At 38.1% G+C, this 144179-nt stretch overlaps 4 protein-coding genes across 40 annotated transcripts in view; all 4 read left to right on the forward strand.

The window, feature by feature from the left end:
- Positions 1-8329: 8329 nt before the first annotated feature.
- On the forward strand, positions 8330-93892 carry LOC127414196 (calcium/calmodulin-dependent protein kinase type II subunit gamma-like). 28 transcript variants are annotated; one of them, XM_051652055.1, is made up of 23 exons: positions 8330-8604; positions 10882-10976; positions 42459-42518; positions 56068-56122; positions 58435-58500; positions 60513-60585; positions 63407-63509; positions 66628-66711; positions 66889-66983; positions 69314-69436; positions 71919-72002; positions 72126-72168; positions 73006-73068; positions 76812-76852; positions 80827-80904; positions 82729-82773; positions 83160-83214; positions 85246-85350; positions 88100-88231; positions 88857-88932; positions 89741-89835; positions 90021-90269; positions 91020-93892. In XM_051652055.1, the coding sequence occupies exons 1-22, from the start codon at positions 8540-8542 to the stop codon at positions 90251-90253; spliced, it is 1869 nt and encodes a 622-aa protein (XP_051508015.1). In that variant the 5' UTR covers positions 8330-8539; the 3' UTR covers positions 90254-90269; positions 91020-93892. The 28 variants fall into 28 exon arrangements, with proteins under 28 accessions (XP_051508015.1, XP_051507986.1, XP_051507987.1 ...); XM_051652026.1 differs by lacking the exon at positions 88100-88231 and having other exon boundaries at positions 8333-8604; XM_051652027.1 differs by lacking the exon at positions 88100-88231 and having other exon boundaries at positions 8333-8604; positions 83160-83205.
- Positions 93893-95633: 1741 nt separating this feature from the next.
- Positions 95634-113881, forward strand: LOC127414303 (synaptopodin 2-like protein). The gene is made up of 4 exons (XM_051652249.1): positions 95634-95905; positions 97792-97943; positions 100975-101684; positions 107187-113881. Exons 1-4 carry the CDS (start codon positions 95804-95806, stop codon positions 109784-109786), a joined length of 3564 nt encoding a protein of 1187 aa, XP_051508209.1. The 5' UTR covers positions 95634-95803; the 3' UTR covers positions 109787-113881.
- A 2319-nt stretch (positions 113882-116200) lies between these two features.
- Positions 116201-128111, forward strand: LOC127414047 (myozenin-1-like). 3 transcript variants are annotated; one of them, XM_051651723.1, is made up of 6 exons: positions 116201-116361; positions 121570-121666; positions 124841-125028; positions 125934-126189; positions 126359-126539; positions 127732-128111. In XM_051651723.1, the coding sequence occupies exons 2-6, from the start codon at positions 121579-121581 to the stop codon at positions 127964-127966; spliced, it is 948 nt and encodes a 315-aa protein (XP_051507683.1). In that variant the 5' UTR covers positions 116201-116361; positions 121570-121578; the 3' UTR covers positions 127967-128111. The 3 variants fall into 3 exon arrangements, with proteins under 3 accessions (XP_051507683.1, XP_051507682.1, XP_051507684.1); XM_051651722.1 differs by lacking the exon at positions 116201-116361 and adding an exon at positions 119530-119864; XM_051651724.1 differs by lacking the exon at positions 116201-116361 and adding an exon at positions 119530-119752.
- A 917-nt stretch (positions 128112-129028) lies between these two features.
- LOC127414046 (inactive ubiquitin carboxyl-terminal hydrolase 54-like) overlaps positions 129029-144179 on the forward strand; it is a 64535-nt gene continuing 49384 nt past the window's right edge. For 4 of the 8 annotated variants that reach the window (XM_051651713.1, XM_051651716.1, XM_051651717.1 and 1 more), the window contains exon 1: positions 129034-129184. The gene's annotated coding sequence lies outside the window, so the exon portion shown is untranslated. Of the gene's footprint in view, positions 129185-143051; positions 143238-144179 lie in introns of all 8 variants that reach the window. The other 4 variants (XM_051651720.1, XM_051651721.1, XM_051651714.1 and 1 more) reach the window with 3 other exon arrangements.

Consider the following 144179-nt stretch of genomic DNA (forward strand, 5'->3'; position numbering starts at 1 on the left):
GCTCTTCTGTAATACTACGGTGATTAACAATGCATTATAAAGTGAAAAGCAGATTTACAGTATACAGTTTCAGAAGGTTAATATATTAAGTTTATCATGTAATAATATAAATGACAGTACTGCACCGTAAAATATTCCTTAAAAACAACAGTTTTAAACTGTAAAATTGACAGGTTGTTCTGTAAAGTTGTTTACATTTTTACTGTCTTTTTTACATAATTATCCTGGCAACCGTAGCTGCCAGTTTTTTTTTAACAGTGTAGACAATCATTTTGAGGACAGGCTTTATGTCCGGCATTTAAGAATAACCAGAGCAACATTTCAGAAGCGATGATTGTGATATGAGTGATTTATACTATATATTCACATGGCTTGTTCAGGCAAAGTCACATGACTTTTTTGATTCCTGTATAAATTCTATAGGAATATATTCGATAAATGTGTTTCCATCGTAGTTTATGCAAATGTCGTCTTATCGAATAAAAAAATGTGTCCACCTCAAGCAAGTGTATACGGTTTTTACGTGCATTTTCAATATTTTATTCACATATTGGTGTTTCCATCCAGCATTTAATGCAATATCAAAAACATTTGCATAAAAAATATGTGTATGGAAACCCAGTGTTCCTATAGAATCCAAAAGAAACTTATGTAATGGTCAAAAAGGTTTAGGAATCCAGAATAAGTTTGGCTAATAGTGAACACCGTAAAGATAATGTAAAACAGATGTTTAGTTTAAAAGTTACACAGCAAGAATTATTGGGATCTTTTGTTTCTTGGCTGTTCTTGTTTTACATTGATTAAACCATGTTTCAAACTGACAGATCTGCCCCTCCTTGTCTTTGTATTGTCAATTTTTTAATAATACTGTATTAATTGGGTGTTATTTTAGGTGTTCAAACTCAGATGTAAATCTTTTGTATACTCATCACAGGTCATAGTCCAGAAGCCATTTTTGTTTCCTGTTTTTATGTGCCCATTCAAAAGAAGGAAAGAAAATTCAGGAATTATCAGGAATTAGCATGGATGTATTGATACAATATAACAATCGTTGGAAGGACTTCAGCTTTGGGTAGGATTCACAATGGGTTAGCCCAGAGAGAAAGAGAGAAATCCACCATCCTCCCTCACTAAGGACTGTATGAGTCATCCTGAATACATACTGAGTTTGGCATCTCTTTTATAGAGTGTACCACATATAATTTGTCCCTACTACCTGACAGATATCAATGAAATAGGTGTCCTGAGAAATCACTTAGGTCTATGTGACAGCCCTAGGCTCTGTAAACAACCAAAGAAGTCGAGATGTTTTATATCAGAATAATCTTCTGCCTGTGAATCATTATGCATGTTCAGGTTTTTGAAGGGTGGGGTTTTGGAAAGAGGCTGGAAGAGGTTAGCAAAATGGCTGAAATTACTCACAGCAGCACCTTTAAAGCATTTCAGTAAAATGGCCGTGCTAAAAGCGTTAGTGTGTCTGTTTCACAAACAAATAATGCTGTGGTACCAATCATCACTGCAAGGGGCAGCAGGCAACTTATTACAGACAAATTGTTATTATTAAGATGATAACTGTACCAATTTAAAAACAGTTGTGTAATAGTGTATTACACTGTAGTGTAATACAAAACATTTGCATCAAGCCTGATGAACTGCTCTTGATATTTAGCTTACTTTGTGATGCTTTGGTTGATCTTCAATTACACAGATGATGTGATAATGTGGGCAGACCATGTGACATGACCTGACAGTGCTGATAAGTCTTTAATTTTAGTGTAGCTCAACTGTAAATGCAAAATGAACCATGGTCACCCATGTACAGTGTTTAAATAACAAATGTTTCTGTAGATGCTTCTGTATCACACCAGTGATTAAAATCTATACTGTTAAATGTACAATCCCAGATCACTTTATATCAATACATGTTGATAAAAATATGGTACATAATAGCTAAAGCAGCACATTTTAATGTGGAACTGATGCTGTTTGGCAAGTGGCCATCCACCCTTGGCAAGCCCCCTATGCTGCTGAGCTCATGCAGTGAAAGTGAGTATACCAAAATGTGGCTTTTCCCAGCATAAGGACACATTCTCACACACAGCCCACGGTTCCTTCCCATCATAGCACTGTACACAGCATCATTCCAAAACACTACGCAGCAACAGCACTACAGGAGCACTGCAATTAATAACAACCCACACCTGCTCTGCTCTAATTAAGCTTTCATATCAACCTGCCTCTGTGTAATTACAGTCCCTGCACTTCTCATGCTTTCATTTCTATTCGGAGTGTTTTGCTCCACAAGGCTGACCATGGAAAAAGAGAGAGCATTTAAAACCATGAGACAGTTTACTCCGGTGAATTGTTACTAAATTTTTACATTCTTGTTCTAAAGAGTGATAAGTGTCTGCATAGTTTGCCTAATGGGCCATACCTGAGGCAGAATTGCATAATAGTAAGCATTAAGAAATCAAAAGAAGTATAACCCTGAAGAGTTTTTTTTTATTTATTTTTTTATCCTATTTGAGAGGCTGGGGAGAAGGAGCAATGAGTGAGTGGGTTAAATATCTGTAAAAAAAAAAAACAAAACAAAAAAAAATATATATATATATATATATATATAATGGCCATCCACTATATATATATATATATATATATATAGATATAGATATAGATATAGAAAAGGGGGTCCCTGCAGTGCAAATACTCATGTGACTTTGTATAAAAACTCTGGCATAAACTCATTATATTTATCTAAATGTAACACGGCAGCATTTTTTTAGAGAAGGCTGCTGACCTTCCAGTCTTTTCAATTTTATTATCATGATGTATACAAGCTGTAAAATTAAAAATAAAACTAATATTTTGAATTAAAAAACGTTATTATTTGGGCCCTAATCTTATGTTTTGGAAAATAACAATGAATTAATTTGAGGCATCTTTATGTTCTTGTTCAAGGCAATTAGTGTCAATGACATGGCACTCATGTTTTGTCCAGATCTATTAAATTATTTAAAAAAAATTTTTTGTTAAAAATGCAATTCACAAAACAATCACTTAAACACACCTCTTCTATGATGAACATGTTTTCAACTTCTGAGTTCAAAGTCAAGTGACATTTTCCTCTGGCGCATAAAGTCAGAAATGTCACGTGGTGTAACTATCTTATTAAAAGCTGAAATTATTGAAAAAATAAATGTTTGTCCACCAAATTGAGTCATATGGTGTAACCAACAGGTAGGCAGCCACTAGCCAGGTTGTCATGTGACAAAATAATAATAATAAAAATAAAGTTTTAAAAAATATAACATATTTAGAATTGTTTTTGAAAAGGCACATTTTATTCAGGTCATATTAAGTAACCATGAGAAAACATCTCGAGAAAAAAATAATATATATATATTAGTGGCCAAAAATATTGGCACCCTTGGTAAATATGAGCAAAGAAGGCTGTGAAAAAAAAATCTGCATTGTTTATCCTTTTGATCTTTCATTCAAAAAATTCACAAAAATCGAACCTTTAATTGAAGTAAAAAAATTGAAAGAGGGGAAATATCTCATTAATAAATATATATTTTTCTCCAAAACACATTGGCCATAATTATTGGCACCCCTAGAAATTCTTATGAGTAAAATATATCTGAAGTATGTTCCCATTCATATTTCACACTTTTTAGTGCACCTGGGTGACTAGGAACATGAAATTGTTCAGCCATGACTTCCTGTTTTACAGGGGTATACACTACCAGTCAAAAGTTTTGAAACACTCATTCTTTATTATAATTTTTTTTTTCTTCACATTTTAGAACAATAGTAAAGTCATCAAAACTATGGAATAACATAAAAGGAACTATAGGAATTATGTTGTGACTAAACAAAATCCAAAATAAATCAAAACTGTGTTATATTTTAGCATCTTCAAAGTAGTCACCCTTTGCCTAGAATTTGCAGACATGTACTCTTGACATTTTCTCAACCAACTTCTTGAGGTATCACCCTGGGATGCTTTTTAAACAGTATTGAAGGAGGTCCCATCTATGTTGGGCACTTATTGGCTGCTTTTCTTTATTATTTGGTCCAAGTCATCAATTTCAAAAACTTTTTTTCTTTTTTTTTTATTACATTTAGTTTTATAATCAAATAAATTAATATGGTGGCACAAATGTATTTTTGTCTACAAAACTAATTTCAAACATTTAAGAATACACCTTCAGATCAAAAGATTTTAAAGATCATGAAAAACATTTCAGTCAAGTGTTTTCAGTCAAATTTTGACAGGTAGTGTAAATACGAGGTAACCCACAGGCCAAATTCCCTTAAACATAAATCACAGTGGGTTAGACTAAAGAATATAGTTCTGATGTGTGGCAAAAGGTTGTTGAGTTTCACAAAATGGTAAGTGGCTGAAAGAAAATAGCCAAAGCATTGAAAATACCCATTTCCACCATCAGGGCAATCATTTAGAAGTTCCAATCAACTGGAGATGTTAAGAATCAGCCTGGAAAAAGACGTGTGTCTATATTGTCTCCACACACAGTGAGGAGGATAGTTCAAGTGACCAAAGAATCTCCAAGGAACACAGCTGGAGAATTGCAGAAATGAATTGGGTCTTGGGGTCAGAAAGTCAAAAACAAAAACAAACAAAAAAAAAACAAACAAAAAAAAAAAAATCAGACATCTACATCATCACAAGTTGTTTGGTTAGGGTTTCAAGAAAAAAAGCCTCTGCTCTCATCCAACAACAAACTCAAGCATCTTCAGTTTGCCAGACACTACTGGAACTTCAAATGCGACCGGGTTCTATGGTCAGATGAAACAAAAATATAGCTTTTTGGATGCAAACACCAGAGATGGGTTTGGCGTACACAGAGATGAAGTACCCAATGCCCACGGTTAAATGTGGTGCAGCATCTTGAATGTTGTGGGGTTGTTTTTCTGCCAGAGGTCCTGCACATCTTGTTCGGATACATGGCATTATGGACTCTATCAAAAACCAACTGATAAAAAAATCAAAACCTGATTGCCTCTGCCAGAAAGCTTACAATGGGCCATGGTTGGATCTTCCAGCAGGACAATGATCCAAAACAAACATCAAAATCAACACAAAAATGGTACACTGAACACAAAAATCAAGGCTCTGCCATGGCCATCCCTGTCCCCTGACCTGAAACCCATAGAAAATGTGTGGGGTGAACTGAAGAGGAGAGTCCACGAACATGGACCTCTGAATTTGAAGCATCTGTAGAGATTCTGTATGGAGGAATGGTCTCAGATCCCTTGCCAGATGTTCTCCAACCTCATTAAGCATTATAAGAGAAGATTCAGAACTGTTATCTTGACAAAGGGAGGTTGCAAAAAGTACTGAATGAAATGGTGCCAATAATTATGGCCAATGTGTTTTGGAGAAAAATATTTATTTAATAATGAGATATTTCCCCTGTTTCAATTGTTTTACATCAATTAAAGGTTAGATTTTTGTGATTTTTTTTTAATGAAAGATTAAAAGTCTAAACAATGCAGATTTTTTTTTCACAGCCTTCGATGCACATATTTGGATGCCAATATTTTTGGCCACTACTGTATACACTAGCGGCCAGAAGTTTGGAATAATGTACAGACTTTGCTCTTATGCAAAAGAAATTGGTACTTTTATTCACCAAAATAGCATTCAACTGATCACAATGTATAGTCAGGACATTAATAATGTGAAAAATTACTATTACGATTTGAAAATTTTTTTCAGAACTTCTGATCGCTGACAATCACTGATCACTGACAATGATGAAACTGCCTACAGAGAGGTGGTGCACACTCTGACACGCTGGTGTCAGGAGCACAACCTCTCCCTCAATGTCAGTAAGACCAAGGAGCATGTGGTGGACTTCAGGAGAAAAGACAGAACACAGCCCCATCAATGGAGCACCGGTGGAGAGAGTCAGCAGCTTCAAGTTCCTCAGTATCCACATCACTGAGGAACTTACATGGTCCATCCACACTGAAGTCATTGTGAAGAAGGCTCATCAGCGCCTCTTTTTCCTGAGACGGCTGAGGAAGTCTGGAATGAACCACCACACCCTCACATGGTTCTACATCAGCACTGTCGAGCGCATCCTGACTGGCTGCATCACTGCTTGGTACGGCAACATCACTACCCTCAACCGCAAAGCCCTGAAAAGGGTGGTGCAAACTGCCAGACACATCACTGGAGGTGAGCTTCCCTCCCTCCAGGACATACAGGTGCATCTCAATAAATTAGAATGTCGTGGAAAAGTTCATTTATTTCAGTAATTCAACTCAAATTGTGAAACTCGTGTATTAAATAAATTCAATGCACACAGACTGAAGTAGTTTAAGTTTTTGGTTCTTTTAATTGTGATGATTTTGGCTCACATTTAACAAAAACCCACCAATTCACTCTCTCAACAAATTAGAATATGGTGACATGCCAATCAGCTAATCAACTCAAAACACCTGCAAAGGTTTCCTGAGCCTTCAAAATGGTCTCTCAGTTTGGTTCACGAGGCTACACAATCATGGGGAAGACTGCTGATCTGACAGTTATCCAGAAGACAATCATTGACACCCTTCACAAGGAGGGTAAGCCACAAACATTCATTGCCAAAGAAGCTGGCTGTTCACAGAGTGCTGTATCCAAGCATGTTAACAGAAAGTTGAGTGGAAGGAAAAAGTGTGGAAGAAAAAGATGCACAACCAACCAAGAGAACCGCAGCCTTATGATTGTCAAGCAAAATTGATTCAAGAATTTGGGTGAACTTCACAAGGAATGGACTGAGGCTGGGGTCAAGGCATCAAGAGCCACCACACACAGACGTGTCAAGGAATTTGGCTACAGTTGTTGTATTCCTCTTGTTAAGCCACTCCTGAACCACAGACAACGTCAGAGGCGTCTTACCTGGGCTAAGGAGAAGAAGAACTGGACTGTTGCCCAGTGTTCCAAAGTCCTCTTTTCAGATGAGGGCAAGTTCTGTATTTCATTTGGAAACCAAGGTCCTAGAGTCTGGAGGAAGGGTGGAGAAGCTCATAGCCCAAGTTGCTTGAAGTCCAGTGTTAAGTTTCCACAGTCTGTGATGATTTGAGATGCAATGTCATCTGCTGGTGTTGGTCCATTGTGTTTTTTGAAAACCAAAGTCACTGCACCCGTTTACCAAGAAATTTGAGCACTTCATGCTTCCTTCTGATGACCAGCTTTTTAAAGATGCTGATTTCATTTTCCAGCAGGATTTGGCACCTGCCCACACTGACAAAAGCACCAAAAGTTGGTTAAATGACCATGGTGTTGGTGTGCTTGACTGGCCAGCAAACTCACCAGACCTGAACCCCATAGAGAATCTATGGGGTATTGTCAAGAGGAAAATGAGAAACAAGAGACCAAAAAATTCAGATGAGCTGAAGGCCACTGTCAAAGAAACCTGGGCTTCCATACCACCTCAGCAGTGCCACACCATGCCACGCCGAATTGATGCAGTAATTAAAGCAAAAGGAGCCCCTACCAAGTATTGAGTACATATACAGTAAATGAACATACTTTCCAGAAGGCCAACAATTCACTAAAAATGTTTTTTTTTTTATTGGTCTTATGATGTATTCTAATTTTTTGAGATAGTGAATTGGTGGGTTTTTGTTAAATGTGAGCCAAAATCATCACAATTAAAAGAACCAAAAACTTAAACTACTTCAGTCTGTGTGCATTGAATTTATTTAATACACGAGTTTCACAATTTGAGTTGAATTACTGAAATAAATGAACTTTTCCACGACATTCTAATTTATTGAGATGCACCTGTATCTCTCTCTCTCTCTCTCTCTCTATATATATATATATATACACACACACATATAATGAGTCCTAAGAAGTTGTCAATATTAAGATTTTACTTTCAGTTTCTTCCAGGCAGTAAATCGTTCTCGATTTGCCACACTGCAATTAAAATTTCTTAAATGTCTTGATCCTCCAGATTGTGATAATGATTGTGATACTCTCCTGCAAGAACAGAACGAGCACCGATAATTAAAAACTAAATAACGCAGAATGCCAATGAAGTGCCCTTTATCCAGCTGAAGGTTAGATATTGAAATAATTTTATGAATTTGAGTTAGACCTCTATGATTCAGCTTTTGGTCAAGCATGTGCCAAATAAAGACAACTGACCAATGCAGCACCCCGTATGAAATGCTGGCGACACGACAGACAAGGCTAGTAGAACCCATTAGAACAAATGCGGCTCGTGCGATACCGTTCTGATTTTGTCGCGTCGCGTGCTTGAACTCAAAATGAGCTGTCACTTCCACCTCTTTTCTCGTCGTAGACGGAGAAAATCTCGCGTGGCTGGCTGTTTTCTCTGTCCACCTCCACCGACACACACCACTTACCAGCTGCACCTCTCTCTTCCTTCTCCCCCACCTCCTCCTCCTTTCTCTCTCTCTCGCTCTTTCCCTTTGAGTGAGCGCGAGATCTATCGAAACCTGAGTGAGGCGGTCCCGAAGACAGCAGAGAGGCGATATCCTCCTCGAGCGCAACATGGCTACAATTGTAACCTCCACCAGGTTTACAGACGAATATCAACTGTACGAAGATCTCGGAAAGTAAGCGACCGCACCGCTGCATTTGTGCTACGCGTTGCACACATATACCCTGTCTGTCTCTCTCTCCACCCGCTTCATTGTGTCTAATTGTGTTGCCTGTCTAGTTAAGTGTGTTGACAGCAGACTACACTCAGAGAGACATGTAGCTTTTCCATGTTAAAAAGGCAGTGCAACCCGCCCGATTTAGTCTGTGAAACATTTGTTGGCGTTATTAAGTCTCTGTGTTCACGACGCTCGTTTCTGTTTATCATTAGATGCGTTTCCTAACATCTCACTCGCGCGCTACAGGGTGCTTTCAAAGCCTTCGTGTCGTCAGTTTGCAACATGTAATTCGACATAATTTTCGACAAATCTAGCCGTAAAAGGACATACGTTTGAAAGGGAAAACCTTTGAGTTGGAGGCGTTTAGCTTTGTGATCATCGCCCGTGTGTTTGTTTTAATGCACAACCAAACTTTTACAGCATTCAGCAACATTATTCAAATGATATGATGACTTCTGTCACGCGGGACGATGGGCTTTGCTGCAGACTTGTGTAACGAGAAAATTGGCTGCGTTTTTGAGCATCATATGCCACACCGTCATTGGGTGGTTGATTACATTTGTTGCCAGTTGTTGTCCAGCCGCCAAAAGCAGTAACACGAAATAAAGGAAGTGAATATGCTGCAGTAGTTGTCGCCTTCATGCCGTTTTGGTTATGAAATGTCACGTAGTATGTGTGACGTTAGATAACCAGCTCCATTTGGTATTTAAGCTGTTGTTATTGTTCAACTCAAATTTTAAGGAGTAGCGTGCGTAAAATGCCCCTATTACCTGACAGAGATCACATCTTCCTTTGTAAACAGCCATATAGAGTCTGACCGCGGCCCGTTCATGTTAGCCAATCAGAAATCTCGGTGGCGGCTCTCTGCCAATGGCGTAAGTTTGGGTTGGGGCAACATGTTTGACCAAAACAGTGGAAGATGTGGAAACCTGTTTGAATTTTTTTTATTTGCAATTGCGTTTGGTGCTGACATTTTTTGCAGTATTAGCCTAAAGGCCAGTTTATACTTTTGCGTCAAACCTACGCTGTAGGGTTCGCATTTATAGATCTGCATTGGTGTGTCTGCGTCGTTATGTTACGCCTTAATTTCTGAAATAAATGTACATTTCATAAATAAACAAAGGCAATGCAATGGTATTCGTTGATTCTAAAGTATTTATTACATTTTTGAAAAACTGAAAACAAAACAGGTACATCAAAGTATATAGTATTTAGGTAGGCCTACATATTATTTATTATACATGTTGTCTGCCATGCAGAGAAAAAATAAATCGGGCATAAACTGTATGATTGCTTTTGACTCACTTAAATAATGTGGCATACTTTGGCTCTCCGTGCTGAAAAAAATAATAAAATTAATCAATAATTGCTTGCTTGACCAACACAAAATGGGTGTCGTTTAAAAGCTTAACATTTTTACTATGCATTTAGGCAAAATAACCAACTCTTAACAGGTGCTTTTTTAATCTGCTGACAAATTAGAAGTGTTCTGTTTTCATAATTTATGAATTATGATTATTTACACCATAGCCTACTGGCAAACATACGGTCATAACATCATACAGATTGGAAAGTTCTGGATTAGAATATGACAAGTATTGTTTCACTCATACCTGATATATAGAGTTAAAGACCAGAGAAAAAAGATTAGATGTAAACATATATGTCTTTTGTCGTGTTTTCGCTTGTTCATATAAAACAGAATATAAAAACAGCAGATGCTCGCAAAAAACGAAACGGGTCCAAACACAATGTGACATGATCACTGATCAGTGGATATAGATGCATAGATAAAATAATCTTGGAGAAAATGCACCGCTACCTCTGAAAATTTCTTGTCATGCCTGGGGGGCGGTCTCTGGTAACACAGCGGACCAATCACACCTGTTGTTGTCGATGCGACACACATTTACATTTTTGAAGAGGTGCACGTCAGGCTACGGCGTAGGTTCGACGCAGAAGTATAGATCGGCCTTAATGGTTGCTGATCGCACAGTGGTTGTCACTTGCATTGGCCTCTAATTCACAATTTTTAAGAGTGTTGGTGTGCAATGCAAAATAATTATCATGCCCTTTTTTGAGTAGCACATTTAATGCTGAATTTTTATCAAGTGTAATGTCCTTACATTCTCCCTTCTGGTTTTCTGATTTATTGGTGTATTTGAATTCTGTTTTTTTTTTTTTTTTTTCCTTTATTAATATTTACTTATGTTGACATGTATTTCTTTTAAACAGGGGTGCCTTCTCTGTTGTTCGGCGATGTGTAAAGAAATCAACCGCCCAGGAATATGCTGCTAAGATCATCAACACGAAAAAATTGTCAGCGAGAGGTAAGGTGCTTCTTTCCGCTGTTCCATTGGTCAGGTCGCTGCATTTGATCAGCTCTAATGTCCTCCTAAAATATAAAATTTTCTGTTAGTGTCAACACTTACTTGAAATAATTAAAGCTATGTCTTGTGTTACAATTAAAATGTATTTAAAAAGATTTTAATGCACTTTCTCTTACTGTAACCACAGACATTTTTAAAGATCTGTATGTTGGCACTTTTTAGTGTGTGGGATAGAGGTGAGCTGTATGACCAAAATCTTGAGATTTAAAAATGTTATTGTATGAGCCATATTAAAAGCTGTTATAAAATGGCTGATAGATGGTCTGCTTTAATTTTGCAATACTCCATGCTTCTTTCCACATGTAAATTATGTAAAGCAGTCCAACCCCCTGATAGCTGCAAAATTGTAAATGGTATAGCAAAATATTTACCGGCGTCTCTTTAAAACACTACCTGGCCAAAAAAGGTGGCATAATCTAATGTTTCATTGGACCGCTTTTAGCTTTGATTACGGTGTGCATTCATCGTTGCATTGTTTCAACAACCTTATGAAATGTCACAACATTTATTTCCAACCAGAGTTGCATACATTTTTGGCTGAGATCTTGTAGTGATGACGGGAGAGTCGAACCACTCCGTAAAGTCTTGTCCAGCACATCCTAAAGACTTTCAGTGGGGTTAAGGTCAGGACTCTGTGGTGGCCAATACATGTGTGAAAATGATTCCTCATGCTCCCTGAACAACTCTTTCACAATTTGAGCCTGATGAATCTTGGCATTGTCATCATGGAATATGCCGTGCCGTCAGGGAAGAAAAAATCCATTGATGGGATAACCTGGTCATTCAGTACATTCAGGTAGTCAGCTGACTTCATTTTATTGGCGCATAACATTCCTGAGCTTAGACCTGACCAATTGAAGCAACCCCAGATCATAACACTGCCTCCAGAGGCAAACAGCAATTTTTTTTTTTTTTTTTTTTTTTGACCAGGCAGTGTATATTCTTTCTTTATCTTGGTTGAGTCACAACTCAGTCAGTGATTATCATTGCTAATTATCCTGTTAGTGAAGATGTGCAGTATATTTGAGCCCCAGCCACTGCTGCATTTCTGCTGCATCAAAAACAAAAGCAGCAGATCTGTTTCAGTGGGCCAGACACTCTGTGTACCTGTCCTGTACTTGATGGTATCACGTTGGGCTATCTTGGGTTGAACTGATTGAAGTATTTTAATTAAATCACTCTTTTGGATAATCAGCTATGGATGAGTACATGAGTACTTGGAGGTGACAGCAATGTTTGATCATGAAATACATTAATTGTGCAACTTTAAACTTTGCATGTGTTTTTATTTTTTTATTTTAAAACATTTTACTTTGAACAAAATATAAATGGGGCTTCATTTTGTGATTTGTTACAGTGGCATTTTGGGTGGTTGTTGTTACAGGGGGTGGCAATTTGTGTCAGCAGTGTATATGGTGACTTCAAGTCTGGGGAAGCAACATTGGTTACAGTTTGGAGAGGATTAGAGGGTGTAAGCAGAGGATGCATTCTTGTGTTCAAAAACAAGTAGAAGGAAGTTAAAAAGTTGAACTATGTTTAGCTTGACACTACATTTTAAAAATGCAATATTCATGCTGCTGAAATAAATGACAAGACTCAATGCAACAAACCAGTTTCTTAACAGTCCAAGTCAAAAGAGCCCACTTCCAAGTGTATTTGGTCCCTAGATTTGGCTTGAGTCATTCCTTCCATGTAAGTCAAGGGGATTTTTTTTTCACCCAATTTATCATCCACTGGCAAAAGTTGTTCTTCCAATTGCTAAGAAAAGTAATAACACTCCTCCTCAACAAGCTGCATGATTTGAGGTAACATTCGTGCCCATAGCACAAACAGTGCAGGATGAGCTACGTGGCAATGTGTAATACTTGGGGTAAGAAATTTGTTCATAAGTTTGAGCCCTAACCCCAAGTATGAGCAGTTACAATAGTGAGGCTTGCCTTAGCTAGCACCACTAATTACATGCCACATACAGTGTTTCAAGCAGCTTGTTATCTCTCATTAAGCATTCACTTTTTTCCAGTCAAACTGTCTATCAAACAGCCATATTTTTCCTGAAAGGCATCTGGTGTCTTAATCTTTTTAATGAAGATTTTACTGCCTTTGGGAATTTGTTTCAGCATCTTAACTATAAGGTCTAATATAAAATATCTTTCCTCTATATTTGCAAAGCTCTTTTGTACTTTGTTGCCATTTTTTAGGTGAGGCTGTGTGAATACGTGTGGACGTATTGAAAAGGCCACAGATGGAGACCTAATTGTTCTGTCAATAGACCTTCAAGCTGAATAAAACAGACCCTGTTCTCCTTATGTGTGTGTTTGTGTGTACACTACGTTCCCATGGATGGCTAGTAAACAACATATTTATTAAAAAGATCAGTGGTAAAATACGCTGGCTACCACCCCTGGAGTTCGCTAGTTCGAATCCCAGGGCGTGCTGAGTAACTCCAGCCAGGTCTCCTAAGCAACCAAATTGGCCCGGTTGCTAGGGAGGGTAGAGTCACATGGGGTAACCTCATCGTGGTCGCTATAATGTGGTTTGTTCTCGGTGGGGCGCATGGTGAATTGAGCGTGGTTGCCGCGGTGGATGGCGTGAAGCCTCCACACGCGCTATGTCTCCGTGGCAACGCGCTCAACAAGCCACGTGATAAGATGCGCGGGTTGACTGTCTCAGACGCGGAGGCAACTGAGATTTGTCCTCTGCCACTCTGTCACTATGCGACCACGAGGACTTAGAGCGCATTGGGAATTGGGCATTCCAAATTGGGAGAAAAAACCCCCGCCAAAAAAAAAAGATCCTTGGATAAAAAACAACAGGTAATTAGATCAGCAGATATTGGTGACTCTCATAGGCTTCCTTTCAAGTAACCTGGCAACTGTTTTTCTTCAAACTCTTCATCATGCTGGCTGGCACTGCATTAAAAAGCAACAGTGCTATTCATCTGGTGGGGCCTACACAAGTGCCAAAGCCCTCTCCCGCTAAATCTTCCCATTCCCTTGGCCTTTATCAAAGCCCAGAGACATCTCTTGACATGCCAACCTGTTAACAGACACATATAAGCTATTATCATCTCTATGCCATCATTTGCTCTGTCATCTTTCAAAGGCCAGGACAGCCTGCAGTTATTCATTCTTACTATCTTTATACCTCAGTATTTTGAGCAGTGTTTATCAACTGCTTTTGCTTTCAGACTCAAATTTTATATTTGGCATCAGTTGGCGACCCAATACACTACCAAAATTGTTAACAAAATAGTAAACAAAAATGTGCATCAAACAGTCTTCAATGCAATGTCTTTAAAATCATACATTGAAACTAGACAATATTAACATGAATTGCAGAAACCCTGATCTGTTGCATTTGCTGTAGTAGCATAGCTTTGTTATGTAACATATTCCTACATAGTTCCATGACCGTGTGCGGTTTGGCTGTCCTACACATTATTAGGGTAGCATGCTTGTCTTTCTGTCTGTGTGATGGTGGTGAGTGGTGCAGTCCAGAGCAGTATGGAGCCTGTGGCTGAGATGCAGGCATTGCGAGCACGCAGACTGCGTGCTGTGTTGATGTCAGAAAACGCATGAAACACTGCTGAATAATTGAAGTGCACAGCCTGCCATAGTTTTAAATGGAAAAAGGGGCTATGACCTTCTCCGTATATCACCACTTTCTGCCTCTCCACCTCTCTTTCCTTATCTGACCTCACTCAGATCAGCTGCGGCATCGCAGCCATCTGTATTATCAGGGCTCTGGAATGCTTCCTCACTGCTCACTGGAGGCCGACTGGCAGAGGCCTGATAAACGTAACAGCACTGGTGTGGTGAATCTTTAATGGAACAAACTGTGAATTTTTAATGAACCTAAGCCAAATGGTGTATGTGTGTGCACAAACAGGGGAAATAGAGAAAGATTGGATGCCTGAGTGTGCACTGGGACACATTTAAAAGAAAGACAGAATTGTGAGCATGTTTATTATTATTGTGCATGTCTCCGTGTATGTATCAGTGGAGGGAGAGATGGTGGTGCACTTATAATTTTCAACAACGTATGTTCCCATTCTCCCTTCTCTTGGTAAAGCATCAGCACCTCTGGACAATAGTGAGCAGGGCTCCAGACAAAAAAAAAAAAAAAAAAAAAAAGACTGCAGAGACTTTGACTCCTAAACTACAACATTTAGGAGCCAAATGACTGTTTTTGATAGACAAATTACAGAATTGCTCAATTTAGATGGTTGTTGAGAAGTAAGAGAAAGCCGAAGAGAAGACAGCTGATTTTGGCTCAACACTGTCTCCAGCTAATGTCGAGAAGCAGCACCATTTTGGAAAAGGAGTACATGTGTAATAAGTGTGAGAGGAGAGGCTCTAAAATGCTTTCTGGTGAAGAACAATGACAGCTTTGTCGATGCCTTCCTTACTGCGCTTACTGTGGTAATCTGATTACTATGGAATGACCATGGAGTCACTTCTCTCTACATTTAAAGCATTAGAACAGTATATGTACCAACCTCCTGCACACCCTTCTCAATTGCTTTGAGTTCCACTTTAATAGTGTCACCACTAGTGGTTGACCAATAGATCGCAGAGGCCGATTAATCGACCGATATTCTGAATTTTCCTGTTTGGCCAATTTGTTTCTTGAGGGCTCTGAGTATCGTCTGCTTGCATGTTAAGCGTCTGAGACATGTAAACAACCAGTCATGGTTCGTTTACTTGTTACAAGCCATCTTGTTACTACAATAATAGACCGGTGTGCAACACAATGTCATTTAAACGGTCTGCATATCAGAGCCGCGGCAGAAGCGTTTGAGCTCATAATGTTAAAGTGCTCGCCTGTTTCCTCTCTCAACAGTTCCCTGTAACTTTTAACTGTCTTGTCTAATGATAAAAAGGAAGTCTGCAAATATGCTCATATCTTGTTTAAACAGATGTAATAAACCAACCTCACACAACTTCAGCAGATCCAGCATCCTGTGGAGCGCTCATTTATTTGCCTCTAAAGCACGTATTCTATCAGTCTCTCCTCAGCAGTTCCCTGTCACTTTTAACTTTCTTTTCTAATGATAAAAGCCAAATATCAATAAAACTTCCATTATATACCGTCTGCAAATATGCAGCTATCTTGTTTAATCGGATGTAATTCACGAACCTCATGAAAATCCAGCGGTTTCTTACCGTCGAGTGCTCGTCTAATATCTTCCTCTGAAGTGCGTATTCTATCAGCCAGAATCAAAACTTCAGGATCAAAAGTTCCTTTGATTCTCAAATCATGACGATCAGTCCATGACAATCCAAGCAGGCGATCCAGACCGTTTAAACTGACCGAGATTGTTGCTTGCTGAGTGCAACTTCAAAGTAAAAGCACTTCACGTGTGCTGTAGGTAAATGTCTTATTCACTATGCACTATATGTAAAAAAAATAATTGTTCTTTACTCCCCAATTTTGCATGCCCAATTCCCAATGCACGCTGAGTCCTCATGGTGGCATAGTGACTCGCCTCAGTCCGGGTGGCGGAGGACGAATCTCAGTTGCCTCCACGTCTGAGACCGCCAATCCGCGCATCTTATCACGTGGCTTGTTGAGCGCGTTAACGTGGAGACATAGCGCATGTGGAGGCTTCACGCTATTTTCCGCAGCATCCACGCACAACTCATCACGCCCCCCACCAAGAGCGAGAACCACTTTATAGCGACCACGAGGAGGTTAAACCAACATGACCCTACCCACCCTAGCAACAGGGCCAATTGGTTGCTTAGGAAGCCTGACTGGAGTCACTCAGCACGCCCTGCGACTCCAGGTGTGGTAGTCAACATCTTTATTTGCTGAGCTGCCCAGGACCCTATATGTATAATTAGTTTGATTCGGTATTTTTTGAGAAAATGCGATTGCTAACGTGGACATGCCATCCATGGTTGCTGGACTACTGTGTTTACTGTTATTTCCTTCTTCCTAATATATTAACAATTTCTTCATGTGCAAATAAATTACAAAAATATGATGACTAAACAGAAATCAGAAGAAACTGCTATCTACTAGTGCCCGACCGACATATCGGTCCGCCGATATTATCAGCCGATATTAGCCTTTCACTGATATATCGGTATCGGCGTAGATGTTTACTGATATGCGCAGATATGAAAACTTTTTTTCAGAAAATATAATGCAGAAAACAATGCTTTATAATTGGTGTCATTACGTAGTTTGTCCAGCAGCGCGCGCTCCAACTCAATTGTTTACAGAGCTGACTCTGAGCTGACGGTGGCTCTGCAGACAGGGAGGATTTATGCGGTGTCTTCACAGTAAGTTGCAAACTAGTTTGTGAAATACATATTGGAAAGTTAATAAACAATGACCCCATAATTTTCCCTTTTCAATATAACTAATATAACATTAACCCTGTCCCTGACAACCATGTCACTCATGTCTGTTTGCTGTTAGCCAGCTGTAGTTTGTCAGTGCAGTCAGTAAAGTAGCAGATTGAAAGGTAAACATCAGAGCATCTTTTTGCAGCTCAGCAGACAACGGTACGGTGGTGGATTGTGTCTGTTGAGTGTTAATTTTACGCTACGTTGTTAGCTAGTTGGTGAGATGCAATGCTAGTCCATCTTTTGCTCTCTGTGACAATGAGCTTATAGCTAACTAGCTAACCACGTAGCTACTTTCATTGCTTGTGAGCTGAGTGGAAGCTAATGTGTAAACATGTATTCACAAAACTGTTTTGTTCAGGATTCACAGTTTGGTACCCCCTTCAACCGAACAATTCCAGTCGTTGCATTTATAAAATGTAATATTTAAAAGTCTGGTTTTCCACCATTGAAAGTTTCCCCTGAACTTGTATAGCAGAATACGGTGTAACACCGCTGCTGTATTGTATTAATATAGTCAGCATTTGAATAATACTAAACATACAGTACTGATGATTTTTAAGCTATTTATTGTATTTCTATTTATTCTTTATTTTCTCAGTGTTCATTTCTAGAATTTGTTGACAATGTATAATAATAGTCAAATATTCTTTGATAAAAAGTTTTTTTTTAAGAAAGCAGCCTTCTGAGTACCTTTGCATAGTCATATCGTTGCAAAATTGGTGAACAATCCACACAGAAAAGGTTTTCATTCCAGCTCTAAAATTAACTATATCGGCCACCATATCGGTAATCAGTGAATTTCCCCCCTCTAAAATCTGTATCGGTTTCAAAAATCCCATATCAGTCGGGCTCTACTATCTACCATTTAAAATACAATATAATGTTTTTAAATTATTTTTTACAAAGTTACAATTTTGTGTGAAATTAAGTAAATAAGAATTTATTGATTATTTTTTTATTATTTTTTTTTGTAAAATTTTTTAGCAATTTTACGTTATGTTAAATGGCTATGTTATTTACTATATTAAATTAAATTGTGATATATCGGCATTGTATCAGCCTACTGGCCACCTTGCACTTCTGGATATTGGCATCGGCCATTAAAAAAACCATATCAGTCGATCAGTAGTCACCACGTTTCTAGTAAGCTTGGATAAACTTGTTGCTAATATTTTATTAAAACAATTTGAGAGTAAAACCGCCTTAATTCATCTCGGACTTTAGGATTGTTAATGACGTTTCTCAATCATTTTCTCAGTCCTATTTTGACAAGTCACAGTAAAACAGGATTTCTTAGCAGTGCTGTTGAAAGTCGATTTCCTCTGTGTCCAACTTTTTACAATATTTGCTTACCTTGACAACACTTTATAGATTAAAAGGAATGTTCTTGGATCAGTGAATATCAACGTATCCCAAATTTACATAGTTTATGGCAGAAACTCAGCATTAAATTAGCTTAATTTGCTCATGACATGACATACTGAGGGGTGAACTCACTAAACCACTGAGCCATGGAAAGCAGATTTTAGTTTATTTAAAGGGGATGCTTGTACTACATTTTTTAGTGATTATGGCAGCAGTAGTTGTCACCAGATCGATTGTGTGTGTACTTGTGTGTGTGTTATGGGACAGGTAGCAACAAAGTACTAACACTGTAGGCCTAATTTGCATTTCATTGAACTGGCAGGTGCTTGAAAGATGTTTTAAAAATCGACTATAAGATGTCAACACCATCAACACAAGTCTTATTAATTTGTTACAATTTTAATGGTCCCAAAAGAGGCTAAATTTTATTTATGTTCTTGACAGGGTCTGTGAGATTCACCCATGTCACCCACATCTCTTAAGCAGTCTGTTACAAATGCAATCCTAACAATTTGCATATTAAAGTTTGTTTGTAATTTTACAGCAGACACCCTAAAAATTCCAACACCCCTGTATACTCTGTATTATGACTCTTCTCACATGTTTTGTTGATTTTCATGAAATTGTGAGGAATTTAGTGGCCACTTACACTTACAGATCAATAGAGTTCTGAGTTCAACCAGTAATGAACCACATTTAATATAATCACAAAGCCCACCTTCCTCCTCCACACAACCAAAACACAGGCCTGTAGTGCTATTTAAACATCAGACTCTGTAAAAAAAAAAAAAAAAAATAATAATAATAATAATAATTTTAACCATCGAGTGTTGCGCAACTTGCGCTGTATTTTAAAAGGACCATAATGTATTCTGTGATATGCATATGACTGTACCATGTGGCTCTCTGTGCAAACATGGACTCAGATAAACACCATTACTCAGATGGTTGACTCATTGTTTGCTAGACCCTGCATTATTTGTTCATAATCTATGCTCGAATCGCCACCTCTAAGCTGTGTTGATGGTGAACCAAAAGAGTAAGTGAAAGCTGGCCCAGGTGTCTAAAGTTATGATCAAAAGACTTTGGCCTGATAGTCTTCACTCACCTGAGAAATTGTGAGAATGAGATCAAACAGGCATTTATAACATTTTATTATGTGCCATCCTTCCACTAGAAAATGTAGTCCCTGACATATAAACTAATGTAGTTTCACTCTGTGAGTACTGTGCAGTGATGTGCACACAGTAGCTAGGTGAATGGTAATGTGTATTTTGATATGATTGGAACGCTGTAGTGACCAATTAGCATCCAGAGCTGCATGCTATAGTTGTCTAGAATACTTGTCTTCAGTCTTTTAATTTTCTAAAGAACTATGGTAGTCACATAAGCACATGTTATTATGTGATAGTTTTGTTGGTATTCATCATTGTCACATGTATGCTGAAAAATCGGTTTGGATTCAGATTTTATAGAGTAGAACAGCTCCCATAATTCCTGAGAAGCACATAGAAACACTGCACAGTAATGCCGCCTGCAATGGGGATGACGGCAAGACCGTCCTTTATGGAGTTTTCTCGTACTCTTTCGAGCAGTGGTAATGGGGATTTGTCCAACCTGCTTTGTTTTAACTGCTTGGAATCCTCAGGTGTCTAAAGCGCATAGCAAGATAATCCCTGACTGATCTGAGGGAGACATAGTGACACCCTCCATCAGCAGATAGTCTGGTGCGGGGCAAAGTTGCAGCTTAAACTCATGCTCTTACACACAAGCATGTCAGCGTACAAACCCGGATTCCCTTCGCTTTTAAGAGCATTGAGCTTATGGGAAGGTTTTGAGTTTGCATGCTTTGTAAACATTGTTTCCATCAGCCCATATTTGGATGTTTTTGGGTTTTACACTTAGCTACCTAATGAGGACTGCAAAGAACCTTTGAAGTGGTTGTTGTGGTACTGGGATATGTTTTCTTTCTCTATTTGGAAGGATGTGGGAAAAATCAATATTTTACCTCACGATACTGTATCAATATTCTAACACCAATAATCAATATTTTCAGTTGCAGTAATATTTTGGGAAAAATCAAACATAATGTGACATTAGAACAACAAACACACAATGATTTATATTCGACCATAATGCAAGTGTAGAACGTCTAGAACTTAAGTATATATAAAATAATTTTGAATCGCAATATATGTAACAAAGATCATAGACACACTGAGTGCATTTACATGCACACCAATAGTTGATAACTACCAAAAATCAGTTTGTTTAAAAAATGCAAGAATTATTTTTGACATGAGACTTGAAATAATTGTATTTTTCTCTACTTTTGATGTAAAAAGTTAAACAGGCATGCATACAACACTTATGCACATTGGATAAGCCAGTAAGAACACTGGTAAAGGTGTTTGCATGCAACGAAAAATCACGATCATGCATGCAAGCGTGCTCACTGATTCCCAGCCCTAGTGTGGGGGGCATAACAGCAGTAGCACTCTTTATAGTTTAAGCCAAGAGGTTGTATGCTAACTAATTTGATCACACATTGAGAAGCAACCGAAAGGTGTTGTGTGCCAATCATCTTTAACGTCACTCTCACATACACAGTAATAATAACTGTTGCCAAGAGTCAGTCAGAGAGGTAACTGAACCAGCAGAACCAGAAAGGATCACATCCCTGGCATGTTCGTGAGAGCAGTCTTATCGGGAAGTCATTTAGTTTCATTAGTAGGTCAGTTCCGTGTGACAGTTTTACTGTCCTTCACTGAATGCACACATACACACCCTTACTAAAACAAAATGGGTGTTTATCTTTTAGTTGTGATAAGTTTTATTTGTCTTCTCTGTGTGTGGTAGCGACAGTGGAATTTGTGTTTGTGGTTGGACTGCTCTAACTCCATACCTCTCTCCAAAAATGTATGCAGTTGAACATTGAAATCAGTCAGTGGAAAGAGTTTTGGACTGAAATCGCTAGTATGAGTATTAAGATGAAGACTAAAATAATTTCCCGTGGTTCTGAATGCTTAGAAATCATACTTGTTTGCTCAGGCACTTATTGAATCATCCCCTGAAGCGGTCATCGTTTTACCTTATGAAGTTAATTCTCCCTTTCCACTAGGGATGTGCAAGACTAGTCGACTAAATGGTTCTGATGCTGCTAGGCGACACTGGGATTACTAGTTGTTTAATATTTCCCCCCATTAAACTGATCATCATTTTTACACATTTACGTTTGGCTTTATATTTTTACAGAGGCTGCTTTTAAATTGCTGTCATATTAATGTTACATATTTGAAATAGAATTAATAATACAAATATTATTTTAAAAAGAGGATATCTGAAGCAGATACAAAGTTTCATTTCACCTCAGGCTGCGTGTGCTTCTTCCCTCTCTCACTCACGTCACGTGCAGGAAAATGTCCTCTTGCGAGACAAGCAAACTCAGCAAAGTAGTTATGAAATAACTTCGGTGGTGGTGCGGGAATTGGATTTCCAAATATTTGAAAGTCTTTATGGATGTTTTCACATTTGAGTCTTCTTTACATCTGTGCATGCTTGTACGTTATTTTTCCGCCGAGCGGGCTTTTTCAAGTGCAGGATAGCAGCTTCAGGTGAGTCAAGTCCCATCTTTCACCGGACCATGTCGACGTGTTAATTTTGCTCATCAAAAAATTTATGCTTTTGAGTAAGTAGCCTAGAAAATGACTGTTTATTTTCAATGAGGTTCCAACTGCTTAACGGGTTAAACTATCTTTTATTCTGTGCACGTCATGTTTAGAATACATTAGGTTTATTGTAGGCTACATCACAGGCCTATTTTTTTCTATCCTATGGCTACTTTTTTAAAATCTTTTTTTATTTGTATTTTACATCGTGACTGTTATTGGTTAACGTTCTTTACCGAACAGCTGTCATATTAGATCAGTGGCTAATGCACAACAGTACGTCGTGAAATACGTGCAAATTTTCAGTGCATTTTATTTCTCTCATAGATTTGGCTTAGTCTACCTGTTAATTATTTTCAACAATGTCCTTACTGTTTTAATATGTTAAGTAACACTTACGTGGTGAATTCTGTTTAGAACAGGCTGGGTTGCTCTATTGGTCCTGCACTATTCATTCAATTGTTTTCAATAAATATGCCTGTTAAATATTCGCTAACATTGATTCAGTGAAAGCGTGTCATGTTCTATATTTAATGTACAATGATCATAATACAAGGCAAGCATGTCGCAGATAAATGCCCCTTTTCAGTGGAATTTAGCTTCGAATTTGGAATAGATTAAGTATTTGAAATGGGTCGCATAAATACATTTTTTTGACTGTTTTCTGAAGGTTGGTTTCTTTTTAGACTAGTCGACTTCAAAATTTCCATTTAAACTTCAGTGAAATTAGTTGTTCAGCACATCCCTACTTTCCACAACACCAGGCCTTGATTATGCCACTGATATACTGTACACTATACTTGATCCACAAACAGCTGGGAGAGGAATCCAGCAGGCTTGGCTCTTTTAAACAAAATGCTCCATGAAATTAGTCCATTCAACTGAGTGGTAAAATGAAGTCTTCAGATGTCATATGATAGCTTTGTGTGAGGAACAGACCAAAATTCCAGACCAAAAGTCCGACTTGAAAATCTTCCAGACCAGAAAATCTTACCCTCTGTCAAAGCTCCCAAATCTCCCTTGGTATGATAATACACATTGCAACAGATTTGACATCAGAGACTACAAACAACATTGGTCCTTGCATGTCTTTTAATCACAATGTTCAAGCTTGATATTTGGAGCTGCAAATTAGATATGCATGAATTGATTGACACAAGTATTTTCATTTAATAATGACATAAATTTGGTCTCTTTCTCATGCAGAACTTATGTATGGCTCCAGTTCACATAGATGCAGACATATAGTTCATTCATTATCTCTTACAGAACATCAGCTGAAGTACAGAGCAGCACTCAACACTGCACGTTCAATGTACTTTTCCTCTATCATCCAAAAAGCAAGTTGTAGACCTAGAGCCCTCTTTGCTATGGTGAACAAGCTAATTCACCAACTGGTTCAGGACTCACACAGCTCTGATGAACTTTGTGACTCATTTCTGCTCTTCTTTCAAGATAAAGTTGTTTCCATTTACCAAACATTCACGTCAACCATTTCTGAAGATGCTCTGCACGAATGTCTGTCTGAACACCCTATCCACCCTTTCTCCTTCACACCAACTAGCCCATCATCAGTCAGTGATTTAATTTTACATTCCAACTAATTATCCTGTCAGTTGGGCCCTGCCCCAACCTCCCTTTTTAAACACTGTGAGTCAGTCATTTCGGCACCTATTTTGCATATGATAAACACATATCTTGCATCTGCCATTGTTCCAACTGATCTTAAAATTGCCGCTGTTACACCAGTCCTTAAAGGTCCCAACTTAGATTCATCTTCCCTCTGCAACTATTGTCCTATTTCTTACCTGCCTTTTATATCTGAACTTCTGGAAAAATGTGTAGCCTCCAAGTTACAATCACATCTTGCAGCTAATAATCTCTATGACCCTTTCCAATCTGGTTTTCGCCTATTCCACAGCACTGAAACTGCTCTCTTGAAGGTTTTTAATGATCTCCTCCTCTCTGCTGACTCTGGATTTCTCAGTATTCTGATCTTGCTTGACCTGAGCTCTGCTTTTGACACTGTATGCCACAAAACACTCCTTTCCCGACTTTCAGATATTGGTATTACTGGCACTGCTCTATCCAGGTTTTCTTCCTACCTCACTAACAGACAATATTTAATGTCGATTAAGAAAAACAAATCCTCTACTGCTCCTCTCACTCAGGGTATCGCCCAGGGTTCTGTACTGGGTCTACTGCTGTTCATAATTTATTTTCTCCCACTAGGTCAGATCATCCGTCGTCATGGTCTCAGTTATCACTGCTATGTGATGACACCCAGATTTATACATCTGCACGTTTTGATGAAACACATGCCATCAGCTCATTAACTGCCTGTATCAGTGATGTAAAAAGTTGGTTAAACAGTAATTTCCTCAAATTCAATGATGACATAACTGAGATCATGATTTCTGGGCCACAAACACTTATATGAAATATTGACATTTGTGTCAGTATTGATGGAAATCTGACCAAACCCTCTAAAACCATTAAGAATCTGGGAATTACTTTTGATCCATCTCTTACTTTTGAAGCCCACATCAGAACCATCACTAAAACTGTTTTCTTCCATCTATGTCACATTGCACGACTTCGCCCCATTCTCAGTTTGAAGGATGCAGAATCACTAGTTCATGCTTTCATATCATCATGTCTCAACTACTGTAACTGCCTCTTTACTTGCCTACCAGCTAAAACTATTGCCCGATTACAATACATTCAAAACTCTGCAGCTAGTGTTCTCACTAACACAAAGCACACATTACTCCCATCTTGTTTAGTCTTCACTGGCTGCCTGTCTCATGCCGCATTAAGTTTAAAATTCTTCTCCTGGCATACAAAGCTCTCAATGTTCTGGCACCTCATTATATATGTGATCTGCTGCATCCATACACACCAGCATGCACTCTTAGTTCTTCTGATTCCAAATTGTTGTCTATCCCTAGATTTCGTCTAGCCACATTTGGTGGGAGATCCTTCAGTGTAGTTGCACCTAAACTGTGGAAATCTCTACCTCAGAGTCTCCTTGACATCTCCTTAAGATCTTTAAATCTCAGCTTAAAACACATCTTTTCTTAGCGCATTATCTGTCTATTACTGATTGATGTTTTATTTCCCTCTTTGTAATTGAGATTGTATTCTGAGATTGCATTCTGTTGAAATGTATATGGAGTATAAAGTGCCCTTGAGCTTGTGGAAAGGCGCTAAATAAATAAAACGTATTATTTAACAGAAAATGAAACTAATATCTAATAAAGTCTTAGAGTCATCATAGTACAGTTTGATAAAAATATGATTGTAAATTGTGTCTTAAATAAGTAAATAATAATTTTATTTAGAACCCCAGCGAGCAAGCCGAAGGCGACTGCGGCAAGGAAGGAACACAAAACTCCATAAAATGTTGGTTAATGGAGAAAAATAACCTTGGGTGAAACCAGGTTCACTGTGGGGGCCAGTTCTCCAACAGCATGAATATAATGCCAATATTAGTTTTTGTGTGTAGTGCAAGTCATGGTTTAAAATTTGTAAACTAAGTAAGTGTTAAGGGCCAGTGTTTAAATAAGAAGATTTTGTATGAACTGTAAGATTAATGACAATGTCTTTGAAGTCCATCCTGGATTAACTGCAGAAGTTCAGGTATATGCATTGCCCTTTGTTATGTGGCTGATGTTGGCTTTTGTTGGCAATTTATTGATAGTCTATGTTTTAAGAGTATTAAGAGTCTATGTACTATGTATTAAGAGTGGGAACCAGTAGAGACGATACAATATTCTATCAATATCTGGGTTGCGATTAGAATAATATTGCTATTTATTTTTTATGATTCAGAACTAATATATTGCGATCTTTTACTCACTTGTTTCTTGTTCATCTTCATCGGACTTCGGTGCTCTATGTAACAAGTGCTGAACTTTCTGCTTTGCTTAATAATAGAGCCATAAAATTAGCAGTGTTTCCCAGACTTTTTTGCTGTTTTTACCCCCACAGCATCATCAGTAAGGCTCAAGTACCTCTCCATAGACACAAAACCAAAGATGTGTTTCAGGCTAAGTATCGTTTAGCAATGTCATTAATATTATAATACCCCTTATGAACAGAATGAAAAGATGAAGTTGTCAGGAATGTCATTGTTTTCATTGACAACAACAACAATAAAACAAAATATATATATTTCATTAGTTTTTGATAATTTTAGTCAATTTGGTGGACAGTGTGTGTATATACCATATGTATGTATATTTACAGGATATGGAGGATCTGTATGGACATCTTTACAAATGAAACAAGATAGACTCATTTGGCATTTTGATTAAATAGAAATAATAAAGAAATTTAACAATAAATATTGATTCTTTGCATTAGCACATTCAGTTTTTTTTAGGTAAAATATTGCGTTACTTGAAGTATCAAATTCTCCCTACCTCTACAGTAGATTGTGGTGTATGTAGGCTACATGAGTAAATTGTTATGTGTATATCCTACTTTGTACATTGAACAAAGTGAATAATAAGAGTGAGACAGAGTGAGTGGTTTTTGTAGACCTGTGGCACTATTATTATAAAAAATTGTTTGATTGTTCACAATCTTCTTTATTTGACATTGTCCAGTTATTATGAAGTGGGATGCAGGCCTTAAGAGCACACAATCTGTTTGACTTTTCCATTAGCCACTACAGAAAGGCCCCCACATGCACACATACACACATGCCTCTTTAAACCTAGTGAATGATGGAGAGATGAGACAGGAGTGCTGGAAGGCATATGGGTGGAAAGAAAGCTCAATGATGTGGAAAAAGTAGCCAGGTGAGTGTTACCATGGTGGCAGGAGTGGATATGATGTGTGTGCACTCAGACAGGTGCTCGTCTTTGTCCCCTTACAGTCCTGTTATAAGTAAAGCTCTAAACAGTGGATTAGTCGTATGATGGTGAGGGATCAGAACTTTTTCAAAACTTTTGACCGGTAGTGTATGTTGGCTTTGAATCCATCTTTGTACTAGTTTACTCCATAAAGTTGGCAAAATTAACCAACCTGGTCTCATAGGAAAGACTCTATATATACATTTTAAAAAAACTTGTTATATGTATCTCCAGGTACAATTTGCTGCAGTTTCCAGGTGAAATGAACACTAGAGGTGCTACAACAACTTTGTGTTTCATTCACTTTCACACAAATCACGACGATAGCAGCTGATTATGACTTTATAAACATGTATTTTTCACTTTATTACTCGCACACTGCTATGTTGTTATCGACACACTCTAACGCATAATTTGAAATACGAAAAATTTTAACACTTGTATTACAGACACACCTACATCTGCACATTCCAAAATGATTAGCTTGCGTGATAGCTCACCTCATAGAGAGTAGGACTTTGGACTCGGGATGGGAGAGCACAGTTCAAGACCAGCCAAAAACGCAATCTGACATATGAAATGGAAGCAACATGAAATTATGTGGTTGCTTCAGAAAATGTGCTTTTCATGATGCGTTTGCATTTTAAAACATTATAGCAGGGATCGGCAACCTTTTTGCAAATGCTTTTCAGCTTTCACACAAAAAAAGTTCTGCTTTTCAGCAATCATTAAACATTCAGCAACAGACACGCAGTGTGCCCTATCGTTCTCACTGTGCACCGGGTCGTTCTTATCTCCCCCGTCTCTCACTGTAAACACAGAAACAGTAATTACCAACAATTCATCTCAGGTGAACCTCCTTACCGCTTCCTCTCTCCCCAGATGGACATTCGACCACGCCCTCGCCTCCACATATCCCCACCGCCTGACTCAGGCCGAGGGAACTGTCCGGTCTGCCCAATCCCCCCCCCCCCCTTTTTTTTCTGAAGAGGAAGTCCGCGACAGCCATCTGCGCCCCCGGTCTGTGGACCACATCCAACTTAAACGGCTGGAGCAGGGCATGGTCTGAACAGAGGGTGAATGCTCATCCCAACAAATAGTAGTGGAGAGTAAGGACCGCCCACTTGATGGCACTCCTCAATGGTGCTGTACTTCGTCTCTCTCAGAGAGAACTTCCGACTAATGTACATCACCGAGCAATCCTCCCCCTCCACCACCTGGGACAGTACAGCCCCCAGCCCCCTGTCCAATGCGTCTTTCTGCAAAACAAAAGGGAGAGAGAAATCAGGGGAGTGCAGAAGCGGCCTGCCACAAAGTGCATCTTTTACCTGCTTGAAAGCCTGTTGGCACGGCTCCATCCACTGGACCGTGTCTGGAGCCCCCTCTTTAATGAGATCAGTCAGCGGGCTGGTGATGTATGAATAATTAGGCACAAGCCTTCAATAATAACCAGCCAGTCCCAAGAACTGTCTCACCTCCTTTTTGGTTTTGGGTCTCGGGCAATCACTGCGGTTTTATCAATTTGGGGCTGCACCTGCCCATGACCCAAGTGGAACCCCAGATACCGTACCTCCACCCACCAATTGCGCACTTCTTTGGGTTTGCTGTGAGCCCCGCTCGTCGCAGCGACCTCAGAACGGTCCCCATATGCTGCATGTGCGGCTGCCAATCATTATTTTAAGTAATGATATCATCCGGGAGAGAGAGAGAGAGACAGGGGTTATTGGCATGTTAGGGAACCCCCGAGGCCGGGGAACCGGGAGAACGGGACAGGGCGGAAGGAGGAGAAAGACCACAGAGAGAGAGAGTGCTGGGCATGCCGGTCCCCGGATACGCTGCTAGATGGTCTTCTGCCAGTTGTACTGCTTCATCCAGCGACACCGGTCGGTGGCACTGGATCCACTCCGCTGTCCCCTTCGGCAGTCTGGAGATGAACTGCTCCAGCACCATGAGATTGATGACATCACCGACATCGCTGTCCTCCTCAGCCAGCACCCACCGCCAGCAGGCGTCACAGAGCTGTTTAGCAAAGGCAACGGGCATCTGATTTCGCTCAGCATCAGGGATCGGAACTACTGGCGGTGCTCTTCTGGACTGCGGCCGACCCGCTGCAGGATGACTTTCTTCAACACAGGGTATTCCAGGAGGTTGGCGACTGGAAGTTGTTGGGCTGTGAGCTGGGCCTCCCCAGTCAGCAGCGGTAGGAGGTGGACCGCCCATTGTGCCCATGGCCATTTCAGAGCTTTGCCGTATGTTCGAAGAGCTCCAGAAATGCTTCTGGATCATCTTGCACCCCCATCTTAGCAAGCATTACTTGGGGGGTCGTTGCTGCCGGGGTCACGGTGGGGTACTAAGCTCTGCGATGCCTGTTGGTCCCCCTCTTGGCCTTGAAGGAGCGTCTCAAAACGCTGTTGTTGTTCCACCTGCAGATCCATGAGGGCCTGGTGTTGGGCCTGGTGGATGCTGGCAAGGGATTGGAAGACTTCCTCCAGCTACGATGACGACTCCATAGCAGCGTATCCTTCCTCCTTATCCCGAGTTTCGGCACCAGTGTGACAAGTTCGTTTGTCGGGCAGATAAAACAGGAAGCGGGAGCCGGTTTCCACAATCCACGGAGTCAGGTTTTAATTATCAACAAACAGCAAACGCTTTTCAGCTTACAAATAAAGTTCCACATTTCAGCAATCATTTAAACACTCAGCAACAGACACACAGTCTCTCGTGTGCCCCTCTCGCTCTCTCTGTGCACAGGGCCATTCTTATCTCCCCCATCTCTCACTGCAAACACAGAAACAGTAATTACCAGCAGTTCATCTCAGGTGAACCTCCTTACCGCTTCCTCTCTCCCCAGATGGGCGTTCGACCACTCCCTTGCCTCCACATTATATTATCAGCATAACAGTTTGAGTGAAATTTTTTTTGCAAAACCCGATCATTATGATATAATCACGAAGATGCATATGAATTTTCACAGAGCATCTTGTGAAAGTGATTTAATGAAAGAAAACCTGTCCTTTTCTACTAAATGAGTTAACACAGTTAATGTCACAAATTTGCTTATTTGATTACCTATCACAAAATTGTGTGGAATCTTAAATATTTCTTATATTATGTCATTGTTATCATTAGGGCTGCCCCCGACCAAAGATTTTCCTAGTCTACTAGTAGGCGTTAATTTAAGCCATTAGTCGACTAGTCGCACGTTTATGATATTAATTTAATTACTTATATATTTTAGTTTGCATACCCTGGCAGAAATTGTGAAATTTTGGCATTGATTTTGAAAATATGACTGATCAGGCAAAAAAACTGTCTTTTATTTAAGGATAGTGATCATATGAAGCCATTTATCATCACATAGTTGTTTGGCTCCTTTTTAAATCATAATGATAACAGAAATCACCCAAATGGCCGTGATCAAAAGTTTACATACCCTTGAATGTTTGGCCTTGTTACAGACACAAGGTGACACACACAGGTTTAAATGTCAATTAAAGGTTAATTTCCCACACCTGTGGCTTTTTAAATTGCAGTTAGTGTCTGTGTATAAATAGTCAATGAGTTTGTTAGCTCTCACATAGATGCACTGAGCAGGCTAGATACTGAGCCATGGGGAGCAGAAAAGAACTGTCAAAAGACCTGCGTAACAAGGTAATGGAACTTTATAAAGATGGAAAAGGATATAAAAAGATATCCAAAGTCTTGAAAATGCCAGTCAGTACTGTTCGATCACTTATTAAGAAGTGGAAAATTCGGGGATCTCTTGATACCAAGCCAAGGTCAGGTAGACCAAGAAAGATTTCAACCACAACTGCCAGAAGAATTGTTTGGGATACAAAGAAAAACCCACAGGTAACCTCAGGAGAAATACAGGCTGTTCTGGAAAAAGACGGTGTGGTTGTTTGAATAGACTTGAGAAGATTTTTGAACCCCATGATGTGGGTTAATGTTTTCTTTTTTCTTTTTCTTTTTTATTATTGCATTTATACATACAGAGAGACAAACAAGAAATTTAATACAGTGAAGAAAATTACAAATGTATTGAGGGAAAAGACTGCAGTCTCATCACAACTTTTTGTTTAGCCTCCCATTCAGCTCATGAAAACATGCTGCGTGATCATGAGGAAGGATTACATCAAGTTGTAGATTGGAATGCAGGTGCAGAATTTATATAAATAAAATAGTCTACTCCTCTCTCTATGTTGCTGGCGTGCTAGTGATTAGCCCTCCGCATGCTCATGCTGGCACGCATGCCATAGGTTGCCGACCCCTGCACTATAGGTTAGGTTTAGGCTTTGGTTAAGAGTAAGAATGTCTGTTTTGTTCACCTCTTTTATCTGTTAGGACACTATTGGTTAGGTTCAGGCTTAAGTTTAGGTTAGGGAGGCAGGTATGCTTTAATCATTAAAACATCCATCAAAAATTCACCTTAAATCCTCGTCTGATTCTTATCATTTCAATTGCTTTTTGTGCCCCCTGCTGGACAATTCATTGGGAAACTGCAGCCTAACATGTAATACAGCACGTAATTTTGAATTGCAAAAATGTTGCTAAGATCATGTAAATTTCATGAGATCAGGCTGAAATTAACCATTAGCAGATATACACAATTTAAATACAGCACTACAGTACCTACAGAACAAATGCCGTAGTGTGGTGGCTGCAGTGGAATTCAGCTGTCTGTCTCTTTGTAGTTGCAGGGATTCAATTAGTTGAACAGACTGAGACATGGTGGTGCTTTGCTTTCACATATTTTGATATCGTGAGTTGTTTCGGTTATTTATTTTGGCAGTACGAATTCTCGTTGGTATGAGCCGAAGCATCAAATCATACTGCTTTCCTGCAGTACTGGAGTGTCTGTCTGACTTAAGTCATTTTTATTTACTCTGGCTGTTTGGCACACAGTGCTCTTGTGTGAACGTCACTAATACTGAACTGTGATAAAGTGTTGTAGAGGACTGGATTTCATTAAACACACACACACACACGCACAATTTTTTTTATCTTCTCGCTTTTTTGTTCTCCCTGTTATATTTCACAAACATTTTCACAGCATTTATATTTAACACACACACACATACACAGTTCCCCTCAGGCTGTTTCATTCTGTATCAGCTGCATTAATAAGAAGCAACTGGATCTGGTTCCAGTTAGAAGCTGTTTCCTCTGACTGTCCCTTCTAGCAGTGTCACTCCGTTCAAATCACTGTTTGCCCCAGAGAATAGACTGTCTTACACCATCTCCAAACACACCCTGCTCTCACTGCTCCCTGAGTGTGGTGGTAGAAGTTTATATACAGGTGCATCTCAATAAATTAGAATGTCATGGAAAAGTTCATTTATTTCAGTAATTCAACTCAAATTCTGAAACTCGTGTATTAAATAAATTCAGTGCACACAGACTGAAGTAGTTTAAGTCTTTGGTTCTTTTAATTGTGATGATTTTGGCTCACATTTAACAAAAACCCACCAATTCACTATCTCAAAAAATTAGAATATGGTGACATGCCAATCAGCTAATCAACTCAAAACACCTGCAAAGGTTTCCTGAGCCTTCAAAATGGTCTCTCAGTTTGGTTCACTAGGCTACACAATCATGGGGAAGACTGCTGATCTGACAGTTGTCCAGAAGACAATCACTGACACCCTTCACAAGGAGGGTAAGCCACAAACATTCATTGCCAAAGAAGCTGGCTGTTCACAGAGTGCTGTATCCAAGCATGTAAACAGGAAGTTGAGTGGAAGGAAAAAGTGTGGAAGAAAAAGATGCACAACCAACCGAGAGAACCGCAGCCTTATGATTGTCAAGCAAAATCGATTCAAGAATTTGGGTGAACTTCACAAGGAATGGACTGAGGCTGGGGTCAAGGCATCAAGAGCCACCACACACAGACACTACAGTTGTCGTATTCCTCTTGTTAAGCCACTCCTGAACCACAGACAACATCAGAGGCGTCTTACCTGGGCTAAGGAGAAGAAGAACTGGACTGTTGCCCAGTGGTCCAAAGTCCTCTTTTCAGATGAGAGCAAGTTTTGTATTTCATTTGGAAACCAAGATCCTAGAGTCTGGAGGAAGGGTGGAGAAGCTCATAGCCCAAGTTGCTTGAAGTCCAGTGTTAAGTTTCCACAGTCTGTGATGATTTGAGGTGCAATGTCATCTGCTGGTGTTGGTCCATTGTGTTTTTTGAAAACCAAAGTCACTGCACCCATTTACCAAGAAATTTTGGAGCACTTCTTACTTCCTTCTGATGACCAGCTTTTTAAAGATGCTGATTTCATTTTCCAGCAGGATTTGGCACCTGCCCACACTGACAAAAGCACCAAAAGTTGGTTAAATGACCATGGTGTTGGTGTGCTTGACTGGCCAGCAAACTCACCAGACCTGAACCCCATAGAGAATCTATGGGGTATTGTCAAGAGGAAAATGAGAAACAAGAGACCAAAAAATGCAGATGAGCTGAAGGCCACTGTCAAAGAAACCTGGGCTTCCATACCACCTCAGCAGTACCACAAACTGATCACCTCCATGCCACGCCGAATTGAGGCAGTAATTAAAGCAAAAGGAGCCCCTACCAAGTATTGAGTACATATACAGTAAATGAACATACTTTCCAGAAGGCCAACAATTCACTAAAAGTGTTTTTTTTTTTATTGGTCTTATGATGTATTCTAATTTTTTGAGATAGTGAATTGGTGGGTTTTTGTTAAATGTGAGCCAAAATCATCACAATTAAAAGAACCAAAAACTTAAACTACTTCAGTCTGTGTGCATTGAATTTATTTAATACACGAGTTTCACAATTTGAGTTGAATTACTGAAATAAATGAACTTTTCCACGACATTCTAATTTATTGAGATGCACCTGTATGTATCTAGGGTGGGTGACTTGACTATATTACATAATGGTATAAGAAGTTTTATATCATGATAACAGTATACAGTGTATCACAATATAGTTATTTTTTCAGGAAATTCAACAAATGTTTATATATTAAGTAACTATGAGGTAATAGCTGTTTTTGAATTTGAAGTGAATTACAAACTTAACAATGAAATGTACTTAATTTGATTTAGATTTTTATATTTTGAACACTATTGATGCAAACAAAAAGATAAGGTTAGAACAAATGTATAAGTTGCATGAGTGAAAAAAAACAACATACAGTATGTAACACCTGAGTTAAAATCAACAGACACAAAACATAATAAAACTGCTTGTGTTGACTATAAATTCTAATTGGATTAGCCACTTTTAAAGTTGTGGTAAAATGGCTGATATGTGCACACCTGTAACCACACATAAGTTGAATAGAATATTAATGTGCCAAGCTGCGATGTGGCTTGGCAACTGTAAACAACTTTGCTTTGTGTAGTGCCTAACGGCACCTCTTAATGACAAGCTCTGTGTTTTCGCATTACTCCATAATGACCTTAACATAAAGTGGTGCTGCCTCCTGATAGCCATGTAATTATACAGTATCTGTGTACACCTACAATATGTGTATGTATCATTTCTACTGTCGCACTGTATATACTATCATACCTTCCAGCTCTATAAGTATCCAATATATCCATTCCACACATTCAGGTTAGATTCCAAGTACTCTGATGTGGCTGTAGCTTGGGTCGAGTGAGGGGAAGACCACTGGAAAGCACAGACATAGAGACAAAATCGAGACATAGAATAAGTGTGTGAAAGAGAGAGAGAGAGAGAGAGAGAGAGTCAATGAGGGATAATCTCCAGCTCCTGCTTGCTGTTGGCTGATAATTTGAAGCAGAATCTCAGTCCCTGGTCAGTGACGTGTGTGTCCTGCTGTCGAGACCGGTGTGCAGGCTAGTATATCAGCTTAGTATTAATTCTGCCTGCAGTGAGCATAATATGTCATTGATGAGAGAGAATTTGCTGCATCATAGAGGTTTCTCTTTTTCTACAGTCTTCACTGGCAATCTGAAAGAACATTGAAGTACAGGTGTTTATTAGAAATCTACCAGGCCGATTAATCGGTTGACATTTGGCCAATTTGAGATCATTTTTTCTGGGTAAATGCTTAGGCTTTTGATTCTTTGTAAATGAAATCATAGTCAGATCTGCTTTGCCAGCTCTTTTTTTGTAATGGCACTCAGAATGCATTTTTGCACAACAATCAGCACAAGACACTATCTTTGCAGTGTATTTGGAGAGTTAAATAAGTATGCAGTTATAATGATGACATCATCATTGGTTACATTCTGAAACCTGAACATTCTATAAATGTTAATCAAAGTGAGATTTTCAAAATCTAATCTGAAAATTCATAAACCGTTTACTGAAAATCAAAAACATAATCGCTGTATGTTTTTATTATTTAAAAAAATATGTCTGTTTGCCTTTGTAATCTTTAATCAAAATATAATAACTTGCTCCACCTCTGAAACAAATTTACATTTTGGCTGATGTCACATAGGCCTCACGGGTTGTTACTTAATAGCCAAGTGCATTGTTTTAGCAAACTTGCATTCAGGTTTGGTATGAGATGCGACTGTGCATGATCTTTGTAATTCCAAATGAATAGATACCACCCTTCGAATATCCTGATTCACTTGGAAATACATCACATTACGGAAGTAAGATAGGTTTGATGTCGTTGCAGACTTCAAGTTCAGAAATGACACAACTGAATGGGTAATAATTAATTAGGGAAACAAGAGCACATCAGAAAGGGGGTGGGACAGTTTTTGGCAGGGCATGTAAAAGAGGCAGGCATGGTCATGACAAATGAGTCGAGATGATGAGAACACACTGTCGACCAGTGCCTGTGATCGTTACAATAGCATTTGAAGAACTGACCTGCAAAAAAAGAGTGTGAGGGAGAGAGATTAAGACACAGCGAATAGTCCTAGAAGGTTTTTAGCCCATGATTTGTAAACAGAGGATACCAAGGTCAGCGTTGATGAGCTAACAGAGGATGAAAAAATTAGGCAAGCGGGACAGAATGAATGGAAAACCTTCAACAAGGGCAAATTTCAGGGGTGCTAAGGAGAGCCCCCCTCTCCTTAGCACCCCTGAGACTTGCCCTTGTTGAAGGCTTTGTGCACCATGGAGATGTGGGATGATAATTAGATAGAGAAATGAGCAGCCATGCTTGAATTGAGGAGGAACATGAGAATTAGGGAGCCTAGTTTTATGTAAAAACAACCACATATCTATTAAACAATACAGATAAACTTAAAAGAGACTATGGTGCTGGTGTTTGAGTAGGAAATGTGTGTACAAGGGATGTGTAAATTAGGCTACATATTTTCAAAATCGCCTAGTTGGTGGGTTGAGAAAACCGTCGATCAGTTAGAAAAGTCACACTATTCCAAAACAGTCTGAAGGTCTGTACTAGGTTTGGTGCATGTAACTTGAAAGTTGTAGAAGTTAGTGTCAGAAAATGTGGTCGCAGTTTTGGGACTTTGAAAAATCCCTAAACCAAGTTTGTCAAGCCAGCATATTCACTGTTTTCAAACAGATTCCAGAAAACTCCCCAGATATCTTCGATTGGTAGCACAAATAGACAGTCAAACTCACACCATTGGTTGAGCCAGTGTTGCTGTGTCTGGCATTTTAGGTGATAAAGGAGCCTTGTATAATTAGCCTAATCGATCGGATGCGTTTCTTTGGGGGAATTTACATTGTTTTTTGTATGTGTGTGTTTCTGTGTAACGGAAGTTTATCTGATGATCTCTCTTTTTCCTGGGGGTCAGCTGGATGTTTAGGATGCTAAGGCTATGATAAATCCAGCCAACTGGAAAGCTACCCACATCTTGTCCCAGACACCATGTACTGATCTCATAGACTCCTACCAGAGGGCAGCTGGCATTTTGTGCTAAGATTCACCTGCTGAGAGAAGATCTCCATTCAACCCTTCGTTCTCTATACTCACAGATCCAATCTCCCTACCACATCGTCACATGAGCCCTGTCCAACCCTGACACTGATTTGTAGAGAATGTGAATCCACTGTCTCTTTTATGAAGCTCATTGCCTTGAGTGGCTTAATATATGTCTCTGCATGTAGTCAAGTTCATTCTGAGTGCAACTTCTGAAAAGATAATACAGTATTTTATCATATTATAATAGATGATAAGGTTTTGTACGCTAAACAAAAACATAACCACTAGACTAACTCATTTGACATTTACTTAAGGAAAATGATGTTGTTAAAATGTTTTTGGATTTTCTTTGGCCATGTTTTATCTCACTTATGGCACAGAGTGAGCCAAAAAAAATAAAAAATAGAGACCCCTGTCTGCATGTGTCGGTCTGTCTGTTCTCCCATCAGGGTTCTTTGTAATGCACAATAGTGCACCTTTTAGGAGATGGTTTGGCATATGTATAACTGTCTGGGCCATCATAACATTTGAAATGGTCTTTAAACACAAGTAAAATGCTCCAGTGTAGACCCTTTCTCATTCCAGCCTGTATTTTAGAGTGACCTCACTGTCTGTTTAGAGGCTTGTGTCATCCTGCTTTTAAAAAGAGCCATGCACCCAACATGAGGGTGTGTATATTCTCAGAAAGCTTTATCTTAGCTACATGATCCACAGCTTTAATATGCATGTACTGTAATGGTTTATTTGTGTTGTATTGTGACTTTTAAGGCACCAATGTATCAGGCTGTGGCTTGGTTACATTTCCTTCCCCTTTATGGGCTTTATCTCTATAAAACCAGCAGTGTTAAATTTGACCACAAAGATAAACACCATCCATGGGTGCATTTGAGGTGCCTGGCCCATGATGCATCTGTTTGCTCCTGCTAAGATGTCCCTGTATCGACTTGCCTACAGCAGTTCTTTCACTTCAGCCATTAATAGATATGAAAGAAATGTTATTTATTTAAAATTGTTATTGTTGAGTCAAGGAAGTTGAAAGGAACACCTGCAAAGAAAATTTAACTCCAAGTGTGCTCTGTGCTTTGAACACCAATCTATGTTAATGGAAATGTATAAAATGCATAATTCCAACTTTAAACTTTGATTGGATGTTGGCAGAAGAATTATTTATTTAAAAAATATGATTAATAAATGTAACTATTTATTGAACTTTGGTGTCTTTTATTATATTACTGTTGCTGTTTAATAAAAGCAATAAGCCACTTGAGGTCATGCATTAGTTACTGTGATTTTAGGACCCCCGAAGTACACCAGACGTCAGTTGCTTTAATTTGGAACACTTTGCTGTTGTCTATGGCATTTTTATGTCATTGGCTGATCTAGAATCAGTTGATCATGTTCTGTCATTGTCATTATGGTATCAAAGATTTATGCTGATCCAGTCTCAGGACTCTTACTTGTTGGTATTTAATTTACCTCTTTATAGCAGTGAATTTCAGCCTTCCTCCCACTTTCTCCCACTGAGAGTGAATTCCATGACATCATGGACCAACCACAGTGAGAAAGCAGCACTTAGCCCAATTGGATTTTAGAGATGGTCACTGAACAACACATCATTTATTTATCTCTGTAGTAATGGGATAGAAAATAGAGCAAGAGATTACAAAAAAGGAACATGAGTGGAAAGAAGGGAAAAACGTTTTCTGTTTCTAGAAGCCTTTATTGGTTGCATCAGATAGCTGTGTTTTTTACTTTGTTCCACATCAAGCTTGATTTGCAATGCAGTGATTGTATTAATGAGATGAATCACATGAATATGGCAGCAAATAATAAAAAACACAACTTGTTCTGTGTGTGCATGAGCTTAGCTGTTATTTTGGGACAAATTTGTCCTCAGAAGTTCATCAGACAAAACATCCCTTGGGGACATTTGGGGGCATCCTTACTTGAGCAGCCAACGGTCCCCATAAGGAAAACAGCATACTAAAATGAATGAAAATCTTAAAATTCAGAAAATGAATAAATAAATCTCTAAGGGTCAGGTAAGGTTAAAGTTTCAGTGTACGGTTAGGGGATAGTAAATATCATTACCTCATTAGAAAATCAATAAAAGTCCATTGAAATTCTCCACAGTGATCGAGAAATCGGTGTGATTTCTCTGCAGTTGTTGCATGCTAGTGCTGGATATGCCCCTCTCTTACACTTAGCCGTTCAGATGAACTGTTCTGTAGGGAGCCATAGCAGGGCTGAATATTAAATGTCCTGCATTAATTCTGTTAGGTGTATACTGAAAACACAAACGTGCACTTATTCATGTTATACGACTGTTCGTCCTTTCTCTGAGGGGTGTTTATTTGGTCGCATTTCTCAGAAAAGCTATAAGCCACCCATGATCCTACACTCACTTTTTACAAATCTGATGAACACATCATCTCTGAAAGCCTTAAGCATGTGAGACAGCTTTTCTATTCTGGGGCCGGATTCACGAAAATGTTCTTAAGAAAAAACTATTTCTTAGGATAAATTATAAGAAGTTCGTAAGAATGTTCCTAAGTGCAATTCTTGAAAAATGTGTAAGTTCTCAAATATTTTCTTAAGAACATTAATTATTTTCTTAAGAACAAAAAGACAGGCTTTGACATTGTCTGATCAGCCTGCTCATGGGCTTGCCATATCTAAAAGTCTACAACAAATTCAGTACTTCAACACTGGTAAATCATAATGATAAATTTATCGAACCTTTTTTCTTTTAAGTAGCACGCACCTCGCGATCATTTTTTTAATGTAATGTGCATGAGATGTGTTAGTTTAACAACATTAACTGTTATGGGAGAATTTACTTGGTGCTAACCATTTGATAACTTTGACATGGAAGAAAAGAAAAGAAGCAAAAACTTTAGTAGACAAGAGGTTCTTGTTGAGGAAATTACTGCAAGGAAAAGTTCTCCTTGGAAAGCTTGATGATAATATCACGTCGGAAAGTGAGAGGCGGGTAAATGGGAAAGGGTGGTGGAGGCTGTCTCCGCTATGCCAACTTTCTAATGTTATTGTTATGTTTCTATGAAAGAGAGCACTATATGAAGCATCCATTTGAATAAGCTTTTTATTTATTTATTTATTTATTTTTTATTCTTCTTACGTTTTTTCTTAAGAACAATCTTATTAAAAAAAGATACGTTTTTTCAGGAATACAAAATATTCGTAACTTTTTTCTTAAGTTAGAAATTGAACGATTCGTGAATCCAGCCCCAGGTGATAGTTTAATGGTTTTTAGATGAATGTTTGATTCTTTAGTTTCAGGGTTTTATGATTTCTAAGAATTATTCTCAGTGACTGTCAGAGGGATTGAAGGCTGTTTGGGGGGATTCACGCTCTACATACCAGAGAGTAGCGTTGTCACAAGACCAAAATTTCAGTAGTCTACTGTAGATAGAACATAGCAACACACATACACAAACACCACAGGACCATCTACTTCAGACTAGACTTCCTTACCTCCATCCATACTATTCCCATTCGCTTTAGTATTCTTTTTCTTGTTTTCTTAAGTGTGAGCTCTTGTTCACTTTAGAGAATTCAGCCTCGTTGCACAGTTGGGCTGGGTATCACCTACAAAGTCACGAAACGATATATCATGATACATGTTGATTTTGTATTGTATTTCTCCTGAGCATAATTAAGATTTTAAACCGTTGTTTATAGTAAACTGTATAACAGTTTTGGCAAAGCCTATCATTTTGTTCCATTCAAAACACAAAGAGGTCCATAAAGATAAGAATAGCAAAATACGGGGCCTGGGTAGCTTAGCAAGTAAAGACACTGACTACCACCCCTGGAGTCGCAAGTTCGAATCCAGGGCGTGACTCCAGCCAGGTCTCCTAAGTAACCAAATTGGCCCGGTTGCTAGGGAGGGTAGAGTCCCATGGGGTAACCTCCTCGTGATCACTATAATGTGTGGTTCTCGCTCTCGGTGGGGCTTTTAAAGTGTTTTGTGCTACCCTTACTGTAGTTTAAAATATTCTGGTCTAAAATCAAACCCTTTTTTGAAAGTGTGCAACAGGTAAGACAAAGCCTCTAGAATTAACAACTTAAGTCTTAACACAAGTCAAACACAACTCAGTTCTACACACAGTTCTTGAATTTAAACAAAGAGTTGTATAATAATTATCACATGAAACTGTAATAAGAAAATTTTATAGAACTCATAAACCCCTTATTTAAGGCCACATTCAAAAAATACACAGTCACAGATTATAGGCATTGCAAAATATGCTGTGCTAGATCAAGTGAAAAGACATACATGTATTACACGTACATATTAATGTATTTGACCCAATATTACCAGTCACTTCGATTTTTACAGCCACCTATATCTGATTCATACAGTAAATGGGCTATTCACAATCATGCACAATATGCATTTAACAAGCTTTAATCTCAGAGCACCTCTTGAGATGGCCTGAGATCATTTGCAGCACTCCCATAAAGATAAAAAACTGTTTGCAGGCCACTGACATAGAGAATAAAGAAAACTTTTTAAATGCGCGTCTTTATGTCTAAGCAACGGTGTCTCTTGTCAAATTCACTCGTACCTTTTTCAGACCTGGTATTAACAACCATTTCGGGAAATCCGATCACAAGTGGACAGTGGACAAGTGGATTTTAGTGTGCGGCATATTTATGCTGCTGCAGCAGTTTGTGTGTGTGTGTGTGTGTGTGTGTGTGTGTGTGTTTGTGTGTGTTTGCGTGCACAAAAATTTCCCAAAGAGGCTATGACCTCTTTAGAGAGAGAACCTCTTATATCCTTTTTGAGATTGATGCTTCTTGTTTCATTTTTATAGAGTGTATAAAGTGGACATCTTTACTTTATGCCCATTACATACAGTACACTCTTTTATTCATATTAATACATACACAGTCATTAACTATATTCTGAATTAGAATAGGGCAGTAGGCCTTATATAGATGATATGTCTCTAAACAGTTACATTGACAGTATCACAGGCCCCGTTTATATCTGGTATTCACATGTCTTAGGGGATCTGATCAAAATTGGACAGTGCTAAGTAAATACAGGTGTAGATGGGACACAGGTATGTTCTGTGTTTGTATGTTTATATGTATTGGGGTGCCAATGTCTGAGACCTCTAGTAAAAATAGCATTTGAGTAGAATGTTAATACCAGGTTCAAACAGGGCCGAAGTTTGAAAAGCCCCATGCATATGTTCTTACAGGTTATTACAGTGAATTGTGTTGTGTTGAGAGTTATATCAGATTCATATGCTGAATTGTGTTCCTTCTGTCTGATCCTCAGATCATCAAAAACTGGACAGAGAGGCTCGGATCTGCCGTCTCCTCAAACACCCCAACATAGGTGAGTCTCAGTTACACTCAAGGTCATTAAACACACAAAAGCTGTTGAATGTGTTGGTCAAATTCTGCATGGGCTCCAGACATGTTGAGCTTTAATGCTCATATGGATGACGCAGGTTTAAGTACGGACTGCAGTTTGTCCTGATCCCATTTGCACTTTATCTCTTCAATAATTGAGGACAATTGTGTATGTGTGTGTGTATAGGCAGTAACACATAATAATGTGCTAGTTGCAGTCAGCCCAAGGTTATTTGCATGGATTGAGAAAGGATGGGGCTGATATGACTGATCACACAGACAAAACCTCCACCTTATGCAAAATCATGGAAATAACTCTGGTATCATCCTTTTAGGCTTCCTTTACTGTAAGTGAACTGTATACTGCAGTCATTTTGTCTTGTGTTTTTGCCTCTCCAGTTAATGTCTCTAATATCCTATGTCTATAAAATCTAAGATGCATTTACCAAGAGAATTAAAACTTCATAAGATGTTTAGATCTGTTTCCAGAGAATGAATTTAGAATAAAAGTGTATTTTGTTTTGTGGTACTGGCAGATATTTTCACTTGTTTTTTCTTTAAGCTGATAAAAAAAAAAAAAATCTGCTAGACAAGACAACTCACTATGAGAATGTTTTTTGCAGTGTATAGTGCCATGGGGGACAGTGTAATGTGGGTGGTGGAGATGTCTCAGGATGGTGGTGGGTGGGACATAGGACAATGTGGGTAGGTGGGTAATCACCAAGTGCAAAGAATGAAGAAAAGAAAACCCATTTAAATTATTTGTGCAGTGAAGATCTCTTATGACTCCTGTCAGAATTGTTTGAAAAAATGACTTTTTACCATCTCTGCTTGATATACGTCAGATGATTTAAAGGAATAGTTAACCCAAAAATAAAAATCCATTTAGTCACCTTCATATTATAAGAAGACACGTACCTGATAACATTTTGAAGAACAGACAAACCAAAAACTATCGTGCGTGAGTCTGATTCCCTGTGTGATTAGAGATTCAGTGGCACTCTGTCAGTCATGCGCATACTGCGAGTTCTTTTTACTGCAGTAACAACACTAACTGATACAGGGTACCCGCGGGTCCTTAAAAAGTCTTAAATTTACTTTTTAAAATTCAAGGCCATAAAAAGTCTTAAATATCTTAAATAAATTACAAAATTCATTTGCTGAGGTCTTAAATTTTGGGGCGTGAATAGAGGAGACGCTTAAAACAGCAGAATCTGCGTTAGTCAAAATCATCTCTCTCTCTCGTGCATCCGTCATTTAACAGCTGACGCTTAAGTTTAGTGTGAGCGTGCACAGGGAAGCGCATTTTTACTGAACTTATGTTACACATGTATAAACATTCATAAACCCGTTAATCCGAAATGCAAATGCCTTTATTCTGCGTCTCAGTAAGCAAGCGATGCGCTAACACTATCGCTCCTGTTTATAATCAACAAAGCTGTCAGCGTTGCAATTTGCAAGCACCCGAGGTTGGAGCGGTCTTTTGACGCCTTTCAAATCATGGCGCTTCCTTATTTTACATCACCTTTGACAATAATTGTAAAGCTAACTGAACTACATATACAGGTATTTGCTCTGCCATATGAATCAATCAATGTAAAAAAAAATTTTTATTTATAATATACAAAACAATAATAATATAATTATATATATATATTATAATATTAATAATATACATAATATATATTATCTATATTTAATTTATGTATATAATCTGTTTTCAATATACATCATAACTAATTATGCAGCACAGTTCTCTTTCATAATTGAATCTGTTAACATTTTCAATACATCTTGTCAACTTTAAACATCCATTTTTAAGGTAACTGACGAGTTTTGACTTTTACTTGAGATATTTCAAACAAAAATGAAAATTGTCTCTCACTTACCTTCATGCTGTTGCAAACCTGTATGACTTTTTTATTTCAGTGGATATCAACAGGAGATATTAGGGAGTTTCAGTCACCATTCACTTTCATTGAATTAGTGCAGTGACAGTGAATGAGACTAAACGTTTTGCTTAACATTTCCTTTTTTGTTCCATGGCAGAGAACAATTCATACAGACTCAAGGATGTGCAGTGATGACAGAAATTTCATTTTTATATGAACTGCTCTTTAACTACCTGTTAAAGTATTTGTTAAAGGTATCTGCCAAGAAAAAATATATAAATGTTATTCAGCACATTCTAGACCTTATTCACAGCAGTGGTATCTTTGATTTTTAATGACAATGACAACAAGGCTGTGAGGGATAGACGTACAGTCTCTTCAATAGGCTGTACTGCAGTTTAAAGTGATTTTGGATCGTTCTGCATACAAAACATTGGAAAAATATCTTTTCAAGGACACTCAGTAGACAAAAAACTCCAGACAACATGAGTTGTGGAAAATCAGATGGGATCTAGGAGCTACTTACAGCTTTATACCATGCATGACATTGAAGATATGGTAAGTCTATCCTTCACAGCCTCATTTCCATTCCCATTAAAAATCAAACATGACGCTACTGTGAATAAGGTCTATAGACCAATCCTCTTGTTTACAAAAATGTCAGCGCATGCGCAGTAAGTGGTGGCAGAAAGCCCGCTGACTGTTGTGTTATATTTGACAGATTAGATGATTCAACGAAAATATGACACAAAACCATCATAAATACAAACATATTCTTAGCGATACAATTACTATAATAAAATGAGTAAATAAATAACATGTAATCATGTTCGCTATAAATTTTTGCTGCAAAGTTGTGAGTTGAAATGATATCCTCAGTCCAGTCAGCTCTGTTGATGATCTTGAAGCCACAGCAGTCAGCGAGAGCCCTCGGAATACATTTTCAACAACGTAATCCGATAAAAGTTTTTATGCATGGTTTTTGCCACCACTTCCATGTTTGACGTAAGCGGTGACGTTGCCAAAGCATTGGTCTATTGCGTTACGTCTTGCTGGAAAGCAAGTAACTAAAGAGAAAGGTCACAATATAGGCTACATACTTTAGGCCAGGGGTTTTCAAACTGGGGGCCGCTAGGGGGTCCGCAGAAAATTGTCAGAAAAAAAAGTGGGGGGAAAAAAGCACGTTATATAGGATGCACAATTAAACATATTTTAACTGTGATAACGGTTTCTGTCTCTTGCGGTTAGTTAAGCATAAGCATCTGCGATTATTAGTGAGCTAGCAAACAGAAGTTATCAGCCAGGTAAAGTTGCAAATTGTTACTTATTTCTATTATAGGCTATGTCTACAGATGACCGGCCAAATCACAAGCTCTTTTGAAGTCTATTTTTTAACTCAACTAACACATCAGTTTCACTTTGAGCATGCGCTGAAATACAATCGCAGTAGTTTGAGTATCATATGCATATCTCGTATGTGCGCCGCTTTGATTAAACATGGCTCGCATCAGAAAGATGGAAAATGCTGCCTTTGAAGACTGTATTCGGAGGTAGGATGAAAATCAGGTGTCTATCAGACTGTTCTGAGACCTGTTTCCATAAGAGCTCCAAACATTCAACAGCATTAAGATTAGACAGCAAGTAAGCTGAATAAACGTCGTATGCATCACAGTGTTAGGCTACATGCACACCGCAGCTGACTGTGGCCCTGATCTGATTTTTTTGCTCAAATCTGATTTTTTTTGTTAGGTTGTTCACATGACATTTTAAATGTAGCCCATATCAGACACTGGTCTGAACAGCCAACACTCTTAAACTGACCCATATGCGTTTAACACTCCTTGAGCATGTGTTTAACAAACTCCGGCATGTTCATAGTATGAATAATGAATTAAATTATAATAAAAAAATTAATAATCTGTTTTAACACGGATAGGACACATGCCTATCTGATAATATTTCCGCGAGTGAAAAATAGTTGATGGACAAAGTATTTTTATGTAGTCGTTTGCCTTTGTATGGTGGAATTTAAATAATCATCAAAGTTCAAGTGTAATATTACCTACGAGCGAAACACACCATAAAATGGAAAGACAGCAGGAAAAACGGCATTACATACACTAACGTTCAAAAGATTTGAAACACTTGACTGAAATGTTTCTCATGATCTTAAAAATCTTTTGATCTGAAGGTGTATGCTTAAATGTTTGAAATTAGTTTTGTAGACAAAAATATAATTGTGCCAACATATTAATTTATTTCATTATAAAACTAAAATGTAATTTTAAAAAAGTTTTTGAAATTGATGACTTGGACCAAATAATAAAGAAAAGCAGCCAATAAGTGCCCAACATAGATGGGAACTCCTTCAATACTGTTTAAAAAGCATCCCAGGGTGATACCTCAAGAAGTTGGTTGAGAAAATGTCAAGAGTACATGTCTGCAAATTCTATGCAAAGGGTGACTACTTTGAAGATGCTAAAATATAACATAGTTTTGATTTATTTTGGATTTTGTTTAGTCACAACATAATTCCATAGTTCCATTTATGTTATTCCATAGTTTTGATGATTTTACTATTATTCTAAAATGTGAAGAAAAAATTATAATAAAGAATGAGTAAGTGTTTCAAAACTTTTGACTGGTAGTGTATATGTAAGGTAAGAAGAGTTATCTTTATTTATTTCATATTTCCATTAACTGGCTTGCATTCGTCTTTTGATACAGTTTGAGAAATAAAGAAACTGAGCGAGTGACACAAGCAAAGAGCGTTGTTAAATCTACATCTGTATCTTTTCATATGCATATTTAACGTGCAATCCAAATAAAACACTGAACCCAGCTGTTGAAGCCTATACTTTATTTTCTTTCCTTAAAAATAAACCGAATGCATTAACTAGACAGAAATGACTTGCACATAAAAGTTTATAAATATAACAGGCTGAATATAATACGCTGGAATTCAATTGTGCAAATGACAAATGTTGAATGTAAAAGTCGCATTAAATCTTACCAGGCTGTTCACACTGAAGACACATTGGAAAAAATCAGATACATTTCCGATTTAATTACATATATGAAAGTGGCCCAAATCGGATGTGAAAATGTCAGATTCAAAGCACTTTTGGCTGTTCCACACGATCAACCAATTAACAGATCTGTGTCACATGTGAGTGAAAAATCTGATTTGGGCCACATTCAGCTGCAGGTTGAACGCAGCCTTACAGTAGTTCACTTCCATCACTCTTGTACTACATGTACTATACAGAAGTACAGAACAGCTGTGCTCCGAGTTCGGTTTGGTTCATAAGTGGGGTTTTTTGGTCGAAATAAAGGCTTGAGGCTGGATAACATTTCCACCTGCTAAATTGTTACAGAAATATAATACTATTGTTTATTGCAATAATAATAATAATAATAATAATAATAATAATACATTATTTTTTAAAGAGAACTTAAGTGTGAAAACCCTACAGAGTAACTCTTACATTGGAAGTAAAGGCAAAACATGAATTAATTTTGGTCAAATCATTTACTAGTTTGTAGTTTTAACACCTTGTTCAACATGAGAGCTGCTTTAAACATTATCTTGCAGCCTAACGTTGTATGTTATTCAAGGAACCGATAGCAGTCTGGGGGGTCCCTTGCAAGAGGATCATCGTTTTTTTTGATTGATCATCAGAAAGTTTGAAAACCCCTGCTTTAGGCTACATGCATTCTTAATGAATTCATTTAAAGTTTTAATGTTGTATTCACTTATTTAAAAAAAGAAAACTCATAAATGCACAATAAAATATAAAAAAACATGTCCAGAGACATCCAAGTAGCCTCAGTGGTTTTGTATTTACCAGCTAATGAATTATTTAATGTTTTTTTTTTTTTTTTTGCGAAAGTGGTCTTAAATCTTTCATTTATTTGGCCTTAAAAAGTCTTAAATTTCATTCCATCGATAAATCTATTAGTTTGAATCTATTAGACTTAGTTTTTATCACAACTGTAAAAGTTGTAGTCAAAGTTTTAAAATATGTTTAGGCTGTTTGTGTTTTTTCATAACATGTACTGCAGTTAATTTTTGAAACCTTGTTATGTTCCGGTTATTTTGACCCGGACAACTTTTCTTTTTTTTTTTACTTAATCCAGTTGGAATAACATTTCTTGAATTGTTCACATATGGTATCTGAAAACACACGCACAAAAAAATTGGACCATCTTACTTACATTTTATTGGTTTTATTTTACTTTGTTACACCTGTCGTGTTCCCAGTCAAAAATGACCGGCCATTGGAAATTAATGGGCAGGGCAAAAAAAATAAAAAATTCCTGTTCATGAGCCTGTCCAACCATCTGATGAGCACAAATGTGCATGTGCATATCTTATCTTATATTACTACTTATCTTATTAGGCTATTTGTTTTATTTTTGCACAAAAAGTTTCATTTCTGTGTATAGTGAAATAGCGTTCCTATTAAGAAATATAAATTAAGATGATTTGATATCATGAGTTAAAAAGGTTCCACTGACAGTAAAAGACAGAAAAATGACATTTAATGCAATTATGGGACAGCTTGTCATCTGTGAAGAGCATTAAAAAAAGCTATCACAGGAGCAGTGACACTCAGTATTTTCCCGAAGTTTAATAGCAAAAGGTTTTTTTTGTTTAAATGCATTAATATTTTCACTTTTAGCAGCAAAGTAATTATACAGCGCAAAATAATTATGGAGACTCCAGTGCTGCAGGCGCATCAGCATTTCACTGTAGACGCTAGAAATGTCCCGCCCCTTATTGAAATGGAAAATATGATTGATAAAAACATATTCAATCGTGTTTCTAAAACGAACATTCTGATTGGTGGAACTGAGTCGAACTGTCTATTTTGCCCATGCCTCGGTCCCACCTCCCGCTGCTCCGTGCAGAGAATCTCTGTACACTTATTAAAAATAACAATAGTATTAATAATCACAATTCATTCAACGGTGCTGCGGCATCAGTATAATTAAAAGTTATGGGTCAAAAGCCTCCTCGCTATTCTGGCAGCCGTACGTATCATAACTAATTTAAGGTGGGCATACGCAAAATCCTTTGAAAGATAGGTGGGCAAACGGCGGATGCCTGCATATGCCCTGGACTAAACTACTGCATCTGCGGTGTTCCTGGTAAGAAATGACCAGCCATTAGGAATAAATGTATGAGGTTACAAAAAATTGTTATTGTTCAGGAGCCTGTTCAACAAGTAGATGCAGTGTTGCCAACTATTTCTCATGGCAAGTCGCCAAAGACGTCAAATTTACATATGTACATGAGTTGGCTATGGTTATTCTTTAAAGGTATAGAATATTTTTAAATTGTACTAATGATTTAAAATTAGTATTTCACTACTAATCATTTAGCTATGACTAATTGAACTTGACAAACATTCAGACAGTGGGGGATTTCTATTTTTTTTTTTTTTTTTTTTTAATAATTGTTTTTATTTTGTTTTGTAATTAAACTGCATTATTTAACAATGACAAAGTCCAAAATTATCCTAGCAATAGCAAACAGGTGTAGGCAGCGGTGTAGTGTTAGTGTTGTAGTGTTGTAGGGGATGTTTTTTATTATTATTTATTATAAAACATGGATCTATATGCCTAATAATGCCTCACATGGTGCTGTTTTGGAGATATGTCAAATTTTATATATATAATAATATCTTATTTTTGAACAAATCTGTTGTGTGCTGCTGAACCATCAGTGTATATTACTTCTGCCAGTGTTACTGTGTCACAATGACTTTTGACAGTGACATCTCATCTGTTCATATCACTTATCTCTACACTTTATTATAGATCGGGGTAAATATTCATTCTGTCTCTTCCCCTGCTAGATAATTTCTCAATGCTCTTTTATCGCTGTAGGCTGACTTTTCTTCTCTAAACAGACAGCATGCATTTGAATTGAGATTAAGATTATCACAACAAATACTAACAACATGAAAGCTCTCAGTCATTTGATTTATAGAACATCAGAATGCACATAAATCTAACCTCTGATGGCATGCAGGTCAGTCATATTACTTGAAACACAGGGCGGTGATAGAACACAGAGAAAAATGAGACGTCATCCTGCACCTCTGAGTCTTCTCTTTACTGTTGTACATGAACCTGGTGTTGAGTGAGTAGAATTCAATGAAGCTGTCAGCTGAGGACATGTGAGGCGTCTATTTCTCAAACTAGAGACTCTGATGTACTTATCCTCTTGTTTAGTTGTACATCTGGCCTTCCACATCTCTTTCTGTCCTTGTTAGAACCAGTTGTCCTTTGTCTTTGAAGACTGTAGTGTACACCTTTGTATGAAATCTTCAGTTTTATTGGCAATTTCAAGCATTGTATAGCCTTCATTCCTCAAAACAATGATTGTCTGATGAGTTTCTAGAGAAAGCCGTTTCTTTTTTGCCATTTTTGACCTAATGTTGACCTTAAGACATGCCAGTCTACTGCATACTGTGGCAACTCAAAAACAAACACAAAGACAATGTTAAGCTTCATTTAAGGAACCAAATAACTTTCAACTGTGTTTGATATAATGGCAAGTGATTTTCTAGTACCAAATTAGCAGTTTAACATGATTACTCAAGGATAAGGTGTTGGAGTGATGGCTGCTGGAAATGGGGCCTGTCTAGATTTGATCAAAAATGACTTTTTTCAAATAGTGATGGTGCTGTTTTTTACATCAGTAATGTCCTGACTATACTTTGTGATCAGTTGAATGCCACTTTGGTCAATTAAAGTACCAATTTCCTTCCAAAACAGCAAAATCTATACATTATTCCAAACTTTGGCAGCCAGTGTATGTGCAACATAAACACACACACACACACACACACACAACTTTGATTCTTTGTCATCCCAGTCAACTTCTGAATCTTTCTTGACTCCATAGGAACTAAAGAAAATTGGAAAAAAATATTATGACACTGTGTTTTGGGAACTTTCACATTCTCACAGAGTTAGAACAATGTTTACTAAAATAATAATTATGTGATAAATAGCACAGAAATTTTTAAGGATGGTTTTTTATATATTCAAAATAATCAATAAATAATACTATTTTAATTCCAAATTTCCAAAAAGTACAAAACCTGTTCTAATTACTAGAAATCAAGTTAACAAAGATCGAATGCAATATCTAGTGAAAATATATTCATAATGAGAGATTTATATACATTTTAATGGGCTGGTCAATTTTGACCGGGAACACCACAAGTGTGACTTTCTAACATTTTTTTTACAAAATAAAAGTGAGAAAAAAAAAATAATTCTGGTTAAACATCAAAACAATGCAGTGTGATCAACAGGACAGACAATTGTATGTATGGTATTTAATATAGTAAAAATATCCATAAAAAACTTTTTTTTGTAATGTAAAAATTGAGTTGCATTAGCTCAGGTAATTTAGGCCTGTTGTCAATAAATTCCTAAAAGAGGTACAAAATCTGTTCTAGTTACTAGAAATCAAGTTGAAAAAAAGATACTTAGTGATAATATATGGATTATGTGAGATTCATAAACCATTTATAGGGGTCGTCTTTTTGACCCGGGAACATAAGGAGTGGTAGCCAGTGAGGAACACAACACAAGGGTTAAAAAGACTATCAAAAATGACCTGTGGATATGGCCTTAATATTACAAATGTCACTGTTACACAATGAAAAAACAATGGTGAACTTTCATAAGGGCAAGTAAAATTTAGAATGAAGGAGTTTAAAGTCTGGACTTTATGAAAAAATTACTGATAAAGTTATCCTCCTGTTCTGTCCAACTCTTGTACTAACTGGCCATGTTTGCCTTCAAATATTCCAGGAGATGACTAAAATCATTAGGCATATGTCCTGCTAAACTCATATCATTCTCATTCAAATAAAATGTCCAAGCAAATGGATGTAATTATACTCTCCAATTTACCTTAATTACTTTTTGTTGGACAGGGGATTTAGGCTTGAAAATGCTGAGTGTCTATTGACTTTGGAACAGCACTAGCCACAGTGGCCAGTGAGCCAAAAAGTTAATGTCAAGCCCTGGTCGTATTTTTTTTTTTTTTCTTCTTCTTCTTTAGTGAAACACAAAATGAGATCTTAGACCCTAAGCTGCTCTTTCCCGTAAAACAAAAGGGAGTGGCAATTTAAACTGTCAAATTATGAAAAATTTAGTCATGCGATTTGCATGCTATATTCAAAGTCTTTGACGCCATATGATAGCATTGTGTGAGGAAGAGACCAAAATTTACTGTTATTCACTAATCATTTTCCTATCCACCAGAGCTCTCAAATCTCATTTGCACTTGTGATCAAATCAAACATGGCACCTTGAGATGTGTCGCGCCAGGTTTGATGTCAGTTGCGGCAAACATCATTGGTTCTCACGTGTCATGTGACTGAGTTTGAAAAACATGTCTGCAAATGACATTTTAGAGCTGCAGCAGAGAGAGAGATCATCAATGACAATTATTTAAATTTCAGTCTGTTCCTCACACAAAACTATTGTAGAAAATAAATGAGTTTGTGTGAGTAAATGATGACATTCATTCATTCATTTTTGAGGTAAACTATCCCTTGGCTGTTGTTCACATTTTCAAACATGCAATCCAAACTGGACACTTTCCTGTGATACTTGCTTTCTAATCACTAGGAACTGTTTGTCCCTGCTCACCCTCTCACCCACTTGTCTCTCCTCTCTCTTTTTCTTATTTTTATTGCTCTTTCTCCTCTTCTCTCCCCTCCATTCCCAGCAGTCTAGATCATTTGTTGTACCCTGTGTGCTGTCTGACTGCCTAAAATGGCCCTTTCTTTCTCTCTCTCTCAAAGGATCAGGTTGTCATGTTTTCTGCATGGACTGCCAATAAACTCCTAATAAAAAGAGCAAACAAAATGTGTGCATGTATGAGAGAGAGAGAGAGAGAGAGAGAGAGAGCATGGAGCACATCGCCTCTGGCAGCAAAAACTAAAGATAACACACACTGTTCTCTTTCTTTCCTTGTCTGTGGTTCTGCCTTTGGCCTTAAACACACATACACACAGAAACACTTAAAGGGTTACCTTTAAACCTTTACTTACAAACCTCATATACCTGTACATTATCAACACATGTCCCTAGAGGTTTGTTGTCATCAAGCCCTCTTCCCTCACAGATATGAATGCAGGATTACTGGCAGCCCACAGACACACACATCCAGAGCACACAGAATGACATGAGCTGTGTCACTTAATTACTGGAGACTCATGCTCACAAACACATGCATCTACATGCATTCTTCAAGCCTATGTCTTAAGGCATGAGCTTTGCAGTGCATTTTCAGTGTGATATGGTGTTAAAGTGAAACAAATGAAACAATATATCCCAATGGATTTTTTCACACTGAGCAACATTTCGTCATTCCCTTAACGAATATGGAGGTTTACATAGGAATATGTAAACCTGCTAATGGACACTGACTATTTATTGGTCAGTCGGACCTCTTTTCCTTTCCCATCCCATTTTCTTCCCTTCCCTTTTCCATTCTCTTCCCTTTTCTTTTTCTCTTTCCTTTCCCTTCTACTTTCCTGTCATTCCCCTCCCTTTCCATTTCCCTTTGCATTCAATTGGCTCTCCTCCCTTCTCCTTTAGTTCAGAGTAGGGTTGTTTCACTAAGTTTCGGTAGTCAAAACCAATACCACAGTAAAAACTAATAAAACTAATGCTATTGAATACACTCATTAAAGGATTCATATACTGTAAATAGTAAACAGAATAAATAAATGAATAGTATAAATAAATAAAAAACAAACAAACCTTAATAAAGTAAAAAAGTTTTTTCAGGTGTCTAACTGCAGTATCAAGAATTCAAGTACAAATTCAGACATTTCAAAATGTAAGTAATCAAATACAAATTAAGAGAAAAATTGAGTTTACTTGGGTCTCTCTATTACAGCGAGGCGTAAACACTTTCCAAAGAGCATGTGCACATATATGCATGTGAAATGTGATCACAAGCCACTGTCTGTCAGTCAGACAGCACTCGGGAACCAAATTGAGTCTGTAGCAATGTACTGGTCCTCTTAAAATCCCTAGTTCAGAGTTTGTCCTCTCCATCAGAGTTCAGCCACATACTCTTATCATCTCACACATCACCACTCTCAACCCAACCAGAAAAATCTCTCTCCATTCACACACTGTTCACAGCACCTTCAGTCTGATTTGTGTTATTACACAGTTCTCATGCCAGAACCTGTGTTTGTGTGTCAGCACTGCTGGTGATCCTGGGTGGATGTGGAGATAATATAATTCTACCTTACCTTCTCTGCTATCCTCCAGCACAGCCACTTCTCTAACATGGCTGAGATTTATGCATGCTGTCATATAAACCATCCCACACACAGCAAGAAAGAGCTGGGGGTCTCTTAATGGCTACGTGTGTAAAACCTGGCAGGCGCACCACTTCAAATCTGTTGCTACCAATGAGAAATTCATTACCTTCAATCAGGATAATGAATTTTCCATGCCATACTTGTAATGCCTGTTCCTCTGTAATGCTGATGATCAGTAATGCACAAATGATGTAAGATTGTAAGATTGCTGTAAGATTTTCACCTTTCATGTGAATATGAAGTCAAATTTGGCCCTGTTTATTTTATTAATTCATATTTCTGGTCTTATTGTGCATGATTCATAATGACTACATGTTGTTCCAAATAACAAAAAATATATTTTTAGTGTTTCATTAAATTTTAATAAAAATAGCAATAGTTGGCACAGAAATGTAAGGTTAGGACCATAATAGCAAATAATCATAGATATACTGTATATAAGATGTTAAGATGCTCTCTTTTCATGATTCAATCAGTTCCCATTGGGTAAGGTCCCACATCCCACTCTGCTTTTTTTTTCATTATCCTTGAATATCCTGTTTTACTCAAACACGTCACTTTACAAAAATATAATTGGTTTTGAATGCCGTTTAATATTGACGTCAACAGGAGTCGCAAGAGGAACTTATTTCAGCTTGGGCCAGTACTGTTTCCAGCGTTCTCTGTTCATTGCCTGAGATTGTTTAGCATTTCACTCTTGCCTAATTGCCACAGAAACTGACACGGAAAGAGGATGTTGCTTACTAATAAACTGTTCAATTTTGTGAATTAAAGGGATTTTTAATTTGGATTTTTATTTGATTTGATTTTAATTCCTTGAGGTCCACTTAATATTAGGGATGCACCGATACCACTTTTTCTCTTTCGATAACTTTTTTAGTAGAACACAAACAAAGATTTCTAGAAAAATATCTAATCTCTAAAGGTCCATACAATTCAAGTGGATGGTGATCAGAACTTTAAAGGTCCAAAAAGCACAGACTGTCATAGTAAAAGTAATCCAAATGACTCCAGTGGTTAAATTAATGTCTTCTAAAGTGGTACAATTGCTTTGGGTGAGAAACAGAGCAATATTTAAGTCCTTTTTACTATAATTGTTTACTTCTGAATTTATTTAATCTTAATTCAAATTAAGTATTTTAATGGCCCTACAACCAGTGCCCCCTTCCACAGCTCTCTTCAAGGGTGTAAAATTGCTATTGGAATGTACCTATATTTTCTCTGTCTCATCTCTCTCATTCTTTCTGTTTTATCTCAACAGTGCGTCTCCATGAAAGTATCTCAGAAGAAGGCTTTCATTACCTGGTCTTTGACCTGTAAGTATGTGAGTCACTCACTCTGATATTCTCTGTTGTTAAACAGGATTGAAGCTAGACAGGGCGAGTGTACTCAAACTTTTCACTTTCCTTTCAGCACAGTTTGGCAGCAATTAACTCCAGTGTGTTAATTACAGGAAAATGTAACTGAAGTATGACGATTAGTTATTCAGTAGGCCCAATCCTCTGTCTCTCAAGGCTCTTGTGTCATTAAGACTCTGATAGCTGTCGCTCAACACTGAAGTTGCAGGCCCATGGTGATAAAACTACCCTCTATTCGCCACACACTACAGGGCTCTAGCTCTTTTATAGTTTATAGTTGTGTGTAAGCACTGTGAGTTCTTTAGCCTTGAGCTGTTGGTACAGGACTCCTACCCCCAACCCTGTGGTGGACCAACAACTGGCTGACGACCTGAATGTGTTCTACTGCAGATTTGAAAGGCCCAATCTCACACCCCACACCCACTCTGACCTTCACTTCACTTCACACAAACACCAACACCTCCTGCAACCCCCCTCCTCCCCCCCTCCTGCTACTCAACCTGCACTTAAGATCTGTGAAGATGATGTGAGCCGCGTCTTTCGGAAACAAAAGACGAGGAAAGCTTCAGGCCCAGATAGCGTCTCACCAGCGTGTCTTCGATCCTGTGCTAACCAGCTGGCCCCCATCTTCACACAGATCTTCAATAGATCACTGGAGCAGTGTGAAGTTCCATGCTGCTTCAAACGCTCAATCATTATTCCTGTCCCAAAGAAACCAAAAATCACAGGACTTAATGACTACAGACCTGTCACCCTGATGTCTGTGGTCATGAAATCATTTGAGAGACTGGTGTTGGCCCACCTGAAGAACATCAGTGGACCCTTTCTAGATCCCAATTTGCTTATCGAGCAAACAGGTCTATGGATGATGCAGTCAACATGGTATTGCATCATATCCTGCAACATCTGGACAGACCAGGGACATATGCAAGGATCCTTTTCGTGGACTTCAGTTTGTCTTTCAACACCATCATCCCAGCTATACTCCAGAATAAATTACACCAACTGTCTGATCCCACGTCTATCTGTCAGTGGATTACCAGCTTTCTGACGGACAGGCAGCAGCTTGTGAGACAGGGGAAACTCACTTCCAGCACCTGTACAATCAGCACTGGTGCCCCCCAGGGATGTGTGCTCTCCCCAATACTCTTCTCCCGCTACACCAATGACTGCATCACCAAGGACCCCCCTGTCAAGCTCCTGAAGTTTGCAGATGACACCACTGTCATCGGCCTCATCCGAGATGACGAGGAGTCTGCATACAGAAGGGAGGTTAATCAGCTGGCTGGCTGGTGCAGTAAAAACAACCTTGAGCTGAACATGCTCAAAACGGTGGAGATGATTGTGGACTTTAGGAGGAACACCCCAACACTGACCCCCCTCACCATTCTAAACAGCACTGTGGCAGCAGTGGAGTCTTTCAGGATCCTGGGCACTACCATCTCACAGGACCTGAAGTGGGAGACCCACATTGACTCCATTGTGAAAAAGGCCCAGCAGAGGTTGTACTTCCTTCGCCAGCTGAGGAAGTTCAACCTGCCACAGGCGCTGCTGATACAGTTCTACTCAGCAGTCATTGAGTCTATCCTCTGCACTTCAATAACTGTCTGGTTTGGTTCAGCTACGAAATCAAACATCAGAAGACTACAAAGGTCAATTCGGACTGCTGAGAGGATTATTGGTTGCCCCCTGCCCCCCCTTCAAGAACTATACACTTCCAGAGTGAGGAAAAAGGCTGGAAAAATCACTCACCCTGCCCACTACCTTTTTGAACTGTTGCCTTCTGGCCGATGCTTCAGAGCTCTGAGCACCAGAACCGTCAGGCACAGGAACAGTTTTTTCCCTCAGGCTATCCATCTCATGAACAGTTAAATTGCCCCATTGAGCAATAACTATGTGCAATACACAGTTTAATCTTTTTTTTATATTTATCCAACACATCCAACCTCTTCTGCCATTTCATTCCTCTGAGAGAAAAAAACAAAAAAACATTTGCGCACTACATAACAGATTTGTATTTGCACTGTACATAATAGATAACAGATTTGTATTAGATTGCACTACGTATGTGTATGTACGTATGTGTATAACTATTTTTTATTTTTATTATTATCTATGACTTGCTGCTGTTTTTGTATTGTTTTTGTATGGTTGTACACTGGAAGCTCCTGTCACCAAGACAAATTCCTTGTATGTGTACGCATACATGGCAATAAAGCTGATTCTGAAATAAAGCTGATTCTGGTAACGCCTGCATTTCTTCCCTGTAGTGTGACTGGCGGAGAGCTGTTTGAAGACATTGTCGCAAGAGAATATTACAGTGAAGCAGATGCAAGGTAAGTTAAATTCACCTAAGCTCTGATCGTATCTGTACTTAATAGAAATTCACTTAATAGCAATCTTTTATTCAGTGATATTAGATTCATTCACAGATATTGCAGGTGTTTGATTTTCTCTGAAGAACATAAACCATATACTTCTCAGTGTTCCCACACTCATGGAAAATCTGGAAATTGTGCTTTCCAGGCCTAGAAAAGTAATGGAAATGAAGAGGGCCTTAAGAAGTTATTGAAATCTGTCTATTCAAAATAAGTTTTTCTAATTATGCTTAGCATTTAAATGTTTAATCAGCTAGAATTTGCATTGCAATCTCTAAAAAAGTCTTGCAAAAAAATCCTTATCCAGTAATTACAAACAACATTCATTTAAGGCAGTGGTGCTGGTCAGTGGCTAATGGCATGAGATGTAGGACAGCTGCTTGGGCCAGCAGCAGTAACACATCCAGACTAGATTCTATCTCTCTACTCTGCCATTCTGCCGTGTGTATTAAAGTTTAATATGTCAAGGTCTGTCTGACAGATAGAACACAGTCCAAACTGCCAGCGAAAAAGCCCTTCAAAGGTATAAAATGCCCCTACCAGTGGGCATTGCCTCTTAATGAAAAAGTTAATTTCTGACCTTACTTCGTTATGATTTCTCGACACGTCTTTTTAAAATCCACTGCGAATCTCCAGTAGTCCCCACACACGTACCATATTTAAAGCATGGTATTCTTTTGATGTACCTTGGCATATAATGTAAATACAATACCAAGGCACATGAACTTGGTTGTCATTTAGTATTGTAGTATATACTGTAACAAAGTACCATGGCAAAATCATTTGATACCATCACTGTACCATTGTACAGTCACTGTACTTTTTTGTTAGGGTTCAATAAGGATACCCAGAGTCTAGTGTTGTGCATTGGTTTTTGGTCAGTGAGACAGTCATTAACTGCCAGGAATATCTACCTAATTATTAAACATTATATTTTTATTTTGAATTATGTGAAACAATGTAAGTGCTCTCAGTGCCGTAACAGGGATTGTACCCTGCCTGAAATGTGCCATTTTTAACCTGTCATGTACACTGGATAGACATCCCCTTAAATTAAGCTGACCATTTGCACTTCAGTCTAGTTCCACTTCGTATTCAGCATTAAGCCAGAACAACAAAATTAATGTCACTTTCCAAATACTTTTGAAAGGCACTGTGATGACTTACAGCGCAAATGTTATGACTGTATTTTGGAGCACGAGAGAGAGTTTGCATCAAGAGAGAACATAGAGAGAGAGAGTTTTTACTGGAAAGTGCCCCAGTAATGGGATAGAATGGAATGCAGGCCACAAAGTTTGCCAAATTTGGACACAAGAAATGCCTTCTTCGCCATCCTTCATTAAGAGAGCTTCAGGGAATAGCAAACGGGGCTCTTTTTTCACTGGACCACCACCTCTTTTTTTTGCTCTCTCATCACATTTGGTATGAAATTTTGTATTCTATGTGAAATGGAGCCTCTGAAGAGGTGTCACCCCCTTGACACGAACTTTGTCCTTAGGTTGCGACCTTTTGAGCAGGTTTCGAAGCTCTGTAATGAGCAGCTCCACTCGCTGCATTTATATACAATCCTGTCAGCTCCACTGGTGCTTGCCATTTCTGTCCATTGTGTGGAATGATATATGCATTCAGCAGCAGGAAATTTGTTTTGGCATTTGGGTGGGATGGTAAATATATCTGTTTTCCCATCCTGGAGATCTTCTCTGGCAGCTTTAAGGACCAGCAAAGCAAACAGAGTCTAATTGAACAAAGCAAATATTACATTACAAAATTGCACAATACGGTATAATATAAATGATATACATAAATGGTATAATTATATAATTAGGATTCATTATTTGGAGATTCCTCAAAAGTAACAAGAAATAAAAAAAATATTACATTTCTTACAATTTCATAACCCCCTCTCTCTCTCTCTCTCTCTCTCTCTCTCTCTCTCTCTCTCTCTCTCTCTCTCTCTCTCTCTCTCTCAGTCATTGCATCAATCAGATCCTTGAAAGCGTCAGCCACATCCACCAGCATGACATTGTGCACAGGGACCTCAAGGTGAGTCACGCCGTCACTGTGGCAACGTGCCAGTAAAGGAGCTTGCGTCATCTGAACCCTCATCCACTTGGCAACTCTTTGTTGTCATCTGCACTCACTCAAGACATGTGCTTGCATCATTAAGCACTGTGTGGCTGCAGAATTTTCACCAGAGAGCTTGAATGGCTGTTTTCCAACCTGTTTGATTGTTATTCTTTCTCTTGACATCAAGAGATGACCAATCCCGAGGGCTCATACAAGTACAATGCAGAAACCTACCAAAAGGAACATTTAAAGGATGATGGAGAGATTTGTTCTAAAAATGCCATCATTCAACTTGAATTAAAATCGAACAGTGCTTCCTTGTTTTCAAAGACCACAGCGGGTACACCGAGTAGATGTAGTAGAGTCTGTGTAGGAGGTGAGATTGTGTGCGTGTGTGTGTGTGTGTTTGTGGAGGGGCCAAATTGTCTAATATAGTGAAACATGTTAAAACATGTTTAGGGTTATCATTATCTCCATAAAACAAATGTTGTACCTAATGAAATAAGGGACAGAGTGATCCTTACTTTTCTTATAGTCCTCTCACACTTCTGAGAGAGTGTCATAACCCCCACTGCTCCACAACCTCCAAATGATCAGCTCTTACCATGCTACTCCATATCTTTAAATGTAAAGATGGAGAGAGTTGTGCTGGTGGCTGGACAGTTGCTATGGCAACCCGTGTGGCATCACAGAGGCTGCAGACGGACAGCGTGGCGGTGAGCTTGTGTGGCTGGGACATATTATGCCACCTCTAATTCATCAGCCTATTAGAAAAACAACAAATGAACACAGATGAGAAGAAATAATCTTATGACAGTGAAATAGGACTGGGCTGTATAACTAAAAGAAAATTATATCTCAATATGTTTTACACTTGATAAAATTTGGGATTGTGAAATTAAGGGGTTATAAAGTGCTCTTTTTTTTATAAAGTTTTATCATCTTCCCTGAGGTCCACTATGTTAGTTACGCTTTTTTTATTTATTTTATTTATTTTTTTTTTTTTGCATTAAATGATCGATATGATCATTTTCCACCCTGTCTCTGGCCCTCTGTCCAGTGTGTGTTTACATACACCAACAATTAAAAATAGCGCAGATGGGCAGTGTTCAGGAATAGTTAGGCCACACTAGGCCTGTTTTCCTGCTCTCTCTCTGTGAGTACGAACTGAGCCCCAGTGGGCGGGACCAAGGATGCAATGATGTAAAGTAGGTGTTGATGTTGTTGCTGTAGAGGTGGTCATGAATTAATGAGTACCCTTTATGACATCACAATATTACGGAAGTAGAGAATGAGGCGTTTTGGCAGCTTGGTTTCAATAAATGCTTTTATTGCATTGGGGATTACGTTTTGAGTTCTGAAATTCACAGTATGTTTTTATAGTAGAAAGATCTCTTATTTGTCAAAATATCAAAGAAATTTGATTCTTCATGACATGACCCCTTTAAAGGCATACAAAAAAAAAAAAAAAGATGTCTTCAAATAAGTTTTACACATAATGAAATGAATAATACTGTTGAAAAATGTGTTTAAAATCATGTTCACTCAGGAGATGAAGACTCTAGTCATATTAGTAGCCTAATAAAGACTAATGGAGCTTGGGTGCCTCATAAAGGAGTCGACATATTGAGATCACAAGACCCGCCTAATATTACTCACTTTGTTTCTGTAAGCCCCACCACCCCACCCCTGTTATTGGACACTTGTGCTCATGGAATAAATTAATTGTGGCTGACTGTGAATAATAAAGTTAGACAATGGCATTGACTATAAAGTTTAAAATGCATGATGCTACATCCGCTCAACTAGGTTTCAGTGCAAGTTGACTGCTTTATTGGCCAGCAAAATGTAAACAAAAATTGAGTGCACCTTGAAATCCTTCTATATTATCAGTGTTGCTTTATTTTATATATTGGCAGCAAAATCATTGCAATTATATTGTGAACCTTCATTATATCACCCAAGATTTCAGTAAAGTGAAAATGGCACACAGAGAAGCGAGCAGTAGCCAGACAGACAAGGAAAAACAAAGCACACGGAGACAGATAATATGTGTGTTTAAGAGATTAGAAAGAGATGAGTCCTTCTCTAAAGGTTGCAGGCTGAATGAGCTGTGGCAGGGTCTGGGTTGTGCCCACAGCATTCAGAGGCAGCGGGGTGTGCAGGACAGCAGGTCAAAAGAGCAGCTCACCCCTGCTCTCGTAGCATGAGATAACAAGTACTCCTCTCTGTCTCATCATGAATTATGCTGCACAGAGCAATGGGCGTGTTGTCACAGTTATCCGTCTGCTTTACACACATACACGCACACACACAGTGACATATAGACACCACCTGTAATCTCTCCTTTCTCATGTCTCTCTCTCTCTATCTCTCTTACACTTGAGTGCATGCACACTATTTCTCTGTCTCTCTCACTCACTTGATACACACTGTAGTTCTTGCTTGGATCACTTTAATGTTCCTACAGAGCGTTGATGAAAGACTGTGCTCATAGTACATGCTGGATACGTTTATGTCCTTTTATGTAGATCAAACATAAAACAGTTGATTAAATTGTCATCTTTATTCGTACACAATAAATGAGCAGTCAATTGGGAGTGAATGGCTGTGAATTGCACTACAGCAATTATTTTGGCTGGTGCTGTGTTACCATATTTTATTCAGATCTCTAAGTTTTTTCAAGTTTAAAGCTTATTTGCCATTTTTTTTAATGTTAAATACTTTCTCATATTCTAGCTTAATATGCAGAGATATTTAGTCTCATACCCTTTCGTGGTCATTTGTCCTCCTGCAGCCAGAGAACCTGCTGTTGGCCAGTAAGATGAAGGGGGCGGCAGTGAAGTTGGCTGACTTTGGTCTTGCCATCGAGGTGCAGGGAGACCAGCAAGCCTGGTTCGGTAAGACCCCTCTACTGTTCTTTAACCTCATTGGCTCATCTCTTGAAAAGATTTTTATCTTCCTGTTTAGGTGGCACTGATATTCGTATATCAGCTGACTCTCCCACTAGCATAAAGTTTCTTTTCCCTTGTTCTCCTGTTTGCTCTCTATGGCATCTACATCTCTATAGGGTCTAGAGCAGTGGTTCTCAACTGGTTTTACTTTGGGACCCAGATTTTACATAGGAAATCAAGTGGCGACCCACCATAGTAAAAACATAAATTGTATTTAATATCCTGAGTCACATTTCCTTTTATCTTGCGTTGTTTTGTTCATGGTTTTCAAGTATAAGGGCATGCATCAAGTGACATTATGTTTGCTATTGATGTCAACAACAAAATCTACAGAAAGATTTCTCTCCCCCTCTTTTAAAAATTTAAGAGCAAATTTATATATATGCTATGAGCCCATTATTATCCCATTTGTTTCCTAATTTCAAACAACATTCAAACAGAATTACACAGGAGGAAAGGCTCCTCATTACCATGGTTAGGTCAGTGTAGCTAGTCTTAAATAATAGTAGGCTAATAATAATAATAAATTATATATTGATGAAGAAAAAAAAATTCTAGCCAAAACACATTTTGAAACTTTAACTACAATTGTCACTGTTGATATAAAATGAGGTCTAATAGATTCTACTTTTAAATTATTTCATGTGAAACTATAACATTTTGTCAAAATATAACTCATGTAAAATCATGAAACAATTTTGTAAAGGTGATGATGTGTAATGAATTCTTTTTTATAGCACAGTGTTGCTCTTTTCCTCCTCAACCAAATTGGTCCGGTTGCTAGGGAGGGTAGAGTCACATGGGGTAACCTCCTCGTGGTCGCTATAATGTGGTTCGTTCTCGGTGGGGCGCGTGGTGAGTTGAGCGTAGTTGCCGCAGTGGATGGCGTGAAGCCTCCACACGCGCTGTGTCTCCGTGGCAATGCACACAACAAGCCACGTGATAAGATGCGCTGGTTGACAATCTCACATGCGGAGGCAACTGGGATTCGTCCTCCGCCACCCGGACTGTGGCGAATCACTACGTGACCACGAGGACTTAAAAAGCACATTGGAAATTGGGCATTCCAAATTGGGAGAAAAAGGGTAGAAATCCAAAAACAAAAACAAACAAAAAACATGGCAACAAAGAAAAAAATGAAATGACCCCTGTTCAAAAGTCTGCATACCCTTAGTTCTTAATACTGTGTATTGCCCCCTTTAGCATCAATGGCAGCGTGCAGTCTTTTGTAATAGTTGTCTATGAGGCCCCAAATGCTTGCAGGTGGTATAGCTGCCCATTCCTCTTGGCAAAATGCCTCCAGGTCATGCAAAGTCTTTGGTCGTCTTGCATGAACCGCACATTTGAGATCTCCCCAGAGTGGCTCAATAATATTAAGGTCAGGAGACTGTGATGGCCACTCCAGAACCTTCACTTTTTTCTGCTGTAACCACTGGAGGGTCAATTTGGCCTTGTGCTTAGTGTCATTGTTGTGCTGGAAAGTCCAAGAGCGTCCCATGCGCAGCTTTCCTGCAGAAGAATGCAAATTGTCTGCCAGTATTTTCTGATAACATGCTGCATTCATCTTTCTATCAATTTTCACAAGATTCCCTGTGCCTTTAGAGCTCACACCCCCCCAAAACATCAGTGAGCCACCACCATGCTTCACAGTGGGGATGGTATTCTTTTCACTATAGGCCTTGTTGACCCCTCTCCAAACATAGCGCTTATGGTTGTGACCATAAAGCTCTATTTTGGTCTCGTCACTCCAAATTACAGTGTGCCAGAAGCTGTGAGGCGTGTCAAGTGTTGTGGGGCATATTGTAACCGGGATTTTTTGTAGGCATTGGTGCAGTAAAGGCTTCTTTCTGGCAACTCGACCATGCAGCTCATTTTTGTTCAAGTATTGTCGTATTGTGCTTACCTGATCTTGGCTTGGTATCAAGAGATCCCTGAATTTTCCACTTCTTAATAAGTGATTGAACAGTACTGACTGGCATTTTCAAGGCTTTGGATATCTTTTTATATCCTTTTCCATCTTTATAAAGTTCCATTACCTTGTTACGCAAGTCTTTTGACAGTTCTTTTCTGCTCCCCATGGCTCAGAATCTAGCCTGCTCAGTGCATCCACGTGAGAGCTAACAAACTCGTTGACTATTTATGCACAGACACTAACTGCAATTTAAAAAGCCACAGGTGTGTGAAATTAACCTTTAATTGCCATTTAAACCTGTATGCGTCACCTTGTGTTTCTGTAACAAGGCCAAACATTCAAGGTTATGTAAACTTTTGATCAGGGCCATTTGGGTGATTTCTGTTGCCATTATGATTTAAAAAGGAGCCAAACAACTATGTGATATTAAATGGCTTCATATGATCACTATCCTTAAAGAAAAGACAGTTTTTTTGCATGATCAGTCATATTTTCAAAATCAATTCCAAATTTCACAATTTCTGCCAGGTCATGCAAACATTTGAGCACAACTGTACATATGTGTAGCTTATGTGTAGCTTGTGTGTTATGTGTACCTCAGTGCATTTGACAGCCTGTTGCATCTCATGAAATTTCAGTGTGAAAGTAATTAATCCTCTTCTAGATTTGTCCTAGTTTGTTGCATCATCTCTTTGATATAAAAAATAAAACATCAAAATATTTCAGAATATATATTCTCTTCTATTATTTTCTAGTCGTCTTGAAAATGCTTTGAAAATTTACACTCTGGGAATTTTGTATATCCATTTGTGATAAATATATGTTCTGGGTCTCTAAAGATGTGAGTATGTTTGTTGGAATACCCATGCATTTAAGGGTTAAACAACAGGACAGGGCAACATAGTAGTGAGATAATGTGACAAGATTGACAATTAATTGAGATTGTGTGTCAGCATTTAATAATAGTAGGGACAAACTTCATAGACTGAAGAACTAAACAAAATATTATGTTTGTGTAATCTAAACTGAAATGCTGTGTTTGTAATGCACAGAATTTGGTTATCATAATGAGATGATTTTGGTGATTTTTGTGATTGACTACAATTAACTCATTTTAGAGCAGGATATGTAATCACCATTATGGCTCCACAGGTTTTGCAGGCACCCCTGGATACCTCTCTCCTGAAGTCCTGAGAAAGGATCCTTATGGCAAGCCAGTGGATATCTGGGCCTGTGGTAATACTTTCACCACTATTCACAATAACACAGTATTTACACCTAAATGACTCTTTATTCTTGTCTTCTGTATATGTGTTTATCTGCTTAACTGGTGTACTAAATATACATTCAGTCTTTTTGCATGGGAGGGACGGTGGAGTGAGATGAAGTAACCAGTTTATTTGTTCTGGGCAGGTGTGATCCTGTATATCCTCCTGGTGGGTTACCCTCCTTTCTGGGATGAAGACCAGCACAAGCTCTATCAACAGATTAAGGCTGGAGCTTACGACGTGAGGATCAGACTCCATCTATGGCATTCAGCAATGCTTTTGAATTTCAAGACACTGTGTGTCGTCCACCAAAACTGTGTGTCATGTCCGTTAAGCAACTCCATTAAGTAAAGCTCAGTTATGAACAGCAAGTGAATGCCCTTTTATTAAGCCTGTCGTTTAGTGCCCATCAACATGTTGACAAAGATGCTCTCATTGCCGTCCCCATACAGAGTTTTTAGTGTCACCCTATCAACCCAGAGTGACGAGCCCAGATTGAAGCCTTTGTTAATATTTAATTGGCTGAGATAGAAAGCTGAGTTCCTCAATAATGAATGATGCCAGCCCCCTGATCTTGAGCACATAGAGGATCATATAACTGTGGAGTCTTTATCATCTCCTCAAACCCCCGAGGAAACCACAGTTTTGAGTGTGATCTTTCTCATCAACACCATCCTATATAACTTCACAATACTGCTCAAGCGAGTTTTTTCAATTCATTCTGTATGGGGGCTGAGCGGCAGGCTTGAGTGAGCAATTGTGGGATGGACAGCGGAGTGGAACATGCAAAACAAGTATCAAAAAGTTGAGAAATGTTCACCTTTATGCAAATTAGAGGCGTTAGCCAATCGCTGTGAGTTGAAGGCAGTGACGTCAACCAGAACATCAAAAATCATGCCACAGTTGAAATCATTGAGATCACATTTTTTCCCCATTCTGATAGCTGATGTGAACATTAACTGAAGCTCCTGACCCATTTATGCATGATTTTATGCATTGCACTGCTGCCACACAATTGGCTGATTAGATAATCGCATGAATAAGTAGGTGTACAGGTGTTCCTAATAAAGTGGTTACCGAATGTGTATGAAGTCAGAAGTTTACATTTAGGTTGAAGTCATTAAAACAAATTTTTTAACCACTCCACAGATATAATATTAGCAAACTATAGTTTTGGGAGGTCATTTAGGACATCTACTTTGTGCATGACACAAGTAATTTTTCCAACAATTGTTTACAGACAGATCGTTTCACTTTTAATTGACTATATCACAATTCCAGTGGGTCAGAAGTTTACATACACTAAGTTAACTGTGCCTTTAAGCAGCTTGGAAAATTCCAGAAAATGATTTTTGGCACCATTCAGAGTAATTTCTAGAGACTGTTGTGTGTGAAAATCCCAGGAGATCAGCAGTTACAGAAATACACAAACCAGCCTGTCTGGCACCAACAATCATCCATGCAATTATCTAATCATCCAATCGTGTGGCAGCAGTGCATAAAGTCATGCAGATATGGGCCAGGAGCTTAAGTTAATGTTCACATCAACCATCAGAATGGGGAAAAAATGTGATCTCAGTGATTTGGAGCATGGCAAAATTGTTGGTGCCAGACGGGCTGGTTTGAATATTTCTGTAACTGCTGATCTCCTGGGATTTTCATGCACAACGGTCTCTAGAATTTACTCCGAATGGTGCCAAAAACAAAAAAAACATTCAGTGAGCAGCAGTTCTATGGATGGAAATGCCTTGTTGATGAGAGAGGTCAGCAGAGAAAGTCCAGACTGGTTCAAACTGACAAAGTCTATGGTAACTCAGATAAACACACTGTACAATTGTGGTGTGAAGAATATCATCTCAGAATGCTAATCTGAGATGCAGGTTAGTGCTGTTTTGGCAGCACGAGGGGGACCTACACAATATTAGCCAGGTGGTTTTAATGTTGTGGCAGATCGGTATGTGTGTGTATTTATATATATATATATATATATATATATATATATATATATATATATATATATATATATATATATATATATAAACTAATGTAAATAAAGTCATCATACAGTGTGTATGTATATATATAGCCTTTAGTTTATTGAAAGCACCTGTGCAGATGCTAATGTCCATCAGTGTTGATCAGCTGCTGCTCGTTGTTTGTAAACATTCTAGCAAGCAAGATCAGAGAATTGCTGATATAATTTGATTTCATTGGTGCTTTCTAAATTCCATTTAGTTCAACTAGGCTCTCTTTAAGTGCATGAGAGTATATCATGTTTAGAGTGTTTATGTTGCATTGTGGCATTGTCTATTTGATGGAGTGCTGCAGTTTGGAAGATGTGATTATTATGGCCAGTTTTGTTATCAGCACATTCAGCCATCCAAGTGAAAAACTCTCTTCCATCCATTGCTTTAGCTACTCTGCACTGATCTTATTAACATCCATTATAGGGGCCATGAAAGCCATTGATCTGTGTGTTTGTGCATGTCTGTACATTTCTCCATTCATATATCATCCAGAAATGTCAAGCTTTTTTCTTCCTCCCTCTTTCTCCCTTGTTCATGTCTTAGTTTCCCTCTCCGGAGTGGGACACGGTTACCCCAGAAGCCAAAAACCTCATCAACCAGATGTTGACCATCAACCCAGCGAAGAGGATCACGGCTGACCAGGCACTGAAGCATCCTTGGGTCTGCGTAAGTCCCCCAGCCTTAAACCAGTGGTTCTCAAATAGTATTGCAGACATCAAGTGATGACCCAGCACAGTATTGAAATTGTTTATTGTGCAAAGATAAACACAAATGTCCTTAAGCAAACATTACAATTATTAACATAACCATGAACTGCATAGGCCCAACAATTGACAGACTGAATAGGACATTAACTTTTTTGGTTCCTAAATGTCTCTTTTATTTTGATAGTTTCATGTCATCAGCAGACAGCAATTCACCACACAAAGCAAACTGTGGTTGTGGCACAAACCATATTTGTCCTCGCTGCAAGTGAACCCATTTTAATGTAGTCTTAGTCATATTTTCTTTTACCTTGTATTGTTTTGTTCATGGTTTTCGAGGATGCGGGCATGTCAAGTAACCTGGTCATGTTGGCATCTGCCTTTTTTGTATGAATTTGCTTCAAAATACCATAGAGTCTGATTGGATGCACACTATTTGACATCAAGCGTTTTCTCCTCCCTTTTTAAGTTGTTTAAGCCATTTTTATTTTGCTATACTAATTATGCATGATCAAGTTGCTTTTTATTATTTGCATTTAGCATTGTTACTGTTACCAGCTGTCCGAGACCGTATCGGAACTGACCTACAATGCATTTTTGTTTCGAGAACCTCTGCCTTAAACCCCATTCACAATAACACAATATTTACACCTAAATGACTCTTTATTCTTGTCTTAAGATGTTACAGATGTATGAACTTTTCTAAACCTGTTAATTTGACATGCAAATGGCGTTATACTGCGTCTCCGTTAGCGAGCGACACAATAAAACCATCGCTCTTGTTAATAACTAACAAAGCTGTTAACATTGCAAGCGCGTGACATTGAAGCAATCTATAGTTTTGACTCCTTTAATATCACAGTCATAATGCAGCCCATTTGACAAGAATGGCAGAGATACCAAAAATGCTTTGTGTACCAGCTGCATGGTGAAGAGAGACACTTAAAAACCTGTTACATCTCTCATCTCCATCTCTCCATCCAGGTTCGAAATTAACGGGGGCTCTGGGCAAAAATGCCCCCTAAATTCAAAAAATACCCCCGCAAAGAGTTCTTGTTGTTTTATTACTAACATCTGATAGCCTATAGGCCTACTTCCAAATACATAGGCCTACATCGCGATCTTCATTGGAACTTTTGCTAAACTTTATTTGTTTCGTGCCTTCCATTGTGCAAATGTCAGTGGCGGATACTGGCACGATAAACACACACAAACGGGCACTCGCTTCTCACGCTTCACAACAGTTTGGTGTCGTGCTCGCACGCTAAATTACATGACCGTTCGGTCCTTTTGTTCAAAATATACTATCCTAGTAAGTAACACTGTCACTGTCTGTGCTATGGCCTACTTACCTGCCCATCGGTTCATCTCACTTATGCATCTCTCTGTTTGAAAAGCCTCCTCACCTGCTAGAAGCCAAAAGTGCGGGAAGGATGGATGTTATATATTTAAGTTAATCAGGTCTGAGAGAAAACCAAATACAATGTAACCAAATGCTACAATGTAGTTAATAATAATATTAACAAAAATAATATGTAGATAAATAGCTTGATGTGAAATAAAACATTATTAATGATACAATAATAATTTTACATTAACCACTTTTAGTGTTTGAATCAAATCTCTGACTAATTTTCATTGTGAAATGTTTCTTTTTGCATTGTTTTATTCAATTGGCATGGAGAAGTTGCCAAGTTTTTTAAACTCCTCATTTCAAATCTGGAGAAATGCTGTCATCTCCTCTGTCGCTGCATTCGTTTTGAAGCCAATGTTAATTTAATAGCCAAAATGTTTGGAAATATGTGAATGAGAAAAAAAAAACGTTTTGTTTCAGAACCAATGCACATTATGCAATGTACAGATCATGCAATTTGGTAATTATTGAAAGATGCCATTTTTCAAATTGACTTAATTGTTTAAATTCTAACATAAAAGGATGACAGGGTCAATTTTATAAGGTTAGAATAGAAACAAAATTTGCCCTAGTAAAGGTAAAAAAAAATGCCCCTGGAAATCAAATATTGCCCCTTAATGAAAAAGTTGATTTCTGACCCTGGTTCCATCTGACCTATACAGGAATTTAGAAAAGTAGCCCCCCGTGAGATTTAGGTGAATTTCAGACCTTTTAGTGTTATGAGTTTTATTCCTCCCTCCCCCCAAAGTGTGTAAATCCCGCGAAATGAGCCGTGTAAGGGGGGAATTCCCCCTCATTTTCAGAAAGGAATTTCAGGCCCTGAAATAGCAACTGGCATGTGTCATAATGTCATATACTTAACCCTCCAGGCTGCAATGAAGAAAGGAAAAAAAAAAAAACATTGAAACATATGCCAGCCTGTTTGGTTGTTGAAAACATAGAATGACACTTTATATCGAATTTGTAATACACTGTACATATCTGTCATGGATTTTTGTCCTGAGGACTTTGCTGTCTCTCTCCCACATAGCAACGTTCCACTGTTGCCTCAATGATGCATCGTCAAGAGACTGTTGAGTGTCTGCGCAAGTTCAACGCCCGCAGAAAACTGAAGGTTTGGTTTGTTCATTAACACTTTATCCATGTTTATGATTGTTTGAAGATTTGTTCTCAGCATTGTTTATTTTTATTATAAGTTTCTAGATTTTAAAATTAAGAATTGTTATTTTTCCTGCAGGGGGCCATACTTACCACCATGCTGGTGTCCAGGAACTTCTCAGGTGAATAACTTATTTACTTCAGTAACATTAGTGAGAGCTCTGGACTGCAAAAATCATATGCTTTATGAGTATCTTTTATCTTTTTCCAGTAAAAATATCTTGACATCTAACATCATGACTGAAAAAGATATTAACATTAATTATTTTTTCTTGTGCCACTGGCAGATTTTTTCACTTGCTTATGCTTCAAACAACAGAACACATCTGCCAGTGGCACAAGACAAAATACATGTCATCTGTCATCATTTACTCAGACCTTAATGTTTTTCCAGACCCATTTGACTTTCTTTCTTCTGTGGAACATCCTCAGTCACCATTCACTTTCATTGTATCTTTTTTCTTTATAAAGGAAGTGAATGGTGACTGATGCTAACATTATGTCTAATATCTCCTTTTGTGTTCCACGGAAGAAAGAGAGTCATACAGGTTTGGAGCAACATGAGTGTGAGTAAACGATGACAGAATGGTCATTTTTGGGAGTTCTGTTTAATATCTTAATTCTGCATGCCAGGTGAACTTTTTTTGGATGCTTTTTTATTTTTACTGGAGAACAGGACAAAAATGTAACTGTTAAGAATATGATTTTTTGCAGTGTGCTCCTACATTGAAGGAATCAGAATGTTATGGTTTTGAGTGTATATTTTGAAGCCTTTTTTAAATTTTTTAATCTGGCCCCACTTTCCTGACTGCATAGAGTCATTTTGGCTTTGCTTTAGGTTGGTTTGTTTGGATACAAATGTGTGTGCACACACTGGGGTAAGTTTTTATGTGTTCCCAGAGAGGCTGAGCTTCTTTTTAGTTGGCCTCTCCAAAATGAAATGCTCTTTTGTCCAATAGTGGGTCGGCAGCACACCAGCCCGGCCACCCCCACCACCAGCTCAGCTGCACTGGCACAGGAAGGTACGTGAGATGGGCACAAGGGGGCCATTGCCCACTTTCAGCCTCTCTTCTGCCAGCATGTGATCTAGGGGAGCCTGCTATACCCTTGCCAATGCACGGGCACTAAAACTCTTTGGAGAGACCATTTGCTATGCAGAGAATACATACAGGCCTTCGCACAAACACGGTCTCCAGGGTTTGGATTCAGTGATTGAATTTAGATCACTTCAGTATATAAATTCAATAGAGATCTTGAGTGAATTTATATCTTGTCTGTATTGAGCTGAATGCTTGAATATGATATCATTTACTCACCCCAATGTAATTCCGAACCCATATGACTTACTTTTTTCCATGGAACACAAAAGGGAGATGTTAGGCAGAATGACATCCTCAATCACCATTCACTTTTATTGTATGAGATAAGATGACTGAGGTCCTTAACATTCTCCCTAACATCTCTTTTTGTGTTTCTCATGGAAGGAAGTCACAGATTTGGAACAATATGACAGCGAGTACAAGATAAGAGATTGTTTTATTTTTAAGTGAGCTATCCCCAGTGCCGTTCCTATCCCATTTGGAACCCTAGGTGAGACCCTCCAGCCCTTTATTTTATAAAAATTACCCCAAATGAAATTCAGTCACTCCCAACCCTGGGACACATCTGTATCTCTTTGTGCATCATGCCTTTTAACCAAAGTCTAGGATGAAAGGGCCCTTTCCTGATAAAGGCTGCCTTTTCCTTCGACCTGCACAGAACATCTTTACACAAGTGCTGCAAACTTGTTAGGAGATGTTATGTGTCATTGTCAGCAGGTTGGGATGGTAAGGTGTATCTTTAAATGTATTATGTTTTCCATATGATGTCTTTCTGGAAACATAATGCATTATGGGTTTGCACTCTGGTGATGGTCCAGGGATTCTCGGGTGGAGGTATTTTGATGTGGGTCTCCTTAAGCAAAGACTTGTTTTATCATCTTAATGGTTTCTTAAGGTGGCTCATTCTCCTTGTATGCCTCCAATGTCAGGCCATCTTTTGGTCAACCACACAACTGCACTGGTATGAAATTGTGGGTACATGCTGACCTGCAAAGATCAAGGCTGACATGCAGTTGCCTGTGTTCTATAGTCCTGAGGTTGTGTAAGAATGAATGTCAAAGTCACATGTATGTGTTAGCATGCTTTAAAGGGAAGACTTATCAAGAATAACCCCTCAGCTGAAATGCCACCAGTTCTTCACTCAGCAAGGATCGTTCATGTTTGAGTGGTGTGCTTCAGACGTATCAGCATGTACTCAGGTGTCTTTGTGCATGGAGGAAACAACAGGATCCACCTGTCCTATTGTGTCATGCTTCTTGCTTTTTTTGTTTATTACTTGTCTTTCTTCCCACTCATGTTCGTCTTAATGAATATGGCATGTCTGTGAATGCTCTGCCAACTACTTTTGTTACTTAACAATAATACTTGTCAGTTGCAGCTTCTGTATATTAAACACAGTGAAACAATAGTGAAAGAATAGTTTTAACACCTTGCGTTAACCAGTCGTGATGCGATAAGATTCCAGCGATCAGAGAAGAATCCAAATCTGTCTGTCGACACTGAATGCAAACTGATGTGCGACACAGCACACAACCAATGAGAACATATCTGATGGTTAAAGGAAAAATACAAAATAAAGAAAAAAATCTGAAAAGCTTATCATTTTATAAAAGGTTAGAAAGTGATTTTATCACACTAAAATCATGTCAACATGGATATTGTTTACGTCTTGTGGCTAAACTTCTGAAACAGTGAGTGTTTTAACATTTACAGACTGGCCCCATTCACTTCCATTGTAAGTGTCTCCATGTAAGCCAGGTTTGCTTTTTTTTAAGAAAAGAAGGGACAAGTCGAAATGAATTTTTGTGGCAATCAACATTATGCCACAAATGCTGTCAAGTGAGCTTAAGTTGTATTGAACCTGGAATATTCCTTTAATGTACTGTTATGAGAAGCTGGATTTATGACCAATGAAAGCTCACAGTGGGTCAGGCTACCCGGTACGGCACTGCAGAAATAGAAATGCAAGCTACAGCAATTGACAAGAAGAATGCAAGTCGATAGAAATAGATACCAATCTATATCAACAGAATGTCCTGACACTTGTTGAGATTGCGGCTGTTAGAACAAAAACTCTGATTAACATGGAAGAGATGCCTTTTATCACATGCTGCTTTATTGCGTTGCTTCTGGTTACGACAAGATGTAAGAATTTATTTGTTTGTTTGTTTGTTTGTTTATTTATTTATTTATTCCAATTAGAAGTGGTAGCTCCCAGATGTGTCAGTTTCAAAATCAACAAACCACCTTGTCAATGAATGATAGATATTTTGAGTAAATATTGGGTAAAATAAGTTCCTTTAATTAATGCCTTCATTAAATTGTATTATATACATAACTGCCTTTCATCAGACATCCGCCACCCTGCTTTCTAGATAACGGCAGGATCTTCGGCCATAAGAAAAAAAACCCGATATTGGTTCTTTCACTAAACTCATATTATTAATGTTTTGATTTATTACATATATCACAACTATTAAATAATGCAGCTCATAACGGCTGACTCATATGACCCTATTATACAGTTATTTTCTCAATGCCACTCCTTAATTATGAGCTCAACAGCAAAACAGGTCAGAAAAGTAGGAATTATCTTCCCACCACTCACAGGCTGTGTCTTGTTTCGAAGGATGCGTGCTAGGTAGAATGCGTCCTTTGAAGGCTGAAGTATACCGAGCGTCCTCCTTTAAACAAATCTCATTTAAACGAGACAGCGTTTGTAGGACAAACGAAAACGGAACGTAACATGGTTGCTATGACAGCACGCCACTCTTTAACAAGCGCGAGCGCTTTGAGTGAGAAGAGAACAAAGTCCCTCTGGAAGGGAATGCATGAGGTACATTTTAGGAGAAATGTACCTCATGCATCCTCCGAATTCCCGTGAAAGAAGGTTGCATTCGAAGGCTGCATTCGAAGTGTCCTACTCACTTTTCTGAAACGAGACAGCCTTGATGACGTAAGGCGGCCGTCAAATGCGACCTCCGGAGGATGCATCCTTCCAAATGAGACACAGCCACTGTCTCATGAATGTAAAGTAAACTGAGGCAGACAGACATTGGAGCTGTGTGCAGTATTGATGCTTTTAGTGATAACAGCAGGCCAGGCAGGAAATGTCTCTGCACAGCATAGACCCAGCATGAAATAAAGTAATAAATACTTTTTATTTTGTTTGCCACCGTTTTTTGTTTTCTTTTTGAATAATATGTTGATTGATTTATTTTGCCTTTCTCCCTTTTGCATTCTTTCATTCCTCTATCCACTTTGGAAGGTAAGGGAATTTGAAGATCTGAAATACTTGGAAAGTCTTTGTGTGTGTGTTGTCGTTTGTGCACATAGTATGTTATGTTGTATACTGTATGTCATTAGTCTGTTTTCTGTTGAACCTCTTTCTGTAAGAACTTCAGGAGGGATGTATTCATAGAATATGTTTCATCAACCAATCTGAGGATCTTTCATGCTTTCTTGGTGGAGAGAATTTTCTTGCTTCTTTTACACCTACAGTATATACAAGGGTTTGATATTTGCTTTTAGCCATGTGTCTAAATGGAAATCTGCATTTTTATCATCCAGTAGATCATAGGATCTCTTGTTTCTCAAGAGCACAATGCAAGTTGATCAGATGTTTCAACTGTTCTAAATGTTTTGTTTTCTCTCTTATCTTTCAGCATGCAAAAGTTTACTGAACAAAAAGTCTGATGGCGTGAAGGTAAGCCCGAACACATTTTCTCTCTCATTACTTAAGTTCTTTTATTATTGATTTTTTTTTTTATTTTATATTTTTTATCATTAACAAATACAAAATTTTTCCCCAGTTTCTTTTATTTATTTATTTTTAAAGAATTTCTGGTCACATTTTGTTTTTTTCCCCCCTCCCCTTTTTTCACCCCTTCACTGTGTTAAATAATAGCTAAGCAACCAGCAAATTTGCATAGCCAGCAGGATGGCATTAAACCCAAGACAATTTAAATATTCTACATATATTCTAAATTATGTTTAATTATTTATAATTATGTGATTTTGAATAATTGTAAAAGGAATAAATCCACCCCAAAGAGGCTTTTATTGCCAAATCAAAAACCATTTAGCATATTTAGACGGATATTTGCCCATATGTCCTTTTAGATGATATCGTTCTCATTCTGATTCATGGCAAAATCTGTCAAAGCAGAGAGATCTACTCAGCCCTGCACCTGTCTCTGTGCATGCAGTGAATCATCAGCTTTTCAACAGAACCAAGAAGCATTAGCTGCTCAAAATCTTTATCAATGAAATCAGTTTCAACAGTGTAACACTTTTCAAATGTTGCTACTAAAAACACCCGTCACATCACACATGGCTTTGCGACTTCTTATGGTTGTTTTTTTCCTCTCTCTCTTTCTTCTCTGTGGGATCTAACTAGCCGCTTTGTTTTTTTCTGTGTCCACTGGCCTGTTTTCTATGCTTCCCTGTTTTGCCCTCCTCTGTTTCACTCTGTTCAGAAAAGGAAGTCAAGCTCCAGTGTTTATTTGATGGTGAGATCTGTTCTGTGTCTCTCTCCTGTTTCTGACTCTTCCTCAACACTTTCTCGCTGGCTTGCTCTCTTTTTTTCTTGGTCGAGATGCTCGAGAGTTTGTTTGGGTCTTTTTTTGTCTCATTGTTGGACTTAAATAGGATTTTGTCAATCATAGGTCCATCATTATCACAATTGACATTAACAGAGTCATGATCGCCCGTTCAACTCTGTTTTACCCTGGCACAAACATTTACACTCATACATACACACAGACACAGATTTATTAGAAAGCTCATTCCCCTGCAGTTCATCCTTCATTACCAATGCATCTCGGTGCTCTCTTTGTTAGCTGGACCAGGGGTTTCTGTCTAAGAGGTTGCTTGCTCTGTCTCTCTTCAGACATTTACCTTGACCTAAGGTTGACCAGTCTTCTGAGAGCCCTCGATACATCCTGTTAGGTTTCCCTGAGCTCTGCGCTGCCTTTAGACCCAGAGAATGTAGCATCCTCTGACTATAAACCAGGGGTGTTTGTTCAAAGTGGACTAAAGGGCTCTTACTTGATGCTTCTCAGTAGAAAAGAGAGGATTTAAATGCTACTGAGGCAGACTTTTTAAGCCACACTGGAACTCCCCTTTTCCCCCACAGTCCCTAGTGTGTCAGGCCATATCTGTTGCCATGGCAATATCTGCAGTGGCTGTGACATCAGGCTTGGCCTGACAACAAATGAAGAGCCCCTTGTCATAATGATGAAAATCAGTTTGATATCAGATTTACTTTGATTTAAAACTGCCATTCTTTAAACCCATTTTTTCAGTTCTCTTTTTCTTTTTGTTGATCTTTCTTTTTCCCTTTATAATAAAGCATTTCTTAGGGTGATAGCAAGTAAATGACAACAGCAATGGTTGATATGGAGGTTTCTGCATTTGTCTTTTCACACTCCATTTACTAGACTTAAACTTGTCTGTGGTTTTTCCCATTTTCAATATCTAAACAACATCATTCAGACCTCTACGCATAAATGCTCATCTCTCATACTGTATCTCGAGTTTCTCCTTCACCAGGTCAGATAAGTTTTACTCTTATGTAGACCCTAACATCAAATAGACCCTGTCCTTTACAGCTGTATTTGAATTTTAAACTTCAAAACTTGTTTTGGAGAGATTTGCATATCTTAGACTTTGTATAAGTCTTGAGACATACAAGAGATTCTGGAAATGTGCAATGTTGAAACTTAAAAGTAAACTAGAATGACTGTGCCACATAAATCTTTGGTATGGACTTTACCACCCAAACTGCCTTTCAGAGTCCTGGATTCCAAGATTTGACAGCATCTTTGACATAAGAAGTTATACAGTTTTAAGCTTTTATAATAAATATTTGTAAAGGCTTCAGATTTGTTTATTTTTCATTATTTGTAAACAGTTTCTAAATTGACTTTTTTTGGGGGTACAGTGAGTTTGGGATGAGCTACTTTTGGCTGCTGTTCTGCTTCTATCTGTTTGATCAGTGTTTGTTAACCTGTCTCACCAATCCTACCTGTTTTAAAATGTCTCTTGTGTTTTACTGCCACCTTTTATCTATTTTTTTTCTTTGTTCTTCTTTCCTTTCTCCCTTAAATATAACATATATTGATTTATACTGTCACAGGTCTGTGCATAAACTTCTCAGTAAAGCTTTTCACTGCATGCACTAGTGGACTATCAATGTCCTGTAGCCTGAAACATCAGCTCAGTCACACTGGCCTCTAGTCATTACTGTGCCAGTAGCTTATTAGATTTAATACCCCCTTAAATAAACACTTTTCCTGAAAAAATTTCTTTCTTTCATTTTGATGTTATTTTTTTATTTATTTTTTAATGTTTTGGGGTACTGTAGGAACTTCATCTTCATGGGCTCTAGAATGTTCTAATTGATTTTTCTAGCATGTAGAAATTCTGTTACTATATTTTCAGATAGTGTTTATTTAGAATAATTATTATTGCACTGTAATATCATGGCCCCTTATAAAGGTTTGAAAGATGTTCACATGGACACAAAAACACTTCAACATACACTTTGATTAAATAATTTGAAAACGCATTACTAGATTGTTAATTGTCTTGCATTACAGTCCCTCTAATTTATTTAAAAATGTTTTGGAAATCATGTTTTATCGTTGTAGAGCATATAGTAAACCATTAAAAGACCATTCAGATTCAATACAAGTTAAGCTCACTCGACAGCATTTGTGGCATAATATTGATTACCACTACCACTGATTCGATTTAATTCGACTCGTCTTTCTTTAAAAAAAGCTAAAATCTGGGTTCCACTGAGGTACTTACAATGGAAGTGAATAGGGCCAATATATAAACGTTAACATACTCACTGTTTCAAAAGTATAGCCACAAGACATAAAAAAAAAATTTTATTATGATTTTAGTGTGATTAAAATCACTTACTAATCTTTTCTGAGTAAAGGTATATCCAGTTTTACAACCTTGTTGCCATGCCGATGTAATGCATTAAACCCTAAAACAACTGTAAAAACTATGTTCTAAACAACTTTACAGCTCAAATAATATGCGAGTTTTAACAGAAGAATAAATGTAAATGCTTTTATAAAATTTAAAGTTTCACATTTCTGCCTTTAAACCCTCCAAATAGTGGCTCCATTCACATCCATTGTATGTGCCTCACTGTAACCTCAATTTTTGCTTTTTGTAAAGAAAAGGAGGGATGAGTTGTTGTTTTTTTGTATTAGTAATCAACATCATGCCGTAAATGCTGTCGATTGAGCTTAACCTAGAATAGGTTCGCTTTATGAAACAACCATTAAAGAAAGCTTACTGGTTCATTTTATACATCACACCTTATTTTATCTTTGTTTTATCAAGCATAATTATGTGAATTTCTTGGTATGTGAGTATTGTTTCATTAGTTTGGATTTTGTAGGCTCTGCACTACAATCAGTATTATGAATCTGTAATTCAAAGAATGTAACAAGTGTATCAGTTGCACTAGGATGCATTACTGTTACTTTTAAGCATATGTACACTCCCCTTTCGTGCAGTTCTGTTGCCTCTCGATGTGTCAAGTATGAGCTGGGACCTTTCAGTTCTTGAACTGCACTGAATAGAAATCATTTTGTGTTGTCATTGTTTTTTTTTTTTGTTGTTGTTTTAATTGTTTTGTTTATTTTACCCCAGCCACAGACAAACAACAACAAAAACAGTGTAGTAAGCAGCAGCACCAAAGACAGCAGCATATCATCCACTGCACCAATGGTACCTCATCTAACATTTTATTTCCTTCATCATGTATTTACTCATAGAATTTCCTTTTCTTTCTTCTGAAGTCTTTGTTTAGTAAAAGGGTTTATCAATTTATCCCATACCTATTTTTTTGACTTCCACTACCTCATCGCTCAATTCACTTACATCAAGATGTGTGATGTTACTCATGCTTTTGATGAGTGGAACTAAAGCATCTGGTTTGTGTCTCTGTATTTCTCTCTCACTACCTATTTTACCCAAACAAACTCACAGGAAAAGTTTTGACCAATTTCAAATAACCAATTTCATTTTTTTCTTCTTCAATTTCCAGCCATTTTAGGATGATTTTTTATTCTTGCCTCTGAAATAATTTTCTAGATGTTTCCTTATCCTAGTAAAAGATAGATGTACTTTCTCACGGTCGCAACTACAAGGGTAAAACAGGATCCATTTATGTTAGGAAGCAGAACTGTTTTATTTGTTGTGAAGATGCAGTCACTACCTTTGCATTGAGGGCGTTTGCTCATTTGGTTGACAAATGCCCATCGCTGGTACTGCTCAGTAACCAGTACACAGTCTTAAAGGGATAGTTCACCCAAAAATGATTTAATTTACTGCATTTTTTTCCCCATACAATGAAAGTAAATGGTGACCTTTGAGGTCATATTGGTCAATTAAAAATGAAACAGTTCCACCAACAAACCACAGTTACAGTATCACAAAGATACTAAGATATCAAAGAGTCACTAAACATGAGTATGATGTGCTCATAAATCTAGTGATTGTAAGACGGTGCCAAAAGAGTTGCATTGACTCACTAAATCACAGCAGTTATGCTGGCTTTAGAGTGGCCCACCTCTCTGCATGTAGGGACTGCGTCTTCAAGTGTGCATTGACAGCGTGCTTACTAGAGGGTACCATGTAAGTAGTGGTGGTGGAAATAAAGTAGGATCAAGTGTGTCTGTGTGTATGTGCAAAGGCGGGATCAATGCTTTGTGTTTTCATGAGAAATAAAATATTGTGGCATTGAAAGCTAGCTATTTGTGCTGTGCTAATCTTTTCTGTATAGTCTGTGTGCTGTTGGTGACTGTGGTTGTCTTGGAGAGAGAACTTACATTATTACTTGCTCTGCTGTGTCTCTGTGGTTAACTGTACCCAATCCGTGCCTGCATATCCATTTATCTAACTGCAAGGCCCTTGTGTTATGTCTTTCTCTATAGACATTGTAGTTAGAGTATGATATCCAGTGGACCCCCAAAATACTTGGACACACTTTAAAATGTATATTTAACAAAAGCATTTCACAAAAAGTTTAAGTTATACTACTTTTATAAATCAGTACTGTTCAAAATTAAGACGAGGGTTTGGACCCTTTCTAGTTGTCAAACGATAGTGGAACATCTCCATGGTTAATGTGATGAACTCTGCTAGGACACCTGTGTGAACTTGAGGGGTACTGACCTAATACTTCTACTAAAAATAACTTTTGGATGAGTTGGTTAAACGTAATTGCTAAAATGGCTCAGAAAAGTGAAGTTACTGCTGATAAAAGGTCTAGCATCATTTGTTTGCAGATGCCACTTGGTTTCATACTTTGTTCTCTATTCCAATTAAATTCATATATGTTTAAGTGTGACTTGAGTGTCCAAATAATTTTTAAGGTCACTGTATACATATTTCTTCTCAAGTGGCTCATATGCAGTGTTCTCCAATATTATTGATCTGTGTACATTTTTGCTACTGAAGATTATGGCAGTAGTATAAGTTAAAGTTTTAGGGTCCCCACACCCTTTTCCCTTAGTCCTGCATGGTAAACTCTCTCCTAACTCTCCCCAGGAACCACAGACCACTGTCGTGCACAATCCACCCGATGGCATCAAGGTAAGCCACCTGTTTTAGCTCTGACACTAAACATTGGTCATTTGGGCAACTTCACAAACACTGCAACACTTAAATCTTCAAAGCAACACTACAAATATCACTCAACACTGGCGGCTGGTAAATGGGGCTTGCCCTCTTGCAGGATTGGCTGGATTGTGCAAGGCTTGGTGTGTTCCTGGGTGAACATCTATTGTTCTGTGAGGGGTCTGTGTGTCTGAGGGAGAGCTTGGATATATCTGTGCTTGTGGGTGATTCTTTATGTGTGTAGTTGCTGATTTACAGTGGATGGCCCTTATATTCCATGCCGATTTATAGACCCTGTCTGCTCCCTGTCTTCCCACCATATATACCACATTCCCTCCATCTCTCTCTCTTTCTGGTCACAGGGGTCTACAGAGAGCCAAAACACCACAGAAGAGGAGGACATGAAAGGTAGGAAAGGTACACTATCAACTCCTCATGTACTTTGCATGTCTTTCTCTTTTTCTTTGGGATCTAAACAGCAGGATAGAGTTTTAAATGGTAATAAATGTGCGCTTGATGTACACTACAAAGAGTTTGGACACACCTACTCATTCTTTATGATAACTTTTTTCCAAATAATAGTATCACAGACAAATGGAAGTATGGAAATTATGAAGTGAGCAAAAATGTTTTTAAACCAGTCAAAACTGTCTTATATTTTAGCTTCTTCAGAGTAGCCACCCTTTGCTTAGATTACAGCTCTGCACACCGGCTTTAAGAGGTGCCACATGGGATGCTTTTGAAATGGTATTCCCATGTATGCTGGGCACTCTTTGGTGGCGTTTTCTTCTCTATCTGGTGCAGCTCATCCATTTAAAACAAAATGTTGTAACATTATTAAAATTTTTCAACAAAACTAATTTAAAGTATTTAAGCATGTGTCTTTTGAATAGGTTTGTATGGTTTGTAAGATCCTGAGAAAAATGAATTCAGTCTAATGTACCCAAACTTTTGACTGGTAGTGTATGTGTACTGATGCATACAAAATACAAATGTACACAAATATTGCTTGGTTATTCAAATTTCAGTTAGTGTATCAAAATTTTTACACTTTCCCAGCTCTCATTGGGAAAACAATAGAGTAGAATAAAGAGTGTACTGTACAGATACAGGAAGTGAGTTTTTGACAGTGAGATCGAGACCTCTGTAGTGACAAAATCTTCATGGCTGTTGATAGGCTGGTGATATTTGATTGCAATATCGTGTGTGTTTTAGTGGCCTGATCAGCTAACGGGCAACTTGTCAGCTGCTGTAGTTACAGGGGGTTGTACCTAATACTCGACTAGTGGATTAGTTCTTCCAATAGTTGATGCATTGTGTTGACTATTCATGGATCACATAACTTCAGTTACGCTTCTATCTATATGATGACAACACGAGAAAAATTCATCACACACAAACTGTGTTTTGGTGTATTTGCCTGCAAATATATGCAAATATTTTTGGAATTATTGGGAAATGAAAATAAAGTGAACCCTGCTTTAACACAACCTGTTATGAGTGAACCACACTGCATGCACTGCAGACATTTTAAGCATTCATGTACAAGCCAGTATTCTTGCGCAAGCGCTGTATGGTGAGGGATTTACATTAAGTAAACATTGACCTGCCTACTAGTCAACTAATTTTCTTGATGACTAGTCAACAATTTGTAATTGTGCCATCCCTAGTAGATACATTGACGGTCCACAGCAGCAGCTATAGTGTAATATTAGGGACTAAAAAAAGGGTCAGTCTGACTGATTGCTATGATGAATCAGCCCAAGCTCTGCTGTGAAAGAGCAGTCTTGTTCACATGATAATGATGAATCACAGAGTTTTGCCTTCTTATAATGAATGTCCACAGTATCTGAGCAAATATTTCAGCTTTACAGCACTGACCTTTACAAGAAACAAATTCCTCTCCTGAGAATGAGTCTCAGTATCCCATCTCGGCCAGAGCCTTTCGCCTAGCACAGTCACATGATGGTTCATTACAGCGCAGCAATATTAAACAACAGTTTAATTCAATTATCCACAACCATGGCACCATTATTATTTTTTATTTTTTTATCTCATATTTTCTGATTGTTGTGTTGATCCATTTTTGTGTTTATTGGGTTTGTACATTGCTTTTTAGAGCTGTTTGATAATGAAAAATCACAATCTATCCACAAGTTTAATTCTATCCACGCCTTTTTCAGGCAATAATATTTCAATACATTTTCAATCCTTTCAATTGCTTTCTGCTCATAAGTTCATAGCATTTTGAACTCATAGTTCACTGCTCATAGCATTTTCTGTAACTCTATTGTGTTTTGGTGTTACTGTTAATGTGTGATTATTATCATGCAAATTGTTTAGTTATTTCCATATGTAAAAATAGTTCCAAAGGAGTGAAGGAAAAGGGTTGTGGTATAACTTGCCACAACAATTGTCATCTTTTGTCATCCCCCCCCCCCCCCCCAGTATCGGTGGGTGGGGCTAGCAATGACAGTGCAGTGGTCAGCCAATGCAGTGCCTCTGATGAGCCAACTCCTCAATCTGAGGCTCCTCCCCACTGCCCAACTCCCAGTAAGTTAACTGCTACAGCAGCTACTGGTCATCTGACCCTCAACATTGTCAGCTGTTTCTACACCCTCTCTTTAACTGCCATGCTCTTTGTTTCTACTGTTCGCTCTGCTAAAGTAGCTAAAGGTATTACTCACCTCTCTAAGCCTGTCATCTAATATACTACTTTTATACATCTGTCAATAATAAAAGGGTCATGACATGAGGAATAAATTTTTCCTTGATCTTTTAACATATAAGAGGTCATTGTACTATAAAAACATATTGTAAGTTTCAGAACTCAAAACTTCCTCCTCACTGCAAAAAGAGTATTTGTTGAAACCAAGCTGCCAAAACGACTCGTTCTCTTCTTCCTTCACATTGTGATGTCATACTGTGGTAGACATTTGCATCTGACCGCCTTCACAACAACACATCAATCTCTACTTTACCTTATCACTTCTGTAGCCCACCCAGTAGTGGTGAGCAGTGAGATGGCAAGGAGAGAGCAGGTCAATCAAGAGCTGAGAGCCAATCATAACAGTGACTGTTTGACTGTTTTTTGTGTGCAAAATGTTTTATTGGTATTATAAGTGAACCTCAAGGAGCATATTAAAATAAAATAAAGGCATGTCATGACCCCTTTAAAGCTGAAGTATGTAATTTCTGTGGCACTAGTGCCACCGAACAGAATTGCAAAAATAAACAAGGTTTCCAAAACAGTTTTACGGATACAACCCTTGTCTGCTGTTGTTCGAACCATCAGATAGTCCCACCCAACTCACACCATTGGTTGAGTAACGATGTTGGGGCGGGTCGCTCTAAACAGACACAGGAATTTTATAGTGCCACAGAGACAAAGCATTTACAGTTTTCAAGAAAATTAACTTCTGTGAATGTCTTGCTTGTAGTTGTCTCTGCAGATAAATCTGGGATAGAAGGAAGTATTTTAACACTGAAAAAAGTTACATACTTCAGCTTTAAGCAAATTATGTGCCCTATTGTTTTTTATAAATTGGATAGTTCCAATCCTGGCCTTTGATTGGTCAATACAGTGTTCCTTCCATGCTAACACAATATAGTAGAAGCTATTATGCAAAACACCTGTTCACCATATCACTGAGCAGCAGCAGCAGCTATAGCAAATTTTTTTGTCTTGTTTGTTGCATAGTAACTTTGTCATGTCAGGTATTATATCTTCTAGTGGAAGTTTGGAACTTGATGAATTTGCTTAAATAAAGCTTTAGTGAAAATGTATGTCCTTAATATGAACTGACAGGCTATTCTGTAGTAAAAAGGCTTTGGAAAAAATGGTTAGGCACTCAAGGCTGTGCTATATCGCTATATGCTGCATGTCGTACCTAACAACCCCCTATATTTGTGACTGTATTCGTAATATAGGACAACCTTGAATGTTATTGTTTAATTAGGGCTTAATCATAGATCATTGCAGTACTTAAAATCTGAATGCCGTATAATCTGCTGTAATCCATCACATTGCACACTTCTTAGTGCATAGAGACAGCAAAAACGGGTAAAGCGTAGTGAGTTTTTGCTAGTCCATCATCTTTGCCCTTTGTTGATGTACTTCCTCACCTCTGACATGGAAAGAATTGCATTGACCTTCTTAGTCAGAGTGACCTTTACATTTATTTATCTTTGTGACACTGAATACTTTGAGTGTGACAGATGAGCAGAGGGCTCATGCTGGGACTGTTCACAGCAAACAGCTCTAAACACACCCACCCGCACACTGTGCCTATTTCTACCCAGTATGGCCATTGCGTTTGATTCATCCATCATTGTAGCTCCTTGTGTTCTTCATGAACTCCTACTGCTTTTGCCACTGTAGTACATAGATTACTGTCGCAGTTATAACACGGGGAGATCTTTAAATGTTAAAGCTCAACCACCTTACATATACAGTATGTCTCTGTCCATTTCAACTGTTGTGTTCAGCAACTGCTCAAACCATTGAAGACTGCTGTAGGTCTCCGTTTAAGAAAAGCCATGAGAGTGGGACTGCCACCATCTGCTGGATGCTTTTTATACTGCTAAAGCAAACTCTGCTAGCTCTCAGTATCAGTTTGTTGCAGTGTTACTTGAGCGTACTGTAATCCTCTAGTTTATTTTTTTTTATATATATACAACAGAACAGTGGGGTTCAATAGTCCACATTTAATTTCTGGGATTCATGTCTAATTTAGACCTGAAAAATAAACTATAATAAATTTAAAAAAATTAGGATTTTGAAAAATGTAAAACATTTGTAATGTCAAAACTTATTAAATTATCAAATTAATAGTATTTTCACTAGTGAACCTTACTGTATCTCCACTATAGTGTGTGGCTCCCCTGTTCATAAACAAATTCAGTAATCATATACTTACTGAATTTGTTTCTGCAATATTTTTTATGTGTGACATGCTGTGAATAGCAGTGCAGTGATTTATAGGTGAAGTGTGTCATTTCAGCACACTAGTGACACCAAATAGAATGGCAAAAATAATGACAGTACTCGAGCAAGTTTCAAACACCACCTGATCAGATTGCGATTCCATTTTGTGGCGCTAGTGACGCAGAACTTTACCTATTAGCATGGTTTGTAACAGCTTGGTATTTTCTACGTAGACCACAATAGAATCTACATGTATGAAATAGTCACTATGTTTTCATTTAGTTCTCACATGCTTGTCATACATTTGTTGTGCTGTGGCTTAGCATCTCTTTGTGCGTGGTTGCTATATTGTTTGTTTGTGCTGTTGTCTTGCAGCCGACTCACCACATGATGTTAAGCGTGTTGCTTGGAGAAGTTTAGGTCAGAGCTCCTGCCTTAATTTAGAGCTTGCTGTACCTGCTCAAGCCTCCACAACAGCAGGGGGCAGCAGCATGCAAAGGCCACAGTGTAAGTGTTAGACTAGACATGGTGAAATATAGATACGATAAAGTTTATTTCTCTAAATAGCAGTCCTGTCCATGCCTGGCATTCCCTCCTGGCTTTACAAAGTCCCTGCAGAATCCATTACACAGTAACAGTCCTCTCTAACGAAACTTGTCCATCTGTAGGGAGAATGAGCTCTGTGTTTTAGGCTGATGCAAGTCTAAATCTTGGTTGGTTTGTGTTACTCTGCTGGTTGAATGCAGAAGCATTGAATTACTGCTGAATTATAATATATACTAGGACAATATAAGATCTGGTCTATCTACATCTTCTTATTGAAAGGAATGTATGCCTTCAAAGTACTGGAGGATGTTAGAAGAAGACTGAATATAAATGTGGGTGAAAAACAGCCTAATAAGCTTGTGATAAAGTCAGGATGCTTGAGCCTCAGTAGACAGCTCCCAATTCCCAAGTCTTTTCAAAAACAATAGTGTGCTGAGCTGAATGAGAGATTTCAGGAGTAAGAGCAGCTAGCTAGGAGCTTGCGTAAAGTAGGTTTGTGGTTTTTAATATAATTAATGAACTGGGAATGGATGTGGATTGAGGTTGATTGTGTTCCTGTGTTTCCTCCCTTTTCCCCAAACACCAGCACGAAAGCAGGAGATAATTAAAATTACAGAGCAGCTGATTGAGGCAATAAACAATGGAGATTTTGAAGCTTACATGTAAGTACTGTTTATACATGTTTCTTTCATCTGGCTTATTTGCTACTGATTAAATAGATTAGATTGTAATGTCTCTTTTTATAGATTTTCATAATTTTTGTTTGGTAGATTTTGTGGTTTTTATTAGTTCTGAGGTAATGCTGTCTGAAGGGGATTTACAGCGGGTATAGGTGATTATTTTAGTTTGATTTCACAATTTTCTGCAATAGATTGTTAACAAACTTATAGAAAACACCCCAAATAATAGCCAAAGTAGTGTGTATTTATGTAATGAATGTAATGAATTTATATCACTTTTGCAAAATGGACCAAAAAACAAAAACAAAACAACAACATTACAGTGTCCTTATTTCAGTTTTCTTTCTGGCTATTGAATTGATATTTTGCTTATATATCAAAAGCAGTATCTCATGTTTCATAAAAGGTACAAACCCCTTTTTGATTCTTTTCATTACTTTTTATTGATTTTGATTCTTACATTGCTTTTAATCGTTTTTTTTTTTTCATTAGCATTTTTGAGGCCATTTATCTTAAAAAAAAAAAAAAAAAAAAGGAGAGACAAAATACATGTAATTGCATGAAGCACTTAATGTTTTGTTTAGCTATACCCTTTTTTTTTTATAAGGGCATAACAATTATGAATCAAAGTTGTTGGTCACATTAAAACAAATTGTGACCTCTGTGGAGTCTATCACTTCTGTAATAAGAAGCAAATGTATGCATATTTAGTAAGATAATGTACATGTGCATATTTCAAAATATAAATGGGTAAAATAAAAAAGAAAATTCTGCACCTCTTTTGTTTCAGGAGGATCTGTGATCCTGGCCTAACTTCTTTTGAGCCAGAGGCACTTGGAAACCTGGTAGAGGGAATGGACTTCCATAAGTTCTACTTTGAGAATTGTAAGTCCAATGCTTTTTAATAGAGTAGTGTAACCTTTGTGAATCAACAAGTTTAATTCCGTTAAAGGATATCATGAATGAAAGAATGCTTGACAAACTGAAGCTAACCTATAAGCCTGATATACTGTAACTGATCATGTCTTTGTCAACTCTTTGTGTTTGACTGCTGTGGCCTGTTTCTACAGTGCTGAGTAAGAACAGTAAGCCTATCCATACAACCATTCTGAACCCTCATGTGCACCTGATTGGAGAGGACGCAGCCTGCATCGCTTATATCCGCCTGACGCAGTACATCAACAGCCAGGGCCACCCACGCAGCTGTCAATCAGAGGAGACGCGCGTGTGGCACCGGCGCGATTCCAAGTGGCTCAATATCCACTTCCACTGCTCTGGAGCGCCCGCCGCACCTCTACAGTGAAGCACATGGGGCAAAGGTACACATCACAAGACAAAGCTTGTATACTAGGATCAGTGCATACAGCAACCTTTAAATCAAATGCAAAAGTGGCTGTAAATAATGCTTAAAATATTTTACCACAGTAAATACTCTGCTCGAATACATGTAAGTAATTGGCCAGGCCCTATGATGGATTATACAGCTTTCTACTGTCTACTGCCATGGTAAATATTGATAGAATGTAAATATTTTAATGATTTTAGTTGTTGGGGATGTTTTCATGTTCAGTTTTCTGAATGTGAGAGATGATTTTAGTTTTTTGTTTTTTTGTTTTTTACAAAAAAACAGCACTTGCCTCTGAAAAAACAAATACAGATATCTGACATCTAAAGGCCACTATGTTGTCTGCAGAGCCACTGAACCCATACTAAATCTATAACTAGATCTAGAATAAAATATTCTGAAAAAACAATAATAATATCATTGTAATAAATAATAATAATAATAAACAGATTAATTCACAATGGGGCCATTTTTTTTGCCCTAATTTTTTATGTATCTAGGGCTTTTTTGTCATTTTCTGTGGAATTTTTGCCCAGATCCCTTTTTAATTTCTGTCCATGACTGGGATACGCCTTAGAATCAACACATTGGACAATTATTTGCCATTTGTCATATGAAAAGGATCATATCATTTTCTGTTTTAAATCTAAGTATTGATGTTCAACAGAAAATATTGAACATAGATAAACTCATCAATTCCTGGCTGCTTTCCTCTCTCTCTAAGCATGTCTGAATACTAAAGCTGATTGGAGCATTTCTTCTCCGTGCACGAATTGCCGCCTGGAGCCCGGCCAGAAGAGAACCTCTTGAAGTTTTGAAAACAGAAGGGAAAAAAATGGCACAACCAAGAAATCTATTTAAAAGCCAACTGTGGCCACCACTTCAGTCCAAACCTAGCTAGATGATGTGTGGTGGGCGGCCATGGCAGCAGCCCTGCCTTCTGGATGCTGCATGCTTCTAATGCCCACATGGGGCGCTGTATTGTCTTTATCCATAATCCTGTAGTTTCTGCTGCCCAACATTCGGAAAAGGTGTTTCAAGTATTTCTATATATTGTAAAATATTGAGATCTGCACTTGTGTAATTAACAACTGATGGCAGTTAGGATCAGAAATGTGAATTCTTATAAAGAGCACATGCCATTTAGGGGTCAGTGATGTAGGTTTTAATAAGTTTAAGAAAACTCAACACTTTTATTTTGTTTTTCTTTTTTTTATGCAAATAATTTGAATATTAGAGGAACAGAAAAAAAAAGTTGGCCAGAAGTTACAGCACCAAAATGTAGACATCTTAGACTTTGAGAAGAGGCCGTTTTAATGTTGCTTTTATTTTTCTTGGAAATGAAGAATGGGGTTTTCTGGCATTTTGTAGTGTTTTTGTGGAACTATTGATTTTTATCTCCTGAATGATGATGTATTTGAAAGTATTTTTCGTTTTCAAGAACATTGTTTTTAAAGTGGGACATGATTTAATATAATTGTGCATAAATAGATACAGTATATATAAAGAGAAAGGAAAAAAAAAAAACAGTCTGTCTTGTCAGGATACATGGAGGGGATTTGTGCGAGCGTTTGCTTGAATTTGTCCGTAAGTGTAAATGTCTCTTTGGGACTCAATATGCTTGTTGCTCTGTTGTGTTTTGAGTAGGTCTTTACACATAAACACATGGACATGTTTACATAAGACCTAAACCTAAAGTTGCAGAACTTTCATTTCCTTTAATTAGTATTCTGAGTCCATCATATGACTGTTCTCCAGAAGGCACTAAACACTACACGCAATGACCAGGCTCACAGCTTTCACTCATGGAGATACCCAGCTCACCCTTTAGGCTTCCAGCTACTGTGCATATCAATTTGTAAACTAAAAGCATGTCAAAAAAAGAAAGAAAAAAAGAAATGAAATGGCCTGTATTGTTTTGCACACAAGCTTGTGACTCTATGTTGTTCTCTTCACTTTGCAACTTCAGGTTATGAAATCCTTTCATAGGGGTCCACGCTCTGTAAGGAGACCCAAACTACCCAAAATCAGTCACATTACCCCTCCTTGAGTGTCTGTACACTTGTCTCAATTTGTTCTAGTGCTGTTTACATTGTCTCATGATTTTTTTTATCAAACATTGTGACTTTAAAGAAAGTAAGTATTGTTTGGTTAGACAGTGATCACATAACTCTCTGCAGACTGGAAATGTAATGAAAAGACATGCTTAATGCATTTCCAGGGGTTTTCTTTTTTTAAGTGGTCCATTTTGTGGCAGAATCTGTTCTGATGTTCTTCTGAGTGTTGATATTTTGTCATGGATTTGTTTTGATCTTGTTTTATTTTATTATTTCCAATTTAACTTGTAAATACTAATGCAGATTTTGGATGAGGGATAGATTGAAAGCTTTGCAAATCGAGCAGGATCCCTCAACATCTGAATATACACTTTCAGTACACTGGCACTTGAACACAACTCTCACAGACCGCTTTCAGATCAACAAAGTAAACTCGCATAGTTTTACAAAAAAAAAAAAAAATTTATAACGCTGGTTTGGGTGTGTCAAAGCACACGGACACATTGAGCTCCCTTTAAAGCTTATCTGTGTGACTGTCATTCATTGACTGTGTTATTATGTAGAATCCTGTGTATGAATTATGATGCCTGTGGGGCCTTGCTTCATCCCTTCCCTCTGTGCTAAGCCATTGCTTGTGACATGTTACCTTTTGAAGCTGGGCAAACATTGCACCAAATGACTCTGTATGGTGAAAAAAAAATGGGGGAAAAGAGTTCTCCTACCCTAAGGCATCTTGTTAGTTAGTTCACTAGTTTACAGATGAAACCGTCTGGCACTGTGATGTCTGCCATACCATCAAACCATGCTCTCTGTTGCTCCCTGTTGCAGTGTGCCTACACCAATGTGATATTTGGATTTGAGTAGCGTCACTAATGACGACCAGCCCCATTTTCTGGCCACTTCCTTGTCTATGTTAAAGTGCAGTGTAGTTATTTCAACTTAACTGATCTTTTAAGAAATCTTTTAATGGTCAAGAGTGAAGGAGATATTTCCAGATGCAGCAGATTGTAGTTCTTGTTTTTCTTATGGCTGTTAGATGGACACAAGAGCCTTTGTATTCTAACTGAATAACTCCTTAAGGCTACTCTAACTACCAGACCATATATGCAGTTCAAAAGGAGGAAAATATGCATGTGTACATTTCTGGTAATGTTTTTCACTGTCTGTGTTTAACAAAAATTTTAGTCTATGTTTATTAACTGCATCTTCAAGGTAAATGAAGTGTGGCTCTAAAACATGGTTTCCTATGCTAAAATTATTTGATCTTTTTGTGAAGAAAAGGACAAAGAGATTATCAAAGCTTCCGCTTGGTATATTTCCCCATTCTTGTCAATTGTTTTGCATTGTAACCATATATGATGGCAGTACAAATTATTATACTCTGAGGTTTAATTGGATGCTGGATTTTTTTTGCATGACCATACAGTTAATAAAACTATGAATTTAAATCTATCAAGTGTTTGTTTGAATGTTGTTAAACCATCATAGCTTTGTTATTGAAACATTTGAAAGTATGTAATAAAAGAACATTTAAACAGCAGTGTCTTTGCTCTCCTGCTCAGCATGATTTTTGTTTTTATTTGTTTCCTAATACATCCTAAGAGTGTTTGTATATAAATATGATTATGCATCATGTTTTTCAATGCTACTTGTTGAACCAGTTTTTATGCTGTCATAGCTATTTAAACATGAGGAAGAATGTGATATAGTTATATATAAACAAAGCTAATATTGAGTAAAATCTGGCCAGTTGGTTTGTATATCTTTCCTCTGGCAACGAAAAGTTCCAAAAGAAGCCAAAGCATTAAAGGTGCACTCATTGATTTTCTTCCCCATTTAAAAGGTTTTATTCCTAAAGAAATGAATTGTAATTTTGAACATATGTACAACATCATGGCCACTCACATGAGATTAGGACATTAGTCATATCAGTAACCTTTTAAAAGCTGTTTTATCCTACACGGGGCAGGGGCGCCCTCATGGGGGTTGTCATTTTAGAATCACATGACCATCTTAAAACTACTCGCTTAATCTCAGTAACCATCTTGTTATTGGACACTTTCACTCTTGGATTAAATTAATCGGACACTTTCACTCTTGGATTAATTTAATCATGTCTGATTGTGTATAGTGAATTTCTACAATGGATTCTGTAACTGAAACTATTGATTTTGAATGATGCTGCATCCACACCTCTAGGTGTCACTCTAAGTTCAACATGACACGAGCAAAAAGTTACTGAGTGAACCTTCATCTGGGATCATCTTTTCTATTTCTCGTATCACAGTGCCTACAAGTAAGCTAATAAAAGAATTTCAACTCAGTCAACATTTCATGTCCATTTATGTATTTGACCAGCAGTCAAATAATAAGAGGGATAATGAGCAGACTGTCATTTTCACAATGTAAACAACAGAACTCTGACGCTAAGCGGAGGCGGAATTCAGCTGTTTCTGGAGACTCCTGTATCTCTTCACACAGAATAACAATTTCAAATCAATATTTCATGGACATTTATTTATTTGGTATGTCATTATCACAAAATAAACCCCTGACCACCCTGTTGTGGTTTATTTTTGCGATTATGACTGGCTGACTGTACATTATCCCTTACATATCAAGTAATAAATAATTGAAAAATGAGATCAAAATGTAATACCTGTGTGAGGAAATGAGCACTGATGGGTCAAGTGTCCCAGTTTGGAAGCCAAGAGGATAGGTCTACTAGTATGTTTGCAGATACAGTCATAAAACAGACTAGGTTAAAACCCTCACTGAGTCTTTAATGCATATCACAATATAACATCTAGAAAAGACAAACCACACCAGAAAATCTCAACTTAGAGTAGTCTTTTTATTATTTGACCATCCTCCAATGTCAAGAAGGTTAGATTAAATATTACATTCTTTGATGTATTATTGTACATATTGAAGGATGTTTCTTTAAATTTCAGCCTTAAATTAACTGTTGTCTCCATTCTAAACTTACGCTGTCAAAAGGTTTATCTGCTCAACCCCTCGCCATCCTTAGGAAGAGAGGCAAAGGGCTATTTTTATAGCTGCAATGTACAACCCCTCCCTTCAAGCCAGCTCTGTGAGTGACAGCACAACTGTTTCAGACTAGGTCATACCTTCATCCAACACAAAATTCCACTGTATAGGGCGACGGTGGGTATCTCTGCTCTTTCTCTCTCTATTTTAACTTCCTATACTGCTGCGCCCCTATCACCAGCATCCAGCTCAGTGTGTGGGAGGGGATCTCTGTGTGCTTGAGTGTGCATTCATGTGAGAGACTCAACTCAGGTGGGCTGCTAGAAGAGACCCTTGGAGATAGTTGCAGTAGTAGAAGTCCTCTTCTATGAGAGGGCCCTGTAAAAACATGGATCGTCTGTACTGAGGGCCCCCCAGTCCAAGAAACTGCTGAACCAAGGACACAAGCAGTGACCGCACCATGGTGGCTGAGGAGGTTATCATCACTCTTTCTGGAGGAGCACCATGGGGCTTCAGACTACAAGGAGGAATAGAACATCAGAAGCCTCTGCAGGTTGCCAAGGTATGGTTGACGTGAGCACAGTGGAGCAAAATACACTTAAAAATTATTGTAAAATGTACCATGCTTCATTTTAACTCTGATTTTAGCATGGTGTTTTTTAATAATTAAACCAATCCATAAGCTGTAATGGATACCAGAAGCACAGGCCTTGCACTGTGAGTGTGGAACTGATCCTGTACCAAAAAAGCTAAATGATTGACAGCTGTGAACTTTCAAGCACCATCTCAAATGTGGGATGACCCCTTAACATTTGGAGTCCTAAACAGCTAGTGTGAAGTGGGTTAATTGCAGTAATATAATTGAGTGATAGTTTGGATTACCTTTAACAAACCAAGCTGCTATGACAAATTGGTCACATATGTTATGTTTTCTAATCATTAGGAATAAATAGTATTAGAAAAGTAATTTGTGACTGTAGGTATCTCTTGAGAATCTAATTGAACATGAAGGAATCCAGATTTTATCCTCTTGAGGCAGTGTTATCAGGGGAATCTGACCCAGGAGCATTTCTTACTCTGTAATTTGTCATGAACATTGGTTGTGTGGTCATTTTCATATACATTTTTTTTTTTTTTTTTTAGCATAAATTATTTGGATGGGTTTTTATTCTCTCAATTTAAGGTAATGCAATGTGTGCTATCTATACCGTAACTATGTCTCACTGATTGATTGACTTGCAGGGTAGTTGGATGTTTCTAATAATCTTGACTGCCTTGAGAAGCATTGATTGGCATTTTTATTGGTAGCTACATTTTTCATCAAAAGTGTAATAAAACTAATAACAGGGACACTCTCCCAGAACAACATGGTGTTTAGTGCCTTCATGGGGGAGATTCCAGTTCCTGGCTCACTGAACCAGTAACCTTTGCATTTATAGTTATACCCTAAACCACTGGGCTTGCACCACCCCAGATCATTACGATCACTTTAATACAATCTGATCTCAGAGCTAATGGTGACAGTCTGCTTTAATCTCCAGGCACAGAATTAGAATCAGAATCAGAAATGGAACACTAGTCAGAGCTGTGGCAGTAGGAAGTACACATGCGCATGATGTGCTAATTTAATCTGGCCTGTGTCATGTCCTCATTCTGTTCCCCCATCTTCTCCACATTTTATTGGTTCTTTACACTTTCTTTGGCAAGGCCAAAGGGTCACACAGACTATATGATCTCTTTTAGCATTCTAGTTTGGTGGCTGTTGCACACTTATCAGACTTAACAGAGATTTTCATTAACACATCAGAATGTCCTGATTATTTATAGACTGATTACTGCAGCTTCAGTAAGACTTCCAATCAGTATGAAAACAACTAAAATCAGAGCCTTTCTTACTCCTGTGTGTGTGTGCTGGTAAAATTGTAGACAGGAGAGAAGTTTGACCGATATTCTCTCTGGATGGCATTTTAAGGTCTAAGTGAGTGAAGAAACAACATTCACACACTGGCACGTGGTCAGCATGTTCCCTGTCTATGCCAGCCACCTGATTTGCTCTAAGTGCTTTTTGTTCTGGTTTCAGACATACAGTAATTCATGTTGCAAATATTAATAAAAAATTGTCTGAAACATAAGGCATAATTTTATTAAGTATTGTGAACAATGTTGTCATCTTGTTTGATGACCCATCCCATGTGGCATAAGTAGAAGAATAAGACCATTTTGTGTAAAGCTGTGAGAAATATAGGCCTCTTTTACTTTTAATATTTCATGTAGAGTTCATGCACACAACCAAACCCATGTGTCACTTGTTGAGTTTCCTTGCAGATCAGCTATTCAACACTAATGTCTTGTGTTTTTCATCTACTCTTTTTATAATCTATGGAAAATATTCAAGTCCATTTAAGATGGCTTCTTGATCTGTTTATATCAGGCACATTTATTCCCTAGGTGCGTAAGCGAAGTAAAGCATGTAGGGCCGGACTGCGTGAGGGAGATGAACTGGTGTCCATCAATGAGAATTCCTGTGGGAGTTTGTCACATGCCCAGGCTATGAACCTGATCGACAGCATGCCAGGAACACTACACATCCGGGTTAGGAGGTATATCAACCTTTATACCTTCACAATGCTAAAGTTACACTACATGGCCAAAAGTATTTAGAGCACCACACCCATATGTGCTTGTTGAACATTTATTTTTCAAAACCATAGACATTAAACAATAACTTTGCTGCTAGAACAGCTTCCACTCTTCTGTGAAGATGTTTCAGGAGATGTATGTAGGGGGGTGGTTGCAAGGATCTGCTCCCATTCAGACACAAGAGCATCAGTGAGGCTAGGTACTAATGTTGGGTGATGAGGCCTAGCTCACAGTTGGCATTCCAGTTTATCCCAAAAGTGATAAATTGGGTTTAGCTCTGGGCTTTGTGCAGGCAAGGCAAATCCATCTACACCAGACCAGGGGTTTTAAAAAGTACTCAGAAATTATACAAAAGTGAAAGTATGGATACTGAGTGAAAATTTTACTCAATTAAAAGTCCAAGTATCTAGCCAAAAACATACTCGAGTGAAAGTAAAAATTTAATTGTACTTAATTCACATTAAATTGTACTTGAGTATTAAAAAGTAACTTTTTTCCTAGCTAGAATGAAATCAAGAGAGGACATTGTGTGAGAGAGGATGTTGTTAAATTCGATTGGTTTGTTAAGTCGCCTTTTTACTGTCTCCGACAACTGTCATATTTCTTCCCTAGTGGCATTCGCAACCTGGTCATAGAATCATGTTACAATAAATACATGTTTGCAAAATGATTTTTATGTGGCCTGTTGTACATAACACAGCAATTTCCTGATGGAAGGAACACTATAGATGCTAAAACAATTACTTTAATACCCTTTCACTCAAATCACAGGTAAAACGGCAGATTATCAGTTCATAAACATGTACTTTTCGCTCTGTTCCTCACACAATGCTATCTTATGACATATAAACATTTTTACTATAGAGCATGACACATTTTAATGTTTGCATTACATAACCAACTACATTTACAAGCTTGTTTAAGTTGTTAATATCAAATTGCACGGTAGCTCAATTGATAGAGCGTTGTGCTTGTGATACAAAGGACCGGGGTACGAGTCCTGAAGAGTCGACACGTGAGCCGAAAGTGTCATAGAAGCACCACAAAATGACGCAATTGTGTTTTCATCTCACATTTGCTTTTTATTATACTATCAGTTAGGTTTAGGTTCAAGGTTTAGGGTAGGGATGTCAGTTTTGTTGATTTAAATCTCGATAGAACTTTAACCTTTAAGAACCTCATGCATTCTGGAGAACATTTCACTCGCTTTTAGCACCATACAGTGGACATTTCACTTCAGAACTGCCCTGAGATGTGTAATGAACCACATAATTTTATTTTGCAAAAATGTTGCCACAGTCACGCAATGTTCGTTGCATGGCAGAAGTCACTCACAAATTGCGATGCCAGAACACCCAGCCCCTTGAGACATAAAGTTAAAAAAATAAAAACATTCTAAAATAAAAACATTCTAAAATTCTAATAAATCTTTTAAGAAAGTTAATAATGTTGTTGCTTTTGTGAATTGTTACCAAACCTTGCTGTTGAGAAGATGGATGAATTCAATCAAATTCATTGTTAATATTTACTCAGATATGTACAGTCACATATAGTCTAGTGGCACAAATATTTCCACGTATCCTAAGCTCAAATCAGGTCCTAAATTCCGCCCCTGCAGATGGTCGGAACTCCACACAGCCGCCGTGCGACACTCCATTTCAAATGACTGACCTCCCGTCTGTCATTTGTCAGATGCAGTGAAAAGGTGGCTTCAGTCCAGTAAGACGAAATAAAATAATCTGCAAAAATGTAATGAGTACTTTTCAAGTTTATATAAAATTGTAGGGAGTAAAAAGTAAAATTTTTGCTTTGGAAATGTAATTCAGTAAAAGTACAAGTATTCCATTTAAATTGCACTCGAGTAAAGTACAAATCCCAAAAAATAATACTTACACCCCTGCACCAGACTCAGTAAATCCTTTCTTATGAACCTGTGTGCACATTGGCATTGTCATGCTGTAACACAAAAGGGTCCTCCCCACACTGTTGCCACTAAGTTGGAAGCGCACAATTCTCTTGAATGTCATTGCATGGCATAGCATTAAAGGGTTAGTTCACCCAAAAATGAAAAATCTCTCATGATTTACTCACCCTCATGCCATTCCAGTTGTGTATGACTTTCTTCTGCAGAACACAAATTAAGATTTTTAGAAGAATATTTCAGCTCAGTAGGTCCATACAATGCAAGTGAATGGGTGCCAAAAAAATTTAAGCCCCAAAAGGGCAACATAAAAGTACTCCAGACAACTCTGGTGGTTAAATCGATGTGTTCTGAAGAGATCTGATAGGTGTGAGTGAGAAACAGATCAATATTAAATATTTTTTTTTTTTTTTTTTACTATAAATTCTCCTCCCTGCTCAGTCAATGTCCACTTCACTTTCACTTTCCCATTCTTCTTCTATTTTTGATTATTCACATCCTTCATGCATATCACCCCTACTGGACAGGGAGGGTAATTTATGATAAAAAAAAATTACTTAAATATTCATCAGTTTCTCACCCACACTTATCATATCATGTCTGAACACATGGATTTAAACACTGGAGTCGTATGGATTACTTTTTTGCTCCTTTTATGTGGAATTTGGAGCTTCAAAATTTTGGCACAAAATTGACTTGCTTTTTGAGGACCTAGATAGCTGAAACCGTCTTCTAAAAATCTTAATTTGTGTTCTGCAGAAGAAAGAAAGCCATACACATCTGGGATGGCAGAAGAGTGAGTAAATCATAAGAGAATTTTCATTTTTGGGTGAACTTCCCTTTAAGGTTAAAGGTCCTCTCTGGAATTACTGGAATAGCTAAACCTGTTAAACAGAATGGTGTCTTCACTTACCTTTCGCCATATAGTGTAGTATATGATGTGTTTAACAACAAATGGGAACTAAAATAAATGGCAGTGTTAACTGGAGTTAGACCCCCAAGCCAGGGCTGCTGTGAGCTACTGTTACTGACCACCCCTATGCTATTTTACCCCTTTACATGTCTATCAGGGCACCGGCTGGCTTCCAGTCTGTGGTTTTGGTTGCTCGAGCTCCTTCTCCCCGCATTGATAAAGAGTACCGTGCTGCCCTTAGGGCCATGTCCCCATCCAGTTCTAGAGCTTACCAGCCCAGTGTACACCAAATCCACCACGGGGCCCTGATGTCCCCGACTGGACGCAGTGGATTGACCTCCCCCCCTGGCAGTGAGGCTTACTATGGAGAAACAGACAGTGATGCAGATGTGGCAGCCCACGAGAGGCAACGCAAGCCGAAAAGACGCAGTCCCAGCAATTCACCCGCAAAGGCTGGTAGAGTCTCACTGGAGGGAGCCGAGACTTCTGAGATGAGCGGATATGACAGTGCCTCAGATGCCCAAGTGTACCTTCCTGTGGGGCCTTATGAAAGGGGCGAGACATTGCCTGGTGTAGCCCGCAGAGATGTGATTTGCCAGCATCCTCCATCTGGAGCCTGGTCCTCACAGACCTCCACCGAAAACTCATCCATGAGTGCGGATGACCAAAACCCACGAGAAGGGCTAATGGAAGAGGACAGTGGGTTCCAGGAGCCCACAAATCTTCCTCCACTTGTATCTCCAGAGAGAGCCAAAGAAGCTCTAATGCTAAGCTCTCGTTGTCAGTTAGTGCCCATGGTTGGGCCAGTTGACAATCCGGTGGATGAGGAGCTTACATTAACATATATGGATAAAGCAAAACAAGCAAGTGAGTATATAAAGATTATTTCATTTGAGTCAAAGTCAGTTGTGGTGGTGCTTTTTTACTAAGTTAAGCAATTTGTTATTCACTGATTTCACTTCCCCTCACTAAAAGCAGTATTTTAACATCTAAGTGTCACCAACAACATAGTTTCTTGACAACTAGTCCTAATTTGTCTGAGATGGTGAAATTAAAAGATATTGTATGACTTGGCTCGTACGAAAAGGTACGACTTTTAAACCAACCAATCAACAAACAGAATTTCAAATTGATACAATATAGGCATCAAAGTTTAACTAGCCTCCTATTCAACACTTCATTTTAAGAAAGAAAACACATTTGAACAAATATGGTTACTGATTCTATATTTATTTATGCAACACCAATAGCTGATGTTTGTAATAATCTTCCTCCATCTCATTCGAAACCCAGATGTTTTCTTTCTTCCGTGGTACACAAAAGTTATTTTCCTATTAAAATCATGGTTAGGTTTAGGTTTGGATAAAGGGGTAATATTTGGAAAAATTGTGATAACATTATTTGTTGATTTGTTTATTTTTCTCTGGGTATAAAGTTGTAAATTTTTGTAGAAGTCAACTCGTATGACCCCTAGGACTGCAGTACCTTGAAATGATTTATAGTACAGCACCTTAAAAATACACTTGCCCTTACAGCCTGCATTCATATAAAGTCTAACATAAAATTTAGAAGTTGATGAAAAGAAAAAGTTCATGTAGATATTATGTGTCAAATACCCATAAATAGATGCATTGCTAACTCTAGAAGAGTAGCATTTTAAAGGCAGGCTATTTTGCACTAGATAAGCTATTTTATTACTTGGCAAGATAAGTTCTAAATTGCACTTGTGATTGGCTTACTGGCTTTACAGATAATGTCTTGAACACCTGCTTTGTAAATGTGTTATGAAAGTCACATCTTGTCCCAGGTAATACAGCTAATACTGAAATGACAGTGTGATTGCCTGCATGTAACCTATTGAGGAGGTGGGCTGATCATCCTGAGTCTTTTAGCCAGCAGTGTCTATATTTGTCCTGAGGCTCACAGGGTTGATAACCTGAGCACTGCTTTGCATGAGCTGGCATAAGCATCTCCAGCTGCTTGCCTGATCATATCAGGTGTCAGTGTTCCTCACAGGCCTCCTGCTCCTATTTTCTCTACCTTCCTACCTCCTCCAATACACCACCTCTCTCCCTCTTGGCCCACAGCTGAAATAGTGTATTGTTTGTATTGTATATTGTTGTACTGAGTATTTCGGTATTGTTTTTGGACATAATAAGAAATATCTGGCTGGCATTTAGAGCCTCTTAAAGGTCATCAGTGCAAGTCACATATTAGCATATTTCAGTAGATATGTCAGTCTTCATAAAATGTCATACAAGGCTTAAATGTTTTCATGAGGTCAGGCTGCATACATGACAAAAACCAAAGAGTTCCACTTGTTTTACATTCCTAATAACATAGTTCCCAAGCCAATCGCTCTGTAACAGATAACAGTGTTATGACACTGATCTTAGGGGGCAGCTGAGGAATGTGTGTTTGTTGATCCCAGATCAGGTGGTAAACATCATATTGACATCTGTGTTTATACTAAGATTACTCACTGTGGAATCTAATCTGTCATTTATTGAATATTAATATTAAATGACTGGATTAACAACATGTATGATGATAACTGTTCATTCATCTAGTGAGAAAGATGTAACAGTTATTTTATCTGAGAAAACAGCTACTTTCTTTTATTTACTAATGCCAAATTTAAATTAGGCAAATTATGCAAAGTGAAAATTACATAAGCCAATCAACAGCTTTATAACTGAAGCAGTTGCTTTTACTGGTGTTATATTTTAGAGTAAAGCCCTTTTTTTATTGATTGGATTTTCACTTTTAGCTCAGTATGCAAAAAGACCTCAAGCTATGTGCCGCAGTACCATTTTTATAAAGTGTACATGCATCTTCAGAACCACAGCTATTTGAGGCAGTGTCATTTCAAGCACTAGAATAAATAAACAGCCATAAATCTAAAGACAACCCTAATCTGCTAAACATTCTCATGCTGTTCTCAGGGAACAGAGTTAAGCACTGATAAATTAAGCATGTCCCTATGGTACACAAATAAACTTTGCATTAAAATAACAATCATCTTTTTCTCTAACTGCCATAGATTAATATAATGAGTGGTCCCTGTTGCAAAAAGCTTTGATAAAATACTCAGATTTTAAATTCAGTTCAATTAAAATGTATTTATAAAACACATATTAAAACAACAGATGTTGACCAAAGTGCTGTACAATGCAAAAGGGTAAAAAATAGCAGGATAATACACTCAGAACACACAAATAATACAGAAATACAAACCACAACCTCTAGGAAAACATGTTTTCAACTTAGTTTTAAAATCATGTATTGTTGATGCTGATCTAATATAAATAGGTAAACTGTTCCACAGTTTAGGGGCACCTACCGCAAAAGTGTGTTCGCCCCTCATCTTCAATTTAGTCCTAGGGACAATCAAGAGCTTCTGATCAGATGATCTGAGGGTTCTCTGAGAATTGTGCATATGCAACAGGTCAGCAAGGTTGGGAGGCGCTAGTCCATTTAGGGATTTAAAAACAAAAATAAGTATTTTATTATCAAGTCTAAATTTAACTGGCAGCCAGTGAAGAGAGCGTAGAATAGGAGTAATATGGTCATGCTTACGGGTCTGTCAGCAGTCTGGCTGCATCATCCTGGACCATTTGCAGTCTTGCAAGGGAAGTATTGTTAATTCCTACACTTCCTAAAGGAAGCATGTACAGAGAGAAGAAGAGGGGCCAGAATAGAGCCCTGAGGAATGCCACAAATAAGAGGGGCCGAGACAGATGAGAATTCTCCAAGACAAACTGAGAAACTTCTATTTGAGAGATATAATTTGACCCAGTTTAGAGCATTTCCACAAATACCCATGCACCGCTCACGGCGAGAAATGAGAACACTATGATATATAGTATCAAAGGCTGCGCTAAGATCTAACAGCACCAGAATCGCCAGATTTCCTGCGTCAACAGTTAAGAAGATATCATTAAAAACTTCTAAAAGTGCTGATTCAGTGCTATGATAAGTTCTAAAACCTGACTGAAATACTTTAAGAATATTATTTTTATCTAAAAAAGTGTGTAACTGAGCAAGTACCACTTTCTCCATGATCTTAGAAATAAAAGGTAATTTAGAAATAGGTCTAAAATTAGAAAGAACTGTCCAATCTGACTTCTACAATCCTATCAACAAAACAGTTGAGGAAGTGGTCACATATTTTTGGGGACATATCAAGATACATATTTACAGGAGGATTGATAACAGAACTTATGGTTGAAAAAAGCACTCTAGGTCTATGACAATAAAAAATAATAATAATAATAATAACATCAGAGAAATATTTAGACCTTGCTGCTTTCACAGCTTTCTGAAACTTTGATAGAGAGTCTCTTAGGATTTCATATGACACCTGAAGTTTGTCTTTCTTCCATTTATGTTCTGATCTACTGCATAACTGCCTTAAAGAACAGATATTATCATTTAACCAGGGCTGAATTGGGTTTGGCATGTTTCATCCTCAGAGGAGCAACAGAGTTCAAGATCTTTGTACAGGTGGTGTTACAAAAATTAATACGCTCCTCAACACTTCGGTGAGATTAAGAAAAGTCTAACTCTGAGGATTGTAGTGCCTCTTTATACAGCAGTAAAATCTCCATTTGAAACAGAGCTAAATATTTGAGACCAGCGAATAGAAGAGTAGACTTTCACAGGTTGGTATGGAAGAGGGACAGAAAACAAGACAGGCTTATGATCAGCAAAATTACAGTTGCATATATCAATATCACAAATCGACAAACCAAGAGACAAGACATGGTCCAATGTATGCCCACGAATATGTGTAGAGCCTTTCACCAGTTGGTCGAAACCAAAAGAGTCAATAAGATTTAAAAAGTCTTTAGCCATAGGGAATGTTGGACAGCATACATGAATATTACAGTCCCCACTAAAAATTCCATGAATTCATCAATAAACTCCCTGTTGAATTTGTGGGGTGGTACACCATTGCACACACTACAGGGTTCACCAGATCTAATAAAAATTCTTGCAATTCAAAGCTTGAATAAAGCTCCGTCTTTACGAAAGTACTGCTAATCTTACTCTAAAAATGGATGCCAGTCCACTACTCCATCCAGTTGCCCAAGACGAGTTAAAAAAATGCATATTCTGGAGGTACAAGTTCTGAAAAGGGGCTTATATCTCCAATATTTAACCAAGTCTCTGTAACAAGTAAAAAATCTAGGTCACGAGAGGTGATAAAATAATTTAAAATGAAAGTCTTATTAACCATCAGGGCCAACCTGTTTGGCAGCTGATCGTAATCCAGTGAAGAGTCATTGTCCTGCTGTGATTCATGATGCAGAGGGTGAATGTTTTTTAGATTCACTCCTCCTTGGAAAAAACGAGGTGACTAGTGAATGTAGACATCGCTGGAAGAGTCTAGAACAATGGGCCGAATCCACTAAAGCGCTGCTTCCAATGAGCGCTGGGATGCAAAGCGGTCACACTCCCACCCACATGGAGAAAGACCCGACCGGCATAGCGTTCCCGAGAGTAAAAATGAGGATGACTTCAGCTTCACTAATATTCCTCTCCGCTTTCCTCGTCATCTGTGGAATTACTTTATAGGAAGGGCACAGGGCAGACGGCAGATGGCGCACACACGCCGGTAGGTTCGACACCGGCGGGGGAGAACAGTAATGTAATACTCTCTGTTCCGATTTCAGAGAATTTTCATAAGAGCTTTAGATGTTAAAGAGTGTTTGGCGGTTATATACCAGCACAGAGGTAGTATTTTGTATAAACAGGGACATTAACAACATGAGGACAAACATAAAAAACAGGCTGGGCAGCAGACGGCAAGCCACACGCACCAGCGCCATCTTGGATAATTTCTCAATGGTGACTGAGGCTCACCAAGCTAACTGTGCCGAACTAACTGTGTGGGGCATGCTAAGGATTCTTTGACTGTGGGTCCCTTGCACGTGAAAAGATATGCTTGTTACTCCACTTTGCAGTAGCATTTGAAAAGCTGGATCCTAAATGTTTGTCTAGTCATTAATGAATAGAGAAAAAAGGTCTATCAACATGATATCAGAACTTCAAACAAACTTTTAAAAGGATAGGCAGTGCTAACAGGTGAGTTGAGTTTAGCGAGTGCATGGACAGAGAAAAACTTTCCACATGCAATCCATACTTTTGCACAATATTACAGGCCTAAAGAGGCAAAAGACTACTGCTGCCATTTAATATGCACATTAGGGAAAAAAACTGAAATGTCTCATACTGAATAACCAAGACTGGACATATAAAGTTGATAGTGTTAAGCCATAAACAGTAATACATTATTCCTATACTAGACATAATTAAATTCAAACTGGAATTCTGACTCGTGTGTTTTCATCTCATATTTTTCAGAATTGAACCGTGGAGAGACAATCATAGACAAACAGGTGAAAGAGGCTCGATCCAAGTGCCGCACAATCGCCTCGCTACTGACTGATGCACCAAACCCTCACTCAAAAGGTGTGTTGATGTTCAAAAAGCGTCGTCAACGCTCCAAGAAATATACACTGACCAGCTTCGGAAGTGTTGATGAAGACATGAGGCAGGACTCTCAAGAAGAGGATGGTGTATTTGTTGGAAGTGAATCAGAATTTGATGAGGAAGGGTTTTCTGCTGCACCAGATCCAACGTGGGACAGTGACTACCTTGAGATGCTGGAGAGAAGATCAGCATCCAGAGGTCTGGAAGTAGAGGGTGGAGGTGCTCTCAGTCCTGGTCTGAGTGATACCTCAGGGAAGGGGGCACAGTTGTTTGAGCAGCAGAGGAGGAGGGCTGAGGAACATGCCAAGAAAATGGAAACTGCTCAACAGTTGCAAAGCCAAATGCTGGGCATTGTGCTGAAAGAGACCCAAGCACTTCAGACACAACAACCACAACCAGACCCACTAACAAAGACCAATGTCCAGGCACCACCAGTTGCTCCAAAACCTGCAGATCCTTCAAAAACACTACATAATGAATTTCCACACCCAGAAACACAAATTATCCTTGAAACACCTCAAGCTATCCCCACTATTCCTACGATGGTTTATGGAGATACTTCAAACACAATGAAACCAGCTCCCTCTGTGTTGCCCATAACTAATCTCTCAGTAACTCCTGCAGAACCTATGATGCGTCCACCACCAACTCCTCTGCCAGAACTTCCTTCCAGCTCTGTGTTAAACCGAACCGCCAGACCTTTTGCCCCAGGCTGTATTACCAATCGGGCAGCCACTGCTCCTGTTGTGTTCCACCCTGCAGTCAGTAAGAAGACACCCAGGCCTGTTTCAGTGGCTGTCGTGGCACCTCCATTTTCAACAGCATCAGAGGAGCATGTCATGGGTGTCACTCCGCCCTCCTTTGCTACCCTGGTCACAGTGAGCCAACCGAGTGCTGATGTGCCTGCTAAAAGGATACCCACACACCCCTACATGCCTGGCAAGCATATACCTGCACCTGTGGAATCATATTCTCAAACTTCTCATCACTCCTCTTCAGTGGAAAACATTAATGTTCCATCAATTCCACTTCCCATAGTTCAAACCAAAGAACCTACTTTTCCCATAGATACTGAAACAGCTTTGCCTGCTCCTCCTGCAATCCATATTGACAATACTGTGACCTCTGTGGCTTCTGTTATGCCTCTTGACATTCCTCAGCCCATAGTGTTACCATCCCAACATTCTTCTACTTTGACCCCTGCAGCTCCTGTGACCCTTTCCAGCCCTGTAACTCCACTTTCACCTGTGGTGTATCATGATAAAACTTCAGCCACTGGTGGCCGTACTGGTATTCTCCAAGAGGCCCGCCGCCGTAGTGCATACAAGCCAATGTTTAAGGTGCCTGACAGCAAGAAGAACTCACCAAACCCTGAGCTATTGTCTATGGTGCAGAACTATGATGAAAGACCCAGGTGTGTGTATTCTGAACCTGAAAATGTTGCCCAGAACATGGATGACAACAGGACAAGGGTCCCACCACCTGTGGCTCCTAAGCCACGGGTCATCCCAGAAATGTCCCATATCCCTCAGGCTGAAGGGAAAGGTGCAGAGCTATTTGCACGTAGACAGAATCGGATGGATTTTTTTGTTGTAGACTCCCCACCTCTGCAGCAACCTCAACCTCTTGGGGCTCAACACTCCCAATCAGTCATGGATCTGATCCAACCACGTGAGCCCTCAACAACCCCATCCCAGTGGAAATATTCTCCCAACATTCGTGCTCCTCCACCCATTGGTTACAACCCCCTACTGTCTCCCTCTTGTCCTATCGGGGTGCAACGTGGAGGGGCCAAGGTGTCTGAGGGAAGCTCCAAAGGAAGTAAGGGTGGTAATGTGTTCCCAAAAGAGGGTATCAAAGCCTTGGACTTCATGAGGAGACAACCCTACCAACTGAACTCAGCAATGTTCAGTTTTAACACACAGCCTTCAACCCCCTCCTACCAAAGGCAACAGAGAGAGGGTCATACTCTGACACCACCTAAGCAGATTCCAGTGAAGTCAACACGTGTGTATGAAATTAAACGATTCTCCACTCCCACCCCAATGTCAGCCCCAACTCTTAACCCCACAGTTATTGTACCACGCTCAAAAACCACGATCGGTGAACATCTGTCTCATTCTGACATGACATCCCCACTCCCTGCACCTGCTTCACCCCCTCCACCTGAACTTGTACCTGAATCCACTCCGGCACCTTCACGGGCTCCGGGCCTCCCAGAGCTCCCCAAACTTTCAGCTGTGCTCATCCCTCACATGATGCCCTACTCACCCCCAGCCCCCATGTCAAGTATGTCAAGCCTAAGCTACTCTGGGCTCCAAGCTGCCAAACAGTTTACGAGTGCCCCTGAGTTAAGTGCCTTACCCCCAAACCCTTTAAAGTCTCCCATTCAAGTTCCCAAACCTCGTTTTATTGCAACACGAGTGGGCATTCAGCCCCGTGTCTGGAGACCTGGAACCCTACCTCACTGACGTGATTATTTATATTGAAGAAGCTGAACCATCTGCTTTTGTTCCACTCTCAAAATTCATGCTTTTCAAATTTGAGTCTTAATATCCATTTAATATATCCTGAAGGAAATTATATTTTTCATTTCAGATTAAAAGTGATCACTGTTTGAGTCAGTGATCATTGGGGAAAGGAAAACAGCACAGTGGTGAATTGTTAGTTATAAAAATATTCTCTGTTTAGTGTTCAATATAAATATCTGTCTCTTCATAACGTTGTTACATTTTACATTCATTTTTGCTTGATTTATTGTATTGCTTGCAAGGCAGCCCTGTTTTGATATTCCTCAAACACTCTAGTTAGGGTTTATTCTAAAACCCCAACCCTATAAATATTAATCCATAAATCTATTTTTGTTTTGGTAAACTTTAAACTTTTTTGAAATATCTCCTATTGACTTTTCATTTTTTTCAATTTAACAGACATCGATGACATAGTAATATTTGCAAATATATTGCTATTGGTCTTCTTTCTTACAACAATTTGCATACTGAATTGGTATTTCTTGCATGTATTTAACCATCTATAGCCACTGCAAAGACAGTATAGGAGATGCATGGTCATTCACCCAGGATTTGTTTTTAAAAGTTGGACAGGCAAATGTCTTCACAGACCAGCAATTAATAGCACAGACAGAACACAAGAACATGTCCTGTGTGAACAGCCTCTTATGTGTTGATTCTAAGTCCCATGACAACAGCAAAAATGGTCATGATGAAGCAATTCATGTATGCAGAACCAAAGCCTAAAACCTAAGCTAAACTAAATCTATAATGCTATTCTTTTGCTACCTTGCAAGCACTACTATTTTCTTGAGGAAATGCAAGTCTAGTTTAGATCATTGTTGTTTTGTTGAGTGTTTTTTGAAAACTAAAAATTAACTTTTAAGCTAAATTAAGCAGTATTGATTCTGAAACCTGAAAAGTTCATTAATATATTTTAAATCTCCAATGTAGTGTGTGAAATCCAACAAGTTCTACTGTGTGTGTAAAACAATGGGCAGTTGCTGGAACAGAAAGATCACAGATTATTTCTTTGCCTCTGACTGCTGGACAACAGCATTACACAGTACAGTGTTTGCTTTCTAAAAGGAATGACGTCGCATGTAGAAAACTACATTCTGACATGGCACCCAAAAAAGCATTGCGCATGGATTGGACTGACAAGTTTAACAATTACATATGAGTTTTGACTTGTCTTTGGTGAACTTGGGTCTAAACCTGGGTCTGTCTGACACATTTAAGAATGAAACTAAGGAAAAAAGGAAATTGTTTTGCAGTGTGCCTTCCAGCCTCCCTCAGGCAAATCAGAAATGTTATCTCTCCTGGCAGAGCCTGAACTGAACAGGTGCATGAGGGTCACAGCCTATTTGTGGGAGCAAAGTAAACAGGGAACCAGGCTGGATTATTTAGATGTGGTCTTACTGGATTTGCAGTGTTCACCTGCAGTATATAAAACATACGACAATAAAGGAATAGTTCATCCAAAAATGAAAATTACATCCTCATTTACTCACCCTCATGTTGTTACAAATCAAAATTAATTTCTTTATTCTCTGGAACACAAAAGGAGACATTTTGAACACTGCTTTTTCCATGCTCTTTTCCATGCAATTACAATGAACGGGACTGAAGCGTGGTATGACCTGTGTGCTATATTCTAAGAACACATAATATTGCTTTGTTTGAGAAACTTGCTATTCACTTAAAATCTTGACTTTTAGTCCTTCTTGGTGTGATCACTTGAGTTCAAGCAATCTGAATGATTCATTCACAGTTCTCAAGTATAACTTTAGAATATTTCTGTCAATTTCTCACACAAAGCTTTTGTATGACTTCAGAAGACTTGGAATGCAATGCAGTAGTCCTATGGACTACTTTTATTATACTTTTATGGTGCTTTTGTGTCCTTTATGAAGCTTGAAAGCTCCAGTCCCCATTCATTGTAATTTCATGTGGAAAAAAGGTCTTCAAAACATCCTCTTTTGTGTTCTGTGGAAGAAAGTCATTCAGATTTGGAATGACAAAAGGGTGAGAAAATAATGGCAGAATTTTGGGATAACTACTTCTACAGAAACCATGTGTTTTGATTTATTTTTATAAAAACTTGTTTAGTGGTCAAATCAGCAAGTGTTAAAGTTAGGAAATGTACAGTGTTCGAAAGAGTCGTCGAGACAGACATGTAAGCCACCTCAGCACTAAAGCAGACAGGGTTGGGGAGTAACGGAATACATGTAACGGGATTACGTATTTAAAATACAAAATATAAGTAACTGTATTCCACTACAGTTACAATTTAAATCATTGATAATTAGAATACAGTTACATTCAAAAAGTATTTTGATTACTGAAGAGATTACTTTGCATTTTATTGTCATTTGTTTCATTTAATATTTAATCCTTTCAGGTGGAAAACATTTGAACAGCGGTGAAACACTTTCTTATGATGTGTTACACTCATATGAGCAGACAGAGAATTAAGTTTGAAGTAAGTTTGGTGCAGAAGAAATAGAAATAAACCTGGTGTAAATTGTCAGCTTTACGCTAAGCTAAAATGCTATTTCTAGCCATTTTACATGCACGTTACCAGGCACGATCATATTTTTTTATTAAGAAAATTCACATTGGATTATTATTCACATAATTTCTTTTTTTCTAGTAAGACCTTTGATATTAGGGCAAAAAATCATATTCTTGATAATAATTTTTGTATTGTTTTCCTGTAAAAATATCTAAAAATCCTTAAAACAAGATCAATTTGATTTATCTTGTTTTAGAAACAACACTGCATAAGATATTTAGGTATTTCAGAGAATGTATTTTTAACGTGTATTTTGTCTTACTGTACTGGCAGAGATTTTACAGTCAAAACAAGTGAAAAATCTACCAGTGCTGAAGAAGTAATCCAAAGTATTTAGAATACGTTACTGACCTTGAATAATTTAACAGAATACGTTACAAATTACATTTTACAGCATGTATTCTGTAATCTGTAGTGGAATACATTTCAAAAGTAACCCTACCAACTCTGAAGCAGATCTGTCTCATTGACTCATGTATGAGAAGTGCAAAGCTAGAACTGTCCAGGATTACCAGAAGGTTAATGAGACAACTGGCTTTATTTGAATTAGTCAAGATAATCATTATCAGATGACATATTTGAATGCTTTACTTGATGGCAGTGAGACTATGGATTATGTGTTCCCATAGCCCTCAGAGTTTTGAGGCAAGTCTTAAAGGGGCATATTACAGAAATTACCTCAAGCCTTAAGTTAAGATATTATCAGTTAAGTTATAATTTTTCACAAATTCATATTACAAATCAAATCACTACACTTTTTAAAAGATTTTTGGCAAGTTAGGATGCTTCTGTTGTACTCTTTTCCGATCTGTAATTAAGATAAGATAATGCATTCACTCTGTTATAGCTTTTGTCCTAAATGAGATCCTAACCCAAACTGCCATGGTTACCAAGCAGATAAGATAGGATTCCATTCCAAAGTTAGGATCTTTCTGTAATATGCCCCCTGAGGCCTTGTAACATTCAAGGAACAATGGATGGAAGTACAAGGAAGGAAATCACTTTGTACTAATGTGTATTAGATATCCGGAGAGAATGAATAAATAATGTTTGCAATACTGGCAGGTGAGAATGTTTTGTTAGTAAAATTTCTTTTTCTTTCTTCCTTTTTATTTTTATTTTTATTTATTTTTTATATATATTTAGAATATGAATAAAAGGTTGTCAAAGATAAAATAGATACAGTGTTTAACTCCTGAGCCAAGGTCTTGTTTATTTGTCTTTCTCATTACAGTCATTATGTTTTATTGCATTGCAATATGCAATGAAAGCTTTACTTTGTTCAATGCTCTTAATTTGACTGTTGTACAAATCATTAGATAAATGTGTCTGTTTTTGTAAAATGGATGTCTCTGAATGGTGATTTTCTTTTTGCAATGCCTATAATATGTTCACTAAGACCTTAGAATGCTAGTGAAAGTGTCTTGTATTTATAATACAATGATAATACTGAATAAACAAGTTTGAATAAAATATTCCTGAAATTTAACAATGTCTCTGTCTCATGGCATCAAGTGACAACTTACACTTTTAAAAAGTAAAAATGTGTAGTTGCTAACTTTAGGGCATATTTCTACTTAACACATAAAAGCTTGTTGGTGTAGCCTAAACTAATGCAGTCAGGTTGATTCAGTCATATTGCATTTTACACTAGAATAAAACCAGTTAGTTTACATGTCACCATATGAAGCATATTTTTATAGGTTACCTATCTTTTTTCTTTCTTTTCTTTTTTAATTTTTTATATACAGTATATTGCCGTGTAGAATGCAGGCAGGATCCCAACATGTCACATCATTCGTTATTTCTATTGTAGCCTATTTATTTTATTTTTTCTGTTACCATGTATAAAAAAGTCCAGGGCAAGTTTATTTTAGCCTTCAGTGAATGTGAATTTGTGAATCCGACTGACACAATATATGTTTGACTCATCAGGGTCACTGTATACTTTTGGGAAGATAAAAAAAACAAAAAAAAACATAAAACCTTATGTCATTAAGGTGACTAATCACCACATGGTGGCGCTTCTTTTCCACCTTTCAAATCAGGCCATTATAGTGGAACATGACAGTTAGAATTTCAGTGGTTTTTAGTTTTAGTTCTAATTCATGTCAAATTTATTTAAAAAAACAAAACATCTGTGGCTCCTTGATTTCCATAACTTATAATTTTAAACCATTTCCATTTTTACTTATTTTAAAATTAAAGTAAATGTCATTTTTCCTTTCTGCTCTCTTTGATGCACTTCCAGTTTTACATTGAACAGAACCCAAGAAAGAATTGTAGTATATATATATATTTATATATATATATATATATATAAAGCCCTAAGTGTATAATTAAGATTAAATTACTCTTCTAAAACTTAGTGGTGGTGAAGCAAGGTATTGCACCCTGCTGAATTTGCAGCGCTTATGCTGGCACCATTCTCACACATATGCTGTCTTTCTATATTTAGGGCTGGTAATGTTCAGACACTTTTTATGGCTGCTCCAAGCTTTCCCCTTTTACATATGTGGTTAGATTCCATTTATGAGTGGATCCTTCCTGAATTCACAAAGATAGAGAGAATTTGACAAGTTCTCAGGTTCACACAATGCACATGATGCAGGTGAGGAAAGTGATATAAGGAACATTGTCTATGTGGAAGGTTCAGTTCAGTTTTTTGTTTTTGGCACCATTCAGAGTAAATTCTAGAGACTGTTGTGTGTGAAAATCCCAGGAGATCAGCAGTTACAGAAATACTCAAACCAGCCCATCTGGCACCAACAATCATGCCACGGTCCAAATCACTGAGATCACATGAAAAAACATTCAGTGAGCGGCAGTTATGCAGATGGAAATGCCTTGTTGATGAGAGAGGTCAACAGGGAATGGCCAGACTGGTTCAAACTGACAAAGTCTACGGTAATTCAGAAAAACACTCTGTACAATTGTGGTGAGAAGAATAACATCTCAGAATGCTAATCTGAGATGTGGGTGGCGCTGATTTGGCAGCACGAGGGGGACCTACACAATATTAGGCAGGTGGTTTTAATGTTGTGGCTGATCGGTGTACACTCAGTGACCACTTTATTAGAAACACCTGTACACTTACTTATTCATGCGATTATCTAATCAGCCAATCGTGTGGCAGCAGTGCAGTTCATAAAATCATGCAGATACGAGTCAGGAGCTTCAGTTAATTTTCACTTCAACCATCAGAATGGGGGAAAAATAATGAATATTGTGTGTGTGTATGTGTGTGTGTGTGTGTGTGTGTGTGTGTGTGTGTGTGTGTGTGTGTGTGTGTGTGTGTGTGTGCCAGTATGGCTTCCTTTTTGGGAGAGAAAAATATTACAGAGAGGGTTCATTAATTTTCATAATAATTTTCTCATTGGCGCTAAAACTATTTAGAACTATGTCATGTTGGTGTAACATTCGCTGTCCTGTCCAACACTGACCCTCTGGATCTTAGTCTTAAATCATTATCATTAAAACAAATTTAGCACATTTAGGGGGCAACAATTGGATTTAAAAAGCAAAAATCCTCTTGCAAGTGGAAGGTGATTAACAAAATAACAAAAAGTGCAAATCTATTACTGTCACAACTCTCAGACCCTTTTGGCAATGTGAAGTTATGTGTGCAATCACCCGGTCTCTCTCCCTTTCTCTCTCTCAACTATATTTAGCCAATGAAGCATCTGCAAGAAAGATATTAGTCTCTTGATATTTCTATCAGCAAAGTGCTGTGCAGACCAAATGCACCCCCCATAACCCTCACTCCCCCTTCTTACCCCAACTCTCCCTCCCTCCATGAATATCTGTCATCCAAGTCCCAACTGGATTTTGCACTCCTTGGGTTCTTGGTCTAGCCACAGGTCAAAGGTACCCTGGAATTGGTAAACTTAAGCCACCAGCCTTTGCCTATTTTCACTGTACCTTTGAGACCACATTCCTTGAGGAGTCTAGAGCATTGGTAAGTGGATTATGAGATTTCTTCTGTCACTTTACTAACCGTACACTGTTCAACTAACAGCTGCATGCCGGAGAGGAATACATGACCATCTATAATTCCTGTAGTTGGGCATGATACCCACAAAACAAGTTTGCAAGCATTGACAGCACATGCACTATGTTTGCATTGATTAGAATAATCAAAATTGAATGTTCAATTTGCCCCATGTCTTTTGATGCCAGAAAGTGGGAATGTGTTGAACACTCCCCCTTTAGCCTGGCTGATTATTTTATATGGAGTGCAAAGCCTTTACTGTCCAGCTGGGGGAACTTAAGCCTGGTGGACCCCAGCTCATGATTATTTTACAGGGTGGGTCACTGTGCACCTTCATCCCAACACCACATCCTTCCATGATGTCATTTAAGTTTGAGTGAGATTTCCGATTTCTCAGCAGACCTAAGTCATCATGTACATATATATATACAGTACATCTGTATGTTTGTGACTGAACCCAAGAATCTGACAATAAAACTGACGCCATGACTTGTCGCTTAAAACTCTTGCTTCAAAACTGTGCTTATAAATAGCCATACTGTATTGAGTTACAGTCAAGTCGATGCAGTGTCTGCTATTAACAGAGCCTTGAAAAACTGCACATATAATATGTGCTCAGGAAAGCTGATGGGACATTATGAAAATTCTGCAAAATAAGAACATATTACTGCTTGCTAAGAACTGTTTCATCACCTCCATGTCCAGACTTTGAAATTGAAAATTCTTCATAGTTACTGTCAAGACTGCAATGAGTTTAAAATGTTTTAGGCTTAGATCATGTTAAAAGAGGTACAGTTCACCTACAAATTTAAATTATGTAATTATTCACTCACCTTCATGTTGCTGCAAACCTGTATGGCTATCTTTCTTCCATAGATCACAAAAGTATAGGCAGAATGTCAGCCTCAGTCAACATTCACATATGGGGCTTTTCCACTGCACGGTAGAGCTCAACTTGACTCGACTCTGCCAGTTTTTTGGGGGTTTCCACTGTGGATAGTACCTGGTACCTGATACTTTTTTTAATACCATCTCGGTCGAGGTTCCAAGCGAGCCGAGCCGATACTAAATGTGACGTCAAAACCCTGCAGATCACTGATAGGTCAGAGAATCGTCACTACCAGCATCACTGGATTTGCGACATGGGACATCAACCCGCTAGTTTTAAAGTTAGCAACAGTGACAGCAATATCATTTGTTCACGCGACTTTCGAATTGTAAAAAGAAATGGCTGTGCGCAAAACCACGCCTTGGTCAATAAACGAGGTGCAGACGTTCCTCTCGTTAGCAACGAACGAAACGACGCAAACGAAAAAGTCTTTCAGCAAGTGTCTCAGCTGTTGGCCGCACACGGTTACCATCGGACCTACCAACAGTGCAGGGAAAAGTTAAAAAAAACTTAAAAGTGACTACAGAACCATCAAGGACCACAACAGCCAGAGTGGTTCAAACAGAAGAAAGTGGAAGTGGTTCGACCAAATGGACACTATCGATGGCAATAGACCAACGAGCAATGGGAGGGAGAGTGCCCTGGACTCGGCATTGTTGGAGTCCACGATGGAGGATGATACGTTTTGTTACGTTAACTCTATATTCTGCTTGAAAGCTTCACTTTATTTAGTTGACCAGCTACTGGAAAGCTTGCTTCTAAAACAACCAGGCCAATTTAACTGTTACACTTGTGTAAAATCACCATGAAACAACTGCTTTATGCAGCACAATGAGCTAGTAGCTAACAGCTAGCGGTCGTGTTATTGTTTATGGTCAGTAATGTTTGTGTCACGTTTAAGATGATGTCACTGCAGTAGAGGCGGCACAACTATGACGATCAGCCTATAATGCCACCCACATTGAGACGGCACTAAACTGCAGTGGAAAATGTTTTTTTTTTTTTTTTAATTTTTATTGAATAATGTGTATCTATATAGTATCTATATAGTAAAAAAAAAAAAAAAAAAAAAAAAACAGCATATTGTATACTGTACAGTGTATGTTATTATTTGTATATTGTTGAGTGTAATTATGTGTATAACAGATGTTTAAATTGTGTTGTGTTAATTTGATGTTTTAAGTTGTGTAATTATGTATAACAGATGTTTAAATTGTGTTGTGTTAATTTGATGTTTTAAGTTGAGTGTAATTATGTGTATAACAGATGCTTAAATTGTGTTGTGTTAATGTGATGTTTTAAGTTGAGTGTAATTATGTATAACAGATGTTTAAATTGTGTTGTGTTAATTTTATGTTATTGTAAATTGGTATATGTCTCATCACTGTCACGACTGCTATGTTGATCGGAACTGCACCCAAGAATTTCACACACCATTGCACTTGTGTATATGGCTGTGTGACAATAAAGTGATTTGATTTGATTTGATTTGATTTGAAAAAAAAAGCAAGCTCAGAAACGTAAAGCGAGCAGAGTCGAATTGAGTCGAACCGTAACATGCAGTGGAAATGTGCCATTACATTGCATCTTTTTTCCATACAAAAAAGTTAATGTGGGCTCGGGCAGGCTAACCTTCTGCCAAACATCTCCTTTTTTGTTCAATGGAAGAAAATTTGCCATAGGTGGTTTGGGACAACATGAGGATTTGTAAATTATGACAGAATTTCTATTTTTGGGTGAACTATGCCTTTAAAAGTGCAACAACAACTAGGTAATTTTTGTGATTCCACTGATTGCTTGTTTGTAAGGCTGATATCTCAGTAATTGTGTCTGGAAACTGTGAGTCAAAATGCCATCAAACCAAACACTGTGGTAGGTTATATATGTCCTTGGAATTTGTGGAACTTGAGGTCACTGATGTCTATAGTACTCAGCAGGTGTCTGTTCTCCCATAATACCTCAGGGACTTGCTGTGTCATTAACATACACCACAAAGATGATATTATTACATCCACTTTTAGCTGAAGTGTGTAACTTTTTCTGTCTTTAAATGCATTCTCCTATACCAGCTTAATATGCAGAGACAACTACAAGTAAATCCACCTTCACTCCATCTGACAAACGACAGACAAAAACGACAAAAAAATCGTTCCAAATAATAATTTAAAAAAAACTGATGTAAACAATGACGCGCTTCCTGACTCCTCCACGTGACGCGTGACCTTCCCAACGAGCTTACATCATTTATCTCATGAGCGCAAGTCACAGAGATGTACGGAAGCGAACATTTGTAATTGTAAAGGCAAACGAGGTCAAACCATTAAAAGTGCTGTTTCATCGCAATAGCCACTGGAGGACTATTATAATTTTTGTGGAACTTCTGTGAAGATGCAGTGATTTTCGCTGTCCGACCGTCTATCAATCGGAGCAGGAATAGAAGCGGAGAAACGATCACTCCCCCGTATTCCGGTACAAGGGACGCCTACTGTCGAAACTTTAGTGTGACTTCTCATTTCCATCTTAACTTCGGTTGAAACTCTAAAATTGTTCTCTGAAATGCGTTCCTGTTGTAATGACAACGGTAATTGGGACAGCATTTCTTTTCTTTTTTTTTTTCTTGGTTAAAAAGATCCAGATTGTACACATGATTACCAAATGAATTGAAAATATTATTAATTTCTTAGGGTAAAAGTGCAATGGATAATTTATCTGATTTTGATACTTATTATAAATGTATTGTTAAGAACAGTTCAAAAGTATGGGTGAGGGAGAAATACTGGCAAATGTAACATTTTAAAACTCAGAAAGCAGGAATAAGTAAATCAAGGCACACTAAAAAGTTTTAAATCTCTTTTGATCTATTCTTTAAAACAATATTTTTATTTATTTATTTATTTATTTATTTTTGTCATTAAAATCCTCCTTAAACATAAACATAGAATCACCCATAAATGTTAGCTGGTGATGTTTGACTGTGGATCATGAGCAAGCAGAAGACAGACACTGGAGATACTGCATTACATAATAATAATGTAATAATAATAATGATGATGATGAAGACAGCATGTGATCTACCTATTGCAGTCAGAAGTTAATGAATGGTCAGTGCCAATTAGTCTACATGCTAACTGCAATACATGGCAGAATTTAACATGGTAGTGTTTTTTAATCTGATGTATATCGTATCAGATTTTGTTTAATGTTAACCAAGACATAATTCAGTGCATCCGTTCTAACTGTATTTGCTTGATGAGAAAATAACCCATTTTCTGTAACAGACAGATGACTCACCTGATTTGGTTAAAAATGCAGAGTTGACATTTTAACATATTCTTTTTTTTCCTAATAAGGAGACACTGTCCCTGTTTTTCATGTTTTTATCTTATATATAATAATAGCTACATACCTCAAACATGGTTTGTTTGCATTCAGAAGGCATGATAAAATGTCTTTGAGAACATATTGCTTTTTTCTTGACTTCTTTATTCACATATGCGATCTTGAGACAATCAAAACTACTGACTAAAAGTAATATGATTACATTATTTTCTTGTTGAGGTAACTGGATTTAGTAAATGATTAAATTTTTTACTAAGTAATCGGTATTTGTAACAGATTATATTTTAAAAGTAACCCTCCCAACCCTGGGCATTCGTAGGTTCATTTTCTAAAAAACTGGCAACACTGTGTCTCTGTGGCGCTATAAAAAATTCCTGTTTGTTTTGAGTGTCCCTCCAGCCTGACACAACAACATTGACTCAACCAATGCCATGAGTTTGGGGGTGGGACTATCAGTTTGATCAACATAAGACAGAGGAAGTATTCAAAAGGCTGTTAAAAAATCATGTTTTTAGTTGCAATTTTGTTCTGTGGCGTTAGTAGTGCAGAAATACACACTTTAAAATTATTGCAGAAATTAAAGGGCAAAGATCTATGCTAAATTTTCTTGAATTACCACTTACCTTGATCAAATCAGTGCAATGCAGTGTCGATTTTTACATGTGTTTTAACTTGGTTAATGCATTATGTTTAGATATACTTTATGGATAAATTGTTGCCTGGCCTTACTTGTAAAATATTTAACATGTCATGAACCATAATCAGAGTTATGAGAAATAATTCTGATATAATTTCAGCTAATATGAAAGGTCTCTCCAACTTTTCTTTGAGTCTTGCTTTAAGTGTCAGTTAAAAATATTCAAATGTAATAGATCATCTGTTATGTGAATTTGTAATAGTTATAGATATCTAATCAAACCCTCTACTCTGATCTTTGTTTTTCTCAGTCTGAAACCATGCCTCTCTCAGGAACACCAGCCCCACCCAACAAGAGGAAAAAACCTTCCAAGATCATCACTGACCTGTCACACATAACCCAGGATGGTAAGACTTTTGTGCTCGACCTTGATGCATACTAATTAATGTAATATCATACTGTACAACTAATCAAGAACACCATTGATTATACGCATTCATGCAGGATTTTGGAATCTTTGCTAAGAATAACATATCCCCCTGACTATGATGTTGAGACTAACAGATTCTGGCTTTTCTTATATCTTTTATCTTATAATATAACAGTTTTTCTTCATATGTCTTTTGTGGTGCTGCATATAATTAAAGAGTGTGTTTGTTTAGCCTTCCAGAGTCTGATAGGTTGAAAGGTGTCTTTGAAAGATGTCATAAAATAGATTAGAGGTTATGATGATGCCAAAACACAGACAGTATCCAACCTGGTCCAGCCATTGTGTCGGCAGCCAGTCTTAGGGTGTTGACAGAATGATCAGGTCATACAGAGAGACAGACAAAAAAGTAGAAAAGTTATTTATGTCACTTTCAAACTGTTAATTGAGAAATTGTCTAAATTTCATGGCCTGTCACTAAGGTTTCAAGTGTCTGGATTTAATATGGCTTAATGAGAAGTAATATGTCATTGCCACAACATTTATTTTGTAGATTTCACAGCCAAAATGCCAGCTGTCTCTCTAATTATTACTGGAGTATCTCTCCCATCTCTTCACCATTATAATCATGGGAGTCGTCCTCCTTTGAAAGAATGTTACATAAGAGTCTCCGGTGGACTTATTTACATGTTATTCACCATGCTTTTGAATGTGAGCAAAAACTGTTGTTGTGGAAGAACAGAAAATGTACAGTAGCCTTTGAAGAGATTGCTGTTGATATTTTATCTGAGAGATTCCTGTGATCCTGCCATTTATGTCAGTATTTTTACTAACTATGCTAATCTGTCTGTCTGTTCTAGGACAAAAAGATTATGAAGTGACGACACAGTCAGTTATTCCATGTTAAACAGTCAGTGATGTTATAGCTAGTGCAGAGATAGTCCTAATAAGTTTCAATGGATCTTTATAGTTTACTTGATCACTGTCATCAGCATTTCCAGGGAACTGTGGATTGTTTTCTTGCAAAACAGTGGGTGGCAGGATGATGAATAGCTATTTGGTTACTGTTATGATTACAATGTAGAAAAATAGATACATCTAAATAAATATGAATAATACACTGAGCATGTATGACCTCTGTGCAAGAGAACCCAGGAGATAATTCTCTTTCTAAGTACAGTATAGTCTCTTCATATTAATAATATGATGCAAAATTATACTGTTATACAACTAGTGCATTATCAGCACTATGATGTTATTACCTCTCAGTTCTCTTTCTGTTGTCTCACAGCATCTTCATTTTTGGGATAGAGCACCCAAAAATGAAAATTATCTCATTATTTAATCACCAGATGTGTATGACTTTCTTTCTTCACCAGAGCACATTTGAAGAAAAATAGAAAAATATCTTAGCTCAGTAGGTCCTTAAAATGCAAGTGAATGGAGATTTCTCTTTTGAAGCTCCAAAAATCACAGACAGTCAGCATATATGTCATAGATACAACTCCAGCAGTTAAATTAATGTTTTCTAAAGCGACATGATCACTTTTGGTACAAAAAAAGATCAAGATTTAGGTCATTTTTAACTATAATCCAACGTGAAGGTAAGCTTCACGAGAGGGTGGAGTCCAAGTGGTCTCTCGTGTGACGTATTTACATTGCCATGATACCGATGTAATCTCACGTTCTCCACTCGGCTGAGACATCCAGGATAAGCACACAAATGCACCATTGTGAGTAAAGAAACAGATAAATACAGATCTAAACCAAAACCAAGCAAGCTACTGTACAGCGTTTCTCCTTCTCACTTGTAAACCGGGGCTGCTCCTCCGGATGTGACGCACGAGCGTCAGTTCTCACGTATTTCAAATGCCAATGCAATTACATCATATGTACCGCTCCTGACCGGAAGCATGATTTGGAGTTTAAAAAATAACTTAAATATTTATCTTTTTCACACCAAAAGTGTTGCTTTATACAACTTTAATTTAACAGCTGGTGTCGTATGAATGACGTTTATGCTGACTGTCTGTAATTTTTGGAGCTTCAAAAGAGAAATCTCCATTCACTTGCGTTTTAAGGACCTGCTGAGCCAAGATATTTTTCTATTTTTCTTCAAATATGTTGTAGTGAAGAAAGAAAGTCATACACACCTGGGATATCAGAGGGTGAGTAAATAATGAGAGAATTTTCATTTTTTGGTGAACTATCCCTTTAAATCTCTGCATTAGCTATTCTGGAACTTTGTATTGTGGCACTTTTCATGTTCTTGAATTGCTTTTGTTCGCAGTGTTTTCTCACTTGTACGCCCTTTGGATAGAAGTGTCTGCTAAATTAATAAATGTAAATGACAAATGTAATAATGCTAATTGCACTTTACATTAACATGAATAAATTACATTTAATAGCTTGCCAGATGCTTTCAACTTAGAGAAGTACATACTCGTATTGAAGTAAATATTAATGTTAAATTGATCACACTGTTTTGTAAAGGACTTAACCAGTAATTCCACCAACAGTTTTAATATTAATTATTAATTCATATCTGAACATATAATTACTACACTAGTAATAATTATTTAAGCAATATCACACAAGCATGTCTCACAGGTTATCGCAGTCTTGCTGATATACAGAATAACAGCACGATTGTGGTTGTGATATTGCTTTTAGACAACAGTTCAACATACAAGTAAATAACAGAGAATAACTTACGTTTCAGACAAAAACTGACCAGTTAGTTTGCGTATTTCTTCTCTGCCAGCAAAAATAGTTCCAAAAAAGCCAAAGAATCAAGCACAACTCCACTCTCTGCACTGCACTCAATACTCAGTTTTGAACTACTGGTGTTTCATTTGTAAATACATCTGTGTTTTTGAATGAATTTTTTAAAAGACACTCATTTGTCGCCGCCAACTGGCGTAAATATGCAGTCTCCAGAAATGGACACTAAACAAATCAGTGAATGAAATCAAAATGAACTATGAATCAAAATCCCCACCAATATTTGGAAAGGCACGAACACAGAGAAGCGAGGTGATACAAATAGTGAAGCCTCATAGTGCTGTTGGACTGTATATCAGCACTCAATAAGATTTGAGGACTGGAGCTAACTGTTGTATAACACTTACTAATAATTATTCATTATTTTTAGAGTACGATTCAGAGCCTGAGGCCTCAGAGTTTGATTTGGGGAAAAAGATCAGGGCGCCCAAGGATATCATGCTGGAGGAACTATCCCTGATGAAGAACAAAGGCTCCAAGATGTTCAGGATGAGACAGATTCGTGTAGAGAGGTTTATCTATGAGAACAACCCTGACCTCTTTAGTAGTGAGTCCATGGTAAGGAATGTGAAGAGCTCAATGCTGTTATCAATAAACTTCTTTGTGTCTGTTTTCAGGTGGTAAATTTTTGCATCAAGGCCATATCCACACTAATCAGTTAAAGTTTGAAAACTTTTCAAACTTTTCCTTTTTCTAATATCATCTTTTCCTAAAGTAAAGGGTTATGGTGAGCATTTTCGAAAGTCTTCATTTCTAGTGGAGGAAAACGCTATTCTAGCGTGGATGAGAAGCGCAAATGTGCCAAAATGTATGTGTTTTCAAACTAAAACATGTTAGTGTGGATATGGTCTAGGTCCAGAGACTATTTAGCAGAGACGGGCCACTTCTATTTAAATGAATGGGTGAAATTGGAACGCCCAACCAAGAAGCTCTAGCGCCCAACGGTTGTAGAAAGGAAGTCCCGTCTTACAAGTAAAAGAGCCAATCACTTTTAGATACAGACATCGCCTGTCAATCATCTTGAGAACCTGCATGCGCATTAGTTATACAAGCCGGGAAAATGACGTTTTATACGTTTAAACAAACAGAAGAGGTAAAGAAGCACAATTTATGATACCAGAGTTGTCTTGTTGATTTGAAATATGTTCTTTAAACATAATCTTGACCTACCATTTTGAGATTTCGGTGTTCCCCCATTCAAGTACATAGGAGCTGCACTGTCATGACTGGAAATAGTCTCCCGGGAGCATTCCAAAATGGCCGACAGTGGACTGACTTGCTAGAAAGACTTTGCTGGGTCTCAGTTCTAATTCTAAAATCTATCTAAATGTATTCTATGTAAATATTCTACATTTTATAATCATTATATATTCTACATTATATAATCAGAATCAATCTTTATTTTGAAATGCCACTGATTTTGTTCTTCTGCTTATTATCTCTTTACTGATCTGTGTGTAAAGGATAATCTCCAGAAGTTTGTGCCCAGTCTGGGGGGCCAGATGATGGATATTGGTGGCCATCTGATTGATGGACAGATGGCTAGCCAGGCTGGTGGTGCCGGCCAAGCACCAGTGCCTCCTCCTAAACCAGGAAGCTATGGCAAGGGAGTAGGGGTTGGGCTGGTAGCAGGTGGGCTCACTGGAGGTGCTGCTGGGGCAGCAGGAGCTGGAGCAGGAGCCGGGGTGAAGGATGGTGTGTCAGAAAATGCCTCACAGAGTGAGTAGGAACCCTGATGGAGACCTTCAAACACTAGCCAGTTCAGCCACACTAAACTACCAATGAGGCTTATGATGAAAACGGTGTTAACAAATTCATTAATCTCTACATACAGGTTTTCAATGTTTGATCAGTTGATCAATTTAAATCAGTTTATATTTCTCAACAGGTGGGGAAAGTGCTAATGCTGCTTCATTAAAGGCTAAAAAAGGGTCTGAATATGTGAAGACATATACTTCGCCTTGGGAACGAGCAATGAAGGGCAATGAAGATCTTCTGGCCACAATGAAGTCTCAAATGCCAGGACCCTGTTCTTCTAAGGAGCTGCACAAATATAAGAGCTTCAACAGGTGCCTCATTGCACTTGCATTTCATTTTTCGGAGCCTCTCCTCTATTACTATGGCTGTAGACCATTTCAAGCAAGCAAAAAGTAACAATAGGAAGTACAACACAACTATTCCTGAAGCACTTCCGGTATCATAAATGGATCCTTTAAATAAGGCTCTGAGTTAACATATTTTCCTCAAATAACGTCAAACGTTTACCTGAAGTGACTTATCCAGATGTGTTGTTGATAAAGAGAGTATACGCGAGAAAGGCGATTAAATTGTATCGTAGTTCAGATGCTCACAATTATTTCCTCAGAGGAGAGCTCCTATTATAATAAATGAAGCCAGTAAATTAAGCTGTCTGCGTGACCTGTGAACAAGGTAAGGATTTTTTTGTGTGTGTTCCTAATTTGTAAGTCAGTTAGGATAAAAGCGTCTGCTAAATGACTAAATGTAAAAGTAAATAACTTGCGGAGCTTCATTCATTATAATGGGAGTGATCTATAGTCACTTTTAGAGCTCTGCCTATCAAACTTATAATTATTTGTCATAAATGTTGTTCTCCTACCAGAGATAAGATGTGTTGTTAGTACTGCACGTATCTAGCCGTCTCGCTTCACTGCAGTGGTTCATGCGTCCATTTTCTGTTGCTTTTTCGGAGGTCTAAACACTTTAATTTCCATTAGTTCCTGGCATCCAGGAAGCATCCAGCCACCGAACAACATGGTCCATGTTTTAATAATGACATTTTATGACAATCGTGTTAGCGTTAGTAACGTTAATCATGTTAAAGTCACTATAAATGAAGCGCCTCCCGCTGTTGTTTTGAATCAGGGTCCGTTCCATTCAAAAGTGATTATCCCATTGACCTATTCCCTTCGAAGGCTTTACCATCCACTGTGAGAGCTTTGAAAGGCTAAAAGGTGTAGGGCTCAAAAATAAGGGTCATTCAGAACCCCCTTTATTTGGAAAAATATAAAAAGTTTTCATTTTCATTGAAGTGATCTTACAGAATAACTATCATGATTGTTCTCCCTTCAAAGTGCCCTTTGTAGGGTGATTAATGCAGTTGGAGTCTGAGTTCTACAACTAGCAGGAATTGTTCAAGGAACAAAAATACATCACTTATTGAAATGGTCTATAATTGTACATTTTTTTAAAAAAAAATCCTGTTCCTTTTTGTCTTCATTACCCATCTCACAAACTGTGCAGGAGTGCTATACCCTATGGGGGCTTTGAGAAGGCCTCTCAGCTGATGACCTTCCAGCTGCCAGACATCGAGGTGGCAACTGAGGAGCCTGAACAAGCAGTGGTGTACCAGCATGATATAAGCTCAAGGCCCTCATTTAATCGCACACCCATTGGCTGGGGAGGTAGCACTGAACCAGGCAGTATTCATATGGAGTTGGATACTATACCATTTGATGGGGAGACTGATGACCTGTGAAGCTACAACCCTTCAAAACAACCTTTATCTAATTTATGTCTGCCCTAATTAACCTGCACTCTAATACACACACACACACACACACACACACACATGTTGGTACGGCTATCCTTATGAGGACTCTCCACAGACATAATGATTTTTATACTGTACGAACTATAGATTCAGTACCCTAACCCTACCCCTGAACCTAACCCTCACAGAAAACTTTCTGCATTTTTACATTTTCAAAAAAACATAGTTTAGTATGTTTTTTAAGCTATTTGAATTATGGGGACACTAGAAATGTTCTCATAAACCACATTTATAGCATAATACCCTTGTAATTACCAGTTTGTAACCTAAAAAAAAATGTCCTCGTAAACCACACAAACCCGCCCACACACACACACACAGAGAGAGACAAAACATACACATAGTCACCTGTGCATCAATGCTTGTGTCCTGTACCATATTCAGAATATTTTCCCCCAAAAATTGTAATAATCTGTAGAACCATCAGGGTGACATGCAAAATGTCCAATGTGAATGGAAAACCTATCATAATGTACACATTTAGCTTTAATCTATATCTGCATCTAAATATGGGCTTTTTACAAATAAATATGTATGTCTTTGCAGAGGAATTTATGCATGAGCCATACATTTTTAATGATAAAAAGTGTCAGTTGGAGACAGAATGAGATTGAAGTTTTGCTTTGCTTCTTTTTTTGTCAGCATGTTGCACTTTATAGGTGGAAAAATGAGCAATAGGCTACTTATATCCAGACAGAATACTGCTTGACACACTGTTTTTTTTCTTCTGTCACTAAAAGGCGTGTTTACTCTAGCACATGCCAATTCTCTAATAAACCATTTATAGCGTCTTTTGTGACAATTTAAATGAGAAAGAAAGAAGTGGGCCATATAAGGAAACTTGCTTGTATTTTATGCAACTACTGCAAACCACAGCCAGCCAGATGGCTGCAATAGTTCATAAGGACTTTTTACCTACAGGTGAAATAAAATTCTATGAAAAGAGTCCAAGCAGCCACTGAATTACAGAACATGGCACAGTCTCTCTGTCGCACTCCATCGACACCTGAGACGCCAAACATCGCGAGAGTTGGTTTCATTGGCTGCAGCACACAGTGACGCTGATGGATATTTAAGGTTTAGCGGCAGAAAATAACAGATCTTGTCCTGAAGACCAGCCAGGGGGAGGATGCACACGACAAGGTAAGCAAACCACAATTCACTATCATGTAGGGGGAAGCCGCATCGGTTCACCAGATGTTAAACAGTGGGAGAGGAGACGTTTCGCTCTGTGAGTTGTGAACTTAAGACGCAGCTTCTTTTCCACATGCATGTGCTGCTGAAGACATGCGAGTGACGTTAGTAAACAAACAAACATAGGGATGCTTGGCTGCCAGAAACGATGGCTTTATTCCTGTACTCACCGCTGCGTATTCCAAACTGGCGCTTTCTTGTTTGTTATGGTTCTTCACGATGGCTGTATTATATTACAGTCACATTGTGAAGGAGACTCGACATCTCACATGCTCTAATGTGCTGACGAAGCTGTGCACACTGGTAGTTGTGGCGCGCACAACGCAACTGCGTACCTAGAACTTCGCCACGTAGAAGATGAATACGATATATGAATATATTCTTTCATATCGGGCAAATTACAGATGCATTTTCTTATTTTATTTATTGGTGATAAAATGCAACCTACATCATTGGAAAATCGGGATATTATCTATTTTGGAGGTGATATTTTCTGGCTTCGTTGCATTGCGTTTTAACTTACGCAGCACGAGACCATATGCTCATTCTCACCATTTCAATGACGTAGTGGTCTTTTCTATACAGTTGATTGTCGACTAGACGCCAATATCATTTGGTGGTGTTTCAGTGGCTGTGTAGGTAAGAAAGGCAAAGAAAGACTCTAAAAAGAGAATCAATCAATCAGTCCATATTTCTATTTCTTCAAAAATGACCCTTAATGGTTCATAAGTTTTTGTATTGGGGTTGTACTGTCTGCAGTCACATCTGCTTTGAGATTATTTATTCCTATCATCACCTAAATTCATAAACTTTGAGTGAAAATGTCTCAATGCATGCAAACATAGTAAGGGATCTCTTTGAAGTAACTCTGCATTCCAAAAGTATTCTTTTTCATTTTTTGTCCCCCTCCCCCACACGATAGAACATAATTCACATTTTTAGAACGATTGGAATTTAATAAGCTGTCATTGTCATGCACAAGCATCAGTCAGTCCTCAGTGCCATGCTATGTTATGTAAACAAGGTGACAGCGTCTTTATTAATGCAGAGAAGAGGAGCGATCAAAACAGACACCCCTCCATACCAACTTTCTCCTTATGTTTTCACATCACCCCCTCCTTTAGCCATTTCTCTGTGAAAAGTAAATAAGAGCCCTGGCATGCATGTGAAAGAAGGTTACTAATTGTTATGTAAAATTGAGAGATGAATAAATTAACATATTGATGGTCAGCCCTCGAGGGCCTATGCTCCCATGTATTCATCAGCAGACAGAGCCTTCAGTCAGGCTAATTGGTTGGGGGTGTATGAGATTCCTGTAAATTTCACAACATGCTTTTAAGGGCTTATGACAGGAAGGGACAGGAAAGCCCTTGAGGATAACTTTTATTAAACTTCTCAGGGTAGAGGAACACTGGAGCTGAGTGGGGGACATTCATGTGTTAATCAAATCTTTGTCTTCATTTGATATCAGCCAAGGTCTTTTCCTTGTGAGGGCAGTTTTCCTACTTCATCGAGATGAAGCCCCAGTAGTGACACAAGTTTTCTGTATAGAACATCTCTTGCCATTTACTAATATACAGTATGTCTTTGTCATTTTACAAGGAGTCGCTCAGTGTTTTCTATTTTTGTCAGTATTTCTTTCTTAATATTAATTGAGAAATGCATTAATTATGTAATAGTATCTGAAGCCTCAAGTCTCGTGGTCATGCTCTGCATTAGGTCTTTTAAGTAACATTGAGCCTTTAAAGTACACTCTGTAAAATTACTTAAAGTGAATTTGAACACTGAAGCCACACTTAATAATGTCTGAACATCATTTTATTAGATCAGGGGTTTTTAAACTTGTAGATTCTAAGGACCAACAAATATAACCTTCCAAAAACAAAAATAGAAAGGCAGCAATATATTTTAATATATAAAGACCCATTTATACTGCGTGAGGAAAAATAGCAAGCATGATGTTAAATAATTACAAATAATGATTCAATAATTTTAAAATAAATAATAATTTATTAAATAATATTAATAAAAATGACAAATTCTTCAAAAATTTGAAATAATTGGATTTTAAATTGTTATTGTATAACAATATATAAAATATCTGAAATAAATAAATATCTGGAAATTATTTACTACGTATTAAGTTGACTACATATTTTTGTTCTTCCCACTATTAGAGCATATGTTACATGTAAAAAACCTTTTCAGTTTAATTCAAATCTATTTGTAGTCCTTAGAAAACAGAATGAAATGGTATAATGTCCAATTTGGTAAATATTTACTTTTTTATTCATTTTTTACCCTTACAGTGTGAAGAACTGACATGTTTCCATTGATCATCCTTTATTTAATGTGTTGTGGGATAGAGCGCATGTGAACTATTTGCTGTTCCCATAGAAATGATCCATAGTAGCTTTAACAAATAATTGGGTTTGGAGGCACCGAACTGAACATTAATTGAAGCTGACAGTGTATTTGACATGCAGGGTCATTACATGATGTGTTTAAACTGTGAGATGACCTCCTATAGGCCACAGAGCTGTTAAGGGAAGTTACGATGTTTGCTGGGTACAATCATGATATCAAGATGTAAGAAGACTTCATTTGTACTGCGATTCTAAAAACTGGTTGACCTTGTTCTGAGTAGGCATCTGTGAGTCATTGAACAGGATTTTTTATTTCTTTTTCACTCCCTTCCATACTCTCTCTTTTTCTCATCTCCTCACCCTCTCTCTCCCCTCCCATCTGTTTCTACTTAAATATCTGTGTGTATTATTGAAAAAGCTTGAGTCACAGACATTCCTTGAAAACCATGAAATGTCTGCAAAGCCATGAAGGCATGGATTTGCGGGCTGCCATAAGGAAGTCTACACCCTTAAAACATAAGCCACCCAATCCATTTCTAAAAATGAGAGGCTGCCTCCTAGAGACTTTGCTTAGCTAAAAATGACTACTTTTCTGCTGATATGAGAAGAACAGAATAACCCAAATGATTTTGACCCAGACAGGCATTAAATGAAAAACACAATAGCCACATTCTTATCTTTGGCATAATAATTTCATGGTTGACCTCATAGTGTTTATAGATGATAAAGAATAGAGACCATTCAGTGGCCAAGTTCAGATGCAGAAACACGCTCAGAGATAGAAATTCTGAGAAATGCACCCATTTGGAACATCAGACTATTTTTAACCCTCCCCCAGAATTCCCATGGGAGCAGAACACAACACATTTGTGAATGACTATTTGCGTTCAGCCAGTGGCACTGTGCGTGTACTATACAGGCCACCCGGGGAGACACAGTGCACATATTGACGGATGCAGTTGAGCAATCCTAATTTAACCCCACAACCACACCAACCCCCTCAAGCCTCTGTTTGGGGACACTTTTGTCATAAAGTAACAATGTAAATAGTTCAGCCATGATGATATTTATTGATATGAGGTTGGATTTGAATTCATATGCCGATGATAAACCTCTTTCTTCACTCCTGGATATTGTGTCAACTATTGGCCAGTCTCACAAAAATCCACAAAAGTTAGGCTCTAGATTCTTACGAGTTTGATTGCTTATCTAACTACTATGAAAGCTTGTTCTATCACATTTATATATTCGGCTTCTATCTTCTATAGTTCTTCATTTAGGATCAGTGGAAAGTTAGGCAATTTATTGATTTATTATTATTTATTATTACTATAATGAAGCAACAAAATTACTCAAAGTTTATAAAAAACACAAACATATGATAAAGCTTGACTTTATATTGTAAATATAAATGTGAATGCAGATTAAGATTACAGATGACAGGTTCTTAATGTTTGAATGTAATAATGTAATTGGCAAAGCTCTAAGAAACGTTTAACTGTTAACAACAGATTTTCAGGACAAAATAGTCATGAAATTAGACCGTACATCCTTTCATTGTCCATCCAGGCAACAACACCACTTTATTATGGCAAAGAGGATTATAACCATAAATGCCCCATGTGGCCTTCATTGGGGTTTCTGGCTATGAATAACATTTGAATTGCAAAATTTGAGTAACATAGGTAATTTGGCTTTTATCTTGTAGCTTCTATAAAGCAATGTTTATGAAATATCCATTTTAAGATTGTGTCATTTTGGGATGTTTCAGCCAGTGTCCGAATTTAAGTTTTACATTAAGGGGCACTATTTACCCCTGATTTTGATTTTCATGGGCTTTTTTTTTTTTTTTTTTTTTTTTTATAAACCTTTTTGAGGGCATAATTTTTTCTAACAATTTAAAACAAACTGAATCTCATCATTTTATATGAAATATGTTAATTAAATCAATTCATTAATACAACTTTTGAAGTTTGAGAATTTATTACCTCTAACCTTTATAATGAATCAATTAATCAACCAATATTTATGCCATAATATGCATGGGACCATATTTGAATATTAAGAAGTATATCTAATGTTACAAATAAAAAACAAATTAATGCATTACAGGGGCATTTTTGCCGCCAAATTTTGGTATTTGGAGGCAATGGTTGATGTTGTGTTTTTATTTATTCATTAATTTATTCATTTTTGGTTGCATTTTTACCCCATAAGCCCCCCTTAATTTCAGACCCTGGTGTCAGCCAATTAGAACAAAGTGGCTGTGATTTTTTTTAAAATTTTTTTATTATTATTTTTTTTAGTATTTTTATCGCATTTTATATATCAATTATATTTTAGTTTTTTATATACTTTTTAAATATTTGTTTGACTGGCTCTGTGTTATCTGTATGTTAACTGTCTCAAACCATATTTTCTAAAAGATCATATTTGTCTGAAACACATTGGCATTGGCTCACATGATGAGCACATTTCAGGGTCTGTCTAAACAGATCATTATCTGTTTAGACAGTAGACAGTCACAAGTTTTTCTGCGGTACCTTGTCTGTCCTTTTAAAGATTTAAAAGGCAGGAAGGTAGGAGGAGCTTCCTAAGGAAACAGGTGTGCGCTGATAGGGATGATGTCATTGTTTCAGTGTCACCTGGAAAAACCTGCATGACTGTCAGTGAGACATACACATTACAGCTGCTCACGACCGGATCACAGATGTCTGCCAGACAGGCGCTGTAAGTACACTGATACAGTATAAATCTTCGTTAAAAAAAAATGCTTTTGTCATCCTGAGGGATTGTTTTACAGTTTCACATGTACTGCTTCCCAGATGCTATAGCTGAGAGGTGAGACTGCTGTGTTTTAAACATTTAAAAAAAATGCATTTTAAGCCAGGCTTTACTTCTGGTTAAAGAGGAAATTTTAGAGTGTTCTTTTTGAATTGTATGATAATACAGTATACTTTCAGTTCTAGACCATAGGTGGACATGATAATAAATTAACAGTTGCAGTCGACACTGTCAGTGCTGGCAGGAGAATTGTGACACTGTAAAGCTTTATTTGACACTCATTCTCAGTCTGTGTCATTTCACAGCTTTATTTTATTTACACTTTAGTTCATGCCATAAAGTAGTGCATTCTCTTTGCACAGATCTGTATTGAATACCATGAGCTGTTCTTAGTTTTTACAGTATGACAGATGAGACATACTGAATCTATGAAATGAATCTACAACAGGAAATTAATAAAATATATTAGGACTCAGTAATATGAAATGAAAACAGGTGAAGAAGAGAACAATAAATTCCAATAGTGACCTGTTTACCTTTTAAAACTGGTGTAGTATTTGAAGAGCAGATTTAGTCTTATTTTTCTGTAAAAGGCTTCCTCTGGGATATGTTGTGATTTTCTCCATCTTGTGTTTTCCCTATACTGTGCTCGAGTTGTGGTTTGTTTAATTCTCAAAGGTTTATGTGTTTTTTTCCTGTGTAGACTGCAGCTGTACAGTAGGGCGGTGTATTGAAACAGATTTCCCGATTCAGTTCCAATTCACAAGCTCTCAATTATAATTTTGATTTGATCCGATATTATTGATTCATATGGGAATATTTTCAGTTATAATATCCATTTTGCTTACATATGAAAGAAATTCTCTTGAAGTTAATGCTGTTAATTATACAGGGGACCTATAGCTAGGTACATTATGAAAATATAAATTTTACTTATTTTATTTGTTTTTCATCATTTGGTCACATTTTAGCTTTTTAAAAATGAACAAATCAAAATATTCCATCAATATTTATATATATTATATTGCATATATTATACACTGAGCAGCCATAAAATTAAAACCACTGACAGGTGAAGTGAATAACATTTATTATCTTGTTACCATGGCACCTGTCAAGGGATGGGATATATTATTTCATTTCGTTTATTTATAAAGCACTTTTCAACTACACTTGTAGACCAAAGTGCTGAACAATCAGCATAAAATAACATAACACAATAAAACATAACACAAAATACACTTAAAACACCACTTAAAAACACAACACAACACACCAGACCCTGCTACTTAAAAGCCAAAGAAAGCAAGTCATTTTTTAAACAAGCTTTAAAAATAGTGATAGCGGTGGCGGCTCTAATTTCATGTAGCAAGCTGTTCCAAAGCCTCGGAGGCAGCAAGTGAACAGTCAGTTCTTGAATTTCATGTGTTGGAAGCAGGAAAAATGGTCAAGCGTAAGGATCTGAGCGACTTTGATAAGGGCCAAATTGTGATGGCTGGACTACTGGGTTAGAGCATCTCCAAAACGGCAGGTCTTGTGGGGTGTTCCCGGTATGCAGTGGTCAGTACCTACCAAAAGTGGTCCAAGGAAGGACAACCAGCGACAGGGTCATGGGCGCCCAAGGCTCATTGATGCACGTGGGGAGCAAAGGCTAGCCCGTCTGGTCCGATCCCACAGAAGAGCTACTGTAGCACAAATTGCTGAAAAACTTAATGCTGGCCATGATAGAAAGGTGTCAGAACACACAGTGCATCGCAGCTTGCTGTGTAACCGCAGACCGGTCAGAATGCCCATGCTGACCCCTGTCCACCGCCGAAAGCTCCTACAATGGCCATGGGAGCATCAGAACTGGACCATGGAGCAATGGAAGAAGGTGGCCTGGTCTGATGAATAAATTTTTTTTTAGGGTGCTTTCACACTTGGTTCGATTGCTTGGACCGAAACCGAATTCGTTTCCTCCCCTCTGCCCCTGCTGGTCTCTGTTTACATCATATATTTTTAGGTTACATTGACACATACCACCTACTTAAAGATTGTTGCAGAACATGTACACCCCTTAATGGCAACGGTATTCCCTGATGGCAGTGGCCTCATTCAGCAGGATAATGTGCCCTGCCACACTGCAAAAAATGTTCAGGAATGGTTTGAAGAACATGACAAAGAGTTCAAGGTTTTGACTTGGTCTCCAAATTCCTCAAATCTCAATCTGATTGAGCATCTATGGGATGTGCTGGACCAACATATCCGATCCGTGGAGGCCCCACCTCGCAACTTACAGGACTTAAAGGATCTGCTGCTAATGTCTTGGTGCCAGATACCACAGGAAACCTTCAGAGGTCTTGTGGAGTCCATGCCTCGATGGGTCAGAGCTGTTTTGGCTGCACGAGGGGGACCTGCATGATATTAGGCAGTCGATTTTAATGTTGTGGCTGATCGGTGTATATATATATATATATATATACTCACTTTATTAGGTACACCTGTACATCTGCTTATTCATGAAATTATCTAATCAGCCAATCATGTGGCAGCAGTGTATAAAATCATGCATAAATGGGTCAGGAGCTTCAGTTAATGTTCAAATCAACCATCAGAATGGGGAAAAATATGATCTCAGTGATTTAGACCATGGCATGATTGTTGGTGCCAGATGGGCTGGTTTGAATTTTTCTGTATCTGCTGATCTCCTGGGATTTTCATGCACAACAGTCTCTAGTGTGTAAAGAGAATGGTGTGAAAAACATCCAGCGAGCAGCAATTCTATGGGCGAAAACGGGTTGTTAATGACAGAGGTCAGAGGAGAGTGGCCAGACTTGTCCAAGCTGACAGGAAGGTGACAGTAACACAAATAACCACACGTTACAACATTTCTATGCAGAAAAGCATTTCTGAACATATAACACGTTGAGCATTGTGGCGGATGGGCTACAGCAGCAGAAGACCCCTCTGGGTACCATGACTGTCAGCTTAAAACAGGAAACTGAAGCTGCAGTGGGCACAGGCTCACCAAAACCGGACAGTAGACGATTGGAAAAACATCACCTGGTCTGACAAATCTGGTTTTCTGCTGAGGTACACAAATGGTAGGCCCATTGCAGCCTCAGTTTTCTGTTCTTGGCTGACAGAAGTGGAACCCAATGTAGTCTTCTGCTGTTGTAGCCCATCCGCCTCAAGGTTCGACATGTTGTGCATTCAGAGATGCTATTTTGCTCACTACAATTGTACAGAGGGGTTATCTGAGTTACCGTAGCCTTTTTGTCAACTCGAACCAGTCTGGCCATTCTTCGTTGATCTCTGTCATCAATGAGGTGTTTTTGTAATAGAGCTGCCACTCACTGGTTGTTTTTTGATTTTCGCACCATTCTCTACCAGTGGTTCCCAAAGTGTGAGGTGCGCCCTCCTTGGGAGGCACGAGGGGACTGCAAGGGAGGGGCAGGGAGATGGTGGGATTGAAGGAGAAGTCCATAAAAAAAGTTATCTATATTATTAATATTATTATTAATATTATTATTAAGCGTAAACTTTTGAAGCATGCTTCCAATCCATTTGAGTGTCAGTTGTGCAATTGATTGATATAATTTAGATCAGGGGTGGACTGGCCATAGGAAAAACCAGGACTTTTCCCAGTGTGCTGGCTGCAGAACATGGCCGAACTGGGCGGTGCTAAGTTACAACGGGCTGCCTCGTTATGCTGAATGGGCCGCAAAATGGCGCTGCGATTTGCCGATGTGCACCGCGATATGCAGAAAAGGATTTGTTGTTATTCTGTTTATATTCCAATTCTGTGCAATGGGGATGTCTAGGAACGGCAGCCTCATCTCATTCTGGAATAGGATGGAGTAGAGCCTGTTTGGTTTGTTCTGCACAAACACCTAAAAAAAATCACAGACGATTCAAAATGCCATTTTATGCTTGGCACCATCCTGTTATTCCACTTCTTCAAACATGCCCATGGCAAGCTTGAGAATTAGTTCTCATATTCTTGGAGACAAAATGTGTATTAAAGACCATGTACAGTATGCATATCAGAAATGTCCATCATCATGGTTTAAAGTGCTTCTGATGTTCATGCTTTGGTCAAATCTTTTTCATGTGTCAACACATCAATCTGTTTTTCAGAAAGAAAAGCCTTTAACATCTGCCAATGTAAAGTTCATTGTGGTCTAGCCCTCCCTCCCTTCCTTCCTTTGTGTGTGGTCACTGAATACCAACTCTATCAGTTTGGACTGGCTCTCTGTAAAAAAAAACAAAAGAAAAACATTGTATACTCTTCATTAACTCAGGATGGAAAAATAGGACCAGTCAGCGTACAATCCTTTTATCTTTGACCACAATTGGTAATGTTGTGACTAATACGCAATACATTACATTTTAGTTGTATTGCACACGTGGATTAGCAATTTGATGATCTCTCTTTTCATTCTTTAACTTACAGGTAAATAGTAGGCTTATTAGTTTGAACACATACTGTATATCTGACCAGTTTTTGGTGTATAATGGAAGTATTTTCTTTAGCTGTGAGTGACACTTTAGTCCCCCTGCTCTTCATATGTTTTTAATCATGAGGGTTGATGAGAGTTGCTGGTTGCTCTTCAGGCTAAACTGTTCTTATGGCCTTGTTAATTATCTCTTGATAGAGGGAGTAACTTGCCCCACACCATGTTATTTTTATTCAATCAGCAGTCAGTCTGTTAACAGTTTGGAGACTTTAAAATTGCTGTTTTTGAAAGATGTGTTTGGTGCTCAGTTCCTGTCATCAGGCTCTCAAGAGTGAACTTTTCCTGTCATGATGTATGAGAATTAAGCTTTCCTATGTCTTTTGAGTAAGCTGTGTGTTTAGTTGATACTCACAGAATTTCTTAGCTTTTTATTGCTCGAGTGTCACTTCAACATTACAAATAATTTTATTTAGAGAAGTGTAAGACTGACTAACATTAATTTAGTCAATCCCTAACTTCGTTAAATGTGGCGCTTTGAGGTAAACATACAGCCATAATATATACAACATGGATACCTATGTATTGATTTTTTGACTTGTAGATCACAAACCTACAGTGGCCCAGGGGTGCACAACACACAAAATTAGCAAAACAAACAAAAGTTGAAAACACAATGGAAATACAGAAAAAGCACAACTAAATTAAGCCACAAAACAACTGAATGCCACAACAGAACAAAATTAAGCCACAACACAATCAACAAAAAATACATATTTTTAAACAATTCATTTTTTTTGTGTTATGGCTTAATTTTCTTGCGTTGTGGCTTATTTCCATTGTGTTGTGGCTTTTCTGTTGTGTTGTGGCCTATTACCATTGTGTTTTTACTTTTCTGTTGTGGCTTCATTTCGTTGTGCTTTTTGTCATTTTGGTTGTGTTTTCAACTTTTGATTTGATTTGCTTTGCTCATTTTGTTGGGTTGTGCACCCCTGGGTCACCATACAAACCACTTTATGCTCTAGTTTTTTACACAGAAGTTCATGAGACCCTAGCTCTGTGACTGTGATGGGAAATGCATTGAATTCAAAGTAAAAGCAGCATTCTTGTTTAGAAGGAACTATTTGGAGACAACTTGCATTAAACCTGCAATTATCTGTTATTCATTCCAGTCTAGCCTAGCCTGTTAACTTAAGTTGTACATATACAGGACGAATCTAGACAGATTAGTTGCAAGCCGAACATTCAGACATTCACATGTGAGTATCATCTTTGTCATCTGCAACTGTGCATGGCAAATTAAAAGAGGTAAACTAGGGTGACCATACGTCCTCTTTTTCCCGGACATGTCCTCTTTTTTTGGACCTTAAAAAAGCGTCTGGCCGGGATTTCTATATTTGCAAAAATGTCCCGCCTTCTCGCACACCAGTTGGTTGATTATAAGAGGCTTGCAGCAATTCCTGCCTGTCAGTCTCTCTGCGAACGCGCAAAGCGCTGTTACAGTTGCTTGACATTAGCAGCAAATGACAGCTGAGTGGAAACAATGATCAAACGTAAGTGCAAATTTACAGAAGATTTGCACAAAAAATTCCCATGTGTCAGTTGCTAATAAAGGTGCAAGTGATTTAGAAGCACACATTAGCTCTGCGAAGCATAAAGGGTCAGCAAAAGGTGTAAGTTCATCAACGGACTACTTTTTGCGACCAGGTAAAATTATCACATTGCTTCATTTTCCATGGCCATTCAAATAATACTAATGGTAAATGAAGGTACACTCATGGCATCAAATATTTTATTTTAGTACATGGACATTCAAAAGAATGTTGGAAATTTTTATTTATTTATATATATATTTATGTTATGCTAATAGAGTGTCTTTTTCACTGTATTAAAGTTTGCATTCATAGTAACACTGTTTTGAACCCTATTATACCACCCCACCCCAATACCCCCCGGTGAAAGAAAAAGGTGTCCTCTTTTTGGAAAACCAGAATATGGTCACGCTAGGTAAACGAATCCATTCACATGGCTGTGCTGTGCTAAGTAGTTCACCCGTCCCCATTGTGTGTGTTTCAGGGGGCAGGGGCTGCAGGTAATAGCGCCGCTCTTACCCCAGCCCGTCCCATCTCATCTCTCTCTTTGCATTATCAAAGACTTCAGTGAACGTGCGTGGTAATTTATGTGAGGAGGAGACCGGCAACTAAAGCTAAGGGTACGGGATAAAGTCGAGTAATGAACAGAGTTTACCCCTTAACTTTATACCGACGTACTCCGAATGAAAACGGTGAGTTTTACAAGCATTCTCTCTAACGAATGACTAAACTTTAACACATCTAGTTCAGTCATTCCTCACAGGATTTGGCTTGGAAGAGACACGTATTTTTCCTGAAATCCTCTGGGACTGAGACACACTATGGAACAGTTGGAAATGCAGTAGCAGATTTTACTTTTCAGGGAAAACTTTCAAAAGAAATGCAAAAAAAAAAGTATCGTTTTACAGAAATTAGCCTACATGTATATCATGTTTCAGCGAGTGCTGAATGAACTTGTGAAGAAAAGTGTGCAAATCTTTTTCTATAGAAATGCATTGCTTTGATCTAAAAGGTAGCAAAATGGAAAGTGTAAAATTTTTCATGGGACAGTGGCAATACTAAAAGTTCTAGTCTTTTCTGTCGCTTTATAAACAAGATTTATCTCTGAGCACCTCCAGAGAAAGTTACATTTGAACGACGACTAGCCTACATAACGTGATTCCGATTTTATGCTATTACTCTATGGACGTACGTGTGAGAAAATACGTGAAACTTGGACTTTAAAGATAACAAGAAACTTATTGAGTGCCTCATTTGTGTGCTATGTTATGGTCGTTCACCTGCAGACATTTTATACGATTTTTCTTTTCCTTTTTTAAAATTTTCTTTTTTAAATTCTTTCTCAGGAAAGGACATGTGTTGACTACATGAGCAAAGTAGTGCTGAAGTAGACTGCATATACATCTGTTGCACTGTGGATGCATCCAGACAGCATGTGATGCCAAAGTCTATTGAAATATTTTCTTAAAAAAACAAACAAACATTGTCTTCATGAAATGCAGTCAAGACACGTGTGTCATAAATTGTAAATGTTATAGTATGTGAGGAGCTTAAATATGTGTTATTACTAGTGCTGGGTAGATTACTTCTAAAGTGTTATCTGGTACTGATTACAAATTACAAGACTAAAATTGTAATCGGTAACATAATCTCTTGGATCTCTTGTTTTAGGTTAATTTAATTTAGTTGATGTTTATTTGATGTCACATGCCATCTTGCACCATTTTGACATAAAAATACAAAGAGGGAGAAAATGTATTTCATTCTTTTTTACCAATAAAAAGAAGACTGGAAGACTTACCAAATGGATGTTAGACTGATTTAGAATGGATTTTTGTATTGTATAAAAATGTATTCTTTTTAAAGATTAAAAAAGAAGAATTAGGGGGGTCAATAAATTATGAACAATTTACTGCAGTTGCCTGGTTGATTATTATGTAATCATGTAATCCATAAAAAAAGTAACTGTAATATGATTATGAGTAGGCTATTTTAAAATGCAATGCAATCAAATTACAAGTACTTAATTTTGTGATCCAAATTACATGTAGTCCGTTACTACCCAGCACTGGATATTACTACACATGTGCAGCACATTGGCTACTAACCGCTCAAGATTCACTGGCATAAACTTTTGCATGTCAGCTCTTGCATATGTCTAATTGCACTGATGTAAGTTCTGGTTTACCCCGTGGTCAGGTCAGCTCCAGATCAAACAGACCACACTAACAGGCATTGGCACACATAAGAGAGAGCTTTTGTGGGATGTAAAACCTATTTTTTTCTCCCACAACACATTCACACTAACATGACCATGGTAACAGAATTTGTTGAAATGAAACACAGCATTTGGATTATTATGATGATATGCAAATGATTTGCTGTTAAGGTGTGACAGGAGTTCACAACTTATTTCCAGGTGAGGTAACACCACTTTTTGAGGTGTTTGTTTAGAATCCCTAGTTAAAAGGTTTGTTATTCTCTGATATCTCAAATGATTTTGGCCAATGCCAACAGCTGAATATTAACGGGCATGCTAACCTTGCACAGTAACCGCACATAAGCCAGTTCAGAAATGACTGCAGTGCTAAATGACCAACAGGCTAAAATTGCCTTACTGTTGCAATTGTGTTCTCAGCCCCTTTCTAGGCTGTGGAGAGAGAGTAAGCATCATACTGGCCCAGATTCAGGTGGCCTCACAGCTTCACAGATGGTGCGAGGGAAATGCAGTTGCTTGTGCCAGCCCAAAGTGATGCTCACTGGCTCATGCTTACAGGAGAACGACTAAACTCTCCAACTGTGGGTCACATCCTCTGATCCCCTGGTATGTGATCTGTGCCTTGTTGTTGTTGTTGTTTTTTTTTATTCAGGTATTGCTTAAGTCATCTTGGATGTATATATTGCAATAGGACATCTAAACATAAGGACACTGTTTGTGTCGGGCTGTATCCTGTGCTTGACCACCCCATTTGCTTGCACTTCATCCTTCAAAAAACAGCATCGGGTCTTGGTATCCATGGCAAACGCAACCTACCCTGTCTTATTTCTGTATAGTGGAAAATAACTGCACTCCGGCCTGGACCTGTGCTTCCTCAGAACCGAGCTCCTGCTGCGGGATGATGTTAATCAGGGACTGATGGAGAAGGTGGAGAGAATGTCACCCGGGGAGGGGCCTCTTTCCGTTTCCTATCGTCCTACTAAACTTTGAAATTGTGTTCCCTCAGAAGATAAAATAACCACAGTCTCTTAAAGCTGCTAGTGTGTCCGTTCAAGGTTTTCTTGTCCTTTTGTACTCCACAAGCGGTCTTTGAAAGTAGGTCAAGGCTGATTACATAAGCATGTCTTATTAATATAATTAACTGGACAGAGAAAATCCCAAACATAGCTTTAGCTGCATGCAAGCCTGTACACTGTCTGTCTAAACAGCATTGTCTGTTTGGCAAGTAGAGATAAAATGGTTAAATCTCTCTGACGGAATGGGCTCTAAATCATTTTCGCTAAAGTAAACTGTAGCAACACTTTGTCCAGATAACTGACTTGTTTATCATTCACTTTCAGTTATAGAAATAGGGTGCCAAGTCTGTCGGGCTCATCCAACCGCACTGTCGCCTGGCGACATGTTTCCCTCAAGCTTTTGTCCTTGTTGGATATTTTCTCACTGCTAGTTCAAGGGAAGTTTTGGCAAAGCTGTCTGTGTCAGACTGAGGTGCGAAGCTTCTCGCCAGTGAGACGTTACAGACTTCATTAGTGGCACAAATGTGCCCTG

Source organism: Myxocyprinus asiaticus, chromosome 23, assembly GCF_019703515.2.
Source record: "Myxocyprinus asiaticus isolate MX2 ecotype Aquarium Trade chromosome 23, UBuf_Myxa_2, whole genome shotgun sequence".
Classification (NCBI taxonomy): domain Eukaryota; kingdom Metazoa; phylum Chordata; class Actinopteri; order Cypriniformes; family Catostomidae; genus Myxocyprinus; species Myxocyprinus asiaticus.

Bases quoted from the DNA above. Each gene is read 5' to 3' on its own strand.
- LOC127414196 (XM_051652055.1), top strand. From the start codon at position 8,540: ATGGCTACAATTGTAACCTCCACCAGGTTTACAGACGAATATCAACTG. The intron at 66,712-66,888 runs GTAATACTTTCA...TGTTCTGGGCAG, and splicing joins AGTGGATATCTGGGCCTGTG to GTGTGATCCTGTATATCCTC. The intron at 73,069-76,811 runs GTACGTGAGATG...CTTATCTTTCAG, and splicing joins AGCTGCACTGGCACAGGAAG to CATGCAAAAGTTTACTGAAC.
- LOC127414047 (XM_051651722.1), top strand. The intron at 121,667-124,840 runs GTAAGACTTTTG...CATTATTTTTAG, and splicing joins GTCACACATAACCCAGGATG to AGTACGATTCAGAGCCTGAG. The intron at 126,190-126,358 runs GTGAGTAGGAAC...ATTTCTCAACAG, and splicing joins GTCAGAAAATGCCTCACAGA to GTGGGGAAAGTGCTAATGCT.
- LOC127414303 (XM_051652249.1), top strand. From the start codon at position 95,804: ATGGTGGCTGAGGAGGTTATCATCACTCTTTCTGGAGGAGCACCATGG. The intron at 95,906-97,791 runs GTATGGTTGACG...TTTATTCCCTAG, and splicing joins AGCCTCTGCAGGTTGCCAAG to GTGCGTAAGCGAAGTAAAGC. The intron at 101,685-107,186 runs GTGAGTATATAA...CATATTTTTCAG, and splicing joins GGATAAAGCAAAACAAGCAA to AATTGAACCGTGGAGAGACA.